The sequence below is a fragment of the Rhyacophila brunnea genome, unplaced genomic scaffold, assembly GCF_057557595.1.
Source record: "Rhyacophila brunnea isolate RB1 unplaced genomic scaffold, BYU_Rbru_1.0 scaffold_21, whole genome shotgun sequence".
NCBI lineage: Eukaryota > Metazoa > Arthropoda > Insecta > Trichoptera > Rhyacophilidae > Rhyacophila > Rhyacophila brunnea.
In genome coordinates, this window is record NW_028232871.1 from 2,200,666 (window position 1) to 2,344,844 (window position 144,179).

The 144,179-nt window shown below is 34.6% G+C and overlaps 3 protein-coding genes and 1 long non-coding RNA gene across 8 annotated transcripts; 2 read left to right on the plus strand and 2 right to left on the minus strand.

Annotated features, from left to right (window-relative positions):
- Window positions 1-3,911: 3,911 nt before the first annotated feature.
- LOC147070604 (REST corepressor-like) lies at window positions 3,912-39,963 on the minus strand. 5 transcript variants are annotated; one of them, XM_085948830.1, is made up of 11 exons: window positions 39,453-39,945; window positions 31,851-32,003; window positions 27,897-28,111; window positions 26,830-26,997; window positions 24,824-24,922; window positions 15,367-15,476; window positions 14,392-14,647; window positions 7,021-7,171; window positions 5,586-5,810; window positions 4,758-4,870; window positions 3,912-4,382 (listed from the first exon to the last, which is right to left on the minus strand). In XM_085948830.1, the coding sequence occupies exons 1-11, from the start codon at window positions 39,559-39,561 to the stop codon at window positions 4,284-4,286; spliced, it is 1,698 nt and encodes a 565-aa protein (XP_085804956.1). In that variant the 5' UTR covers window positions 39,562-39,945; the 3' UTR covers window positions 3,912-4,283. The 5 variants fall into 5 exon arrangements, with proteins under 5 accessions (XP_085804956.1, XP_085804958.1, XP_085804957.1 ...); XM_085948832.1 differs by having other exon boundaries at window positions 31,851-31,988; window positions 39,453-39,694; XM_085948831.1 differs by having other exon boundaries at window positions 31,851-32,000; window positions 39,453-39,694.
- A 1,821-nt stretch (window positions 39,964-41,784) lies between these two features.
- Window positions 41,785-77,344, plus strand: LOC147070605 (uncharacterized). The gene is made up of 12 exons (XM_085949098.1): window positions 41,785-41,933; window positions 42,089-42,248; window positions 50,850-51,034; window positions 56,248-56,321; window positions 63,203-63,308; window positions 66,023-66,189; window positions 67,520-68,238; window positions 70,504-70,823; window positions 71,635-71,796; window positions 73,898-74,063; window positions 74,513-74,614; window positions 75,611-77,344. The coding sequence occupies exons 2-12, from the start codon at window positions 42,134-42,136 to the stop codon at window positions 75,946-75,948; spliced, it is 2,454 nt and encodes an 817-aa protein (XP_085805224.1). The 5' UTR covers window positions 41,785-41,933; window positions 42,089-42,133; the 3' UTR covers window positions 75,949-77,344.
- Window positions 77,345-97,458: 20,114 nt separating this feature from the next.
- On the minus strand, window positions 97,459-126,789 carry e(y)3 (PHD finger protein enhancer of yellow 3). Its single transcript, XM_085948809.1, has 15 exons — window positions 126,630-126,789; window positions 122,058-126,473; window positions 120,627-121,101; window positions 114,848-114,975; window positions 113,206-113,313; window positions 112,815-112,911; window positions 112,555-112,684; window positions 111,840-112,018; window positions 110,869-111,107; window positions 110,411-110,561; window positions 108,929-109,211; window positions 108,370-108,558; window positions 105,803-105,995; window positions 102,499-102,608; window positions 97,459-100,544 (listed from the first exon to the last, which is right to left on the minus strand). Exons 2-15 carry the CDS (start codon window positions 126,443-126,445, stop codon window positions 99,838-99,840), a joined length of 7,377 nt encoding a protein of 2,458 aa, XP_085804935.1. The 5' UTR covers window positions 126,446-126,473; window positions 126,630-126,789; the 3' UTR covers window positions 97,459-99,837.
- A 2,609-nt stretch (window positions 126,790-129,398) lies between these two features.
- LOC147070607 (uncharacterized) lies at window positions 129,399-142,428 on the plus strand. The gene is made up of 4 exons (XR_015070914.1): window positions 129,399-129,833; window positions 130,679-130,883; window positions 133,705-133,804; window positions 140,375-142,428. It is a non-coding gene; the product is annotated as an uncharacterized LOC147070607 (long non-coding RNA).
- Window positions 142,429-144,179: the final 1,751 nt, after the last annotated feature.

The window sequence follows — 144,179 nt, forward strand, 5'->3', positions numbered from 1 at the left end:
ATATAACAATTTATTCTATTGTATTTTGATTTAATAACTATATTGTACTCATTTGTCAGAAAAAACAAACTGCTGTCAAACTTGTTTATCCAAATTTTGAAAATAGAATGATAGACCATAACACACAACATCATAGAAATCTCTATGAACAATAAATAAAAAATAATTTCAATTAAATAATATGCTTTAATTGTCATAGATTACTCTACTACACATTATAAAAATAAATACAAAAAAAAAATACAATGTGTGAATCATAGACTATAAATTTTAATAGATTACTAGTCAAGTTTATGAAAATATACAAATTATATTAGTGATAACATAACACACATTACAAAATTATGTGAATCTATAAAAAACTTTAATAAAAATCAAGACATCCGACGTGCATATAAGATATTGCACAGAATGTCTAATAAATTAATAATTGACATCCCAGAAGAAAATACTATCATAGCAGAGAAACTTAGTTGATAATATTACTATAAGTCCATATTTTATATTACGAAAAATTCACTGAATTTCTTTGTCAAAGATATATAACGTCCTACAGCAGCGGATCTCAACTTTTAGACAAATGCGTACCACCAAAACTGAAATATTTCAATACCACAAACAAAAATAACTAGTAAATATTAACAAACCGATTTTGACTGGTAGCAAAGGGCCACAGCACACATATACATTTACCCCACTTCACACTAGTTACTCAAGAGTTGCGGCAACTCCAAAATAATCAGTACTTTTGGTTGTTAAAATTTTATCCTGCACATTTCATAAATTATCCACATATGTACTACGAGTCATCTCTTGTATAAGAGTGGTTGAGAACCGCAAACTGAGGTTTGCAAAATTTTAATGTGGCAATATTTTATTCATAATATTAACATACTTTAAAAGTATCCAAGTACGGACTTTGAAATACTTTTACAGTACAAGAAGATACAAAATATTCACTGATTCATGATTATAAGAGAGGAATTATGGAGAGGTGATCATAAATTATGTAAAATCTGACAAAAGACAATGCTTTTCTTATGGACTAAGCAAGCGCATAGGTAATTTAATCATGTTTACTAATTTTTATTTAGTTTGATGAAGAATCGTAACATACATCCATCGTTATAATTTCTCGGTCAACAAGAAAATCGACAGAACCGAATGCGACATTATTCTTTTCGTATCATCGTTTTACTAATTTTACTGACATAGACTTCCTAGTTCTAAAGTCCTAATGAAGTTACACCTAACGTCAGTAAATTCACATCAATACAGAATTTCAGTAATCCCACATTTTGTCGCCAGTTTCAGGCCATTAATTAAAATTAATTTCAAAGGCAAACTCGTGTAGATAGATACCTTTGACGACGCAGTCACTTCTCAATATTTCACACTTACAAATAATAATATTCAGTCTAAGTTTTGATTACCCCATTCAAGTCTAAATTAACAAAATTAAGTTAGAATTAGAAATATTTTATTAAAAATTATTTATACAACAGAAATGCCTGAATATACTTAAACCTACAGCCACAAAATGTAAAAAAAAAAAATCTCTACAGCTTAGCTTACTTTCATATTTACCAAGCGGTGACTGCAGAGTGTATTCTAAATTTAAAATATTACGACCACACATAAAACTGGCAGTCTGATTTATTAAGCATATTACAGACCTACAAACTTATCTGAATAATGGGATGAGGGAGCCACTGTCGAAAACTACCCAATTAAGACTCGTAACTGGACAAAATCTGATATTCAAATGAAATTTTCAAAATAGCGTCCTATGGTAGTTCGTAATTCCATTTTTGCCCATTCTACAGATAAGTTTGTAGGTCTCTACGTGAATTATAATTGCATATTTTAAAATAATGTTGTCATTACAAATATCGACAAATAAAAACCGGCAGCAGATAATCGTATATGAGTTAGTTTTGATTATCTTGTGGCATACGTAATACAGTTAGGTGATATGTTCATAAGAATAGATTTTTATACTATATATCTAACGAAATTATTTACAATTCAACATTTTGTTACGCATTCTCCTTCTTTTAATAACAAGACAATGGCATTTTCATTGGTAAAATTTTGAAAAGCGAATTAGCCAACGAAATCAACTTTGAAGAGTGAAAGAAATTCCACTTTTATTTTGATGTAAACTTAGGTCTACCTTCTATAATAGCATGAATGTAATAAATATATTCATTCGCGATTCTTGTTTATATTATTTAACAATGTAATGAAGTGATATTAGTATATTTTATAAAGGTCCTATTCATTAAATAGGCATTAAATTCTAGTAGGTCAATAATTATTATAAATATTATGTAATTTCATACCTAAATCACTCAAGAAAAATTGTATGACATGCAGTGGATTGAAATTATTGCATGACATTAGTATTTATGGCTTTCCAATAATATTTAGATGCTAAACTGTTGGAAATAATATTATGTTGTTACGTAATAACATTTGCAATGTAATATATTATTATAAAATGTAAAGAAACTGTTGAATTTTAAATGGCTTTAATTAATAATAGGGCTTGCAATCTCGGAATACCGAATTCTACTCAATTTGAAAATGCTAATCTTGGTAATTTATATAATTTCTGAAATTACTAATTTTTTATCTGAAAAAATTAAGCTTAGTGAAAATGGCTAGTGTAAAAAAAATGTTTACAAACTAACATGTACTTGTTTTGTTAATTATCATATTATTTTTGTTATTTAAAATATCATGGATTTTAATTTCCTTTCGTCATAATGATGGGGTCGATAGCTTAAATATTGTTTTAAAACAAATAAATTAAGGGTAAATCTTGAAATAAATTGATTTTTTTTGGATTGCGGAAACAGGAAAAAATATTGGTATTGAGTACAAAATTAAATTTTTTCATGAAAACTGAAAAATAAATTCAGGTGAAATTTCATGCTCTCACTAATTCCGGAATTACAATACCTAATTATACTAAGTAATCAGCTTATAAACTATGTCGTATAATTTTCCCTAAGCCTAACTTTACATAGAAAAACGAGTGTCTCCGTTGAGAAGAAAGTCTGGAACATTCCTCACGCACAGACGTAGCGGCGGTTAATGATTAACCAAAATTAAATATATTTTAAGATTAATAATGTATTATTTCACAACTATCTGCTAATTATAAGGAACCTTACGAGTGATAATCATAAAAATAAGTTACAATATTGCATTGAAAATTTATGACTTCGCGTAGTGTCGGCGACACCCTAATATCGATTTGTACATTCCGAATATTAATTATCTCTTAATTACCGCACCGATCCAGACATCATTTATTTTCATCGTGGCTAGCTCAATCATCATCATATTAATGCATGATATAAATTTTATTTAAATAAAAATCTCCACTTTGGCCTAGCTGGACAGTAAAATGCTACTTTTTAGTATTTATACCGGAATTCTAAATTTGAAAATTTTTGACAAGACTAAAGTAATTGCCACAATAAAATATTAATATCCCTTAAGTGAATAAAAAAACATTTAAAAGTCCACTATAAAATTAGAATGAAACAAATATTAAAATACTATATAGATATGCCATCATATAATTTCAAAAGTTAGTATTCCTGTCACGATACAACTAAATTATGTAAAGAAATAAATTGTTATGAAATATAATTCATGAATATTAATTAGGAATGTGAAGAAATTTTTCAGTACATAAATGCCACGTCCCGTGACAAAACATCACTCACATGTTAATTATTTAAGGTTGTATAATGTAATGTGACCTTGAATAGGTAGAGTGCAGTGAGTTGAATAACCCAGCAATACTAGAATACGATCCGACAAAGACTGTATAATAAATTAATAATATTATAATAAAAGAATATGCCTCATTAAATTAATATTACATAATATTTGCACTGTCAAACGCTTTAATAAATTAATAATCAATGGTAATTTTGACAAAACTTGTACATTAATCATCGACAAAAGGGTAGTTTTCAATTTTTAGGTAGTTTAAACAACTAGTGTACATATTTATGTGGTGTAAATATATTTCTTCATGTTACATGACATAGACAAAACCATTTTGCAGTAAAATGCTTCAGTTACGGCCATGGGATCTCAAACACATGTGAGGCTATTCATTTCAAAGTATTATGTGCTTTATATTGTATTTAAGATTCTGCATATTCCTGGGTGAAATGGTATGAAGTTAACTATTGTTATTTTCATTAGTTACACGGATACATGATAATTTAAGTCAGAGAAGAGTGATGAGCCAGAGATCATTTGGCAGACTTGGCCGGGGGTTTGGAGGGGGTGGTGGGTGCTCCGCCCTGCTCGGCGATGGATCCCAACGCGCATCCTTCACTGTCAACCTCCATCTGAATTGCAAGGAGAAGAGAGTTTTAGTCAGGCTAAATACGAGGGTTTAAAGCTGTTGATAAGGTTTGCAATCGCGGGATCCCAACGATTTCTTGACCCTTTCTTATGTTATTGAATGTTTTGTAATTCTGTCACTAGATATCACTAGTGACTATTATGCTTCACCTTAATTAAATACTAACTAAGACCCATTGTTTTCCAAATCTGAAACATTTGCCTCTTCGTGGGAGCCATCAAAATAAGTTGTCAAGTTCAAAAAATCATTCAATTAAGAATCGTTTCAAATTTAAAAATTGTTTGAATTAGAATAGTCAAACGGGTCAGTTAATCCGTCAATGAATAATATTGTTAAGATTAATATCCTGTGAACCAACCTTATCGTCTTTGGCAGGGAGGGGTGTGGAGCTGGTACCAATAGCCCCTCCAGAACCGTTGGTGCTGTTGGCGGACGCGTCTGGGCCTTCATCCATCGCTGTAGCACCATTTCCTAATCACAAAAACAACAATACATTATTACCTTATAAACTTAAGTCTTGATTTATATGTAATGCATAAAAGAAAACATGACAATGTGTAAGAGTGCGAGGCAGGGAGAAGACATATTAAACATATCCAATATTCAATGTCCATGTTAATACTTTACACACTGCTCCCGCCACTGCGACGTCCTGTCGCAGTCATAAACAACACCGGGATGGGGTGAGTTTTAATGATTTACACAAAACATAGTACACTGGTAAAAATCACACAACCTGTTGACTAATAGATACTTTCTATTGATTTTTTCAAGAGAATCATCACTAACATTTACTCTCCTAATAGATAGATAAAAAAAAATACCATGATTACATACATTAAAAATTAATTATATTTCAAAACTAAATATAAATACTAATATCTGCATAATATCATCAGTTATCTACTTAGTAACTCTGCATATTCTCAATCTAAAATTATATGAATATTCAACCTGTTTCCCGGCAACATGTTGATATAGCGATTATGATTGTGACTATCCTGATTCAAGATAAGAATGTAGAGGCAAAAAATCTGCAGTATTTTTATTGTTCGGATATTGAAAAAAGGTAGAGGTAGAGAAAATAAAGCACCAAAGTCTGGTTTTGATGAAACACAAAAAAGCCCTTCTACACCTGCCTGTTTGCTCAAGTCTACAGTAAAGGTAAAGTGAAAACTGATGTTACCATTGCTCCCATCGTGTGCGGGCGTGGCATCGGTGGCTGTGACAGAATTAGAAGGAGAGAGAGGCTGTGTAGAGGAGGAGGAAGAGGGGGTGCCGCCCTTCTCAGCGTCCCACTCCTTTAGCACAGAGTCCAGATTGTACCGACGCCGGTACGTCGCCCAGAATGTCCGCATGTGCGATTCCGTCTTTGTGCCAATTGTCTCGGCTATCGCTTGGAAGTCTTTGCCTGAAATAAACAATAGTGAAATTCGACTATTATAATATTGTGCTATTAATTAAAATTATTCTTTCAGAACCGAGAGAAATTAAATTGAATAAAATTGAAATGGAGTTTTTGTTAGTTCAACATGTTATAAGCCATCTTCAAATCGATAACAAAAATATATCACTTTTGTATCTGTTGGCGTTAGCCCATTGTAGATGAAAACCTACCCATAGCTCCTATCATTCTTCTCTTTCTCTGTCCCTTCCCTTGCCTTCAGATGAACTTGATTAGTTTTTCGATCCAGCCGGTTTTCGTGTGATCATATGGAGACAATGAGTGCATTTATTTGTGTATAAAAAAATATGGAAACAACATTTTCATTTTTAAATTCCTAAATTTTAAAAGTACATGCTAGCGTTTGTAATCCTCGAATTCTGGTTGACGTTTGAAATCACTGGATTAAAAATATTGGAATCCCGGGATTTAATTTTTTATCTAAAAAAACATAACTATGTTCTATGAACTAAGGGTGTAAATTTTATTAAAAATCCATTTTTTTCCTTTTAAGTAGTCAGTTGGTTTTTAAATAAATAATAATATATTTAAATAAATTCAATAAATAACATTTTAGTCTTTATATGCCAAATGCAGTAAACATTACTTTCATCAAAATAGCAGGTACAATAATGCTTAAATATTGTCTTAGTGTTAGAGTGAATCTTGAACAGATAATCCCTTAATTACGGGATTGAAAAAAATACTAATATCGGAATCCCGGTATTGAAAAATTGTATTACCAGCATTTCAAAAATACTATTCCCAAAATACCTGGATTAGAAAATCTGGATACTTAACTAGGTACCTATTTAAAGTGTTGAACCTAATTTCTGCACAACCATATTAGTAATCTACCATGTTGGCTTTTCAGTGGACCATATGGATCTCAACAGAGGAGTTCTTTTCTTACGATGGATGGTCATCAGCCATTTGCCGAACCCATCGGGTCCTTGCACAACACAACACATTGTAAAACATGTATTTTTTGTGCTCATGAATGACTTCTCTCGCCCATTACTTAGTTTACAGTATCTCTTGGAATGAATGGATTTATATTTACCAAACCCTCCTCTTAGTTTTGATACCAAGTGGGTGAACTTGTTACAATCAAAAAACAAACCTGCAATAAATATATTATAAGATCACAATTAATATGTAAAAAAAAGTGTACTACCGTATTTCCTAACTCCTTGCACAGCCAGAAGCAGCTCATCATTAGTCCAGCGCGCATTCAGTTTAGAGTTGACTTCGCCAGGTCGGAGGTCGTCGATGCTTTCCGACGTTTTTCTCTTCAGGGAACTAATTTGCTGCTTATTATTTTGAACCTGCAGAAGGAAACAACCAATTAATGGATTGCAAACTAACCTTTCAATTCAGTGATAGAAATATTTGCAAAAATATTCTATGAATTAGTATCACCAGCACTAAATATGGTTGTAGTCTAACATTTCATACTGAACACGCGAGAGTTGTATGAAATATTGGACTTTCAATATTCCTAATTTTGGGTCAGTGGCTGTAATTTTTCAATATTCAACATTCACAATTAGTATGATATAAGACACTGGAAATTTCTAATCCAAATCCACCACCTTTTTCATGCATACTATACAATTTTTTTTTTAATTGGCTCTACAATCCGATGCGGATCTTTGCCGTCTTACAAAGGATTTCATAACAGACTTTTGTTTTATGAGAAATGAATTATTGAAATCCGAAACCCACGACTTTATACGCCAACACGTTGACATTGCACCAGACTCACTAATAAGAGAATAAATAAATATGTATATTTACAAGATGACATTTGAATCCGTGATACTAGTGATCTAATCTCAAAAAGTTAGTTTGGAGATGTATTTAAAGTCACTGTTACACGTAACCAAAGAGATCTATAATCCAAACAAACCTGCGAGTTTCGATCGCAGTCCTAACTATGCTATGCGGTAAATGAATATTTTCAATTGTATATTTCGTTCATAATAATTAATGCGTTACTTCTTTTTTTAAATTTGAAATAATTATCAGTTCCTACTAGAGGTGGGAAAACTGGTCGATTTTGAAGACTAAGTATACTTACTACCAGTATAAAAAAAATACTTAGTATTGAAACTTGTTCCAAAATACTTACTAGTATTTGGAATACTATATAGAGCGTTTGGCATGTGTATGAGACATAAGTCTCATACTCAACGGAACTATAACCAACTCCATATTAGTATTTGAAATATCAGATTCAATAGAATCGCTAAAAATACACTGTGCTCGGCTTTTTGAAATGTCCCATTTATTATAAAATTTTGAACACATTTTAATTTTATGAGTTGTTTTTCTGTTAGGTTATAATATTATTCTTGTTAACAAAAATGAATAACAGTGATTTTTTGTTTTATTTTAAACATGTGTTGAGCCAAGCCTGTGCATCATCTCACCACTGTGCTACGACACAAAATTTATGACCTATTGTTCATACATTCCAATGCATAGACTAATAAATTAAAATATACTATTGTTTTCATGTGCTATCTCGCTCACGCGCATTTAATGTTAATAGTGTTGAAAGTCTACCAACTGGCGAGCGACTCGCGATGATGTCATCACAAGTTTTTTGGAACAAGTTTATTGGGCCACACATACTGAGTATGGGTAGTTTCGTCCGAGACTTGAGTACACACTCTGGTGACAGTATTTCCAACTCACCTCTAGTTTCTACAGTTGACCATAATATTGAATTTGAAATACAGGTAACCCTCCTCCCATTGATCATGACGGATACGTTTTGGACAGTCGCAACAAGCGAAATTTCACGATCAAAGGGGGATTTGAAAAACAAAACAATTTAATAAACCAAACGAAATAAATGTCATATATAAAATAAAAGCAATAAACTAAAAAAATAAAATTAATTTTGTTCAGTGATGCGACAAAGATTCCGATTAGTTTACCCGGTTTGGCCTGTGTACTTATTATGTAAAATTTGTCGATAACTGTCAAACAATACTACAATCGAAATTTACAACTTCCATGTCCCGAACTGACTTTAGAGAACCTTGCATAATTTAAAACATTTAATGCGACACCGTCTCGATAAGTCTTTGTTGAATTAAAAATGCGGTTCGGATTTAAAACAAAACCTACATCGATGGCTCAGTGCAGTTTTTACCGAAATTGAGTTATTATGCACAAAACACCCATCCGCATCCATACCAAGATGCAAAAATATTGTTCAACCAAATAGAAGATAATATTGTCTCATTCAAATACATAACATGTCCAAATGACTCAAATTCAATTTTCTCAAAACATGCATCTGTGCAGTGACTGACATGTCAAATTGTCTATTACTAATCGGAAAGCCCATCCAAGGACGTGTGAAAACAATCTATACTAATAATAAAATTAGAGTGTATGTCTGTTTGGATATAACTTAAAAACCACTTGAAAATATTAAGGGTATACATCAGCTGACGCATGGTCTAAAAAGATTGTGACTACGCGACGTGCAGATTGTGCAAACGACGCATGACGAACAATATTTTAACAACAAAAATTCAAAATGCGTCCATTTAATGTTATGTAAATGCAACATTTTTTAGTTATCTTTACACGATTTAAGAACATATTTCTCGGACGCCAACACAAAACGAATTGACGCGCTCACAGCTTGACTATCACTCTCTGATTGGCAACGAGTGCGAAATTAATTAAATTAACCGGTTAAGTGCCCAAAGCGTCTTTGGACGCCCTAATTACACCAATTCTTATGTTAATTACTATCAATTAACTAATTGCGGCATAGAAAGGATTAATGAAGTATGCTCTTAACCCTTTACTGCATAATGCGCAAATTTGCGACATTTCAAACTATTTCCATATAGCCAATGCCATCTGTGTAAATTATCAAATAATATCTTTTTTCGATGCCTAGAAAACTGTTTTACCATAAACATCCCACTTTACCGATTTTGTTTCGACATTTCAAGAAATAAAGCATTTCTGCATTATAGTCTCTGCATTTCTGCTTTGACTCTCTGAACTCTCAGTTGACGAATTCGTATGTACGCGAAAATCCTCATTTGTAAATAAATAAAAAAAAATATACAGAAGATTGAAATTGGTTGAATAAAAATATCTACACATCAAATAAGGTGTGTACATAAGTTTTTTATAATTGTTTTCATTTGGTTTTGTATTTTGACATAATGAAATGTAAGTTTTCCAAATGTCGTAAATCTGCGACACCACGCAGTAACATACAAAATTTAATGAAATCTTCGAAAAATAATTTTTTTATTATTTTTCCTTCGTTCACAAGGCATTCTGACGCCAAGAAAAAATAAAAATTTTCAAAAAAAAAAATCATGCAGTAAAGGGTTAATAAAACCATCATAGCTTTTAGAATACATTATTATTGGAACAAATTTAACTGACTTCGGTATTTTAAAAGAAACTTCTCGAAAATAACACAACATAATATCGTCGCCCTCAAGGAAGAACTCACCAACCAACAAAAGTAAAATCCTGAGATAATCAACTTTTAAACTTTTTGAAAATTTTAAATTGCTCTCATTAGAAAACGAAAATACATAGAAGGAAACGGTTTTTTTTGTTTGATTGGCTATTTTTATGTTTATGTACATTACATTTAAAACATGTAACCTTTTTCCTGACTTTTTCCATAACACAAATATCTTTTCTATGTAGTTGGTGAATTTTTTGTTTTTGTAATTTTTTACATAAAACGTATAGATAGAATTTTGGTGATTTTTTCTAAGATAGAGTTAAAAATTGCAAGATTTTCTGTATAAATAACTCATTTTGAGCAAAAACTGTATTTAGCGAGTTCTTCCATGAGGGCGACGATATATATGTGTTGATGTGCGGATAAAGAAACATAGTAATACAAATCAATTTATCTATTCATTGTGTATTTTCTACATTTTTCCGTATATCACGCAGTTGTGAGCAATCACTACTGACTATACAGCAGTGGCGAGGGGTGGAGATTGGCTGTTAAAATTCAACATAAACAGTACACACAAAACTTTGTCAGTCATACTTATTTGATTTAATTGAACTAAGAATACAATTTGCAGATGGTGCTGGTTAGCTTTTAAAATATAATTAAACCCCGCCTAAACCAAACCATACTAGTTTACACTTTTAACAAACCACAATTGATAAAAAATATTCTTTTATATATAAGATATCTAAAATTTTGCAAGGTTTAAGGCATAATTTTAGATATTTTATAGACACTCGAATATTTTTTGACTACTATCTACTATGGCTTGGATTAGGCAGGGTTTAATTGAATTTTAAACACATTGTTATCTTAGTTCAATCAAAACAAATACAGTCGAATTTGGTTATTACGAGGAAGATGGGAACGACTGAATTTGCTCGTTATAAGAGTTACTCGTTATATCAGAGAATAGGTATTTTTAAATGAGCGGTCACATAACACAAAAAGTCACAAAAAATACAGAATTAGAATTTTTCCCCGAAACAAGCATGGCATTCATAAATTACAAAAGAAGTTGTTTATTGTAATGAATGTTGGTAGGTACCTACTGACTTCACAAACCTTGGATTTCTTACATGCAATTTCAACCATATACGTGGATACTTTTTCAATGTTAACACCAATTAAGTACGTACTTAGAGACTTAACTAGTGTCATAAACGTAATCCGATTTTATTGCTTGGGGTCGAAATGTTTTTAAACGATCGACACATTAACATTTTGACGGTATTTTAGCTCGGTATATGCAATAAGTAGCTCGTTATAAAAGTGAATAAATGTATGGAGAAAATCATAGACTAAAATGTCAATTTTTCCTCGTTACATCCGAGATCGTAATAACCAAATTCAACTGTACATTTGACTAACAAAGTTCAGTATGCACTATTTAGGTCAGATCTTGACAACCTACCTCCACCCTTCGCCACTGCTTTTTGGCAAACATATTTGGTGTGAAATTACAGTATAATTTATTATTTAACATTTTTCCCGCCATGCAGTTTTCCTCAAAATCTTACCATTACACTTATTCATTGTTTTAACCCAAAAACATGGCTCACTTTTCACAAGTTATAAGAAAGCCAAATATATCATAATTAAATGCGTTAGAATATGTCATAGACGTGCGCGTATATTATATTCGACGCTGGCTGAGAAATTTTCGAACCGATAAAGCGGTTGATCCGATGTAGCATAATTATCAGACACCCGAATGACGGATCTCGAAACACTGAAGTTCTGTCGACAAGCAGAGATATAAATGTGAAGGCTGCATCATTAAGCTGTTATCTTAAATGACGGATTCGGAAGACCGAGGAAAAACGCCATTAGGTGACTAATGCTTTTATATTTATTTCAAAATAATTCTTTAGTAACATCTAGCATGTCATGCGCATTAAGGGCAGCACATTCTAAGGATATAGCAAACAGGCGCTGTGCATATTTGTGGGTGTCTAAATCAGAGTTAAAGTTTGAAGTAAAATGTTTCAAGACTTCCGTCAAACGAAAAAGGCAGCTAATAATGTAAGTTGTTTTAAATAAATCTATTTTTATTATATTTAATAAACTATTCCTTTTATTCAATTAATAATCACATTTGAGAATGTAACATTCTACATTTTCATAATTTGAAAACGTTTCATACAAATACCCACTAGAAAAATTCTTTTTTAGATAAAATATGACACCCAATGGGACTTGAACCTGTAACCGCTGGATTCGCTCCAATGTGATTTTCCTATTAAGCTATGGGACTCCTACTTAATTATGACGAATTTAACAGTAGTTCTTCCATGAAATGCTTATCATATTGGAAGTACACTGGCGCTAATTCAGCGGTTAATGGTTAAGTCTTTTCGGGTGTCTTATTTTTTCTAGTTGGTATATGCATGAGATGTTTTCAAATTATGTATGTTTATTATATTTAGGGATTGCGAATTATAAATAAAATATGACTTCTTCATTTATGTTAGTACCTACCACATAAACCCTGTGTTAGAATTTACAGTGAAAATCAAGGGAAATACATCATAAAAATGAATCAATAAAGCTTTAACTGACATGGGTAAAAAACACTGAAAATCAACAACACAAAGCCTATTCGTTTCATATGGCCTCGTCAAACATTGTCCAACATATTATATCATATTAATCAAATTAGCATGTCTATTAAAGCAGAACCACTTATGAACAAGTGTTATGATTGACAAGAGGGAAAAGGGTATACGTTAGAAGCAGGATATGGGGGTTAAATTTTGAATCATTGTAGGATCTGACTATTTAAAATGGAAGTTTTCATTTTGCAAAGCATTCTAAAACACAAAATGGATTATTATTGTCATTCAAAAAATGTGTGCAGAATATAAAAAAAAGTGTTGATCCTCTATACATATTTGTATAAAAAAAACACTAAAAGCATGCACACACGTACGACTTAAAAGTCATAGACATCGATTATTTACAATACTTATTTTCTTTTGTCACTTCGTAAACGTGTGTACAACTCCATAATTCTAAAGGACAGTTGTACTAATGACTGTTGTACGTGTGCGCACAGCCTAACAATTATTATTATTAATTGACTACTACTAAACGCATACAGAAAAAATATACATGACATAATTATACGAACACAAACAAAGAAAAAAAAGAAAAAAAACAACATGTTATGAACACGGGCCACAGAGCCGGTTATAAATATTTTTAAGTTATGTCCACATACATTTACAAAGTATTGAGCTTAATTATAATTAACGACAATTGACAGGCTGAATAGTTCAATTAAGATAAATTCTATTTTAAAGGCGATGTACTCACAAAACATCACATTTGAGTTTAGTTACGTCAACAAAGTTATATACAGTTCAAAACGACAATGACTTGAGTTATCAATGAGCAACATTTGGTCAACATTGTCGAAGTGTTGACAACTCAACAGACACTGAGCGAAAGTTTTAATGTTCCTGAATGTTAATGTTGGTCTACAATTAAATTTGCCAAGGGCTAACAAAAAAAGTAGATAAAATAGTATTTCAAAATACAATTTAGGGTTTCGAGTCTATATTCGGTAATTGAATTTGTTAACAGACCTAGGCAAAATTCGATAAAACAATGTTTTAAATTTTTTTTTTTAAATGTTATATGGTAGCTAGATTAAGGAAAACTATATTCAGCCCGCCCGATATTAATATTAATATTACCGTTCTTACAAAGAAAGTGGCTTCTCAAAAAAGTGGTTTGTCATAAACTTATTGTTTAAAAGGTGGCAACTCCAAAGAATAATTTGCGGTAGTTGCCACTTTATAATAATCAATTAAAAAATATATGAATAATTTATTTTATGTAAAAAAAATAGAGATGCCACTTTCCGTATAAGGTCAGCAGAATAGACCACAATGGTGACTTTACAATCAATGATGCAGACAGCTTTTAGAGTGTGAACAGAAACGGGGGCCAACGGAACCGTTTGGTCAAATATGAAAACCGGCCCTGCGGCCCGCATCCAGGCAGTCGGCGGCTTACTTGTCTCTTGAGCGACACAATCTCCCGGTCCATCACTTTCAGCATGAAGTCTCCCCGGTTGACGGAGGGTCGGTTGGGTGGCTGGCTGTTCTGGGGGGAGGTGGCGGTGGCGGCCGCCTCAGGGCTGGTCGCCATGGCCAAGAGGTCATCGTAATTGATGTATATGCCGCGGGGTAACCTGTGCTTGAACCGTCCCTGCTTGGGTCCGCCGCGACGCGACACGGGACCGCACACCGGCCGCATGCTGCCCGTTCGTCTGGTGGTGCGGTTACAGTGCAATCGGCATTTTAATAACGCAACGGAAATAGTAGCAAAATATTATTTATCATCCAAAAACTGACCTAAATGGACGAGTGATTTTTATATCATTCAATATCTAAGTAATATCAGCCGATTTTATAGACAGAAATTTAATACAATCCGACGAGACTATAAAAACACGAGGGAAAAGGATTCACTCAAAGACAGGTAAAAAATAACATTAAATGTTGGCCAACTTTAAACATGAAATTTTGAAAAATAAGAGAATTGTTCAATTTATCAGCATAGAGAATGGAACATTATTTTGTTTAATTTTGCAGAAAAGGCCATAAAGTATAATACACTATTACAATTAAACCAGTATGTCAAAAATATTTTTTCAAATCAAATCTGGGTATATTAATTGCAAACAAGGCAACTTTTAATGCCATTTGCACTGACTGGTGCAGTTGTAGGACGAATTGTCCGTTATGAAAAAAATCAACTTAAACTCCCTGGAAAACTATTTCGTAGTATTTCTGTACAGAAACACTACATCTTTTTATTTAACTTAATCGGTGGTGTTAATGGTTAATGGAATAATAAAAACAAACTTCAGATGTGGATTCGACAAATTAACTCTTTCGTCTTCATGCGAAATGGAAAAAAGCAAAACGATCTTAAAGGTTGGGGCGGGGTGGAGAGGCGTTATAAATAGTGTTGATTGGTACACACCTGATGTGTGTGTGGCAGCCGGTGCAAAGTTTGTGCGAGTTGTAGACAGTTGTTTTGTTGCAATAGATACCGCACCCCGTACACCGTCCAATGACGCCTTCTTGGCCCACCTACATTACCACAATATCATTGCGTCATCTCATTCGTTAAGAATCTAATTTTTAACGCACATGGCATACAGCTGTCTTATCATTTCCAATATATATATACAAATAATTTGTCCAATTGATTAAAAAATGGCTTTGCAACTAATGAAACATACAGTACCTACAAATTTTATTTTAAGTAAATACAGCACACGAGAGATTATAACACCCGCAGTGGAATAGATGTCGGAGTAGTCATATTTTAATTTGTGACACGCAGATTCAAATCCCGCATCTGGGTCATCAGATACATTCTGAGGACGAAATAGCTAACAATCAATCGATTGAAATATAAATAGTAATATTGCAAAAGGTAAATTACCATTTTCGTGCTAAGATAAGTATATAGATCTCAGTGGCGAAGGGTGGAGGTAGGCTGTTAAGATCCGCCATAAATATTGCAAACTAAACTTTGTCAGTCATACATACTTGTTTTCATTGAAATAAGACTACATTTTACAGATGGTGTTAGTTAGTTTTTAAAATTCAATTAAACCCTGCGAAAACCAAGCCATAATAGATAATAGTCAAAAAATACTCGTATATCTATAAAATATCTAAAATTATGCAATTAAATCACACATAAATTTGGATATTTTATAGATAGAATAATAATTTTGATGTATTATAGTTTGGTTTAGGCATAGCTTGATGAATTAAAAAAATGAACCAACAATATGTGTAATACGTATTCTTAATCTAACGAAAACAAATAAGTAACAATGAAAAAATGTGCACAATTTTGTCATATCGCCTAAAATATAGCAATACTATTATGGTTTGGTTAAGACAGGGCTTAGTTGATTTTTAAAACCCAACCAAAACCATCTGTAAATTGTAATGTTATTTCAATAAAAACATATACATTTGACTGAAAAAGGTTAATGTGCACTATTTATGGCGGATCTTAACAGCCTACCTCCACCCTTCACCACTGATAGATCCCCATAGAGCGGAGACGTCTTTGAGGAGGAATGGTTGTTAACCATTCGCCCAATCCGTTGGTTTCTAACTTTGGATGAAATACACATTGGAAAACATATGAATACTGCCAGACGCAGGATTCGAAATCATGTTTGTAGAGGTGGAGATTACTCTGCCACCAATGGTGAAGGGTGGATGTAGGCTGTATATATTCGACTTAGATAGCGCGAGCGAAAATTAGTTAGTCATTTTTATTTGTTTTAATTGAAGTAAGAATACAAATTGCAGATGGTATTGGTTAGTTTTTAAAAACAAATAAGTAATACTGATCAAGTTTAGTGGGCACTATTTATGTCAGATCTTGAAAGCCTACCTCCAGCCGCTGTCTCCCACTGAATCATTTAGGCGCCCCACTATTACAACGACTAGATGCAACCACAAATCCTAGGAAGTAGCAGTGCAGTGTAGGTGAATATTTTTGAAATGGTTCAGACATTTATTTATATTAGATATTATGCGGAATTTGATTTCCGTCAATTCATAATGCGATTGTCATGTTTTAGACAGCTACATCTGCGATTTGTGTGTCAAACTGTCGTAATCGGTAGAGTCAATGTGTTCTTGAATATATATGAAAATGGTTAAATTTAGATTTTGCAAAATCGGGTGAATATAAATTTTTTTTGTGATAACAATATCTTATATCATTATTTATGGCGTGTGATAAAATTCTGGCTATAAGTTCGTATCGGAAAAGAAAAATTAGCTTAGATCGCAGTCTTGCATATTTCGACGTACCTACATAATTGGAACGATTTGATTATTTTGGAAAATATTTAAGCAACTGTAGCACCTACGCACAATGTATGTCAATTAATAATACATAAGAATATTAAACATCGCTGTTAATGTAAATACAACAAATAAATCGGTATTAAATGTTTACAAAATGATACCGTTTTTGATAAACAGGAAAACTTACTTTACTAAGACTATTATTAGATATCTATTTCTGTGCTAGTCTCATAAGAACCAACTGCAAATTTAAACCAACATAGACAAGTGAACATTGTCGGGGAGCATAGATAATGAAATTATTAGGTAGAGTAGGCTCGATTTTACTACCCATTTAAATTTAAAAACGATTGAAAGGACAGTGACTCGCAGGAATACTGAATATCGACTGCTTAATCAGCAAACCAGCCACTGCACTTTGGACCAAAAATGAGATTTTGATGACATTTTGTTATAAAGCATGTTTTCTATGCTCACACAAAATTTCAAACTCCTAAACTTAAATAAATTATCATTATCATAGCATTATCGTTCTTCACACAAAACACTTAACTGCAGTTGCCAAATTTCCAATACTGTAAATAGAACAACTCCTATATATAAAAGGAAGCTAAAATAGTGCAGCTTATTTGTAAAAGCTTTTTCGGAATCATTAAATTCCACTCGATAAATAAATTATTAAGTTGTTTTTCATTCCTGAACAATTTGTCCAAATGGAGTTAGCGGTTTGCAGATTAAGGAGTCGATATAAAATATTTTATTTCGGAAGTAATAATCATTTCGAACAACAAACAAAACTATTCATTAAGACTAGGAAAAATTTGCCAAACTAAACACGATCAACGTTTAAATTTAAAATAATGAAATGCGTATCTATTGTAATTCATTGTGAATACTAAAAATATACTAAACAAACTAATGTCTCATTAGTAATAATTCTACAGCCAGGGTAAAACCACATAAGTCATGTTTTATTAAAAAGTTTAACGGTTCAATTAGCCGATAAGATCCTATACATGTGCGAGGGCACATAAGTCAAAATAAGTCAAACGTTGTTGTTATTTTACAAACAAATCCAACTACCTCTGAAAATAAGGGTGAAAAAACACATAAGTCAGACGTCTGTGATTTTTTTTAAATATTCATTGGAATGTGTGACAATAAAATTGGTCTCATTCTATTTAATTTGACGTTCTGATGTTCACACTATTTTTTGCTACGATCAGAAAAAAAAAACTTTTTGACTTATGTGGTTTCACACTCTGGCATAGAATTGTTAATATTAATTTTGTACATTGTCCATACTTGACCACAAAGTTCAGTTGTCTTTGCTCCTATCCATATATAAGACTGATTCCTATGACACAAAGACACAGTGTTCAGGTGTACCAATTTAAATTCTGCTAAAAATAAAAATGTTGCAGTTACCAGTTCTTATAGTACGTTAAATTACTTTAAGACATATTAAAAGACTTATGTTAGCAGGTTTTTGAGAATATTAACAGTTTGCATCCAACTGAATATGCATTTTATTTATTTACACACTAGACTATTTTTCAATAGATTTGGATATCATTATGACTGATTCCATGTATAGAATGGAGGTTACATGGAAATAATAAATCTAATATTAAAAACTAAATGACAGTAGTGCTTGCTACCACTGTACCACCGTCAGAATCCTTGGCAGACTAAACAATCAAACATTAAATATTTGGTTGGATAATACAGTGGGTAATGAATATGCATGGCAGTTAAATCTTTCATGTTGGAATAAAACTATCCATGTTGAAAATATCATCATTAGAAGAGAGCGCTTTCTATAAATATGTTACTACTACACTAAACAAATTGCAATTGTAGACAAATAAAACTAAATCCATAGAACGGTATTCCAAACACACATATTTTTTTAATTGGAATGACTAATATGCAACGATGCCGTAAGTCATAATGGTAACAACTAAAAATGACGCCATTAGATGTAATAAGATTGTTTCTTTATACAGTAAAACCTCGTTAATACGAATTCCATGGGACCGAAAATCGAAAAAAAATTCGAATTACAGAATGTATGGGGGTAAAATATTAAAGTTTTTTTTTTTTTATTGATTTTCATTAATTTTGTTTCTGATCATAGATGTGCCTACCGAATTGGGTTTCGAATTACGAAATTCATATTAAAGGTATGGTTTTATATGAAAATAATGTTCAAGGGACTTTTTTTTCGGGAAAATTTCGAATTACGGCGAATTTTGAATCAGTGTTCTTACTAACGAGGTTTTACTGTAATTCAAGACATAAATCAAAAATCTTTTGAATGACATATTTTTTTACCGTGTTTGAACCTAAGAAGGTCATATGGGCCTCCGCAGAGTGGGGGTTGTATTAACAGATTTTTATTATGAGAAATGGATGTTAGCCACTTGCTCAACCAATTAGGTCCATGCTCTGGATCCAAACACAGATTGAAAAACACCTAATGAATTTTTGGCCAGACCCCGGAACCCACATTATAAGCCTGACGCGTAACCGCTCGGCCATCGTTGGTGTTTGACACAGAATAACATAGAATCGAATCATCATCTTTGGGATTAAATTATGTACAGGTTCTTTGTCTGGTAGGCTTAACCGGGGGCAGAGGAGCCATTTCATATTGGAAAGCCACATTATTTTGTATGTTTATTTTGTAAAAAAAAAACCTATTATATATGTTATGGAAATTTAGATTCATTCGAAAGGTCACACTCAATGGCCTACTGAGGCCGGAGGTTGCTTGTGCCCTTATGCTAAACCAAACAAAAACACAATTTGCTCAAAAATTCAGGTTTGTTAAATTGAAATAAAAAATTGTGCAAAAATAACTAACACCATTATCTTAGAACATGGTTTTAAAATGTTTTTATTTTGAACTGAGGATTGATAAGTCAATTTATACTCAACATGAATATTTTAGAAATCCATTTTAAAATAGTTTTACTGGTGACTTATGTACTTGTAAAAAAACACTATCAAAAGGTTTCTAAAGCTCTTTTTTGAAAAAAATCAACACACGTAGTTTTATCCCAACATCAAAGAATTATGATTAATTTGCAAGATATTATACTATTATAACTCAAACAAATCGCCATATGAAATATGACATTCTATGACATAGTTTCTTTAGCTTAGTGCACTATTCCATGCTTATTATAACCATACCAGAGTCAAAATAAGCTATGCAAATCTCATGCGCGCACAAAAAGAAGGCAGGAATAATTATCGTCAACCGTGATAACTCCTTTTACATCGGCGTGTCTCGCATGGCCCCGTACAAGTCATCAGTGTAAACTTGATAATGTTATTTTGACCGTAATATGTTTATAAGCCTCGTTTAAATTATTTAAATAAAAAAATGAATAATATTTAAAATAACACTGTGTGGAAACTCATTGTCCAAAAATTATGGCCAACAATTGGAAGAACATTAAATTTGTCCAATTATTGGACAGTAAATTTTTTGTATGTGAAAACTTAGGTCCAATACATGGCTATAAAAATAAAACCAAAATTGGCCATGCTCATGCAAGATTACAGTGAAATTAGCAATAATTGCTGAAGGATTTTCTTATTCATTCTCAAAATATGAGCTCAAGAGATAATCTTGGGTTATCTCTTTTAGTAGACAAAGAGTTTCCAGACAGTGTAGAAATCCAATACATAATTCATTCGGTTTATAAACAAAAATATATTTCAGGTGAGAAATCTAAATTGATTTGTAACGTAACGATAACACAATCATTACTCCCGTTGAATGATTAAAATATATTGGATCGGATATTTACATTGGTTGTTTTATTAAAATAATAATTAATTGGATCTGATAAAAGAAAAGATTTAACCCCGGAAGGAAGCAGTGTTTTTCAAAATGGCCACATTAATGATAGACGTCAGCCTAGTGACATAATTAACAAAAAAAAAAACTAAAACCTTCAATCCAAGGTGATGTGTCTAAGTTACTAGTGACAGATTAAGAAACGTGTAATTAAATACAATTTACTGACATATCGCACCGTGAGTGTAAAACCAAGGCATCTGCAAATTTTTCAATTTCGAGATTAAATGCAAATCAACTGCAAAAGTCGTGAATTTGATAATGTAAAAGTGAAGTAACTGAAAGAACATGCAATATAATGTAGATATAAACCAAATATTATGTTTTTTTTTAAAACTCTATTTCTCCTAACAAAGCGAAGACTTCAAACCCTATTATATCCAAAATATGTCTTTTGCAGATGCCTTGGTTTTACACTCACGGTGCGATATCTCGAAACAATAGGAAAGATATTCATGTCGCAAACTCAAAATCTAATCATAGAAAATGAGAAATCCTTGAGGATAAATTTGTTATAATATAAGTTAATAGGTTTTTTTCCATCATAATGAAGATTAATCACAAGTATTATGTATAGATTTTTTAAATGTAAAATGTAATCCTTATATTTATATCTAATAGAGCTTGGCTATTGTCAATAAATTTACAAATAATATTAATGGGATTTGTAATGTATGTAAATTACACCCCATCCGCCGACTGCCAGTATTCACAAACATAGATAACAATCTTTTGTTTCATAAATCAATTTATAATATTTCTTCAAATGTATTTCATCAAGTCAATTGGATTTAAGTAATGTCTCGTAAATCTATCTTTACAAAAAACTAATTTCCAAAAATTGACAAGTCCACATCTAGTCGAAATCCAACAAAAATACAAACATATTCTATGCGTAAGTTGCATTAACATATTAAAGCGTATAAAAAAAATGTCATGACAGAAATTGATTTTATTAAATATGTGCCATTTTATTTTGGTTATATTTACTGCAAAGAGTTTAATTGGCAAATGAAAACGGGCATATTGTTCTAATCTGAAAATACAGTACATATGTATAATGGAAAAAAGAAACTCAACTGCCTACGCTTGAAACACAAAAATTTAGTTAACCATTAAATTTAGATTGTCGACTTATCGGTATATGAAAATAGATGCCTCAAACGTCACCAGAAACTGTCACAACCCACTGTCCACTCATTTAATTTCAAGTTACTCATTTACTCATTTAATTTCAACAGATTAAATCAAAAATAAATTTAAGCCAATTCCATATTTTTTACAATCTTTAGATGTAAATGTCTTTCCTAATGCCAGTAAAGAATGACAATAAAAACATAATTTTCAGGTAGTAAGTTTTACAGGTAAAAAATATTTATATAACAGGGTTGATCCACAAACCATGTTAATTTTTTGACCCCCTTATGTTTTATTACATCGCATTTTCTACAACCCCTATCATTCTGGTCACAGATCATCATATTATATCAGACACCCTCCCCTCCTTAAGGGGTGATATCATATAATGGAAAACTACTTACATATATGACTGTTATAAATTGTGTTTTTATACAAAATACTTACTGCCATTAGAACCAAGACTTTTCACATTCTGTAAGCTAGGCACTCTTGCCAACATCTTGACAAAAAGAATAAATTTGCTCGCTTGCCTTCCGGGTTTAATAATCTTTTTTTGGCTTACGGATAAACTTAATAATAACTTAAAACATTAAAACTACAACTCCTGAATGCCTCTTATTTCACACAAGTATCAATCGAGGAGACATTTTGTACATTATAAAGAAATATACTGGTAATATTTTTCTGCACACATTTTAGCAAGTTCACATCGCGTCACCGTTTGAATATGACGCATGTTAAATCATTGATAATTATCATCTTTGAAAGCTTTGACAAAATAAGGAAGCATGCAGGAGCGCAGGGACTGGGGATGGAGTTATAGTTATCAGAAGTGTATTAGAGTATTTGCAATGATGTTGATGATTTGTGCTATTTTAATAATAAGAGAGGAAGAATACAATTAAACCTGCGCCACTGGACTGCAAACAAGCTGCATCAGAAATTTTGCAGAAAAAAACGACGCATGCTCAGCTCATATATGGAAAATTTCATACTTATGCATACTTCACAACTTATCTTCAGTCCAGTGTGGCACTAGGATTGATTAAACATGAACCGAACAGTGTAATAAAACAAAATTTTAAACGCTTGTATGTAACAATATGCTATACAGCTCATGCGCAAATGGAGCATTGCGTCTATAATGTGAGATTCTTTTATTAGCCATCACTATGTATGTAACATTAAAACCATTACCCCAAAACATTGAAGGGACACACTGCGACAACTATAACTTGAATGGCGAGGGTGTCAAGAACTAGTGGCTTCTACTACACAGGCCAAGAGACCCAATCACAGCAGTGTATTTAGTAATAGAAGAGAAACAATCACAAACACCCGGGCTTTGAGAAAATCACGTAATTATATTGCGACCTCACCAAGATCGAATTCGGGGCCCCCGGATGTAAGGTTACCTAGCGCCTTACGCACTTGACTACAAGGGTAACACATTGTGACACTAGCACCATTAAGGTTATCGCAGTCGAACCTTTTGATGTTTTAAAATTATCTTTTGTAGTTATTTTTAATTTTGTGGCGAATCAAGAAATAATAACAGGTGTATGTATGACTGTTGGAAAAAAATATCACATAATAGCCAGCTATTAAAGAGAAAGAAGAAAACATAAATTAAATTAGTAAATTTGTCTCCAACCGCTGTATAATAAAATAAATTATTCTCAGTGCACAAGTTAAAAAAAACTCAAAAACAATAATGGTTTTTAAAAATCTATGGATCCCAATAGGCATGTCAAAGTAATGGTGAAAATAACTGAAAAAATAAAAATATTTCTGATCGATTCGTTGAATAGTCGGGGGCAAGTTCCGTCGAGAATTCTCGCCTGATGTATAAGCTATCGCTTTTTGATTGAAACTGAAGCGTAGAATCTAAAATTGTAATAGAGGTGACCAAAAAAGTATATATATACCCACAACCAATAGATTTAATATTTGCTGGACTATGAATGATGCATAAGAAAACGCCAAACCACTAGTCAAAATAGGAGACTATAACATGAACTTTCTCAGTCGAAAAAGCAGATTTATAGTAAAGTAGATATCAATGTTCCTTATAATGGTCTGTATAACCCTGCTTGTCACAGGATATCACAGGATACTCCTTTAATTGGCAGAGAATGTCAATCGATGCCAACAGTGAAAGAGAAAAATTCGTTCCGACTCGGTTGGGACAAGACCATGCGGCCGCTATGTTAATTGGCCTTTAATATTGCCAAGTGAATTGCAATATATTGGACAAAAGTTTCGGGGAATCACTTCAGACATTTCAGGTGACCGAATGAAACACGCATTGCATAGGCGAAGAGTATTGACAGAACTCACAACAACCCAAACTAGGAGAACTGTAGATTGAAAAAACTTTTAATACATGAAATTCAGACACGGTTTCTCATCGAACCGCAGTATCATACTATGAAGAGTTTTAGATCCAACGGAAGTAGAATCGTCAGTGTTGAAGAAAAACAGGCGGAAAGAAACAAAAGAAAAATGCTGTGACGATGATGGTGAAGATGATGCGCGTGTGAGAGTGGTAAGCGGGTGTGGAGGGGGGCGAACGAACCTGCGGGGGGCCGGCGTCGGCGGGGCTGTGACGCGGGAGGGAGGCGGAGGGCGGCGGGGAAGCTGATCCACGCCGGATGCCTCGGTGGATGGTCCACTTCTGCTCGCCACACATACAACAACAAATGCGTCAAACATTTCGCTACCCCACCCTGCCACTGCCACCGTTCGTTGGAATTATCGAAATAGGCCATCTTTCTCTGTGACCGACGCCATCTTATCATTCAAATAACATATCATAGGACTGTTGAAATTTCCATCGCTTTCTGTACGCCAAATCGATTCGGAACCTGAATAAATTAGTTTCAAGTAATCTTGACACACCCTACCGTGTAAATATTTTATGGGATAGTTTCCATCGAGAACTACTTCTACTAAGAAGTCTACAAAACATTACATGATTTAAAACAAAAATCGCATCCCATCATAAATACCAAAATTTGAATGGTTTCTTTTAAAACCTCACAGGAAAACAATACATCGGCATTTCTTTGACCTTCTCATTCTAGAAGTTATAGATGTATGAATACTTGAAAAGAAATTTGTTAAATTAATATACCATAGATTTCTACGCAACTTAATTAAATATTTTTATAATATAATATATAATTTTAAATAGTACTTTTCTACATTTTTTATAGCAATAATATTAGTAAACTAATCTTGCAAAAAAATCCAATATAGATGAAACAATTCAATAAAAGAATTTGGTTAATTCTTATTGTATCATAGATGATTTGGTACCGTTGCCATATGACATCTAAATATCAAAGAAAGCAGAGTTTGCGTTATATATAGAGGGATCCATAATATGAGATTTTTGTATAACGATGCGGTTCCAAAATGGAATTGATAGCCATAGAAAATATATATCTTATGGCTCGACAGCATTAAAACAGCGATTTGCTAGATAAACTGTACATATTCTAATTACACTTGAAACACTATTGCAAACCCATATTGAGGGCCCTGGCAAATACATCTGAGAACAAACTTATAAATTCCGGTTATATCTAATAATACTATACAAAAAAATTAGTTAAGTATAGTTGGCTCTCAATTTTCTCCATGTTCCAATAACTGAGCAGCGATTTTACTGTGACTGTAAAGAGGCGGAGATTTTTTATCCCTGACATTTCCTGTGAGAATGTTCATCACGTGTAGTTTTGGATCAACTGAGAACTTGACTATCAGACATGATTCATAAAAAATAAATAACCAGTGGAATAAATTTTCTCTTTCATCCTCCCAAGAGCATTGAGAGTTGACCTGTATGCATTTAATGTGCTGTTGAAATTATTTTGCTAGAAATAGAAATTGTCAGATTTTAAAGACAAAAGTCATCTTTTCAGACACATTCATGATGAACTAAAAAAAACAACTTCGGAAATAATGAGTTTCGAATATTGAATGAGTTAGTAATTATATTGTACTTATATGTAGTAAATTAAAAAAACCATGAACAAGTCATTCAATTTCAATACATAGTAATTTTTATGCACAAATTGTACTCCTTATTAATTATGATGTATCAATTATCTTCATTGCGGCTGGAAGGGGTTTGTTCTTTTCAGTATTTATTAAAGTGTCATTTTAATGCACTTAATAGCCACATCCAAATGCATGGTTGAAAATCCGTTGGATACACAGCTTATCAGAGTTGGATGCCACAAAAATTTCCCAGGATGCAATTTTGCAGTGAAATTCCATCATTTAGATGCTTGAGCTTATCGCAAAATTCTGACAATGCAGTCACCAAAAGCCACGTTTACATGTAAGCCGAACCTCAAATTGAAAGCTATCGTAGCAAATAGAACAAACATTTAAAATTTAAATAAAATTCTCACATGCCTATAATCAAACGTTAGTTCCATTCACGGAGATATTATATTATAAGGTTCGGTTTATGTCTTGTGTTCTGTGTTCTGTAAGTAAGATGGGTTACCGGAGCTACGCTGAACAATAAGATTGCCAGCAAGCGTGATATAATAATGGAAAACAACATACCTTTTCTTCTGCATCAGATTCTCTGTCGTCGGAGGCCCGGTCGGACGCACGGTCGGGTGACCCCTCTCTCCTCACGTGAGCGGCTCGATCCATCGCCGAACTCCGGGCCCGTGTCTTTTTCCAAGAGTAATAATACTTCACCAGCGATGCGATTGATTTATCAGGTAACTGGGTAAAAAAAAAATGTGGATATAAATAATCACCCAATCGAATAAGATGAATTCTAGAAGAGTATAAACATCATAGATCCACTGCTAGATGAAGGATTCCTAGCTTCATGCACTCTTTATAGTTTCCCGACACTTCACAGTATGATAATACAAAAGTTTAGCATTTCCTAACTAGTTATCCAAGTAAAGATCAACAGTAAACATAGAAGAGAACGATGCAGCATTTCATGTCTTAAAAACCTTCATCATTGGCACAAAAGTGCAGCTCCACGGAAATGTTTCGGGTAGCAGATGATGGGCCAAAGACTTTTTGGCGCCATGTACTTTGACCAAACTAATCGATTTGGAGATTCGGTGACAATCAATACCACTATGACACATTGCAGGAAAAAAGTTTAAACTAAAATTGCTCAATGGAAATTTTAGTTGTCATTTTATGATGCCACTAATATAGAGCCTGATACATTTTTAGAGAATTATGATTAATTTAGCGAATAAGGAAGAAATCACAGAAAAGAGGGAAATGTAAAGAGGAAGAAAGTGATATCAGAAGTGCGAACACTAGACGATGTCTTTCACGTGGAAGTATTTTTCATCTTATTGTGAAACTGTGAATTTCGATCGTAGTGCAAGTTATTGCTTATACTCCGATTGCAATACGGTAAACTGTTTGTAGAAAATAATGATTATTTCATGTTTAATAAAATTGGTATTTCTTTGTGTTACTGTTGAACCTACCTATATCTGTTATGTTTACCTGTTACAATATACAATTTAAAAACTAAATACAAAAAAAAGTGGACATTCGTAAGAATTTCAATGTTTTGGCGGTCTGTACGTATATAATATATATATCATGGCTTGAGATATGCGCGTTTAAAAACTAAATGAACTAACCATTTGCCTTATCCGATGAAAACTCTTGCCGTGAAATTGAAAAGCCTGTTCGAATAAAACTTTGTCTTCCACCGTCCACTCGTCTGGGAAGGGAGTGAAATTTGCGAGGTCCTGTACTGCTCGCTCCAGGTCATGCTTGTGCCAGAACAGCATCCCCAAGGCTTGCTCTCCGTTATAGCCATATTTCTCTTTTGAAACTGTGATATATTCATCCACTAGAAAAAAAAACAAATGATATTAATTCATTATTCCGAAAGATTAGACCAATTAAAATGGAGCCTATTGAAGTAATAATGATTATATAACATATTTAGTATTGCAAAGGTAGTATTCTGAGTTGGCAGTACTGAATATACCATAAATAAAATATAAATGGCAGCCTGCCGTCGATGCGTTTGCTTTGGCAATTTATAACATACTTATTATTTTTGGTAGATGAGCCAGAATTACTGGAGCAAAACCACCGCAAATCACAAAAATATGATGCGAGATAAGAGTAATATATATATAACAATATTAAAACAACCCATAATAATTTGTAAAAAAAAAACCAATGTACAATTTCAATTATTTAGTGAAATCAATTCTCGTATTACAAACATCAGTGGTGAAGGGTGCAGGTAGGCTGTTAAGATCCAACACAAATAGTGCACACAACAATTTGTCAGTCATATTATTTATTTTGTTTTCATTGAACTTTGACTTCAATTTGCAGGGATCTAGGACGTTTCGACGCCGGAACAACTGGGTGCCACGCAATCGAATGAAATTCTAAAATAAATAGACGTTCGTGAATTATAAGTACTTTGAAAATATATATTTAAAAATATTTTTAAATTATTATGTTATTATTTCATACCTAGGGGCGGCAGGTTATATGAAAGTATGGTGAAGCCGGCTAGTATGGCGAAAAAGTATGGTGGGGCGGACTGTTAATCAATCTGTGGCAAAATTTGAACATTAACATTATATTATATGGGTACATTATAATGACCAAAGTAAATCCTCTGTGATGCCCTGAATTTTTTTTTATCGCGTCGCTATTTTTCGTAAGTTATAGGCTATTGTTGGAATGCCGATTCCTTGCCCCTCGTTTAATTTAATACCTCTATGTTTCATACTCAGTAAGAATTTATATAAGCACACATAAATAATAATTTAATTGTGCATGTGTTTTTAGGTTCCAATGGGAAGAGTTCTTTTATTTTTATATAAAGCCTCAGGCACAGCGTTGCCAACCGTACTATAATTATAGTATTTGTACTATAATTTTGGTCCGCGTCCTATTTATTTAATACCTCTGTGGCAGGGATGGCGAACCTCTTTACGTACGCATGCCATAATTTCCCAAATAATATTTTTCGACTGTGACGTGCTAAGCAGTTTTTTTTTATGGAGAAATTTTTTTTTTAGTTTTCTAAAAAAATAGTTTTTAAGAGTTCTATTAAAAAGGTTTCAAAATTACAATTGAGTTACTAATATTTTATCTTTCACTGTATTTCTATCTGAAGGCATATCTTTTATTCTTTGAATAATTTTTTCCTTGTTTTCAACTTACTCAGAGATCGCTGGAAGCATTTAAACCACTCTTCTTCATATTATATTCTCCTTCACTGAGCGGTTTTCGATTTCAAGAGATTATGTTTGAGGTAAAATAACAAGCAGTTATTATATTTGAGCCGATAATTAATTTCATAAGGTTTGTTGATTGAATATTTTTATTCTTAATTCCCCGATCCTAAGGACCGACCTATGCAATCATATATTAACATTAAACGTAATGACGTATATTCTTTAAAATGATTTGCCTGCAATTTTTTATACAATTCGATTTGTCATTATTTTATGCATGAATTTCGTCGTTTCCGTTTCCGCATCGATTGATACCTAAACATAATATGAAAAACCGAAGAAAATACGCATGGCTATGTCGTCATTATTTTTTAATATTATATACAAGTACTTAAGTATAATTATTATATTTATTTGTAAAACTTTTTTATAAAATTTTTTTTTTTTTAAAATAGTAACATTTCTTTTCTCTTCAAAATGAAACATTCACGTGCCATGCAAAATCATCTAGCGTGCCACTGGTGGCATGCGTGCTATAGGTTCGCCATCCCTGGTCTATGGCGTACTATGTACGATATAAAACAGGTATAGTACTAGTATGCCTAAAATACTATAATTTTGAATATCGCAAAAAATATGTAAAAAGTCATTGATATACTACTAGATGAGCAGTTCCCATACAAGTGTCATTTGAAAAGTGTACCACAAAAGATATTACGAATATTGTCTTATAATATTTCCTTGTAGGTATAATGCGTTAAGACCGATAACATGGATTCCCGAATTTCACCCGTATTGCCCTGGCTGTAAAACTAAATTTGCGTTCTTGGAATAGTGAACCCAAGGGTGCTGCAACGCAAAGCAGACAGAGCAAGTCGTCATGCGCTGACTATTAGTTAGAGTAAGATGCAAGCTAGTTGGGCTTACTCGGTAAGTTTTAACAAAGGCCGAGTCGATGAAAATCGGGCGTCATTTTAAGAAGCATAATATGATTCATCCAGTAGTATATCAATGTAAAAAGTAGTAAAATTTCGACATTTCCGTTCGATAAATTAGTGCAAAGTACTATAATTTCGCAATATAAGAAGATTTGGAGAACTTGGGAAAAAAGTTGCTCGGAAGTCGGAAGAGGTACCTAAATAAAAAGGGGTCTCGGAGTTACTCAAATTCCCCGTTATTTTTTTTTCTGAGACAGATGACAATGTGTACTATATTTTTTCCCCAAATACTATAATTTTGGAGGTTCTGTACTATAATACCACTTTGAAAAGATGGCAACACTGCTCAGGCATGACAATTCTCAAACCGCAACAAAAAACATTATGTTAAGAGCAAAATGAATTAAAAATATGTACTAAGAAGTAGTAGATAGAAACTGATTAAAATTCCTCGTCTACTTTCTGTATAAAATTGTAACAAACGTCTATTTATTTCATTCAACAGTACGGCGCCCAATTGTCCTGGCGCCCAGTTATCACATTCCCATTTGCAGTAGTGTTGGTTAATTTTTAAAAATCAATTAAACCCAGCCTACACCAAACCAAAATAGTTTAGGCATGTTATGGGCTATCCGACAAAAGTAATACACACTTCTTCAGTCACTCTTAATTGTTTTCGATGAATTAAGAATACATATTATCACAGATTGTGTTTTTTAATTCATTATGTCCTGCCTAACAAAATCATAAACGATAAAAATATTCTTCTATCTATAAAATATCTATGGACAATATTATTTTTTGACTATTATCTATCATGGCTTGGTTTACGCAGGGTTTAATTTATTTTTAAAAACGAACCAACACTATCTGCAAATTATTGTTGTCTTATGAAAGCAAATACGTATGATTAACAAAGTTTAGTGTGCATTATTTATGTTGTATCTAAACAGCCAACCTCCACCCTTCGCCAGTAACAAACATACATGGGCCGGCCACATGACAACGGGCTGAAAGCCAGATTTGAGCTGCGGATATTGGGTGATCAGTAACCGGATGCATGCCACAAGCACGTTCGCGTCGTACAATTCAGTGCGCGCAAGGCCAGCCATAGAAAATGAACGTGTATACATGCTGTACTTTACACTCATAATACTAGTCCCGGTCGATTGTTTTAAATAATTTCATTCAGATATAAATTGCTTATATATTAACACAAATTCTTCGTATTTAACCTTTGTACAGCACTCCTGCCGATAACAAAAGTGCATTATTCGACCTCTTTACCTCTCTACAACAAACATATGGAGTGGAAAATACGACTTGTGATATTTACCAAGATGGTCGAATTCGAATCGATGACATTACACTAACCTCTGTCGAGCGACTGCACGGTGTTTGAGCTAAATAAATTTTGAACAAAATAAGTAAACGGAGGACTAACATTTGGTGTCTGAAATGTCGAGGGTAGGCGACCAGACGAGCAGGGCTCGCTCGGCCAGCATGTCTGGCTTCCGTGTCTCCGCCGCTTCCAGCTCGGGGCAGATAGCCTGATAGTCCCGCCCCACCCGGATCTTCTCAGCTGGAAAGGGGACTACTGCATTTGTGAAGGTTACAACACCGGTGATGGTTGATGGCGGTTGGTGGTGGTGATGGTTGCGATAGGAAACAGAGAAAGAAAAAAGCAAATGAATGATCAAGAACACACACAACATAGGTACTTATTTACTGGGGATTTATTAGCTATAGTGCGAAAACATCTTCTTGGCTACGTGTTAAAACTGTGAACTAACATGCTCCGCCCATTTTAAAAGAATAATAATCTTCTTGACTATGCCTAGAAGCGTAGTCAAGAAGATGTTTTCGCACAGTACAACAAGCATTACAAATTAACTACAACATGTACTAAGACCATGTTATGCATTAACAAATTAAGAACATCTAAATAAAACATAATAATATATACAAATTTGGTGTGTTAGTGCTGTCTATGTTTACTTCTAAGGATTAAACGAATACAAGTGCACAGGTAACCAAGTTTGAGTAAATCAAATGAAAAGTTAAATATCATCGATAACTTGTTTAACGGGTTATATGCCTTCAGCGAGTTTTCTCGCTCTTTGAGGCCGTGATCGACAGGCCGCACATACAAATTTCGCAAGTTATATCGTCCGACTTTAAACTCAAATTACTAGCTACTATCGATTGATTTCCATAATCTAAAAAATTAAACACACGGTGACATCTGTTTGAATAATTATGAAATAGTAAGCCACAATTTATCGGTATTACAGCGATTGTTGTAAGAGCTTCGCTCTACATTCAATTGTGTCGTTAAAAATCTGCGGTCCGTCAGATACTGCCATAGTAATATTGTGAGGCATAGATCTTCTGAAAATCTGCTTCATAACCAAAAAAAAATTAAGATATTACCCGTATTCACTCAATATGCACCAATATTATAGCGGGCGTCCTATCTAATTATGACGAAATTAAGGCCTAACGCAGACTATTATCAAGCCAATCTTTCGACAGGTCTTTGTCGTAAAAAAAACATGTGAAACAGTTTTGACACATGGCGCACACTAAGTCAAATCAGTCTTTAGACGTTACCGAAGCTGCCGCAATAAGCATCGTAGTAGGTATACGTATATGTAAACGAAGACAATGTGATTATTGGATGCATCCCATTTATTGTGAAAGATTAATATGGAAAATTTTATACACTTTATAGTAACTTACAAGATCATCTATGAAAATATTCATTATACTTCTCCCATTTGTGTCAAATTGATATTAGATTTTTAATAATATGCTAAACTTTAACCACAGTTTACGATCGAAAATGGTGCAAATAAAATTTTGATTTTTAAGAGGATCGGTTGACAGACATCTTATCAAACTCGGGGGCTGGGTCTAAACACTTATATTGATAGATGAAACATGTGAATTTGATACAGCGACAGAAACCAATCACATGACCCACGAATCAAGGTCTGAGCTTCTAATCGCTGCTTTCCAGTCAGTGTCCTTTTTACACCTTAGATGCATAGAATCTCAAAATACATAAATATACCATGCATAAACAAAAATACATTGCAATTCGTTATCACTATTGTGGTTAATTTTTAAATTTCCATTTCTCGATAATTATCTACTTAACACTATTATTATCCTAAGAGATTTTGGAAAACGCACTAATTTCTCATTTAAATGACACTTTATTATTATTTTTACATCTTCACTTCGATATGTGTGCTACCGATTGAATTGAACAAATTTAAGAAATATCCGATGATTTTACAGAAATGTGCCGTTTAAAATCCACATTTTCTTACACATCGTATTCGATTCGTCATATTACTTTTAACGCCCAACCAAATGATGTCTTCGTCGCTTGAGACCTTCTAATCCTTTATTGACAAATGAAACTGATTATTTTAATTCAAATGTCACTATGTACGCATTAGCGAACATCATTTTTTTGCGGTGAGAAAACTGGAATTTTCTTACAATTCACTATGTACATATTGTCACTGATTTAAATCGACATAAATATACATAGACAAACTAGACATTATTCCAAATTTGATTTTTTTAAATACTTCTTTAGGGCTATTCACACTATTTTTTATTGAATAATTACCCAAAGAAATTTGAGGCTACCATTTTCCATAGATTACAATAGTACTAATTTATGCTAAATTTGGAATTTACTGAAGACAAAATTGCCAGTGCAAAAGAATGAAACAAATTTAAATCTTTATTTTAAGCCATTTGACATTAGTGAAAGACATCATAATAATATTATTATAACGGGTCATATTATAATAAATTGTAATATCTACATATTTATATCAATCCACTGGTATGAAGGGCTCCGCAATCTGATTCTGCTACTATCGGTTATACGAATTTGTGATATTATACCTATTTGTAACGATCGACCTGGACCAATCCACTCCTTTGTCATATGAATTGCTATCATTATCAAAATCGGTGATATTACATATTTATCTATTTATAATGCTGTTATCATGAGCCTGAATCAATCCACTGCTGGATGAAGGCCTCTCAAAGTTGTTTGTATTTCTGTCGGTCATATGAATAAATTGTTATATTTAACTAAATTCCTGATATTATATTTACCCATTCATATCGTCATTATCATCATCAACCTAATTCTACTGTTCTTGGTCAGGTAAATTGCTATATTTTCAAAATTTGTAATTTTATATTCCTACCCATTTATATTGTCATTATCGTCATCAACCTGTATCAATCCACTGCTGGTTGAAGGCCTCTTTAAGCTGATTCCACACCTTTGAATCTTATAAAATCCTATTCTTATAATAATTGATCTATTCCTCTCAGATATAGGTATGTATTGCTTCTTTATTTATTAACATTTGTTTCGATATAAATGTCCCGCACCGGGAAACTATATTGTTTAAGGTTAAATTTTAATTCAAAATTAGATTTTTTAAATATTATTCCACGCTTGCAAGCATTTAAATAAATGAAATGTTTAAATTTATTTTATACAGAGCTAACCTTCTTCTATTATCTAAGGAGATTAATATTCACATTATATTGGATCCTATTTATGATAATCACATAGATATATTGCTTTATATTCGATTGATTGAGATGTATAATTATTATTAATGATTTAAAGAAACATTTATATACCTACACATATATTGTATTAGAATGTCAGTGGTAGTAATCGGCGATTGCCAGCTGTTCTGCTAGGCCTAGCAGCCTGAGGTGGTGTCAAGACGATATTCTGAAAGCCAGACTCCAGAATAGACTATGCATATGACCCCAAATTTATATTGGCTGTGATGACTTGCAAATCGTAAAACTGATAAATCAGCGAAATGTCAAACTGTCTGAGGTGAGTATTCATCCTGAAGGAAAAACTATGGCGCATTTATGCATACTTTACAATTATATTAAAATCCAACACAATGTCATTAGACGCCAAGCTGCAAGACCTAGCGAGACAGACTGGCAACCGCCTGCAAATTAATCTTTATCTGTGGTTGACTGAATCAATTGACTTATTGTGGATACTGTCATTATACTTAGTAAGGTATATTGGATTCATATATAATTTTTTTAATGACATGGCAATAATTTCTATCATACTGAGATGTATTTAACACTGTTAATCATTTTTTGTATTTGTACGATATTATAAATATTTCAAATGCTTGTAAGACCTTACCTAACCTAACCTCGCTATCCTGGCTTGCCTGTTCTTCAAGCTAACCAGATTCCGGCATCCTGAAAGGCCGCTAAATGCTATCTATGGAGTATATACGGCGATGCTACGGGATGCAGTCATGAACTGAGACGACGCAAGAAGACTGGCAAGCGAAAGGGATTCTTGAAGGCGCTGTGTTGTCCATATGCTCCAGCTACATGGCTGAAGAAGTAAGGGTTTTTGGTTGTTTTTGCGTGATAATTGGCAAATCGCGAATGACAGACGTCACCTGTAACTAAGTAGTCCTATGCGCATCTTTTTCTATGTACCATGTGTTTGTACATCCAGTACATTTTTTTGCTATCTATTAAACAGCCGATCCACAGTTAAATAGTGTTTTAGCGATTCGTGACATTCAATGCATCAGTGGGTCTATTCTATGCTTATCGACCGCTAAAGTGATAAAGTGAAAAATATTATCAAACTTAGGGTAGGTTTGTATCAAAATATTAGCACTTATTGTAACAATTACACGAAGCCGGTTTTTATTGTTGCAATAAGTGCTATATTTTAACAGCACCTATCTTGCTGCTGTTAAAATATCGCACTTATTGCAACAATAAAAACCGGCTTCGTGTAATTGTTACAATAAGTGCTAATATTTTGATACAAACCTACCCTAAGTTTGATACTATTTATCAATTTAGTGTTCGATAAGTATAGAATAGACCCACATACTCTAAAACTTTAATGATTAGGACAATGATACCACCCGCATTACCTGAGTTTTATGGATAACATAGTCGTCATGAACGCGTCTTCAGATGGACAATAAAACGGTATGGCTCCATTGAGAGATTCCATTGTCCACGTAGATGAGACAAGCATAGAACGTCTGTGTTACACAGAAAACTCGGTAAAAAAGCGGCATTATAACATAAAATCATAAATATTAAGTACACACTAATACATAGTTATATACAGTACGGACAAAAGCAACTACATATACCAGCTAAGGTTATATAATATTATAGACTGCGACACGATAAGGAGGTGGCGCTAGTATTGTTTAGTGAGTATTGCCTGTTGGCGAAAATTTTAGTTTTCCCAACTGACACCCTGTCTTAAATGTGTCGCAGTCTAGCAAATGACAAACAGGCAAGCCATGTTGAAACACATAAAATTTCATTAACGAAGTCATAACTCTGAAACAGACTATTGTATAAAAATAGACATTTATTAATTTTTTTCATTATGAGACACGTGTGTTGTTATTTTGTGAAAAATCAAGTTCCCAGAACATGAAAATGGCGTCAGATCTTTCTGGCAGTGTAGACAACTTATTTAAGTGTTAGTATCGTTACATTCAAATGACACTAACACCGTTATAAAGTGATTTCATTGTGGCCACAATGCCAGAACAATCGTCCTTCTTCTAGCTATTAACCCTAGTTATTACAAAGGCAATGTTATGAAAAATTTTGAATGGAATTTTATATTAAGAACCAGTTTAGATAGATACCGATAAAAGTTTTCACCAATCCCGGGATCGAGAATACTTACTGATCCCAAAAAATTGCAATCTCCAATAGGTAGTAACAAACCACATTTTGGTCTCTGGGTGAATAAGGTATCACGTTGTTAAAGGGTAGTGGTATTAGAACTATGGAGAATAACAGCTAATGATGCCTTTCACGTGGAACTGTTTTTCAGATTACCTATTTCATGACCAACTATTTGTTTTATTCAACGAACAATAATTCACAATATTTGAAAATGATGTTGTTTATATTGAACATACATAATTTGAAAACACTTCAGATATATATATATATACCTACTAAAAAATGTTTGACAAAATTACGATGCCCAACGGGAATTAAAACCCGTATCGGCTGGATTCGCACCAATGTGCTTAACCAATTAAGCAACAGGCGTCTTATCTAATTACGACGAAATTAACTAGAAGGTTTTTTAGTAAGCGCATCCAATGGAAACGGTTACGCGGCGTCTTCCTTTGGCGAAGTCGATGCGACGCGGCGCGGCACGGAAATATCAAACACATGGAGTGCCACATGAGTGGCCTACGTGCAGATTACGCCCGGCGAGCGACGCAAAGCGAATCATTTGGTTTGATATTTTTGCGCAAACTGAACGCGGCACGCGGCAGATACTCATTGTATATGTTCATATAAATGATGAAATTCTCCATGAACGTATCTTTCTAAATATATAATATTAGTTCCACTTCTTTGAGATAGATATTTCTGTAAAATTTTGTATTTAAAGTACTTATAAGTTTTCTAATAAAAAACCCTTGCGTCCGACCATGATGAATAATATGGATGACGACCTGGTGACAAGCCACATTGGACAACATTGCCGCTCCGTATCGTTTCGCTTTATATTGCTTCAAACCGCATCTGCAGTCCCGCCACGCGTACTTTTTCAAAGATCTTTCCTAGTAGGTATATATCTGAGGTGTTTTCAAATTATGTATATTTGACAGTTGAAATTATTATTACAATGATAACCAATACAATTATTTGATGTTTTGTGGTGTTTTTAAATAACAGCCCATTTACACATGCATGGATTTACTGCTGGCAGTACATATTATCACGGCCATAACAAAAAATGCATGTTGCAAGACTGCATGCATAGATCAAATAAGTTTAGCGGCTTGCATGATAATACCTACATGTTTATATTTGCATTTCATCGTTATGGTCGTGATATATGTGCTGCCAGCAGTACTTAATACCCCGTTTACACGTGAATGGATTTACTCGTATTATCGTGGCCATTACAAGAAAATGGATGACGTGTTGAACACATATTATTATTATTATAGTGCAAGTTCCAAGTTGCATGCATGGATCAAAAAAGTTCGGCAGCTTTTGAATTTTCATGTGACAGTTGGAGCTTGTGAGAGCCTGTGCCGAAAAATGCCGAACCTGCCGGGAAAAAATTAACTACGCAGAGCATTTTTGACATTTACCAATTCTCACGACCAATCAAATAGCACTATAAAATGACAACACATTTCGCTTACGCTTGAAGAATGAGATTGGCAAGACAGTGAGCATTTTAACGTGTTAACAGTTATTATCGCGATAGTTGAATTACACACTATTGGTGCCAGTAAATCCATGCATGTGTACAGGTGATATAAATCTATGGATGTATAAATGGGCTATTATACAAAATATAATGAACAAATACATACCTACCTAAATCAAATGTTAATAAGTAGCGCCCTCACTCAGTAGACAACTTATACTGGTAGAAGTTTAAAGTGAATTACTCATTTTGTAATTTGTGTACTACTTTTCATTTAGGTACCTATCTATATACCCACCTACATACATTCTATAATTGTATGCCTTTTTCTGATTTAAAAAATAATAAAACAGGGGGTAGGTACTTACTTATGTTATTCAAAATGTTTTCATTAATGAATTTTTACTAAAAGCGAAGCTTCTTCAACACCTCTGACCAAGATTCCATTTGAAATTAGAACTGACCCAAAATTTTAAAAAATAATTAATTCTAATTGAGACGCAAAAATTTTAAGCGCCGATCTGTCAGAAAGATGAGCACAGATTAAGTCTTTTTAAGAGCATAGCGTTGCGTTATATATAATTAAAACGGGAGATGAGGTAAAACATATGCCGTTACATTGTAATTTAAACAGGTAACCTACAAAATGGAGGGGAGCACCTCCGGCAAAGGGTGCTCACACCCCCACCATTGTAAGGCCAGACATTTTAAAAAAATATATGTGTAAAGAGAGAACTGCTAATTGAACATCTAATCTACAGTAGTACATACCATTCTCGTCATCTGTGCTGGATTCGGGACTTCCATGACCATTGGGGCTTGGCCCCCTAGATCTCCGTCCGTTACGAACACCGTCATTATTTCTTTCGGCCAAAACCATTATTATGTTTAATTATATAATATCACAGAAACTACGGGGGGTCTAGGTATTGACCGTTAACATAAACACTGCCAGATATTTATTATATTTTAGCGTCGCGAACATCAGTGCTCCAGACTCCGAGGGCACATCAATAATTAAGCGTACGCCTTTGAGTGACTAACGACGGACGCCTGTACAGTCAAACTTGGCTGCACGGATGCTCAGATTTCAACTAGTGATCGATTTTGTCCCATCAGCATAGTAGAATTTAATTTACCAAATAAGTCATTTTAACGCTAATATGACAAAAATTTTATTAAATAAAAATTATTTTTAACACTTTGAAAACGACAATCTCCGCCGACAAAACCTACCACATTTTAACTACCAACCTCCTATATTGATAATGCTGCCACACACAAATATAATATACACAAAATCCCTTAATTGACTAATTTAAACGATACATTAATTAATAATAGCAATGAATGTGATCGTGCACTTAGCACTTATGTCGAAGTAAAAACTATGAAAATAAAATCATACTTCTTTTAGTACCTAATTTAAAAAGCAGATAGTATATCCCAGTGGCGCACCCAGGGGGGGGGGGCAAGTGGCCTTGACCCCCCCCAAAAATATTGAAATTGAAAGCCAATAGATTAGACAAATAAAAACACGGCAAAAAATGATTTGTAATTCTCCAGCACCCTTTTTAGAACAATTTCTTAGATTTTAATTTCTAACACAAAAATTTAGAAACACTTATGTCAGGTTTTTTTAGAAACCCAATCCCTAATGGAACTGTCAAAAAATTCTCGGTGTCCACCCGAATTCCGCAGTGGTGTAAGTCATGGCTGGGGAGGGCTGACAGGGCTCTAGCCTGGGGGCCCGGGCTGTGGGGGGCCCGGCGTGTCGGGTTGACGAGATAAGTGAGATAAACACACATCATAATTTAGCTTTAATAGTAAAAAAAAAGTCGCCTGCGTCGCTATTAAACTTCATGGCCATGAACATTTTCAATTACTTATATAATTGTTCAATATATTTTTTAATTATTATGTATCGATACTCGACAGCTCCATTATTAAAGTGGATGTATTGAAAATCGCCAATAATTCACTGTATAAGTACCCTTAATTTGAACTAAAACACAATTTGAAAAACGTTAATGTAGTGCTTCACACTGCCTTTAATCTTAGCGATAGGTAGGGGGCCCGCCAAATTTCCTAGCCTGAGGGCCCGTTTCAGGATGTGGGGACCATGGTGTAGGTACACCGAGTGCAATAGACAACGATAAATTAGGCTGTGAAGAAGAAAAAGAGCCTATGGGACTAATTTACATTCTCCTCCTTGGGCCCCCCTAATATTAAATCCTGGGTGCGCCACTGGTATATCCCAATATAATAGTATTATCTTCATTATTATTAATTGAGTTAGCATTTACTTGGTAGAATTCCGTTTTACAAGAAATGAAAATATAATTAATATTAAATTCTACAGGTTTTTAAAAAGGGTTTATCGATAGCTATTTCGGTTGTAACACCATTATCAAGACTATCTGTTATTTTTTATAAAAATCAATCGCCTACCTCTAATAATTGGGCAAGATATTTACCTGTATAATAATCAATAAAAATAATATTTATTTCCATGAAGTGAACACTTTTACGTTGTTTACACTTATTGATATATTATTGTAATAGAAATGGCAAACCGAATAATTTAAGGTTTGAGATAGGGATATATCCAATATTGAACCCTATAATGATCAATACATTGCACCTCAAACACATACCTATTATTATATTATATAATGACAACATATTTAAAAATAAATACCTACTATTAATACGTCTTGATTTCAATGCATTTTTTTTCATACTACAAATAAGCCTGGTAGGGGTTAAAGCTTTTTAATATTGTAACATTATTTTTAGAAAACTTTCTACTTTACCTACCAAACCAGAAGACTACTACAGATGCCTGAAGTAGTTACTTGACGATTAATAAATAATAGTATTCAATAATTTGTAGTAAATCCGCAAATAAAGTTAGATAAAAAAATCTTGGATTATTTTAAAATTCATATAAATAATCATTTAAAATTGCAAACTACCACTATCAACCTGTTTTAAATTTTAAATATTCATTGTTAAAATTTCGTCATATCAGAACGACTAGTTATATTTTTTGACAACAGATGGATAGCTCTGATAATAATCTCAATATTTTTGACCCTGAAGAGTGAAGACGATAATAAAAAAGTTCTCCGTCTGTCAAAATAAATTAATAGAAACAGAATTACGTTATGGTCCTCGCTGTGTGCGCGAGTTTGTTTTCAATGTATTCGCTAATTTATAATACACAGATTCTATATAGTTTCGTTCGCTGTAAGTACTATTTCGTTAGATACCTCTTTAATATTTGTTTTTAAATTACATCCTGAGCTATAATTAGAACGAGATATTTGTCTTGAATATAATATCCATGCCGGGCGATAAGAGTCCTGCGATATGTCCGCGCTGTTAATTTGTCATTTTTCCAGTGTGATATAGGATTCAGTGGCGTTTTTCCTCAATCCTGTCCGAAAATGAGGGTTGTCGGGTTGGTGAGCGGCGGCAAAGACAGCTGCTATAATATGATGCAGTGTGTGGCAGCTGGTCACACAATTGTGGCTCTGGCAAATATTCAACCGAGTGGAAAAGGTACGCACTAATTATATCTTCAATTTAACAAACGATTATTGCGAACTCCTGAATAATTTTCATCGTAATTTGTCATACTTCTCCAATAATGTACCTAGGTAGGTATTTTGGTACCTATTTAAATTTATAAACAATAGACCATAATAATAAAAAAAAACAGTTTAAACCTCTACAAACTATCTATGTCTACATTTGATCACTTCATCTTCCACTTCATTTCAACTTTTACATTTTGGTTTTAACAGAGTAGATTTGCGTATGCTTTAAGTAGGTGGAAAGCGTGTTATGCACCACGTCTACACTTACTTCTACGTCAAATAGTTTTAAATTTTTCACAGGAATCGATGTTGTCATTTTTATAATACTGATTTTAATAATACAAAGATGTAAAAATTATAATATTTTGAAATACCATAGTAAGTAAGTAAGTACACAGCATTTTTCATTTTGAATCCTTCAAAATTATAATATTTTTTACATATTTCGTGTAAAATTAGTCAGTATAATTTATACTATTATACAAATTGTTGGCAACACTGACATGATGTTGAAAAGATGTCCATGGGTGAGATAGATCTACGAGCACTTTCATCATAAAAAATGGCCATTTTGATACCGGTTTGAGGCAAGCAATGCACAAGCTATGCGCATGCACTGCGTTGCGTTCATCTATTGATTCTTCTGATGCCAAATATTAGATTTTGTTCATAACATGATTTTAAAATAAAATGTAAATAACTGTTTTTGGAACCAGACGCCTCATTTATAAATTAACTACTTGAATTACCTGGCTCCGCTCGAAGTCACTTTATTGATGGAATAGATAATAGTGACTATTCCTATCATGTCCTGGATTTTTTTATGTACAATAATATCTTAATTGTAATTTTTTTATTAATGTAAAATTTAGAAGAGAATCGTCTGGCATTTTAAAATATAGGAATATACCCCAAACCTCGTACATAATTATTATTTGAATTAATATTATTAAAATAATAAGTTATTTTAGGTAGTTACCTTAAAATGAATGTCTTGTTGAATATCAATTACAATGGGATATTGGTGATTTTTTTCTTCGTGCTGCTAAATGTTATTTTTTAGTTGGTGTAATTATAATATTCATAAGTCGATTCACTATTTCAATCAGAAAGCTTCTCTTTCAAAATTTATCTAATCAAATCTAATCACAATTTCTCAGATGTTTGTTCTTATTTGCTGTCTTCATGAGGTGAACAAGATGAACTGATTTAAATTAAGAACACTAATAATTTTCAGCTGATGACTGGCATTAAAAAAAAAAAAAAAAGAGAATATGGCTGTAGAATATAATTTTTGTAATAATAGAATATAATAAACTAAATTTATGCTTTAGTACCTATTACATTTTTAATTATTTGATATAATTTATTTTATTTACTCTACTATAATACAAAATTCAAATATAACACCTTCTTAAATATTGTAATGTTCTACTTTTTGATTTAATGAGAATATCAGAAATATCAAGAGTACTGGAACAAAAATAAAGGCACATTCTATTATAGTGATGTCAGATAACTGCATTCCAATTGAATAGGATACCTTTTCCCTTATCATAATGCCCTGATACTTTTTGATTTAGTGTCAGTGTCAGTGTCACAATGTCAAAGGAATATTTTAACCATAGTGATTACCAGAACACTGTTTCAATCTAATACCCCGTTTACACGTGCATAGATTTACTGTGCACAATAAGAAAATGTATGGGGAAACATCTATTATCCTGCAGTTGGCAAGATTGCGTGCATGAATCAAACATGTTTGGACGGTTCTGAATTCAACGCGCAAGTAAGATTATTTTCCATCTGCGCCTGCGCAGTAGAGCGATATTGGCGAACATGTCGGTAAAAAAACGAACTACTCATTTTAAGCTTAACCCATATTCAATACGACCTGTCAGATAGTACTATAAAATAACAACATCGCGCCTCGCTTACTCTTGAAGAATGAGATTTGAGAGAGTCAACACTTTTACGTGTAAACAGTTATTGTCATGATACCTACTTTAAAATAAGCACTATTGCCGACAGTGATTCCATGCATGTGTACAGGCGCTATAATACCCCGTTTACACATACATGGATTTACTGTGCACAGTAAGAAAATGTATGGGGAAACATATATTATCCTGCAGTTGGCAAGATTACGTGCTTGAATCAAACAAGTTTCGAAGCTTCTGAATTGTTCTGATTTTTTATGTGCAAGTAAGATCTGCGCCTGCACAGTAGAACGATAATGGCGAACCTGCCGGTTAAACAATGAACTACTCATTTTAAGGTTAACCGATTTTCAATACGTCCTGTCAAAATAGTACTATAAAATGACAACATCGCGCCTCGCTTACTCTTGAAGAATGAGATTGGAGAGACAGTCAGCACTTTTACGTGTAAACAGTTATTGTCAGATATTTTAAAATAAGGACTATTGCCGACAGTAAATCCATGCATGTGTACAGGCGCTATAAAAGAACAAACTTTATCTGCAGTAAAAATTCATTTTATTAATCCAAATTGGGCAGCAAATGTACTTTTAACAAACAAACAAACTTTGTATTTATATATGGAGATGTCAGTTGGGGTAAGTAGGAAAAGGAAATCAAACAAACATACAAACATATTTTCACACATAATATATATTATTATAATTATATAGATAGAGCCATATAATTTTACTAATCACTTATTATCTGAATAACGGGCTGATGAGTGATTCGTGATGTTCTGTGCATCAGTGCCTAAGACGGTTACGAGTTACTAAAAATATATTTTTAGTATCTTGAGTTTTGTGCAAAATGTTACTTGGTTTTTTGGAGCTATTATGCCGTTACTTGTAGGGACAAACATCAATCTTATGTTAAAATTTTCGCCTGTTTCCACAAGTTTGGTCACCAGCCAATAAAAGATTTTTTCTCGTCAAAGTAAACTGTTTTTACTTGAGAATGTTTATAAATTTTTTATACATATTAATATTAACGCCCGCAATGGCCGAGTGGCTGACACGTTGGTTTATAATGTCGTGGATCCCAGGTTCGAACCCTGGGTCTGGCAAATACACATATTGTTTTTCAATGTGTATTTGGAGCCAGAGTATTGACTGTCGATAACCACCGTACATATGGAAAGCCTTATGTGTTAATTTGGACCAATTAAAATAACGGAAACATGCTAAAGTGATAACTGTTAATAATAGCTGCGCTGGTCTAAAAAAAAGCCTCTTGGTCTTGACCAATGGCGTGTGTTTTTTGAGATCGAACATGATCATATTTAGAGATACATATAACATTTTTGATAAGCTAGTTGTTCTTCTTCTTCTTCCACGGCGCTACATCCCGGGGTGGGATTTGGCCTCCTCCACAACCGCTCTCCACTCACTCCGGTCTCTCGCCACACTTCTCCAGTTACCGGGTCTTCCTATATGAAGCCAGTCCACTTCTACGGCGTCAGCCCACCTCCTTCTTGGACGGCCTCTTGGTCTCTTCCGTTGGGGTAGCCACTTCGTCATGATCCTTGGCGCTCTAACTTCAGGCATTCTCTCCACATGTCCCGCCCATCGTAGTCTTTGGGACTTACAGTATCTTATGATTGTTTGCGGTTCAATCAGCTCTTCCAACTCGTGGTTCATTTTTATTCTGTAGTTCCCATTTTCCAACGTGGGTCCAAAGATTTTGCGGAGTATTTTGCGCTCGAAGACAGCTAATTTGTTTTCCTCGTTTTGAGTTAAGCACCAAGTCTCACAGCCATAAGTGACCACTGGCCTTATAATTGTTTTATAAATTAGAAGTTTACTTCTTCGGCCTAGAATTTTCGACCCCACCAGTCGCTTGCAGGCATGCCAGCATTTATTCCCGGAGATAAGGCGGATTTTTATCTCCTCTGCTGTCTTATTTTGGGTATTTAGGCTGGATCTGAGATACGTGAACTTGTCCACCCTTTCATATGCATGCTGTCCTATGTCTATATTCTGCAGCGGTACCTGATCGCGTGTGCTGACCATATACTTAGTTTTTGACTGGTTTATTTGCAGCCCAGCGTTTTCTGCTTTTATTTTCATAGTGCCACCATGGTTGATCATCCTCTGTTTGGATCTGCTTGTAATTACTATGTCGTCAGCATAAGCACACATCTGCGTTGTACTGTTATCTACCCATCCTCTTATGTTGGTTTCACGAGCTATGGATTCCACCACAAGGTTAAATACCATAATGGATAGCGCATCCCCTTGTCTCACACCTGATTCGATTTTGAAGCTTTCAGTTTGCTCATTTTGCACAGTGACAACTGCTTGAGTATCCGTCAGTGTGGTCTTTATTAGCCTTACTAGTTTTAAGGGAATTCCCAGTATTTTTAGGCTTTGCAGCATCTTATCCCTATTCACGCTGTCGAAAGCTTGCTTAAAATCAATAAACAGGTGGTGGAGTGTAAGGTTGTATTCGTGCACTTTCTCCATAGTTTGCCTCATGAGATGGATGTGATGTATGGTGGATCTATTTGGTCGGAAGCCGCATTGGTAGTCTCCCAGGATTTCCTCACCATAGATCATTAACCTGCTATACAATACAGATGAGAAAACATTATAAGCTATGTTTAGAATTGTGATCCCTCTGTAGTTATCGCACATCGTTTTGTCTCCCTTTTTCAGAATAGGCACGATTATACCCATCTTCCATTCCTCAGGTAGAATTTCTTTTTCCCAAATATTGAGAATTATCCTGTGGATATTTGCTTCCAGTGTTGGGCCACCACTCTTTATCAGCTCGGCTGTTATCCTGTCGGTTCCAGGTGCTTTACTGTTTTTCAGCGTTCTTAATGCTCTTCTTACTTCAGGCAGAGTAGGCTCATCAATAAATTCCTCAGCAGTGTGGTACAATACTTTTTCTGTTTCCTCATGACCATTACTATAAGCCCTATTTAAAAGTGTTGTGAAATAGCCTTTCCATCTTTCCATAATGTCCTCTTTTTCGATCAGCATTTGTCCTCCACTATCCTTACAGGAGTTTAATCTGGGTTGATAGGATTTCGTTAGATTCCGAAGAGTCTTGTAAAATTTTCTGGGATCATTGTTTCTTCTTTGATATTCCATGTCTTGGAGTATTCTCTTGAGCATCATTCGCTTTTTCCCTCGACAGAGCTTTGTTGCAGTTTTTCTCTTTTCTTTATAAGTTTCGTAATTTTGGCTCGTTTCCCTTTGTAGGCATTTCTTCCTTGCTTCATTTTTATCAAACAGTGCTTGCCTGCAATCATCATCAAACCATCCTGCATCTATTTTTGCTTTGTTTTCCCCCAGAATTTCTGTGGCACTCGTGATAACACAGTTTTTTGTATTTTCCCAGTCCACATTCACATCATCGGTTATTAACGTCATTTTTAAGTTTGTTTCTATAGATATATAGTATTTATCCAAAATTCCTTCATCCCTCAATTTTTCAGCTTTCCATTTAGTTCTTCGCTGGCCTTCTTTTTTCAGTATTAAGGAGATTTTTTGTTTTAATTTTGCTCTCACCAGGAAGTGATCAGAATCGCAATTGGCTCCTCTGCAGACGCGCACATCCTCCACTGTTGTCGCTCTTCTTTTCGATATAAGAATGTGATCTATTTGGTTGCATGTATTACTTCCAGGTATTTTCCAGGTTCCTTTGTGGATATTTTTATGTTTAAACCATGTACTACTAATTATTAAATTATTTGCAGCCGCTAAAAAGCATAGACGTTCACCATTATCGCTTGTCGTTTCATGCAAACTGTGCTGCCCAGCTACTTCTTTAAATGCTTCCTCTTTTCCAATTTTTGCATTGAAGACTCCCAAGATAATTAGAGCATCATGTGGGGAGACTTTTTCGCAGGATCTCTGCAGATCTTCATAGAATCTATCCTTAATTTCCTCGGTCGCATCGTCAATTGGGGCATAAACGTTGATGAACGTAATATTGAAAAGTGTACCTTTCAGTTTAAGTTTACATAATCTCTCACTAATTGGCTCAAATCCTAGTACTGCCCTGCGGATATCAGAGCTGATTAAGAACCCAGTTCCATAGCGACCCTGCGTACCTGCAGATCCACTGTAATACAAAGTGTAGTTTCTCTTGTTTATGAAACCTGCGCCCTCCCATCTTATTTCCTGCAATGCAGTCACGCTCATTTTATACTTATGCAATTCAATTGCAACCTCCTCCATCTTGCCCGGCTGCAACATAGTGCGTACGTTCCATGTGCCACACTGTATATATAATCGTTTGTCCTTAATTCTTTGCTTGGGTCGTTGGTTTATGGGGAGTCCGGGGTCCAAGGCAGTTGTTTTGGTGTTCGTAATCAGGGTTTTTTTACCGTGTTGGGTGATTAGCCCTACGACGAACCCTCCTCCTTTATCCGGGCTTGGGACCGGCCATAGCGTAGGTAGAGTCGTTCCCTCTATAGGCGGAGTTGATAAGCTAGTTGTACCTATTTTGAAATACATTATTTCTACTGAATAAATACTAGATAGATTTTCAGAACAAATGAATGTAGTGTTTTATTATTAGTTTCTAATTGAATTATACGTTGAAAACGGCCTGCTGAAATAATTGGGGAAAACAATAGAAATGATACCACCTAATAGCAAAGTCCCACGTTTGCTTCCATAAGGAGCAGTGTGGGGCAACTAGTGTGTGATTAAATAATATATATTTATTGGTTTTATGAATACTTATAGTATCAGACGAATGTCTAAGAATATGCAACAAGGAACCAACCCTCAACTTGTTAAAATATTAGTACTATAATGTGGTTCCCATAAGAGTCAATTTGTTAGGAAAAAAATGCCATGTGTGTAAGTGAACGTTACTGCCATATATCGTAAGAACCAACCAACATTCTATTAGACTATTTTAATTTTGCAATAAAGAACCATTGTATCCACACCATCTATGAACCGCACGCTACTGCTCTTGATATATTTTGCTTTTTCTAGCAAAGTAATACTGTCACTCTATCATCTCCTGCCTTCATCAAGTAGTTGTTATTTTCCAAACTGTAGCACTGGTTATTTTCATATCAATATTATTTTCAAGTACAGACCAATAATATCATACGATGCCTCTAGCAGAACCGCTGATCGTACCTTCAGAATATTGAGGGTATTTTAACTACAAACAGGTTCAAAAGTTCTGCTAAACATGTAATTCTTATATTATGACCGTGGCCCCTACAATAGAAGGCTAATATGGCTCTAGTTTGAGAGCCCGGACTTAGGGGAGGGGGGGGGGTGGTATGACGAGTCAACCGGTTGGGATAAACACAAACCACAAATTTGCTCTAATGGTAAAAAAGTCGCCTGCGGCGCTATTTCATGAGTAGAATTTTACTTTATAATTATTTTTAGTGTGTTTCTACTGAATAATAAAAATAACTATTTATTTAATATGGCGATGGGTCACATGTTATCAAAAAAGGGGTCACGATCAGTGATTCATTATATGATGCCGAGTGCCTACAATTCAAGGCGTGGATTTATTTAAAAATACCTATCAAAAATCACTAAAAATACATAAAAACAATAATTAATCAAATAATATATGGAAAACCCTTTATCTTACACGGAACCCTGGATTTCCGCAGATTACACTGCTCTTAACTTTAGCGATAGGTTGGGGGGCCCGCGGGGGCCATGATTATGACATTCTGTTATGCAGTGTATTGTATTGAAAATGTTGAAATATTTGTGACGGATGACGATGACGATAACACTCTGAATTTTACTATAATAAAATGAAATGATTTCCAGCTGATGTAATCATTGGTCTTAGTAACCCTCCTTTTCAGTTTAGACCAATGACATATTAAATGGACGACTCACTTCATACCCGGCGCGCACGAGAAATTGTGCATGAAAGTCATTCACAGATGTATAGGTAGATGTCACGTGACCATTGACGTATCCGTCTCCATTATGCGATACAAGCTTCGAGAATTTATAGTAATATAACCTTTATTGTAATGGCGTATTAGTGTCATGACTCATTGCGTTAGAAACAGATTCTCGGTTACTTACGACTTCTCGGAGATTAGACGCAAGTGAGCTCAGCGAATCACAGGCGACTGACTGTCCAATGGTTCCTGTCATTCAATTGCATTGAATAAACATTCATCAATATCTTAAAATGGCATTTTATAAATAATAAATAATACTAACACATGCAAAGTGATATCCCATCTTTCTTGGAGTGTTAAGTAGATTTTTTTACAATTTTTAACTAGGCACATTGGCATTTTGTAACACAATAATAACGGTGGAGTCAAAATCTGACAGTCAGAAATTTTGTATGGGCAGACCCGGCGGTGTCGCCAGACCGCTTGCAAGCAGAATGTTCATTTGAGCGTAGGATACCGATATTAAAATATGAATTTCGCCATCCGGCAGACCCGACACAAAGTGAGTGTCATTTTATTTTCTAGATGCTTCGTCCATATTAATGTCATTGGTTTAGACAGACTGTCTATAAGAAGTTTTTTTCAACGCCTTTGTCCTTCAAATTTTAGAATACAATAAGAATCAATTCAAAATATGTAAATGTTTGTGATTATTTTGTAGATGAACTGGACAGCTACATGTACCAGACTGTGGGGCATCAGGGGATCAGCATCATTGCCGAGGCGATGGGACTGCCACTGTTCCGGAGGATAACCAAAGGTCACGCCCTAGAGAAGGGAAAGATGTACCAGAAAACCGAGAACGATGAAGTCGAAGATCTATATGAACTGCTCAAAAATGTTAAAGTGAGTATTTAGTTCAACGTCCTATTTTAGCTTATACATCTCTTGTCTCTGTCCTATCGTTGCTATGCTAACTCTAATGTAAGAACAGATGATATACCTACTGTTTATTGTTTAAATTGTATAAAAAGCAACTAGCTAACGAAAGGCAACTGTTGCTATTGCCATTGCTGATCGAGGAATGCAGTGTTATCTATACTTTCTTGATTGGAATAACCCTTGAAATATTTTATGCAGTCTCAGGGCAACTCTACACGGGTGACATATATACCGTATTTGGGGGTTAGTTGCTAAATTACCATGCAAAGCAAGACTTTTGTCATAAAAAAAAATCCAACCCAAGTACGTCTGCGACTACTGATTATATTCTTCACTGAAAGTAATAAAGTACATGACCCATTGGTTGCGCTTTTTGCAGTGGACTGTAATTTGAAGATGTTTGTGGATTACGGATCTAGGGGGGGGGGGGGGTTAAACAGCATGCCAGTCACTGATCTTTTATGTTGAGAGGGCTGTCGCACTGGAGCTGGTTTGGTGTTCACGCACTCACTCACTGGTAAACGGACGGTTCAGAATGTCACTCTCACGGTTTCACTTTGGTTTTGGGATAAATGATGATGACAAGTTCAGAATAGATGGTAGACGCGATGTTCACTCAAACTGTATCAGATTTAGCGTCGAACAAATGCTTTTGGATGAGTCACTCTGGTTAACGATGGGTTAGCTTTAACAAGCCTAGGTGCGTCCGCAGTCTCGAAGTAACTGAATGTAACTTCTAATCACGGTCGACTCATGACCCGTGACTGCTGGTCGCCTGGTCTTGCGACAATAATTGGTATTTTTGATAGGTAGGAAAAAGGAATAAGGGCCACCATAATTGGCCCAACCACCAATTAATTTAAAGAAAGAATTTCGCAGTTATTTGTTATCGTAATAAAGTTTTGAGTTGTCACCGCGTGTTCTTTCTCTCATTGTCATTTTGTGCATGTTACAGAGGCCATTCTTATATTGAAGTGTAGTATTAATTATGTGTATGAATGCAAGTGCCGCTCTCAATGTGTTAAAAAAAGAGTCTATTATGCCGAGAGCAAATATAGTATAGTAAGTAAATAGGGGGTGATAACTATCAACTTGCCATCTTGTAAACACTATCGTTCAATTTAGGTGAGTTTCCCACGGCAATACAATGACAAGCATATAATATTGTTTTTGCTTCGTTTATTTGTAGTTATATTCAATTGTGCATTATAATAAATTTTACATAGTTATTTCACGTAAAAGATTAACTTTGTGTTGTACATGTTTATCAGTGAAGAAAATGTAAATAAACGTTTGTTCCGCATTGTTGACTTTTCCAGTCCAAATACTTATTCATTCTTGATTTATTGCGTACTGACAACGTTACATTGTTGCAATCAATTTCTATGTCCAGTTTGCAATGAATTTATTCATTATCTGAAACTAAGTTGAAAGATTTTTTCGCATTTGCAATAAGCCAAATTATTGTTGCTATAGAGGCATACAAAATTAATTAAATATATTATAACGTGTCATTGATATGTAATCCATATCTCATCACAAACGTTCCGTTTAATCAACCAGTAGGATCAAAAAATGGGTGATATAATCAGATATAAATTTGTAATTTTGCTATTACATTTACGTTTTATATAGTTGCGACTATAACCTATAGAGGTTGCAATTCTGGTTGACTATTTGATCAAAAAATCCGGGATTGAAAATATTGAAACTATAGTATTTGGTTTTTATTGATTTTTGAACAAAACATACATGTTTTATCAATTACAGCAGGGGTGCCCAACCCAAATCGTTTGGTGGGCCATAAAAAATATTACTGAGCTTTTAGGTGGGCCACACATATAAAAAAATAAAACAAAGAACTTATTCAAAATATTTTATTACCCTATAAATCAATGTGACACATTTTTTGTATATTTTTTGATATCTTATTCATATTGATTGGTAATTTAGCCGACGCGCATCGCAGTTGATCGGTCATGTTTTCATCGAGCAACCTGCTGCGACACTTCGTTTTTACTACATTTAATTTCGAAAAGAACGATTCGCAACGATATGTAGTCCCAAATGCTGCTATAATGCACATTGCCAGTCATTTTAATTTTGGAAATTTATCTTCGAGAATATATTTATGATAAAACTCAAGCTTATTCCCTTCCAACATGCACTTTAACTCTATGCTTGATTGCAGTTCTATAAGCTCCATTTGTAAATTTGGAGGCGCTGATTCCACCTCCACGTTAAATGGAGTTAAAAATATTTTGAACATTTCCTCATACTTTTGCATAAATGCGAATCTGGTATCGAATTCTTTAATTAATTTTGTGACTTTATTAGAATATTTAAAAAAATCTTTACGGTCACTATTTAAGTCATTTAATAATGGGAAATGAGTTGAATTATTTGATCGTAATTGATTTTCATAAAGTTTGAATTTTGTTATGAAGGATTTTATATGAATACCAAAATGCAAAATAAGAAAACTGAAAACTTCAAATGGGCCTTGGGCTGCAAAAAGTCTTCATTTTGGCCGCATGCGGCCCATGGGCTGCAGGTTACCCATGCCTGAATTAAAGCAAGCTTATTCCAACTACATTACACCTTAACAATGACAGGATTATTTTTCGCCATTTGAGATAACAACTCTGTACCTTAGAGCTAAAAGTCTGGAACTCACAATCAATATTTTGCAGGAGAGCAGTTTTAATATATTTAATCTAATCTAGAATATTCACTCGCGTTCGGACGAAAACTCCGTATGTTGTACTTCCGCACTTTTGCAAATAATCTTTTAAATTGGACATCCAATACACATTTAAATCTGCATATGTAACTCAAAAATGATAATAATGTGACTTCCACACTTTCAGCTCTGAGGTACAGAACTTATTGTTTAGCTATGTCTCAAAGACAAAGGTAATGATAAACTGCTTTGCCGAACCAAAAGCAATCCTCATTAACGCCACTCAAATCGATTAAGTCAACAACTCGCCCCGCACCACATTCGGCCTCATGGCATATTGTAGAGTCAAAAATAATATAATATATTATGATGAGATTGCTCGCATAACCAAACTGGCATAGAATGCATTTGGGCACCTGAATAGTATCTTCAAAAGTGACCTCCCATTGTGTTTTAAGCGTAAAGTGTTTAACCAATGAGTGCTACCAACGCTCACATATGCATTGAAACATGGACTTTTAATGTTAGAGAAATTAAAAAATTACGAGTAGCACAACGTGGCATGGAAAGGTGCATAACGCGTTCAAAGTTTAAGATCATAAAAGAAACCAATGGATAAAGAAGCAGACAAGAATACGCGATGTGATAGAGGTCGCTAAGCAGATGAAATGGCAATGGGCCGGACATGTCGCTCGGCGATTGGACGACCGCTGGACAAATGCCGTCATACAGTGGTACCCAAGGGGCACTAAATGCCCACAGGGATGCCCTACAACCCACGGAATATACGAGCTCATAAAGTTCGGTGGATGTACTTGGCAGCAAAGAACTAGAGACCGAGAATAGTGGAGAGAGCTATGGGGAGGCCTTCATTCAGCAGTGGATCGACCCCTGCTGATGATGATGATGTATTAGCATATTGAAATATTGTTTATGCAAAATTACAGGTAGCACGTCACAAGGAATATATTTCAGCTGGTACCGTATCGTGTCATGCCACTAATGTTAGTTAATTTGCTGTCACTTTGACATTTTACTAACTTACAAAATGATGGCGTATGCGCAATGTGCAAGATGTCTCATTTGATGTTTCACCTACAAACAAATTAGTCTTTTAAAGTCTTTTAAAGCAATCAACTGTCGAAATGCCAGCATTTTATTAAAGTCTTCGCCATATTAATTTAGTTGAATCTGACAGTTTCCAATGTTGCGTATTGTTAAAAGAATTTATACTAGGCCACATACAACCTACGATCCATTAACACTGTTATCCAAGTCTATGTGGATAACAGGCACCGCTAGCTCAGTGTACTAGGTTTTCGCACTACCCCTCTGGTGAATTCCAATCCTGTTACGGAAAGGACCATCGGAATCAGTTGGTATCCGATGGATGTGTTTATCATACCGTTGCAGCGGTTAATTGCGAGCATTGAAAACTAAACTCGAACTGGACGCCAAAGCCTTTTCTGTTAAAGAAAAGAACGTAAAAGAACATAATATAGGGTACAATTAAATTAAATGAAACACCGTGATAATTTAACCTCACTGTATTTAATATGACATTGTAATTAAAAGTCAATGGTACTATATCGTAATAACAAATAATTACGAAAGTACATAATGGCGGTACAACGCCGAAGGGAATTCACCATCGTTCATACACGATGGTATTATAACATAAAGAACGAATATTTACGTTAAACAAAAGACGCGCTACCGTCTGCAAACTATATTTCCTCAGCAACTTAACCTAGCTTAAACAAAATATCCACATGTGAGTGAGGTTATAATTAAAACAAATAACTTAAGATTAATTAATAATAAAAATGAAACGTATTTACAACCGCATGGCGGTAGCCACGCAGAGCTGCTCCTCCCATGACCTCTCGTGTCAAAGTTCAACCAGAAAGGAATTTCAAGCGAGCGGATATCGACCGGCCAATAATCGATTCCCCCCACCACTTATCAAACCCGGATGCTTGCTGGAATACCAACCGCAGCATCTTTTTGTTGCTCGCGAGAGGAAAAAACCTCTCCACCAATTAAAATTATTAATTAGGCCGTTGGTGACGTCTGCAACGTCACAGTATAATAATATAATACTATTATTATATATATTATAATACTATACTATTGAAATATAAATATATTTCCACACGTTAACATTGATAATAATATTATATTGTGTCACCAATGACAGTTTGTGGCTAAAAATTCATTGTCAGTGTGTATTTACCTTTTGGTGTGTGCACATAGTGCCTGACGATGCGGAAAAGAGAAACCCGGGATGCAAAAAACGACTCAAATGGAATATGTGTACAAAACTTAAATCCATTAGAATAAATCAAACGACATTCAAACCCCTCATAAACAATCAACAAGAAATCACTACCATCAACAATAAAATCTCTGACTATAAAACACCTACACTGTGAGGAGATTTTTTTAACATTTCCTTATGTTTCCTTATTCCGTTTAATATTTTTTCTTACAGGAAGAAATTCACATAGAAGGTGTGGCAGTTGGAGCGATATTGTCTGACTATCAACGAGTCAGAGTTGAAAATGTGTAAGGTACCCTTTGCTAATTAATGAATAACACACCTTTATTTTAGGCACCATGCAATACATCAACATTTAAAAAAATATAGTATTTAATTTATAATAATAGTATTTATTACCACTAAGCAGGGCTTTTTTTTAAAACACAAAGGTGCCGGAACTCACATCTTCCCAAACTTCTTACCTACTAAATAAAATTATATTCAAATATCATTTAAAGCAACTTTTCCTATGCTACGAAGCAGATAAGAAATAAACAAACAAAAATATACTAATAAACAACTAAAGTTGTAAAAAATAAAATTGTAAAAACATCATAAATATTTGAATAAAAGTAGAAAGTGATTTCCATGGCCCGCACATCCTGAAGAGGGCCCCCGGTCCAGGATCTTTGGCTGGCCCTCTACCTATCACTAAAAAGGCAGTGTGACGCTCTATAGTAGTGTTTTTCAAAAGGTGTTCGAGGTCAAATTAAGGGTATTCAGTGTATCAACAAACATGTACTAAAAATGCAATTACACAACCACATATCTTAACACGCTCGGTACCGCAAACGAGAATCCTCGTTATATCAATAATTGCGCTGAGTACCGCGCGCGAGGATCCTCGTTTTGTTGCGCGTTTTTAAATAAATATGTTTACTGTGACATCTATGTATTTTCAACGAAAACATTTGACATATCCTGTTAGATTATAAAATTCAGTACCGACTGGTATAGATAAAATATCGATATCTGTTTTACCTTCAGTGATATTATTAAATAAAAATCACAATTTTATTATTATGAGACGCCATTTTTGATCATTCTCTCGTGTGACTTTACCGAATTATGTACTGATTTTGAAGACGAAAATTACAGTAATAAGCAATAAAGGGATTCAATAAGGTAAGAGAAATAATTTATCTATGATATTTTATATAAATATTTATGGTTTCTGGCAATATAAATTAATTTTACATGTTTCTTCATTCACGTAACTTTACTGTCAAAATTTCCGAATGCAAAGTTTGAATGTTCTCATTATTTACCAATCCCTTGATAATGTGCCGATATATTACTTTATAAGCTTAGAATATTGAATTATTATGAATAATCTATATAATCATATGTGTTTAAACGAGTATTTAGTTGATTTCACGTATTTTTCCAACATTCAAAATTTGTTGACTAATGGCGATTTCGTTGTTGTTCATAGGTGTTCCAAACCAACCGATTTGCCTCCAGAGGACAAAAATGACATAAATAAGCAAAAAAAAGATTGAATAAGGTAAGATAAATAATTTATCTATGATATGTTATATGTTTATTGATGGTTTCTAGCAATTTAAATTAATTTTACGTGTTTATTCGTACACGATACTTTACTGTCAAAATTTCCGAATGCAAAGTTTGAATGTTCGCATTATTTGCCAAATACTTGATAATGTGCCGATATATTACTTTATAAGCCTAGAATATTGAATTATTATAAATATTCTATATAATTATATGTGTTTGAACGAGTATTTAGTTAATTCCACGTGTTTTCCCAACATTCAAAATTCGTTTACTAATGGCGATTTTTTTGTTGTTTACAACTAATGCAAACCAACCGATTTGCCACATTATATACGTCACAAGGTAATAATTTATACGCAAAATATAATTTATATAAGATAATCGAACATTTTGATAAAGCCACATGTTTCCCAAGAATTAAATTCTGTTTACTAATGTGGAATTTTGTTTTGATTCCAGCCTATTGTCACTCATTGAAATAGAGGCCTTTGGAACAGACGACTCTGAGCAGGATTATGCATTCGAGTTATTATATGACTCTGATTTAGATGTTCTACTGGATGCCACCACCGATGTCGCAGACATCACCGATTTCACCGCCGGCCACTCGAGCAACTTTAAGGACGACTTCAACGGTTTCATTGACCGCATTGCAGAGATGCTAGATGAAACCAGTATGGTGTCAGGAGTCAACACGTCCGAGGACCTACTCCCTGGCCCATCTCGGACAGAAACCAGAGGTCGAACGTGGAAGGGGAAGTAGAAGCAGTCGTCCCAGAGGCAGCCGAGGAGGACATGCGAGGTTTAGTGCCAGTGTTACTGAACCGTGGTCAACAGAAGACTACACTCCAGCACCTGGACCGTTTACTGCTGACCCAAGTGTAAAAGTGAATGTTGACGTTCAATCAGTTCATTGATTATTAAAAAATGTAACCCTAGTCGTAAGTTAGAATTTAAAGATTTTTTAGTAGAGTATTCAATTTCTTTAATGTCTATTGGTACCGATGTCTCGTCTTCTCCGGCTCTGAGGCGTCACGTGACGCTAGATTCGCCTGTAAGATTATCTGGAGACATGTCCAGACATACCTTACAGGCGATTCTAGTGACGCGGAAAAAGCATATCCAACAAGGCTATGCAAGGTATGTGCCAAAGAGACTCGGTACGTGTGTAAAGAGTGTGATGTTCCTCTTCACAAAGGCATCTGCTGGCAGAAATATCACACTATTCGTAATTATTAAACTGTTTTTGATTGTTCCTGAAAGTTTTATTTAAATATTCCCACAAATAAGCCAATAAACCAAGATTATATCATTTACTAGAAAAAACCAATTTCACTCAAATTTGTCCGGGAATAGGGGTAAACTTTATAAAAACCTGCCGGGGATGAAAGTGTTAAAATGTTAATATGCCTGAAGGAAATTTGCGCCGCAGGCGATTTTTTTTACAATTAAAGCAACCTTTTGATGTGCGTTTATCTCACTTAACTGGTCAATTCCTCAAGCTAGAGCCTTGTCAGCCCCCCCTGTGTGGGGGCCATGGTGATTTCCAAAGTTCAGTCCAATTTTCGTCTGCCAAATCGTCTTGATTCCTTTTCTTAGTGTTAGAGTTTATGGCCGAATGTCTTCCACTGAGTAACCACCGATCAACGTATTTTGTAGGATCAAAAAGTGTCAAAGGTGGTCCGACGAGTTTGATGAACAAAAGTCCCGAAACTGTTTTGGTCTTCAACGAAGCTCTTATTGAGGTAATAATTAGATTCATTTGCGAAAATTCGCGTTCACATTCATTTGAAGAAATGGTAATAGAATTCAATGCATATATCAAACGCGATAGTTTTTCGGATATGTCTTTTCATATGAGATTATTCAGGAAAAATAACTTGTACTATGTAAGCGCGAACATTGTTTCGTCTAATTGCTTTTGAAACGTTAAAAATATCATGAAATAGGTGCTGAAACGCCGTTTAAAAAAAAAGCCCTGCCACTAAGTAAACAATGAATCAATTGAAAAGATACCAAGTGATCTTAATATTATTCTAAATAGTATGACACTACATGTTTTTGTTTACATGATAATAATAATATTATTATCTAAATATGGCAAAATGACTTTGCAACTTATAGTTACATAGAATTGTGATATGACGTGTCTAATAACAACACTGAAAAGTCACATATCGAGGGTATACTGACAGAAAGCATTAACTCATTAAAACAAGTTCTGAGATAATCACAAAAAGAACTTAATTTTTTTTTCGAAGCGTTCTCCCACGTAGATTTTTTTATGATTTAAAAACATTTTTTCTACATTATAAAGTCTAACCTTTATGGCAAACACAATATACGACATGTTACAAGTCCTGTATTTTGTATACGCAGAACGCATTAGGTCATTATCATGCTTTCTATCGGAATAAAAAAATTACAATATGATTTAATAATGTTTCTATTTTCTCACCTTTATATCCTATGCCTTTGTGCGTTTTACCAGGACGTAGAGCGTAAAATTGTATACATTTTGGCATTTAAAACAGAAAAACAGCAAAAACTGAAATAATGCGTTCTGTCAGTATACCCTCGATATTATGTAAGTCACAAATCTAACAAAAAATACCTACATATTCTATGCATAATTCCACACAATATTGTAATGATGTATAATAACGCATGTACACGTGCATGGATTTACTGGCAGCAATACTGAGTATTTTAAACTATCATGACAACTGTTTACACGTAAAAGTGCTGACTGTCTCTCCAATTCATTCTTTAAGAGTGAGCGAGGCGCGAAGTTGTCATTTTATTGTACTGTTTGATAGGTACTGAAAATCGGCTAACCTGAAAATTCGTTCGTAGTTCGTTTTTTGCCGGCAGGTTCGCCACTATCGTTCTACTGCGCAGGCGCAGATCGAAAAAATCCTACTGTCGCATGAACATTCAGAAGCTTCCAAACTTTTTTGATTCATGCATGCAATCTTGCCAACTGCAGGATAATACATGTTTACCCATACATTTTCTTGTTATAGCCGCGATAATACTAATAGGGTTTCCATGGAAATAAGCCGAACCGAATGGTTTATGACGGTCTCACCTTACGCCGAAACCGTTTATTGCCGTAATAAAACTTGTCGAGTGTTCACCCACTTATCTTCGGAATTGTATATACGGGTGCCGCCCTGTTCCATTATGCTCTATTCAAATAACGGTGTTTGTACATGCGCGTCTATTTGAAACAAGTATTCCTTATATTAAAACAGAAAAATATTTTTTCTCTATGGTCAGTTTTTGATGTCTATGGGCACTTAACTGTCAAATAAATGACAATTTTTCACATTTTGCCGCTAGATATCCCTAGTGGTCCATATATTTTGAACTCGCTATTACATTTACTTTCATATTATTTCTTTTATTTTTCGATTAATACTACATTATGGCCGGATAATCCGAATGCCGAATAAACGTTATTGAATAAATAATCATTACAATATAAACAAATGAAAGTAAATGGTTATCGTGATAGTATACCTACCTACCATATAATTATTATGCATAAATCGATTCCAGCATAATCATGTGAATTGAGTTGTTGAAAATATTATATTACTTGTATTTATTTGATTTCATGAATCTGCGTCTGATGTGTATTTACTAACGAGACTCTATCTCGTTAACTAGACTAATCGAGACGTCGCCGCTTTTACGAAATTTGCGGCATTGTAGATTAGTTTTATCTACGAAAGCAAAGTTTAGTACCTATAAATAAAGAATTCATGATTGAATAAAACGAAGCACCAATTATAGAATCAATTGTAAAATAGATAGTACCATTAGACAATTATCAAAATAATACACTGAATCATAATGAAATACGGAAGAAAACAAGTACCTATGACAATTATCAACAAACGCGGGCTGTCAGTTGCGATCTGTCAAAAATGGACTCTGCCGAATTTAGCAATCGGTTCGCTAAACTTATGGTAGAGGGGCATTAGGTGTTCGGGTTCGGCGAGATGCTTATGTACTAAATTTGGATGAACGCAATTATACGGGCGTATTATATATCTGGCGTAAAATCGCATTCGAAAATTTTGGATGAACACCCTATTACTGTCAACAGTAAATCCATGCACGTGTAAACGAGGTATAACTTTTAAAATGCACCAAAATCATGTGAAGAAATCTGATTATTTACAAAAACCGATTATTTAAAGTGACGTTAATAAATATCGATTCATTCGTCCATATATTTATTGCAAAAAGGGATTTATCGGCTGATAGAAATATGCAGATTGTTGTAAAATGAAGACAAAGTGCAACAGAAAATTGGACCTAACGTTTAAACCTACCTGACACCTGTGTCACTTGTTACACCTGACACACAAAAAACATCACTTAAGCGGCGATTGATGATCACGTCACGTGCTGGTACGGTGAAAAATTTAATCTATGGTTTCATTATTCTACAGAATATTTTAAATGATCACTATCTCTTTAAATCCAATGATGGAGAGTGCCAACTCATGTATTGTATTTTGAATTATTATTCATTCTAATTATAATTAATTTTAACAGTTTTTACGTGTGCGTATGTTAAAATTACTTGCAATATTGCATCCATAGATAATATTTTGAACAAAATCCAACCAGCAAACTATAGATAATAGACGTAAACACCAGACGTAGATAATTATTTAATAGGAAATCCACAGAGAAAACCACTAAAAACAAAGAACGCGCGATTTTGAAATGAGTCGAAAATGTGTAGGCCTGCAGAAAATAGAAAAAAAAACGTTCACTGACTAGTGCGTTTCATGATGTAGCGTGATAAGCATGAGGTGACCTCATTGTTGTTCTGGCGATTTCGATAGATTTTGCTAACTGACAATGTTCGTATAAAGGTTCAAAATGTGCTACGTGATGGGAGCATCAGTCTGATAACATTTTAAATACCAAGAAAAACTACACATTCTTTTCCCATAGCGGCAGCTTACTGTGACAGCATGTAATGTGATGATAATGTATTTGAAGCATTAACCACTAATGTTGTATTGTGGACTTATCGGCTTTTGTAATTAAATGCCTCACATTAATTGAGTTTATACAAAACTGAGTGTTATATGTCTTTGAACGGAACTGGATTCTATATTAAATAATATTAAGACTATACTTCAGCTGAGGCATGGTCTATAAAGATCGTGACTAGGCGATGCGCGGATTGTGAAAATGACGCAAGCCGAACGAAATATATAATTTGTCATAAAAATTCAACATGCATCCTTTTAATGTTAATTTATTGTTATATTCGTAATAATAATAGTATATTCATTGACATGTTTTCTTTTTCAAGTATATGCGGAACGTTTTTTACACGATTTAAGAATATATTCCTCCGACGCCATCACAAAACAAATTGACGTGCTCACACCTCGACTGTCAGTCTCCGATTGGCGAAGACTGCGAAATTTCATTCCACCTACTGTATAAAATTATTTGCTGTTTCACTTATGTATGCTCTTGTTTATTACTATTAATACTACTTGGTATACTATGTATTTAGTATATTGTAAATTATGAAGATAATTCAAAGACGTGTGATTTATTTTTGCAGATGTACCCGATTAGGACTGGTTTCTTTGGCTTATTTGTGGAGGAGAGATCAAACAGAGTTGCTGCAAGAAATGATTGATTGTCAAGTATATGCTATTGTTATCAAGGTGAGTAATTTTCAAAATACATAACTAAATTTACAATTTTTGCTCCTGGGTATATGAGCTTTCACGGAGTAGAGGTTATATAACAGGTAGGGAAAATAGTTAAAAACCAAACGCCCAACTCATTGGTTCTTGCCTTTGTTCGAACACACATTGAAAATATAAGTGAATTTTGCATAAAGCAGAATTCGTACCTGTGACCCACTCCCCAGAGGTGGACGCTACAAATGAAAATTTAGTCTATAGTTTGATAAACTTCTACTCTGCCTTTTAGTACAAAAATGATGGTTGTAACCAAGGTTCTATATTGGGCTTAAATTGAGCTCAGTGTTCGTATGAATCCATCCACCTTTAGTTTTGGTTAAAACTTATGTTTCGTTATTTTATCAACAAAAAAAACTTTTGTTCCTTTCACTACTTAGTATTAGCTTCGCAACTACAAAATCGTCTCGTCTTGTTTCTCAGTCATAAATCAAACTTCGTAGGAATGTTGTAACTCTTGCCTCCTCTCACAAAGCTATGCGACAGTGACGCGTGTAACCTCGTGAAACATCAACAAAAATTCAAACTGGTAGGAGTAGGAGACATGGCGACTGGCGAATTCGATCGCGCATGCGTAACCGCAACACCAAGAACATGCGATATGTGGTGTTGAATGAAATTTGTTGTTTGCGACACCAGCTATTTAAATTAAAGTGTCACATTCGAGCTGTATTAGGTTACATGTGTTTTGTGAAATTTTATTGTAATCAAGACGTGTTTAGCTGGCGACTCAGTTTACTTTAACAAAGTTTTGCTTTAAAGGCGATCATATATCGAGGGCTTAGTGTCAAACAACATTATCTACAAAAGTGCAACTTTACAGGAGAGCCAAAAATCGTTATTTTAGATTCTTGTAACTCAACAAGGGAAATGTTTATTTAAAACCTAATGTTAATATTTTATAATTTATTGTGTATTGTCAAAGAGATTGGACTCCTCCCCCAGAGGTAGCACACAAATGTCAGTGTGTACTCGTTTTGTGAGAGAAAGTTCTACTTCTCTGAAATTAGGTACACTTTGCTGCAAATGGGCTATACTTGGACATAAAAACGCCCCACTGAGTATTTTTTTTTATCAACACAAGCTTACAACCAATTTATGATAAACGTATTTTCATTATAAAAAGTTCCCGCAATAAAAACTTTATTAGGATTCAGGGTAAGAAAAAATAATGCAAATGGATGTAAGTATTTTATTTTTAATAACACAAAAAACACAATAATATCACGAAAAATTATACACAAATCAGTTAATAGCAAATGGTTAAATATTGGAATAAGAAATATGGTCTTGTTTTTACATATTGTTCTATATAAAATAACATAGCATTATTGTTTAGATAAAACGGTTAAATAAAAAACACAAATAATTACAGTTAATTACAAACAAAAAAAAAATTATTACACTACCTACCTATTTACACATGTGTATTTTGAAAATATTTTATGAAATAAAAATATAACATGGGTTTGTTTTTGACATATTGTGTATAAAATTACTTGTTTATACAAACCTATTAGAGACAAAATACAGGTAGGTATGTTGAAAATTTGATTATATAGTTAATTACAATATTTTATCTATTTAACTCACTTTTTTAACTCTCATTTAACTTTAACACTCATTTAACGTCACTTTCCGAGAAATGCTTCCCACACAGTAATGAATATTTAGATGGCACCCAGCTCTCCCGCCCGACTGCATCAATCCACAATTTCCGAATAACTTCATTTTTCGGAAATCTGAAATAATTTAATTCATACCTATAACATTATAAAATTGCTACATATACTCCATTACATACTTCATATAAATACAATTTTTTGTTTGGTATTCTTAAAAATATATTTAACTCTGAAATGAAATATAAAATCTATGTAAATAATGAATGTCATTAACTAGCACTAACAGTTTTTAAATTAAAAGACATCGTATATTTTGGGTTCAAAATAATATTATGCATACGGCCCTGGATTTTTCGCAATAAACAACCATTTGACGTTTGATGTAAAAGTTTTGAATTGTTATTGTAAAAGATCTTTTAGGAAAAACTATCAATGTATAAATAATTAATAGTATGCATATTGTTCCGAAATGCTGTTACTCATTTGTATTCTTCCATTAATAAACATTTTTTTACCGAATAATAACGTATAATACGTATAAATCGAGAGAATAACAATATCATATCCGCCATGTTGTTTTACCACACGAACTTGAAGAAGCTCCAGAATACCAACATTACCAACTGTCTTTCTCCGATTCGTATTTTTTAGTACATAAATGATAGCGTGTTCCCTCTCCAGTCTTTCAATCTCTTTGTGTATTGTACATTTATCTTGCTTATGATGATGTTAAAATTTATAGGGATAGTTTTTAAAAAATATGAAAACAAGGGTAACTTATGTAGTTAGCGTTAAACTTGACTGACGATTTAATAAGAAATTAGAAAAGATTGACATAACGTTGTTTGACTATCATGTAGCCATAAATGTACACTTTTTTGTAGATAATGTTGTCTGACTTTAAGCACTCGATATGCCAACAGAGAACCTAGCGGAAAAATACGAAGCTTGCAATTTGAGAATTTTTTTTGATAATTTACAATTTCAACTGTATTAATTAATAAATATGTATCTGAAAGTCTCAAGTCATAGTATTGTGTTGTTGATTAGGTGGCTGCTCTGGGCTTGGAGCCGAGTGCTTTGGGCCGACCCTTGAGGGTTTTGCAGCCGCAGCTATTGAGAGCCCGAGACAAGTTCGGACTCAACGTCTGCGGAGAGGGGGGCGAATACGAGACATTCACCCTCGACTGCCCATTGTTCAAGAAAAGGATTGTCGTGTTAGTATGATTTATAACCAAAGCGTAAGGCCTCAGTAGCAGCATTTTACAGTGCGAAGTGTGCAGCATGTATATGTGTGTGTACTCATTTAACATGCATGCCCTGCTCCGCAAAACGCAGACACTGAGGCCTTATACTAAGGGGTTACTTGCTACATAATACAGTAAAACCTCGTTAAGAGCGTACATAAGTGAAACGGCAAATAATTTTCAACAGTATGGTGGGACGTAATTTCGGCCGCGTTGCCATTCGGAAAGCGATAGTCGACCTGTGAGCATGTCAATTTGTTTTGTGATGGTGTCTGAGGAATATATTCTTAAATCGTGTAAAGATGACTAAAAAACGTTCCGCATGTACTTGAAAAAGAAAACATGTCAATGAATATACTATTATTATTAGTAATATATATGGACGCATGTTGGATTTTTATGACAAATTATATTTCATTCGGCTCACGTCATTTGCACAATCCGCGCATCGCCTAGTCACGATCTTTTTAGACCATGCCTCAGCAGAGGTATAGCCTTAATAAGAACACGGATAATTCGAAATTCGCCATAAATCGAAAAAACCATACCTTTATTTCACGAAATGATTTCAGAGTCCTGACATATAAAAATATTCAATAAATCGGAGCCAGTCATTAAAAATTGTGACAGACTTTTTTTAAAAACATCATAAATTGCTTATTTTATGAAGGTAATAAAAATAATCCTGACGTTTTATGACCCATTAACACATCCCACAACTGCACTCCACTCAAAGGAAAAACAATAACTCACATATTTCAGGACTGTAGGTATTAAATAATTGTTGATTGGATTTTGACATAGACATAGAGAACAATTATTGTGTTGACAAATTGATTTGATTGAAATTTGATAGGCACATCTATGATCGTAAACGAAATTAATGAAAATAAAAATAAAAAAATTTCAAAATCTTAGTAATTTTCCCCACATACATTTCATATTTCGTAATTCGATTCGATTGTCGGTCCCATGGAATTCGTAGTGACGAGGTTTTACTGTATCACTTTTTCAATAAGCTTGTGAATTTATCGTCATGATACGGGACTTATCTCGTGTCTGGACTATCTTCATCAGAATAAATCCATTTCATCTAGGTTTTACTGTATTAACACAATCACTGCTGACTTGCTAATTAATATTTAATTAACACATTTAAATAACATGTTAATTATATCTAATGGCCAGGTAATGCAAATGCGCCAATCGCGTTGTTAGCACTAAATGAGTTAAAGGTTCTTATGCTTCCTTTGTCAAATTTATGTACAATATTAATTAATATATATTTCTCTCTCTACAGCGATGAAACTCAAGTTGTAATTCATTCGAATGATCCGATCGCCCCCGCTGGTTATATAAATCTTTTAAAACTTCACCTAGTAACAAAGTCAAATGAAACAGAACACAGTCAAAGTGTTATGCCGTCGGCCGTTAAGTCTTCCCTGGATTACATCAGTGACCTCAACGAGTCGTGCTACAGCGACCTGAGCGACATAGAACTTAGCGAAAGCGAACTTGAAAACACTGAAGAGATAACCAAAGCGAGACGTCAATCGATGTCTGAATCAGCGCCTTTAAACCCACTATTAGATTGCCATACAGAAGAAAATGTTAATTTAACGAGTACTTTCTCGTGTCCTTCCGTATTGATCGAAAACTCTAATAATATAAACGAAGATACGAAACTAGTAAAGCATAACAGTCTGAGTTCGACCGACGATAAAAAGAACTCCATGAATCAGTTGGCGAAGAGTTTTCAGAGGCTTGACGGCCTGACGATAGACGGTAAAAATGGCGCAGACAAAGTTGAGCACCAAAGATATCACCGGAAGCGCACCAACAGCAGGAATTACCTCTCAAATCCTCCAAGTCCTATCAAATACGAGTGCGAGAAGACTCCGATCGAAGACACCGGATGCATCTTCGCAAATAACTCGGGATGGCATTGGATCGGTGGAATTGTGGGCGAGGGTGCCGACTCCAAGTCGGCGATGGAGAATGCTGTTACCAAATTATGTAGTAGGTAATCTTGTTGACTCTTTGTTTTAATATCGATCTATGTATTTCAATTTAAGTTATTTACTCAATTATTGTCAGTTTGTTTATATTTTTTACAAAACTTATTTGGCAGACACGTTTGGCGTATTTGTGGTTATTCACCTAAATACAGTAGTAATATCTGCACACATTCTACTGAACCTATGGATAATTATAGTTCAATTCGATTCATAGCCATTTGACAACTCATCACACGATCATTTCAGGATAGCTTGTCGTGCATCTTCACCCAGCATCTTTGTATATCGTCATATTATGGCATTTAAAGTTGAAACTATACAGATTCGGTAACTTCATGAATTGATAAATGGAATTAACTGGTTAAATCTACTATAATTGTGTTGAAATGCTTGCGGAATTTGACATTTGCGGGTGTACGTTTGCTGTAAGCCGACTCGCACATCTAAACTCGAAATCGTCTGCGGCTCTGGTTAAATCTACAATAATTGTGTTGGAATGCTTGCAGAATTTGACATTTGCGGGTGTAAGTTTGCTGTAAGCCGACTCGCATATCTAAACTCGAAATCGTCTGCGGCTCAGCCATAAATCATATTGAACCTCGCATTTAGGCGCCTAGCGACAGTCGCGCGCAACCTATCGAAATATACTCTGACTAGTGACCGGCGAGCTTGACATCTGTATAGAAATGACCGACTCGTAGCCTGTGCACATGTGTGGCCGTAACTCGGCTGCGCTGCGATATGCAGGCGGAATTGCATGAAAGTGGTTGCAAGCAACAACAGCTGTTTTTTTGCGGAGCGTTATTTGGTAATGTGTGTTTAGTGAATAACGATGACGTCGCATCAACGTATTCGACATGCATATGACTTACAGCTAAACTTGAACATCTGGCTTTTTTTAACATAATATTTCATATATTTAGACATCGTCTTGTAAAGAAGGGTTTCTTAAACGTCTTTGACATGTTTATAGATATTGTTGTTTAACAAGTACCAACTAAATTTGTGGTTGACAATTTATTGTATTGTGTAGGTATGTGTTTTTAATAGTTTTGAGAAAGATTACATAATTTATGTACATGTTGTATTATTTTGTGACCAAAACATCCTATACACCAAAATCATCAGCTTGCGGTGAAAACTAATATTGTCCGACAACAACAAATTGGCGATAAGAAGTCACTGTAGTCGCATGCATGTAGAGGAATTCTCAGTGTTGTCATTTTTTGAGAAAGCAAATCCTGTGGAATTAGGTTTTTAATTTATATCAATTCTATTCTCAGTAATTCACTTTGAAGTTCATTTATTATTTGACAATTAACAGTAGAAAAATAATTTCACATCTTAATTATTATGACAGGTTAATTAATACATGGTAATTATTGAGTTTGGAAGGCAATAAATCATTAGACCCACATTAGCAGATAATATTGCTGCCTGTATTTATTAATTAAATAATGAGTGGAACACAAATTTTGATTTAATGAGTATAAGTGAACAGTATAATATGTACATATTAAATATTATATTGACTACCCAATCACATCTTTTTTATAATTTACAAAATAATATCTTTTAATTGGAATTTTTAATAAAGTTGTTGTAAAAAAACATACTTTGAAAATCTTTTTCTATAAAAATATATATCTACCTACCAATCCATTATCCATTTTAAAATAATATGTGTCTGTTTGAATACAAGGGAAACAAACAGCGATAAATACAAATAAGGATACAATATTGTTTACATCTTTAGGTTTTTATGCACATATGTGTCGCACATCAAAATATTAATAAACTACGTTTACGATACACACAAATATAATTTATGCAACTTGCCCTGGCGGCAACGCGTGCTAGAGGAGTGTTTGAATATTCTATATACTTTTAGATGCGACTCCTTTTCTTCTTCGCAATAAACCAAAAGTTTAGTAATAATAATCGTAACATCACTCCTGAGTGTTTTAAAAATATTTTTGTTATATATAAAGCTTCAAATTCGGTAAATTAATATATCCGTACAACACGGCAGCGTAAAATGAAATGAGAAATTTGGGGGCATTTCTCATTTGAAAACGGAAGTCGCATGTCGCAACAAGAAGTTCTTGTTGGATAGTAGTGTAGTTCATTTGTATAGATTATTTTAAACTAAACAAACTGAGTTGGGAAAATTTACCTGTAGTTAATTCTATATTGTTATGTAGAGAAAATTGTCTAATACGATCACTGGATAATATTTAACGACTATGTATTTCATTATTCACAGATCATCTAGCATCGCGGAATCTATCGTTATCCGATATATGCTCAGTAACACTCTACGTGCGTAGTATGGATGACTATGCGGACTTGAACGCAGTGTATGTGAAAGCTTTAAGTATTCCTGATCCCCCGGCGAGGGTTTGTGTACAATGCCCTCTTCCTGACGATATCGGAGTCATCATGGAGGCTGTTGTGCATCGGTGGCCAAACAAAGATGGATTGGAATTTGACGAGATATTCAGAAGAGACAGGCACACGATGCACGTGCAAGGAATATCGCATTGGGCCCCCGCTAATATTGGTCCGTACAGCCAAGCTGTCAGGGTGAGTTTCATTTTTAATGTTTTGGTCGTGGTTTTGGATTATTTTAATATAAGTCGTATTGAGATAAAAATGCCTTGTGTGAACTAGGTCTTCGTAAAATACTTTCACTCGTTAATTAAGCTTATTATGCTGCAACGGATATCAATGATACATGTCGTCATTGTTTCATTGTTTTGTAAAAAGGGCGAATCAACCATTTTGGCAAAATCGAGATTTTAATGATAAAACAATACATATTATGTACATCACTAGCTTTGTTGTAAATTCAAGTTCAAGTCCTGTAACTATGGCTGTCCGAGGACTTTTCTTTCAGTTATCTACTACACTCTAACTACCTTCAACAGATACCCTTCCCCACTGTGTTCCGCTTATAATTGCATTTAGCTTCATATCTGTATTGCCGGCGTGCGCACTATGGCTCCAAACTGGTGCATAATATTCGGCCACCGAGTTAACTAGGGCAAGTATATAATTTTCCGCAATTCCTGTACCCTGGGTGGCCACGAATAATTTAGCAGGGTAAAAAAAATGCATCACGGATTCAAATTAACAATCATACAAAATCTTAAATACACAAACAGTAAACAAGTCAAGTAATCAATATAATAAATACATCAACAGCAGGCTACTATTTTAATTTCATTTACCTACAAACAATGCAGTCAGTGTTGCCAACACAGAGAATATTAAATATTCTCTGTTATATAATATAAATTTTATATTATATAATAACCAATTCAAAAGCTAAAAATGTTTTGTAATCTTTGTGAGCCGCTCACCATTTAATTTGTAATGTTTCTTTGTAATCCAGGTGGGAGATATAATATACTTGGCAGGTCAGATTCCTTTGGTGCCGGGGAGTATGACCCTCGCGGACAGTGACGGAAGGGCGCAGTGTCGACTGGCACTGCGCCACGTCCAGAGGCTACTCAATGCAATGGATGCCAAGACGCAGATACGAGATGTTGTACAGGTGATTTTCATCCAAAATTAATACAGATGACATGACGACCAAACACATGAATAGCCCAAAATCATAATTCTTTTGGAAACAGATCTTTTTTAAAACAAATTTTGTTAATTTTTTGGAAAGTGTCAAATCTTTTGGAGGTGTTTTAATGTTTATTTCTTTTGAAATAATGTGTAGTAAAATTTCATGAATAGTTTAGAGAGAACTATGGTAACAAGCCTACTAAACCAACTAGAATAATATTTTTTGAAATGAAAATTCTATTGGAGATATGAGGTGTCTAATTCCAAAAAGCAATAAGTCCACATTTGGTCAAAATCGAGAAAAAAATACGCACGTATTGTTTGTATAATTTTACATAATATATTGATCTATATATTCCAAAACGCGACAAAACCCTACAAAAAAAATTATTTGGTGTCTCGATTTATTACAAAAAGAGCCAAGTCCGTGTTTCATATTATTTAACCCTTTATAGGGCAAAGGCTGAAAACGGTTTATTTATCGACCACCTCATTTATGAGCTATAAGTCATACACTAAATGTGGAAATATCAACCTTAGTGCGTCAAGACGTTGTCGAGAACGTTCTCTGGCTATGAAATAAACCATCTAATATGAAGTGTACGTCAATCGCTCGCAAAACACTATTTCGACGATTGGTCGATGTATCAGCCATTGCGCGTTTGCGGTCGCGACTCGACGAATTCGCGAGTGACACTTGACTTTGCAAGTCATTTTGTTCCCATTTATATTATGTGTTGTGAAAAAAGGTATGTACATAAGTATTTAATGTGCATTTATTTATCGATTTACATTATATTTTTTACAAATATATTGTGATAATGTACTTGTTTCATCATTCTATTGCCAAGCGGGAAGTACATAACCTCAAATTTGCAATTCGCACGGCTGACTTCTAGAATTATTTAAAAAATAAAAAAGCGGCTTAGGCAGCTGTGTATAGTTATGTTTTATTGTGAATATAGTATACTATCATAGATATATTTTAGTTTTACTCAAAATATTTGGGATCGGAAAAGTTTTCAAAATATCCGCAAAGAAATGGTGTTTTTTTGTTAGTTGTGACATCAATTGAATGCTAAAGTACGAAATTACTATCAATATCGCAACTTTCATGGGTTTGTATTGTATTATATTTGACTGTAGAAGTAACATCGTCATCAGCTGGGGTCTATCCACTGCTGGATGAAGGCCTCCCCTATCATACTCCACTTTTCTCGGTCATTTCATAATGTTGTAGGTTGGTAGGTACTGTTACGATAATATGTTTTATTTTTGTTTCGGTTCATGAGTAAATCTAAGAAAAAGAGCTGTCGATGTGCTTATTTTAGTATTGCTAGAGAGCCAAAACGCATATCTTATTTTTGTAAGCAATGTAACGTACCGCTTTGCATACTATGTTTTGAAAAGTATTACGTAAATGGGTGTAAAAAAATAAAAAAATAATTTTAACTTTTCTTATGATTAGATAAATAATATGTACAACCATTATTTATTTGTTTTATTTGAAAAAAATATATCAAAAATTCAAAAAAAAAACACCTGAATGGGCACTGGTTGATAAAAAAACCATCATAAATTATAGTTTTTCCAAATTTCTGATAGATATTTTTTATTTTTATATTGAAATTGTCTTAAGATATTAAATATCTGATGCAAACTGATAGAGATCGGTTTGAAATGAAGGAAAAAATGCTTTGCCCTATAAAGGGTTAAAGCATGGTTGATTTTGCGCGTGTTTAAGTCAACCAATAAGGAAACGTTCAATATTGGAAATGGCGTCTCCCATGCTGTAGCATACGGTAAACTCATGTCAGTGCCACGGAAATATGTGCCTTATGCGGAATAAATTAAAACGTGAGGTACAAGTAGCGCTACGTCCAATTTAATTTTGCCTATATTTATTACATTTAAGAGTTTATCGGCTAAAACAAATTGCCTTTTGGTTCTAATTTCAACATAGAATACAACAGAAAAAATAATCTCACGTTAAAACAAATAATTGAAGCTTGAAACATAAAAACGTTGTTTCCTGCAAATATCGAATTGTGTATATAATATTTTTGTCCTCCCTCAAACAGGCTGTTTGTTATCTGACGCATCCGCTGTTGATAGGAGAAGCTCGCCGTCAATGGGAGAGAAGAACCAACAACGCCATCGTTGACTATGTCGTGGTTCCCAGATTACCGAGAGATGCTACTCTCGAATGGCACGTGTGGGCTCACCGACACAACTCCAGATTTGAATGTAACTGTCTTCTTTATTATTTACAATCTTAATGCATAGATTGTTTTTTTTGATTTAATTGAAATCCCTAAGAAGTGAATGAATTAGGGAATTTAGCCTAAATGGGGAAAAGACAATACATTGAAAACTAGAAAATGTATAGATTACCAATCAATAAATCCAATTATAAGGCGCAATTCACACGACTTTCGACTTGATTTATTGTAGCCAGATATAAATATCGTCTAGTGTTTAAACTACAGTATGTAAGCATACCTAAGAGGAAGCCAGTTGATGAAGCCACGGATAGTATCCATACAACCTCAAGTAAAGGAGTCTCAAAAACTTTGAAAAGTTTTGAAATCGCTCCATCATAAGGCCGTATCTGCAACTCACCGAACACTGTCGCAATTTATATTATCTGTTTCCTTTTTATCCATATGATTGTCTTAAATTAATGATATTTTCAGATGAGGAAACTGGATGTCACGTTGGTGAATACAAAGTTGCCATTAGGAGGCGTTGGAATTATGAAAATAATGTTGCCGCAGTGGTTTGCTACGTTGCAACAGGTTAGTAACAATATTTGTAGATAAGTACATACAGAGATTTATTACCAAAAAAATTTGGTAGTACACTTAATTTTACTGTCAAAATTTAGTATAAGTATGTTAATATGGATTTGAGTACACATTGAGTGAATTTTAAAACTATCCAACACCATCTTAGTTCAATGAAAACAATTAACTATGTCTGACAAAGTTTAGTGTGCACTATTTATGTTGGATCTTCACTGCCTACCTCCACCCTTTGCCACTGGTGTATATATACATATTATGTGTATGAAATGAAATTTATTAGCAATCATGAAATTGCTGGAAACTGGCTGTCAAACTGTACTGTCACCAATATAATATATAGTAGTGGCCATGGCCCCCACACCTTGAAGCAAGCCACCAGGCTAGTATCTTTGGCAGGCCCCCTATCACTTTACAGTAGTGTTTTCTAAATGGTGTACTCAGTAAAGTTAAGGTGTAATTTTAATACATCCATTTGAATTACGGAGTTGTCGAGTATCGACACACAATTAAAAATTGTGTCACACTACCACATATTTCAAAATAATAACACTATGTATTAAAGTAAAATAGCGCTGCATGTGATGTGTGTTTATCTCATTTATTTGGTTGACTCGCCACACCGGGCCCCCAGGCTAGAACCTTGTATGCCCCCCTTCTAGGGGCCATGGTAGTGGCAATGGGAATGAAAGTAGTGTATCGACTATTTTTGTAAACACGATAAAAGTACTTACTCATTTATATGCTAAATTTTACGTAACTATACTTACTGTACTTATGTTATTATCAATATCACACACCACATTACCCACGTTTATAATAACCATAAGTAGAAAATAATATGTTGCAAATAGTGGATATAATAATATGATTTATTTTTCCAACAGCATCCTTATTAGCAAAAGTCCTCCACTAATGCATATTCAATGTTTACACAGTCGACTACTTTCAGTTGTAGTAAATTTATATCTAATTATGTATTTGTTTCAGGTTCATCTCCATCTACCTCTCAATTATCCTTCCAAAGCGAAGAGTCCTTCATGCAGCACAAAATCCTGTCATCGCAGATCAGCCAAGCGGAGCTGACCCACATTCTGGAGTACTGCACCAAGAAGCTCCTCAGAGACTACCAGAGCGAGGCCACCGTCGGCCTCAGGATGTTCTACAAAGTGGCCATTTCGCCAAACGTCACCCTTCTCATTGACACGCTGAGAAAGTTCCGAGACGAGAGATTACCAAATTTAGCTTTTACCGTTATACCCGTCATCCAGCTCCAGAATGCCTTCACGTTTTTGTCAATATCGGCAATAAGGCACGAAAGTGATTGATGCCATACTTATTGGAATACGTAATTCGGTTGTTTTAATAACATTTATTATTGTTTAAACTATGTCATCAAAACTTGCCACTCTTTACTAATTTCAATTAAAACTTTAGCCAAATTATATCATTTAATCAGCTCTGAGACCTAGGTCTGAAGTTGCAAATAGTTCGCTATTATGTTCTCTCAATCGTCTTATTTGATTTGGATGCTAAACCAGGAGATGTCACGGAGAATTGAGGTTTCCGAAATGTGGCTGTATAAATTGCTTGGATTGACCGGGTGATAAATGTTGACGTTCTCAATCGAATGGTAAAAGACCGAGAAGTTTTGCGTAGTATCAAAACGAGAAAACTACACTGTCTCTGCCAAATTATGAGAAGACAAAGGTACAGCATTCCCCAACTTGTCATCCAAGGAAAGATTAACGGTAAACCTAGCAGAAGACGATGTCCTATTTCGTGGTTTAACAACCTCCGTGATTGGTTCGAATGCAACTCCACCAAACTGTTTGTTCTGTGGATGGTATTTAATGACATTCCAGGACGCCACAATCCAGTTTGTCCTTAAGAACAGGCATGCTAGGTTAAGATACTCTTGAAGTATCCGCAGCACGTGACTGAGGCAGGTTTGGACCTGCACTCACTTCACTCTCAGCGTGATGAGGCTGCGTGGTTCGATCTCTTTTGTCTCCCAAAGTTATACCACTACACACCCAGTATGCCGCAAACATCTTTTCTCGAAGCTCAGTATACAATTGCTCTGAGCCTTCGTAAAGTAGACTCATCACTTTAAAATAGCACCGTCGTCAAAATACAAGTGTCGCTGGTATTTGGTTTTAATCCTATTGAAATTTACTGATTTTTATGGTATGTCTATTTTGTATAATTTGCACCATAGGTAAAGTGTTTAGTGGCCTTTTAATGTTGAGGTCATACTCTGAACATTGTTTAAAAGTAAAATACAGAAATTAATTCAAAATGAAAAACTCAAAACATACCATTCACAGTTTTTCTGAAAATAGTGACAGGTTTTCTTGATGCAGACTCTAAAAAGACAGTGCTTAGTCAAAATAAAATTAATTTAGTGTACGCACAATTTATTATAATAATTATATAGTATACCTTGTAAATTTAAAATACTCCTGAGTTTCTTTTTTTTATAAAATTTATCCAAATACTCTAATATTATGTACGTAGAAAGAATATTAAAATAAATTAGGTATCTAGTTTTATTGAATGTATGCTTGACATTTATTCAAATAAGTGTTTTATATTGTATCTATTTTAGTATGGGGTACGCAAATTCCACCGATTTTGTATTTATCTTTACGTACCAAATATTTATTCGTATGACTTATATTCAAATTGAATAAAAATAATGAAATTTAAGGCCCTATCCGGAAAAGAAGCGTTATCATGAAATATTTGCGTTGATGCCTAATCTAGACGAAGCTATATAACTGTTTACAAATTATCATTTTTTTTTTATTGCACTGATTAAATGTGTGCCAATATTTGGAGGAAAATTTTTAATGTTTCATGAGAAGTAGCAACGCATGTTCTTATGGAATATTGTTTTAATTAAAACGTGTAAATTTGTATGATGTGGACTGTTCATATATATCATAATATGTGTTAAGTATCAAACAAAACAATGAATAATAATGTGCATGTACATTTGTGTAGTAGCAAAAGTTTACAAACCATTGTATAATTTGTATGCAGGCCTATATCATATAATATTGGTCTGGATTAGTCTTGAGACAACAGTGATTATTAATCATTGCAATTTTTATTGAGAACAAATTACGAGTCACCACTCTTAACCGGTTCTATACCTTCAGTGAGCTATCTCGCTCTATGAGGCCATGATCAACTGGCCGCACAAACAAATTTCGCATGTTATCTCACCTGACTTTAAACTCAAATTACTATTCACTGTCGATTGATTTGCATAATCTAAAAAGTTAAACACAGTGACATCTGTTTGAATAATTATGAAATACTAATCCACAAACATCGGTAGTACAGCAATTGTAGTAAGAGCTTCACTCTACATTCAACGTGTGTCGTTAAAAGTCAGATACTGCCATAGTAGTATCGTGAAGCATAGAAAAGGTTAAGACTTCTAGTACTGTCTCTTCTCGAGATCAAGTAATGATTTTTGGATGGTCCTCAATAAATGTATGGCACGTAATTTGAACTGATATGCATTATACATTTGGTTAGAGAAGGGCTCAATTAATCCATTTAATTCCGCCTGATTTAGCTTAGTAGGTATGTTTAAAAAATTTGAAACTTTAAGGTTATACTTCAGCTGGGGCACGGTCTAAAACGATTGTGACTATGCGACGCGAAGATTGTGCAAATGACGCGTGCAGAACAAACCATAATTTGTCATAAAAAGTCAACATGCGTCCATTTAATGTTATGTTTATTGTTCTATTACTAATAATAGTAATATATTCATTGACATGTTTTCTTTTTAAAGTAAATGGGTATCGTTTTTTAGTCATCTTTCGATTTAAGATTTAAGAATTAATTCCCCCGTCGCCACCATCACAAAACAAATTGACGTGTTCACAGCTCGACTTTCGCTCTCCGATTGCCAGCCAGTCCGAAATTTCGTCGCACCTACAGTTGAAAATTATTTGCAATTTCACTGAAGTACCGTTTTAATGTATTCTCAATGGTGTGTCATGTACCTAATAAGAGATGATAATTTAAATCAATATTTTTCACAACAATTCAAAACAAGTCAAAATGAAAAAAATTACATCTTTTTTCACATTCTCTCAACAGAATAGAGGGTATTGTTCATAACTGTCATGTTTATACAAATCATAATATAAGTACTTATGTTTAGATACGAAATATATACAATAACTAAAAGAAATCTGAGAACTAGTTATGTAATAATACAATTATGTGATTTGTTGTCAGCCTATTATTGCACAAAAATGTTCGACATGCAGAGCAAACGGGTAAACTTTGTAAACACTGGACGAACAGAACATAAATAATTTAAACACGCCTAAATTTCATTTCAAAAGTGCAGGACCAATGAATTAGCCCAGCGGGAGAGTTAAAGGGAATAACGTTAAAAATGAAGCAACAAAAACTCTCAAAATGTGATAAATTCTTTTTGACAATATTATTGTTCCGTATTTGAAATTGGTAACTTTGGTTTTCTTTACTTGCATATTATTATTTAAAATTCATAGCTTTTTAAAAAAATATTTGGCTAAAAATAATCTCATAAATATTTTTGTATTGCATAAATTTAATATTATGTCATAACAATACGAATCCATATTGAAAGGCACTCAAAAATCCACTGTGTGACTGAATATAATATATTCTGTGCTACATCTTCTGTAGTTGGAAGTCTTTTAATTTAATTTTAATTATTGTATTTATATCTAAAAAATTACAATGTTATACCTAGTATGCTTTTTATCATTTTATTGCATTTTATTTAGATTTCTAGTTTTTCTATGTAAGTTTATTATGATAAACATTTTAATTAGTGAAAAAATTACTATTGATATTCCACGCATGTTTCAAATAATAACCCAGAATACCACAGAAGACATAAGGTCTGTGGACACCGTTTTCTGTCTTCTTCTCCAAAAAATAATAGCAAATTTCTATATTGTACTTACATGATCGCCATCACCAGTAGCGTTTATATCAGTCCAGTTGTATCCAGGGCTGTATCCCCAATTTTCTCAAAGATTCAGGTATATTGTGGATCATTTATTTTTATTTTAAAACCCAAAAAGTAGTTATATATACTATTTTTTTAAGGTAACCTCACCGGTCAAGCATACGGACACCACAATTCGTCGGTATTCAAAAAAGATTTTGGAGTACATAGAATGATTCTTATATTGATTAAATTATTTTTTTAATAGCCTGCTACGATTTGATTTGGGTTGTGATCGAGAAATCTCATCTTGAGAATTCTTGAAGAATAATCAGAAGAGGCCAATCTCAAGAAATAATTTTTCTGAAGTTTCGAGAATTCTCATTTCTCGAGAAATCGTGAATTAGATTCTCCAGAAATCATGAAATTAACGGGAAGAGCTTCATTCAAAACGTTTTTATTTTTTAAATTTGTCGGTAAAAAATTTTTTAGGTCTGAAGATCTAAAAAAATCTTAAAAAAACCTAATTCTGTGATAATTTTAATTTATCGGGATTCTCAAAAATCCTTGAGAAATCACAACCTTTAAAAACAAAAAAAATTAAATAAAATTATTTCATAATGCCAAAATAAAACATAGAACCCTGAGATTTTTAAAGGGTTCCATTCTGATGTTCTCAAGAATTGAAATCAAGGGTATCGGTTCTAAAATAATTATGGAGTTCGGGGAGTTTGATTCCAGTTCCATTTCCAGCTCTGGTTGTATCAGGTTATCTCGCTCAGTCCAGTGGTCCATTTATAACACATATTGTGTTTCTTTCGATTATAGTAATAAAAATGTGCCAATTTTTTAAAGCAACTTTGATACAGATACTATATTTGTGAATAATTGATCTGGAAAAACCAGTCTATTATATTTGTATGCAAAATACTAATTATCTACATATTATTGTAGTAATGCATGTTTAAGAAATTATATTTTCGTAATTTTAAATAACGTAATATTGTTAAATAAATTAGGTTTATGATTTATATTATTATTTCTTAATCTGTAAACATTCTGGAAGTTACGTTTTATGATTTTATTGTTATTGTTGCTGTTTTGTATTCATTAGTATTGCATTTGAATGTTATTATTTAAGTTATCACTAATTGTCTAAGAATACTGCCCGGTATAATGCCCAGACCGACTCAGTCAATGTTCTACAACATTCGACTTATTTTACAATTAAAACTAACAACTCAACTAATAATGGATTATGTCACTCAAAACGTACACAACACTTCGAACACAATTAATGTATAAATTGCAAAAATGTCATTACACAAATAATTATTTTATTACGGCTCGATGTCCTATTCAGATACATGTTTTCTATTTCAGTATGACAACTTGTGCAAAACCTGGAGGCTAGATAACGGTTTATAATATTATGTTAGTTATTTTTCAATCTGCCGGAAAAACCTATGGTCAATTATTTATATTTTTTGGTGCAGCGGGGTAAATAGGACACATGTCTTGAAATCAATAAAATTGTGAAAATAACACATGACATCAGTGTTAAAATTCATAATACATGATACTACCATATATGGTAAAATCACTAGATTAGGCATTTTATGGACCTTTAAAGTTTTATTTTTTAAATATACACATAATATGAGGGTGGGTGATTAAAACTAAAAAAAACTAAATTTATTGTTTGGCTCGAATTTTAATTATTTTCCATAAGTTTTTTTCACCTCTGCACACCTAGTCCAACCATATTTGAGAATCAGGATCAGTATGCCATTTTTAGTGAACCATATCTGTAGACCAGTGGTTCTCATGTGCGGCCAGCGCTTTACAGAATATTAATTCAATAATTTATTTATAAAATTATGAAATTGGTTGAATACACATGACATTTCTTTCCACGCTAAAATGATCCATAATGTGTTTTTGTGATGATATCATGTGTGAAATACAGTAAAACTTCGTTAATAAGAACACAGATAATTCGAAATTTTCGCGAAAAAAAGTCCCTTCAACATTATTTTCATATAAAACCGTACCTTTAATTCGAATTTCGAAATTATTTCAGAGTCCTGGAATATAAAAATATTCAATAAATCATAATAAAGTACCTACACTATTTCATGAGCCAGTCATTGAAAATTGTGACAGACTTTTCTTAAAACATCATAAATTACTTATTTTAAGAAGGTAATAAAAATAATCTTTACATTTTATGACCCATTAACACAGACGGAAACGGATATTTGGTAGGCCCGTCTATGATCGTAAACGATATTAATGAAAATCAAAAAAAAAAAAATCAAAATTTAAATATTTTTCCCCTATACAATTCATAATTCGAATTTTCCTACTACTGTATACTGTGAAAGATCATTCAGTGTAATGCACTTCATAAAAAAAAAACAAATATCGAAGCTAGTTGACAGATGTAAACTTAGAAGCAGCCATGCAGCTCGCATTAGAAAAAAAGGAGTATTGAGGAATTTCCATTCGCATTATTTTTAAATAAATAGATATGTACCTACTGAAATGTTCAAATGTCTTTTATTAAATAAACTTTTCTTAAATTGATCTATTTTTTTAGTAAATAAAAATTAACTTTAATTTTTTCAATCACAACTAAAGTGAAATTTGGTGCGGTCACAGTTAAATTTCAGTTGAGAACCACTGCTCTAGACTCTTCAAAATGCCCAATATTCAATATTGATCACAATATCATTTAGTCTAAAATTTTCTTTCCTTAGAACTATTTCTTTGTTTGGAAAAAAAATGGAAGTTGCTGCGCGGCAAACCTGGGAATAAAAGTGAATGCGATATCAATTTTAACTTGCGTATTTTGGCCATTGAACTCCTGTTATGGAAACAGTACATTTTTTCTTCACCAAATGTAGTCAATAATAGTGGTTGTTTTTGCTTTTCTAACCCACTCTATTGACTTTGGTTAGAGTGGTACCGATTTGCCTCTCTCTGTTCACTATTTTGAATTTTTTATGCCAGTCATTAAGTAGGTAATTGAACTAAGAATACAGGCGGCCCTCGACTTTCGAACATTCTACTTTCGCACAATTCACTATTTCATACATTTCTTAAAATTTAGATTTTTGTTGATAATGCAAAAACTGTGCGCTTCCATGAGTCACTCCTCCGCTCCCCGTCACCTTCTCAAATACGTAAAAGTTTGGTATCTCTTGACAAGTTTATAAAGAAATCACCTGATTGCTAATACGCCTCGTTAACTTCACTATACCCATTGATAAATAAGTATTTTAAAGTACACCTTTTGATGTTTTTTTTTACATCCCTCTACTTTCGAACACATTTTCTGGATCCAATTACAAGTCAAGGGCCACCTTTAATCAAAAATTGGCGAGAAAATTTGATATTTTCCAAACTCACTCTCGTTTAAAATATTCATTCGAACACGTTTATGGTTCAAAATGAAAAAATGCAGTACCCATAGTGTGCTATTTCTCATGTCAAATATCATACATAAGTACATTTAGTTGAAATGCTTATTGTGTGGATTTTTCTGATCATTTCTTCAGTTTTCACCTCATTTAGGCGTCCAACATCATTCAACTTCTGAAATCCATTTATAAATCAGTTTAAAAGATAGTGTGTATTTGCATAGAACTGTATCTAACTTATCAGAGTAACCATTTTCTTCAATAAAAATACATTTTAAATGAGAAGATGAATCTCTTTAATGTCTTCTTTAATGATTTATTGGTTTGAAGAATTTATGTCAGGTAAAGAGTTTTTTTTTTATACATAGCTGGCATTAATAACTCATTCACCTTAATTATCAAACCCCCCTAGTATCTATTTTTACAATTGCCTCTAAAATGTGTTGTCATGTACAATAAACTGTGCGATTTTCGCATATAATGGTCAGGTAGAATTTTATCTTTTCAAAACTGCTCAAAATAATCTTTGCATTCAATGACATATTAAATGGACGACTCACTACATACCCGGCGCGCACGAGAAACTGTGCATGAAAGTCATTCACAGATGTATAGGTAGATGTCACGTGACCATTGACGTATCCGTTTCCATTATGCGATACAAGCTTCGAAAATTTATAGTAATATAACCATTATTGTAATGGCGTATTAGTGTCATGACTCATTGCGTTAGAAACAGATTCTCGGTTACTTACGACTTCTCGGAGATTAGACGCAAGTGAGCTCAGCGAATCACAGGCGACTGACTGTCCAATGGTTCCTGTCATTCAATTGCATTGAATAAACATTCATCAATATCTTAAAATGGCATTTTATAAATAATAAATAATACTAACACATGCAAAGTGATATCCCATCTTTCATGGAGTGTTTAGTAGATTTTTTTACAATTTTTAACTAGCCACATTGGCATTTTGTAACACAATAATAACGGTGGAGTCGAATCCTGACAGTCAGAAATTTTGTATGGACAGACCCAGCGGTGTCGCCAGACCGCTTGCAAGCAGAATGTTCATTTGAGCGTAGGATACCGATATTAAAATATGAATTTCGCCATCCGGCAGACCCGTCACAAAGTGAGTGTCATTTTATTTTCTAGATGCTTCGTCCATATTAATGTCAGTGTTTGCATTATTAAGTTTAATTTTAGCCACCATGAAATATGATACATAATATAGAAGTTTTAATCGCATTCATGTTATACTATACTGCTGAAAAATGACTCTTCAATATATTGTATTATCTAGTCATTTTCATATATTGTAATATATATGTGTTATAGTTTTTCGATTCTTTTAAACAGCTGACCTGCCTTGCATATATTTTCATTTAGTGAAAGAATAACTTCATTATGGAGTTGCACTATGCACATGACATATTATTTAATATTCAGTATGCCAAAAAAAATTAAAAGAACCATGAAAATAATTCACATTCCTGACGATACAAATGTGAATGTTGGTAAAAAACACCAACACTGAATTTTTAAACGTATATTCTGATTAAAAGCAGCTATATAAATTGCTCCAAGTTGTATATATTATATTATTCACATTGTAAGCTCGAGTATCTGTCTGACGACTCGCCTATATTATAGTTATACAATTTTGTACTCACGTCTACACTGCATTGAAAATAATTGAGTATGTACGCAGAAACAATGTTAGTTCTGCTTATAGTTGAACTAAAAATAAAGATGTCTATGTGATATAAATAATGTTGATTGATGATGCTTTTAGTATTTAAATCCAGGAACACGATGTGGATTTTAATGCACAAAGATATTTTGTCCTTATTATAAAATTAAGTCTGGTTTCCTGTTATCTTAAACCATGTCCATAAAATTATCGGGAAAGTATAATATAATGTATGTGTATTTATGCTCTCTTGCTTGAAATCCTGTATACCAAAACTGATAATTTTAAATGATCATTTTTATGACTTCTGTAATTTAATTTATGTGCATATTTCCGTACACATTATATAAAACCGAAATGTGCCTTCTTGCAATAAATTTAATTTTCATATTCTGCGCGTGTTTTATTAATGTTGCCCAACCAATTACCAGACTTATATGAGGTTTGTTTATCCTGCGAATCACAAACTAGTTTACCATTTTTACTTCTGCACAGCGTTGTCAATTTAATGTTTTTCTTGCCAGATCTAGCATTTTTCGATAGGCACCCAGCTTGCAAAATATGCATCTGGCTTGTGGCGTTTTTACTATCATCTTTTGATGCCTCCAACAGCTTTAAATGTGCTGAAAATACGCCAGATATTTGGTTTATTTATTTTCATGCACATAAAATTTCAGACTATCAGATACCTACTTAATGCAGGTAAGTCGGTACCTATTTTAGTAGCGTGAGAAATAAAACAACATAATTTGACACGTTGAAACAATAGGAACATTCATGGCCTTATAGTGAAATGGCATATAATTTATTGTGTGCGTATGTGACATCAGTTTAACGACTATCGGAATGACATGAAACGAAACTAAAACACCATAGAACCAGAACATACTGGATTGAAAAATGATAGTTGGAATATCTATAAAACTTTACCTATGGTGGCGCTACTTATATGTAAATATGATAAGCGGGGAAATAATTATTTGTGCGAATTCATGCGAAAGGAAAGGGGAGATATCACCACCCTCCAATAGAGCCAAAAGAAGAATAAGCTTTGGACTTTGTGTGGCAATTGATTTTTCTTTGAAATTTAATAATTTTAGAGGCATTGAGATGAATCTCCTTTATCTCACATACATAATATTATGTAAATGCATTATGGTTGATTTGGCATATTCAACTAATTTTACCATTAAACTTACCTCCTTGTCCCTTCCAGACAGAATTATTCCTGAAGTCAGGTATACTTAAATATATTAAGTTGGTACATCTATAGCGGTCAATGACTTCAGGCCTTGTCAGCATTATTTCGACAGTGTAAGAATTAGCAAGTCATTTAAACTATCGCACAATCGTGGCATCTACAGTCAGCATATTCTACACGCGTGACATTCTTCGATGGGATTGAAACGTTTGGAGTGCAATAATGCGGAGGCCAGCAGATTTCTCAATTGCAAACTTAATCAGCAATGACTCGGAATTCACCGAATATTCATGCATATAGTTGAGTTAGTCAGTCTAAATACCTATTAGTATCAATCTTAATATTAGTGCGCTTCATGTCAGTCGCTTCGCACCGCATTCTGTTCCGAGACTCAGACCTCGGAACAGTATCATAAGTATTGCAACATAACGCTCTTGTAATATACTCTTGTTCCAACTGTTTACGCTGCACATAAAACTCGCTTCTCCATTCATCGGAGCAACCACCAAATCTCGACTTCTCATCTCTCCTCTTGATGACTCTCCATTTACACCTCGTGGTCATCCCCAATCACTGCGGTCTAGTCCCTCAACAACAAGACTCACCAAACATCTTCCCTGCGATTTGGATTCGTTTTAAATCGATAGTGAAAAATCAATTTTTCTTTGCTGAATTATTTGAATGTAACAATAAGAATGAAAAATGTCAGAAACAAACGACTGACTGTAACATTCGAGCCAAAACAAAATGCCATGTGCTTACCTATAATTAGCTAAAATACAATATTGTCCCAACAGCATTGTGCAACCTTGAATGGGTACTGCAGACATGTCTATAAATAGAAACACAAAATATGTGTATTTGTTGAAATCGTGAAAACCTTTTTTGAATATCTGCAAGTTACAAAATTTTGGATGCAAAAATGTGTAACTGATTTAAGTGACATACAAATCTGACGTTTAACGGTGAACCACGTATTCGTAACGTACTAAGGATATTATTTGTTTTAAAAGGTAAAATCTTAATAAATTTTCCTACTTTTACATATTTTTATGTTTGTTCATTTATTGTGTATGAGATTATAATATTGTGGTACTTTTGCTGTCATGGATTCAAACAAAAACGCTTATCTGAGGGTGGTATAGTAAGAGTTTACTATATTTATCAGCAAAGATAATGTTGACTTAAATACAGTCTAACTTGGTTATCACGAGGAAGATGGGACCGACTGAATTTGCTCGTTATAAGCGTTACTCGTTTTATCAGAAAATAGGTATTTTTAAATGAGCGGTCACATAACACAAAAAGTCGCAATTCAAACAAAAATACATAATTAGAATTTTTCCCTGAAACAAGCATGTCATTCATAAACTACAAAAGAAGTTGTTTATTGTAATGAATGGTAGGTACCTACTGACTTCACAAACCTTGGATTTTTTACATGCAATTTCAACCATTTGCATGGAAACTTTTTCAATATTGTCAGCGAAAAGACCAATTAGGTAGGTACTTAAGGCGTATGGGTTTATTCACAAGAATCAAATTTGAAGTAAGCACCATGAAAAATAACAATACGAAATCAGAGGTTTTAAAAGTGTTGAATTAATAATATTTTTTTCCTAACAAATTTTATAAACATTTTTGTAGTCGGTAGAATAAATTATAAGAATAAAAATAGTAGACCTCTAAATAAGAACCTCATATTATTGATATGCTGAATTTGTGAAGTGACACCTTTTCTTGAACCTATCATATTTAGGTTCAAATTCAGTGCAAATATTTTTCAAAAAAAAATCTAATACTAAAAAACACGAAAGTGTAAACAAATATAATTTTATTCATTTTCATAAGCTAACATTACAAATTATAAGTTTAAAACATTCACAAGATGGCATGAAAGATTTCTATTATTATTGCGTTTTTATTGAATTATAAAAAAATGACTCATAAAAGAAAGCAATTCAATGAATATTTGTCGAGGAACGTTTTTTTTTTTTAAATTTAGTACACAACAATTATGATTTAAGAAACAATTATTATAATAGCATGTATTTGACGGCAGTACGTTTTGGTCGCCGCGGAGGATTTCGGAACATTAGTGTATAGAAAATTAATAATTGGTTCCTTAATTAGTGTATTGGTTTAACGGTATGCAATGTATTAGAATAACTATTATAAATTGTTTTTTTTTTATAATTTTATTTTCTTTTCTATTGATAGCTATTAATTGATAATTGATATTATTATATTGATAGATATTAATTGTTAACTTGATAATTATTATATTGAGGGTTTCTTATATCCATCGACCGTGTTAGTCTAGGATCAACGAGTTCAGGCAATACACAATTCATATAAATCTTGTCACTTGTGATGTGAAGAGTAATATTGTTTTTATTATTCAATGAAATAGGTTCTTACCTCAATATATGTTTTACTTGAGTTAAATAATTACTAATAAATGCCTAAGGTGATTCCATTCAATTCAACTCGGCATTAAATATATTAAATTCTAAAAGTTTTGTACTATTTCATTTGAGTCGTTTTATGCGATCCTGGTTTCGCCTTTCGACATCGTCAGGATGCGCACTCCTCAAATATACACTGACAACGAAAGTAGCTAATTCTCACTTAACAATAAATTAATACAATAAAGTAAGGTAAAAACTTTATCACCTACCTATTAAGTCAAAGTGCACAATGAAAAATTTAACAAACAATTAATTATGAATAGTTGAATTGTGGCAGTATGAAAAAAAAAGATTTTACCACAAACCATCTGAAAAATACATACATCATAAAACATATACGTGATTTTGTGCCCCAAAACACTTATTTTATTATTATTTTGACGATTAGGAAAATTATGACACATGTTTCAGTGGCCATTACTATGACGGCATTCGAAAACGTATTTTACTTTAAATTTTCTACAAATTTACTATTTGTGACATAAACCACTTAAGATCGATAATAAATAGACCTTGAAAAATAATATTATTTTGTTTCTATTGATAATGCCAATAAACATACTCCTGGATACGTCCCTTTGAAAATAACAAAACATGGCGACCCAGGTACATAAAAACTGTATTAAGTACATGCAAAGTTTTTCAAATCGTTTAAAGCCCAACCAAGTAGGTATTTATCAAAATAATTAAAGTCCACCTATATTTTATCTAAACTGCTCAAGTCCAAAATATTTTTTTTTATAAATGTTGCACCGAACGAATACCTTTAGGACTTCTTTGTAGCCATCGTGGTTATAAGATTCAATTATCTTACAATATCTCACATGCTGCAACCATTTGTATTACAAGATAATAAATAATATAATATAACTACATTTTTCTCAGTTTGACATTCACTGGTATTTTATGATGTTTGATTTGTCAACACAAATTATAACACCTGGTCTACGTTATGTGGTCTTGCCAATTTGATTGTTACTGCAATGCGAGTAAAGGTCATTTTTCTATGAGTTAAAATACTGTTTGCGACATTTTGGAAAAAAAAGAAGTCCTCACCCGTTGAAATTCACAAGCCTACTAAGGTTAGAAATGAGAAATTAGAAAAACTATATGAATTAATCGATCAAATGGTCTCTTTTTGTTAATTTTGCAAAATAATTATATATCTAAATTGTCTGAAAATAGGATAAATACATGAAAACGTACGACGTGTTTTGGTAATATAGCGTCACTAATTGTACCGAATTTATAGGGTTTTATTTATTTTTTCATTGTTAATTATTATTTATAGTATTACGAAAATGTTATATTATAATAAAAAAATATTTTTATTGTGCAGTATATATTATTTTGTGAGAAAAAATCATTCAAAATTGGCTGATGTATACTCAAACTAAAATGGCTTTAAAATCTTTATTTTTCTGAAATTAAAAAAAGTACGTGAGTTAATCAATGAAATGTATTGTTTTACCCATTTCTTTCATACAATATATACCTGCAAAACTATTATTAAGTTCAAAAATTCACTGTGGCGTGACAGTCGTTTTGGCCAATTTCGAAAACAGGACCGACTATTTGTCATTTATTTTAAAAATTAAAGCGAATCAGAAAATTTTAATGACACAAAAAGTGTTATTTGAATATTATTTATTAGATTTTAAATAAATAAAGTGTTTATTATGTGTCAATTCGTGTTAAACGTCCTTGCCATTTCCACGATTCTGAGAAGACAGGAAAAAACGGGTCCAATGGCCTTAATTTGCAAAATTAACAAAAAGAGACCATTTGATCGATTAATCCATATAGTTTTTCTAATTTCTCATTTCTAACCTTAGTAGGCTTCTGAATTTCAATGGGTGAGGACGTCTTTTTTTTCCAAAACAGTATTTTAACTCATAGAAAAATGACCTTTACTCGCATTGCAGTAACAATCAAATTGGCAAGACCACATGACGTAGACCAGGTGTTATAATTTGTGTTGACAAATCAAACATCATAAAATACCAGTGAATGTCAAACTGAGAAAAATGTAGTTATATTATATTATTTATTATCTTGTAATACAAATGGTTGCAGCATGTGAGATATTGTAAGATAATTGAATTTATAACCACGATGGCTACAAAGAAGTCCTAAAGGTATTCGTTCGGTGCAACATTTATAAAAAAAAATATTTTGGACTTGAGCAGTTTAGATAAAATATAGGTGGACTTTAATTATTTTGATAAATACCTACTTGGTTGGGCTTAATACAGTTTTTATGTACCTGGGTCGCCATGTTTTGTTATTTTCAAAGGGACGTATCCAGGAGTATGTTTATTGGCATTATCAATAGAGACAAAATAATATTATTTTTCAAGGTCTATTTATTATCGATCTTAAGTGGTTTATGTCACAAATGGTAAATTTGTAGAAAATTTAAAGTAAAATACGTTTTCGAATGCTGTCATAGTAATGGCCACTGAAACATGTGTCATAATTTTCCTAATCGTCAAAATAATAATAAAATAAGTGTTTTGGGGCACAAAATCACGTATATGTTTTATGATGTATGTATTTTTCAGATGGTTTGTGGTAAAATCTTTTTTTTTCATACTGCCACAATTCAACTATTCATAATTAATTGTTTGTTAAATTTTTCATTGTGCACTTTGACTTAATAGGTAGGTGATAAAGTTTTTACCTTACTTTATTGTATTAATTTATTGTTAAGTGAGAATTAGCTGCTTTCGTTGTCAGTGTATATTTGAGGAGTGCGCATCCTGACGATGTCGAAAGGCGAAACCAGGATCGCATAAAACGACTCAAATGAAATAGTACAAAACTTTTAGAATTTAATATATTTAATGCCGAGTTGAATTGAATGGAATCACCTTAGGCATTTATTAGTAATTATTTAACTCAAGTAAAACATATATTGAGGTAAGAACCTATTTCATTGAATAATAAAAACAATATTACTCTTCACATCACAAGTGACAAGATTTATATGAATTGTGTATTGCCTGAACTCGTTGATCAGACTAACACGGTCGATGGATATAAGAAACCCTCAATATAATAATTATCAAGTTAACAAATAATAATATCAATTATCAATTAATAGCTATCAATAGAAAAGAAAATAAAATTATAAAAAAAAAACAATTTATAATAGTTATTCTAATACATTGCATACCGTTAAACCAATACACTAATTAAGGAACCAATTATTAATTTTCTATACACTAATGTTCCGAAATCCTCCGCGGCGACCAAAACGTACTGCCGTCAAATACATGCTATTATAATAATTGTTTCTTAAATCATAATTGTTGTGTACTAAATTTTAAAAAAAAAAACGTTCCTCGACAAATATTCATTGAATTGCTTTCTTTTATGAGTCATTTTTTTATAATTTAATAAAAACGCAATAATAACAGAAATCTTTCATGCCATCTTGTGAATGTTTTAAACTTATAATTTGTAATGTTAGCTTATGAAAATGAATAAAATTATATTTGTTTACACTTTCGTGTTTTTTAGTATTAGATTTTTTTTTTTAAATATTTGCACTGAATTTGAACCTAAATATGATAGGTTCAAGAAAAGGTGTCACTTCACAAATTCAGCATATCAATAATATGAGGTTCTTATTTAGAGGTCTACTATTTTTATTCTTATAATTTATTCTACCGACTTCAAAAATGTTTATAAAATTTGTTAGGAAAAAAATATTATTAATTCAACACTTTTAAAACCTCTGATTTCGTATCTACTACACGAGAAGCTTAAGTCAAATTTGATTCTTGGGAATAAACCCATAGCCTTAAGACACTTAACTAGTGTCATAAACGTAATCCGATCCTGACAGCATCCTGTTCAGTCGGATTTTATTGCTTAGGGTCGAAATGTTTTTAAACGATCGACACATTAACAGTTTTAAGAAAATTTTTAATGATATTTTAGCTCGGTGTATCCGATAAGGAGTTCGTTATAAAAGTGAATAAATGTATTGAGAAAATCATAAACTAAAATGTCAACGAATATTTCCTCATTACATCCGAGATCTCGCTATATCCATGATCGTAATAACCGAGTTCGACTTTATATTTTTCAAATATCTGAACGTCATACTAATTATCAATAATACTTACATACCCCACTTAAAAATAAAATTTTTAGGTATAAAAATACAGATTCACACAAATACCAAAACCAACATGAGTAGAATTTCACTGCATCTTCTCAAATTGAGAAATATTTACAAAATGATACTTCTCTTACGGCGGTCTTCAGAAAAATGACATTCTATGAGTAATTTTTCAACGACTTCTTTTAAAATGACATGTCTCTATAATTGTCTCAATTTTTTGAAAGTTACTGAATATCTCTTCGAAATCTGAATAACATAACCAATTTCGTCCACGTTTGACACGCTTTTTAGATTTTCATGATTCACTTCCTTTGCGCCTGCGGTACGATTGACCAACATCGACACGTTGGACATTGCTGTTAAATTGAATAATACGGAATACTTACCTCTCTCTCAGTTCAGATAATTTATATATTATGTACTTATAAATTGTTTGAAAAAATAAAAATTAATATAGTTCATGATATTTTATTCTAAAAATAACATTCAACATGTATTTAATACAACTAAAAGTTGAGAAACAAAAAGGTGCTTTGAGCGGTTTGCTAGAAGAGTTTTTGTCATTGATATATCTTAGTCAAAGTGTAGCCAATTAATTCAATTATATGATTCTAATACATTTTAAATCAATTACAAAACTATATCAAAAGATTATAAGATTATATTGAAAATTATATAGTTATTACAAAAAATAATTAATCGCTCGGCTGCTGACACAATATTTTTGTGAGGTTTGAGAATGTGAGCACATTTTTGAGTATGTTTGTTCAAAAGGGGAAAGAAATTAAAACTGTTTAAGAAAACATTAATATATTTTACACCTTAGATATTAATAGAGAATTTATAATAATTATTTCATAGTTAAATGGTTTTTCTTGAATACTGTAAGGTTGACAAAGACTTAGTTAAACCTCCCCCACGAGTGCCACATCATATTGAATTAAGGCGAGACCTCAATCCATTGTTTTCACATAAGCGCTATTATTTTTCTAAAGTCCCATATTACACGCAAATCAAAACTTGAATGAAGTAATCGATCAATTCTCCATTTAATATTCTGTATCTATTTCTGCATGTTTCCAGAATTTGTCGAGTCATTCTTCAATTAAATATAAAGTAAAAAATAGATAATAAATACAAATGATACATTATTGGTTATTGAAAGATAATGCCAATTCATAGTAAGGTATTAATTTTCATATTGTTAAGCCTAGAATGGATTAAATTAATATTATGACGTGTACATACATAGATTTTCATGTTTTTCCCTGTTTGTGCGTAATCTGACTATGAAATTTTAATACTTATAAAGAATTACAGAAATTGTTTCCACTATATATCTAACAAAACAAATATATAACTCTGGTATCACTGTATATTCTGTACTCGGAAACGGATACTCTCTTACTGGTAAAAGTCAATTTATTTGCTTATTCCTTCATTTATAATTCAAATGGTCCCTTGGAAAACAATAGATCAAGGCTACGCCATATAACAAAGAACTATTGGAAATATTTCAAATCAAAAGCGCACTAAAGAAAACCAAGACAAGATATTTTGCAGTATGGGATTAAAATTTATTTCTTTTTTGAAGTTTACAATAGATTTTGCATGATTCACTGTTATTTTTTGATTTACGAGTCGCCCCGCGTCGACCACATTTTGCAGATGACGCGGACCGCAATTATACATCGGCGAATAGATACACCGTCTGTTTGATATAAAATATTGCGGTCGATCCGACTTCAGAATGTGGTCGGCGCGGGGCGGGCCTTTGATATTCATCTGACATCACTGTTTTTTGATAGTTTAAGTCACTATTACTTTGACTATTCTAATTTTATTATATTATACGGATACACAGTAATCTTCCTACACATGTAGTAAGCCAAAATACTATTTACAAGTTTTACGAAGAAATTAATATTAAAATCAATATTGGATATATAATTTCTGAAATTCTTTCGATGATTTCACTACTCTAAAAACATAACACTACTTAACGTTAAAAATAGATAAGTAGAAAAAACTTATTTAGTCACCATATACCCAGTGTACATATTTCTCTAATTAATATTATATTTATATGCATCATCGAACGTAAATAATTTAATATCCATCTTAAATCTACTCATTTAAATTTCAGACCTATGCTTTTTGTTTAGTTATTAAATATATGTCATGATGAGTACATGAGCCAACAGATTTTCCGATTGTTTGATCATCTATACATTAAAAAAAGAACCATTTATTCACAGATACTCCTATAAAATAAACATTCAAAATACATCCACTCTCTAAACACATGATCGATTATAAACAATAAAATGCGAAAAAGTTATGCTTAAATAAAAAGAAATACAATATTTTTAGGCGTCTTAAACAAATGTTTTCACTCACTTGTCGAGATTTAGCAAAGTCCAATGGCTACATATTTACACTTCTGACTGACCAAATGCAAACCCAAAAATAAGAAACAATAATTAACTGCTAATATGTAAACACACAGAAAAATTGCGTATTTAATTTTTCACTAGTATTGTTCAAATGAAGGTAAAACCTTAGGCCGAGATGCACAGAATGTTGAATTACATTAAATCGAAGTAACGTCTGAACCTATGCATATATCAAAATATAATAACAGCAGAGAAAATCTTAATTAGTGAGGCAACACACTGCATTCTGCAAATTCTGTTTACCAGATATGTAGTTATTAATTTTTTTTAATTGACATACAAAAATAAAAGTATGAAAACTCCACAATATAAATTGTTAATATAAACTTTAAATGGTTAATTGAAACAATCGACATATAGCAAATAGAGTATAGGTACCTAGAATTTTATCTTTTTGTATATTTTTTATTGACATGGCAATACATCAATGTTTGCATATATAATCGATACTGAAAAATAATTTTTCTTTGTTAGAAACAAGGAAACGACATTAAAAACTATTAATATAATTTTTAATTAAAATGACAGCCGACAGATTTGCTTAGTTATGCGTTGCGAGCGCATTCTTTCTCCATTAAACACTAATTACCAGAATAACGGCTGATTAGCGTTTAGAGATATTCTATGCATGTCGGCCTTAGCAGATACCAGATTATTACCACCTCTTTGACTTCCGCCTATTATGTAGGCCTTTTATCAGTGACCTTTGCGTGAGAACATTTCAACAAAATTGCCTTCAGCCTCACCAAGTTTCCAAATTCTATGACGTTAAGCTTTGAAGTCCATGCTGTACAAAACCAGTTGGTTAGTTGTCGTGTATGGCTTCATATTATCAAAAGCACAGAGAACACCAGGAATCTTTCAGCACAGGGTACTCCGTGGGATCTTCGAAACAATTAATGACAACCAGAAATGAAGAAGATACAACGAAGAACTCGAACGAGTTATACAAGGACCCTCATATCGTCGCAACCATTAAGATGGAAAGTCTCAGATGGCCACGAACGCAGAATGGATGAGTCACGCTCGGCAAAATAATAGACATTTAGGAAACCAGGTGGCAGAAAAAATTTTGACCTACCGCATGCAAGATCAATGAACAATGTTGAGTGCAATCTCAAAACACTGCACGTAGAAAACTGAATGTAGCCTGGCAAGGACCGGTATTCTGAAGGAGGCCAAGACACACAATCGATTGTAGCGACAGAAGGTCTGACTTCAATATTAATATCAAATGCATTCTCCTGATAGTTACAAGCTTATTGCTGGCTTATGGTTTTTTGCGATTTCAGCAATGTTTACATATTATAATACAGATGATTGTATCGTAAAAATGCGATTTAACTAAACATTCCAATCCTATTCGTAATAATTGATTACTATGTTATCCAAAAGGCAGGTTTTAACCGGATACTGACCTTTTTATTTATGCATAAGTTAGTAAATATAAAATAATGATTCAAACTAATAAAAAGTATATTTTTACAATTCAAGGAATACCGATATGAAAAAATATCTTTAGCATTTAGAGATATTTACACAAAAGTTGATATGAGAAGCTGCCATGTTCCAATGAATAAAATTATATTATAAAAAATGAATAACTGAAAATTTTTATCAAAAAATAAAAATGAAATGTTATATTTTTATATACAATAGTAATACCAAATTAATTGCACTGCCGTTATAGATAAAATCGTTCAGACGTAAGCATTGGAGTTCATTTTGTATTCAAACCGAGATACAGTAAAACCCCGTTAATAGGAACACAGTTAATCGATAATCAAACATAAATCGAGATTTTGAATTAACGGGTTTTACTGCATCGTAAAAAAAAATAGTTTCCTTTGACCTTTAACAATTCATACAGAAAAGATTTGGCATAATCGATTTAACACTTTGGGAATCGCTTATCAAAACACAATAATTATATAAAATATAACCATGCATATGTGACATTTTTGCTTCATACGTTTTTATGATTTACACCGCCGACAAGCCTCTAGTATAATTCATATGAATAAATCTGGCCAAACGTTTTGACGCTTGTTTTAAGTGATAATAATTATCAAAACCGTTAATAACATGAATGATAAACAAATATTATGCGTCTGTAATTGTTCGATGGCCGCGCGGTTTAAGCGTCGGCCTATAGCATCGTGGATCCACGACCTAATAGGTTGAGTTAGTGGCTGACATCCATTTCTCGTAAAAACGAAATCTGTTAATACAAAACTCCACTCTGTGAAGGGCCATATGATCCTATTAGGATCGGACATGGTCGGAAATTGTCATATTGTTCATGACTGGAATTTACGCGAGTAGATTTTCAATCATAATGGAAAAACTATTGATTCACTTGAAAATATCCTTATAGACTGACGACACAAGTTCTGTTCTTTATTATATTTCATAAAACAGATAAATATATGGCAGAATTGAGGTAACCCATTATGAATTCTATATTATATTTTTTTCTTTGCAAGGTTGTAAGAACTGGTATAAATTAGTATCATATTTGCTCTTTAAAAGTTGACGTTCTTTTATCATAAAATAACAAGATAGTGTGGAGATTCTTGAATGTGGTCGTGAAACTATTAGACACTGCCGAGTGTGGTGATAATAAAAAATACATTAAAAAAAATGTCCTCCATTAGACTGAGTCTAAATATATGAAAGTGAAACTTAATATACGGACTGATAATATTCGCTTTACAGATATCTTTGTAGCAAACTTTGCTATTTTCACCAACATCTGTCGAAAACCGCAAGCATCTCGGACATAATTTTAGATTCACTGAAACAGTAAATTGCATAAACTATTATTTTCGCAATGCCTAATTCATGAAGTTGCAATGCATCCGTATAGTTTGAACTTTAAACGACACACGGCAATGATGAGTGAAAACGAAAAACAGATTATCCAGAATTGACTGAGTAAGAAATCGTCAAATGGCTTCCCAATACGGAATCAAATCGTAATTATTCACATACAAAAATCACAGATTCAGCGGAACATATGGAGATATTTAGATTAATAAACACAAATACGCCAATGTCAAATCCGTATGTGTCAGTATCGAAAAGTAAAAATGAAGACAAACAAAAGTGCCATGTTTTTATTTCAATCCGCCAACAATTACTACCAATAATTAAATTGGCTCTGCGACTCGACCACGCTAAATATTGAGTCTTTTTATACTAAAATAACATAAGGCTCCCCCTTATTATAGTCTAACTCTTTGGATGATGACGAGTCTCTACACATCTTAATATATATTGCTGTAAAACATCCATGTAAATAAAGTATTGATATCAAAACACTTGGCATGGCAACATAACACCACACCACCACTGCGTGTAACACTGCACAAATAAAAAACAATCATTCTCCACTTTTGTTATTCTATGATTACTACAGACGCCGCCGTTATGTTTAATATTATTGGATGCTCTATTTAATTCAGAACTTAGTATGATTACGGGCAATCAAATTTCTTAACAATGTATCACATTTTGCAGTCAATAAAATCAAAATAAAGATATATGAGGACTGTTTCAAAAGTATCCTGATTTTTTTTCTCTCCGTGGAAACAAATGAAGCGCGGGAAGTGGACTTTCTTGGCCAAAAACAGCACTCCTATAATTTGTCATTAGTCTCCCGATATGACCCCTGTCATTTTTGACTGTCCTCTAAACTAAAATGCTGCTGAAAGCGACCAAATGTGGGTCATGAGAACATGACGATCTAGCTGTACTTCATTCCCAAAGAAACGTTCCAGAAATGCTTCCAACAATTATCAGGACCTCTGGGAGAAGTAGGTACGTCTATTTTAAGAGGTTTAGAGTTTCAGACCTCCACGTGAGTAATTATATTTTTCCCGGCCAAAGGTCGGACACTTTACAGACCTCTTATAACTAATAAACATAATTATTTTGATTAAAAAAAAACAGATGATTATCATAATATGTAATGTGTCTTTGATATTAAATGATTTAAAAAATATATCTTATTGATAAAATTGATTTATAAAATAAAAGGGCAAAATTATATGGTGGGAGTTTTAATTGAAATTTGTCTATGCGGTCATAATTTCATCTTGACGACGATTTGCATGCAGCAATAAAAACAGCAGCCTTTGAAATGGTCTTAAAGATATATCGGTGGATGCCTCATCTTTCAAACACGAGGAACGACTTCCAATAAAACAAAATTGGGGACAAATAATGTCAGAAGTCAAAACTTCACATTGCGGAAATTCTCTCATACTGGCATTGGAGAACACCAACTGACAGTGAACGCCTGGAAAAACGCAGTCACACAAAAGAAAAGTACGCGGCAGAATAAAAAAATATACACCTCAAAACGAATCGGAACGATAGTCACCGGCGAAGGTGCACATATCGCGACTTCAAACGCACCGGGTTCTTTCACGCGATCAAATATATATACAGATCGAATACGCAGTCTGCCTGCCTCTCTAAACGCAAACATTCAATCGACGGAATCACACTTTGATATAGACGAGACTTGTGTTGACCACGACATCCCCTCCCCCCGGTCAGCCGACCGATCTCACGGAATATTCAATCAGCAACCGGAGAGCGCGTTTAAAAAAATATTTTAATTCACAATCACCTCGTCGAGTATAATTATATTATTTACATCGCTGGCTGAAAAAGAAATAGGCAATTTCAACACGCGCCGCTACACAATATACAGATATTAGAGGGAGTCCCGTTCGCCGGCGAATTCAATTATCGCCGGGGACCCCTCAGCCCTCTCTTCGCTTCTTTCATCCTTCACTCTCGAAGGACAATCACTGAATATGTATTTACAAGCAATTATTTGATGAGCTCTCAAGGGCCCTCCTCTCCGGCGTCGGCCAGGGGATCACAAGCATCAGCTCCGTCTCCTTCCAGGACGCGGAGGGTTTCACGGGCATCGTCGCACGTCTCCTCCATGGCCGCAGGGAGAGGATCACAACTGGGTAAATCAGGGGGGCGACCGTCGACAAAGTCTCTTTTAATTTTGTCCACAGGATCATGTGGCTCAGCACGGGCAGAGAGAGGATCATCATCCGGAGCGCCTCGGAGAGGATCCGTCGCAGTTTTGGGTGACTCTTCCATCTCTACGTCCCCAACGGGTGGAGAAGGGGAGACGCGTCGGGAGCGATCGGGGTTGCTCGCCCTTGCATCATCGGGCGGCCGCAAGGGGTCCATAGAAGTGAATCGCCGTACCGAATCATCTCCATCAGGCACTGACGAGAGTTGATCTCGCTTGGAGGCGTCCTCCTGGAGGTCAGTCCGGTCATTGGCGCAGGACGAGTCGGCGAAGTGGTCGGCAGCTGTGACACTACGGTCCGAGTCGGCATTGTTAGTATTGCTGCGGTCGCTGCCGTCCCGGAGGGGCCGCGGGGGAGAGGAGGGTGTCTTGGCTGGCCGTCGGCCGCCGCCGCGCTGCCCGCCTCCCCTTTTGTTTTGCCCCCGCGTGGCGCCACCCCTCCGACAAGCGTTGCATGTGTAGTTGAGCACGTCCAGCTGCTTTCCTTGCTGCTTTACGCACTCTGAAAATCACAACAATCCATTAGACTCTACTTCATTTATTCAATGCCCTCTGTATTACATTATACCTACAATCAAAATGCATACTAATCAGTGACGAAGGGTGGAGGTAGGCTGTTAAGATCCAATATAAATAGTGCACACTGAACATTGTCAGTCATACATATTTGTTTTCATTGAAATAAGACTACAAATTGCATCTATCTGCAAAATTCAAAAAAATTCAATTGAAACCTGCGTAAACCAAGCCGTAATAGATAATAGACAAATAATATTCATCTATCTATAAAATATCTACAATTATGCCTTTAAATCATAAATAATTTTAGATATTTTATAGATAAAAGAATATTATATTTCATTTGTTTGGTTTAGGCAGGGGTCAATGAATTTTACAAAAACCAACCAACCATTTGTAATATCTATGTATTCTTAATTCAACGAAAACAAAGACTGTAGAAAGTGTGACAGAGAAAGTTTAGTGTGCACTATTTACGTCAGATCTTACAAACAGCTTACCTCCACCCCTCGCCGCTGATTCTAATACAGGGCAGGGTTTTTTGAACAAAATAAGTTCATCAATGTGACAACCCGAGTCATGAAACATTTTCTCATTATTTACTCTTTCGTTGCTCAGAGAAAATAAAACACCTACTTCACCGAACAGTTGTAACCAAATTATAATCAAACAATATCTCTTGATAACAAACAAGTCTGAAATTTATATCTGGAACAGAAATTCAGACTCATAAGTCCATATATTTTGAAACTTAGTATTTCAAATAGTGGTATATTATATATATATAGTAATTTTCAAAGTCAACACCCTGCAGTAATAAATAATATATTATAAATTTTCCATGTACAGGACGGTCAACACTCCCATAAACAAAACGTGGACAAAACAGTAAGAGGGCCATGTAAGTTGTGAAGTGAACTACATAGGTACGTAATAAAAATGATTTAACAAAATAGTTAATACAAGTAATGTTTTTCACCTTTCCACATGTCGATTTTTATTGATCAAGTTTTTGTTGAATGTTGAAAAAGGAATTAATAAGAATGTGTCCCACATATCAGTCTGAGTTGAAACGATAATCGTAATCGAGAGGGCATCGAGTGAATTTATTAGCTTGTCAATATCATTTCGGTCAGATCACTTCAGAACGTTTTTGGATGAAGAAAAACGTCATACTTTATTCAGAAACTAAAACAAGGGCACTCGGTGACACATGGCAACCAACTAATCGCATTCAAATCTAAATAAGTAGTTGTTTGAGTGTACCAATGCATTATCGACTTGTATTAATGATTAAGTTGAATCGGCTAAAATTAGACGGGACCTCAACTTCATTCAATTCAACATAGCAGTCGATCAATTTAGTTTAAAAGCTGAAAAACGACATGAGGGAATGCGTACATTGTGTTAATTTTTGAGAAAAAACCATAAAATGTATTTGACACAAGATAATGCCAACAGCAATATCAGGACTATATGAATCATAGGTTTGACCGTGTTCATATTATATTGTCATTCGATAGCCGCCTTATGTATAGAATAGAGCCGCAGAGATTTAAACAACTCAGCAACGATATTATGTTACTTACAGAGAGAGACGAAATCATTGTTTTCATTTAACATAGTAATTATCTCATAAAAAGTATTACTATTCTGGAAACCTCATTGAGTAAGTTAGTTTTAAATTATATTATAATATGACATTAGAATTCATGTACATTTTTTACTACATCATTTAATTAGATATAAATTCCTACATCAAAATTTATTGATGATTTAAAGTGCCTTAAACAGTTAGCTAACTTCACATCTCACTCGGCCGAACGTGTTAGTAATACATAATGTAAACAATAAATAGCCATTCTATGAGGCGATTGATACATGCGGATCAGGGGGGGTCAATGAAATGGGGGAGATGACAAGAGGCGGTGACTGACCTTGGTGGAATCTCCTGTCGCAGTGCGTGCAAATGACGAGGCGCATGGCTCCCTTGCGGCCCATGAAGCAGCGCTCGCACACCGAACAGTAGCGCCCCGCGCGCCACGCCCTGCAATGCAACCAGCCCCGCATACAATACACACAGACAACAACTCCCCACCCACACACACACAGACACACACGCACACACCCTAATGGATATCCACAGATGAAATGCTATACACTTTGTGATATGCGTATCGTGAAATCAACTACAAAATGGATGATTTAATGTTTCGTATAATACACAAAACTACTTTCAAATTAAACTGGTTTCTCAACAAACAAAACGCCCGTCTGAATCATACCTGTATGCTGTAAAAATACTGTACACTCAAATAGGGTATTTGAAAAGATAATGTCTCATTCAAATACATAAATATAAATTTTGCCTTATATTGTCAATCGGCAAAACTGGACATACAACAACTGTGTGCCGATCGATAAATGAAAAGTGTTTTGTTTACAACGCGACATTGTAAAAACTTTGATAAAACTGTCGTTACACAGTTAATTTTTAAATATACAATCCTTTTTAGTGTGAATGCAATATAATAATCATATACAAATTTCTGGAGAATTAATTATGAGACATCAATGAGAGGAAGGAAAAAAATGTTTTATAAAGCAAATTCACAGGCAAGCGCCGCATACTATATTGTTTATATGTAGTAAGTTGTCATGCAACAGAACATTTCTCTTATTTCCCGTTTAAGAAAATAAAACAGTATGTTAACAAGGCAATGTGATAAATTAAGCCATTTTTTTAATTATACTATTACAAACCTAAAAAATATTATACAGTAGACTCCCAATTATCCGGACTAATGATGGGGAGAGACGGCATGGATAAATGAAAAACACGGATAATCCGAACTATAGTTTTTTCTTTTTAAAATACTACATAATAATATTATACATTTCTAAGCAGACAATTATTTTAACATGTTTAATACTTATTATTTATTAAGAAAATCTGTAATTTTGGTTTATTTACAGGAAACTGATTTTCTAATATCAGTTTGAAGTTTCCTAACGGCTACTATATCGTTGTATACACATTGTCGTGCACGGATAATCAAGAGTTTACTGTACATATTATTCTGTTGCAAGAGACATGTATGTAGAAATCGTGAGTAATTGTAGAATATTTTATTACGTTTTATTATCAAATTTCACCATTAGAAAAATGAAAATGATAACCTCTATATAAGCAAATACCAGTGGCGAAGACTTCATATTAAGCGATTATTTAACATTTAGCTTGACTCGTAAAAAGAATTTGAACATGTATGAGAATTTCTGAATATACCATAAAAAATACAACGAAAATGACCTTGAATAATGCGAAATAATGAAATTACAACGTCAGATACCAGCAGAACTTTTAATTTCTATGAAATTATTGGATCTGTAATCGTAACTAATTTTTGCACGAACATGGATTGTTGTATCATATATTGTAGAAATATTAAAGATCATATCTATACAAAATACTACACATATTCCATTTGTTTCGACATTTTCAAGCTAAGTCATCACTGTCCAAGCGTGTATTATTATTCATTTAGTTTGTTACTATAATAGTTTACCTCCGTTCAACAGGCAATTTTCGCCACTGGTAAATACATAATAAATATACCCAATATAATATTAATAACAAAACACAAAAAATAAAAAAGGTATGTATTAATAGATTTTAGCAATAAAAATAATAATATATTATATTTCCCAAGTTTTTCTACCATACGTTTAACTGTTCAGATATTAACAAAACTGAGTTCAATTTTTAAACTGACAAATAATTTGAGGGCTTAATGTCAAACAACACTATCTACAAAAGTGCAACTTTACAGGAGGAACGTTGTTTTAGTTTCTTGTAACCCAAGAAAGGAGATGTTTTTTTAAAACCTAATGTTCATATTTTAAAATTTATTGTGAACATTTATCTTGCTTATGGTGATGTTAAAATTTATAGGTGTGGTTTTAAAAAAATATGAAAACAAGAGTAACTTTATGTAGTTAACGTTAAACTTTACTGACCATTTATGAAGAAACTAAAAAAGATTGACATAAAGTTGTTTGACTATCATGTAGCCGAGAATGTAAAATAACGTTATCTAAAAAAAAAACACCTTTTTGTAGATAACGTTTGATATTAAGCTACTCGAATTTTACTTTGATTTGGTAGAGTCAAATATGTAGAATGGTGTCAGATTCTTCTGGCAGTGTAGGCAACTCATTAAGTTCCAAAGTGATTTCATCGTGGCCGCAATGCCATAAAAATCTGTCCTACATACATACATACTTCATTTTCTTCCACAGTAAATGTATCAATTCAACTGAGTCGAATCAAATTGCAAAATAATAAAGCCCCTATATATGTTTGGACACAGAAACACTCACAATTAGTTTGAAAGCAACCCTAAAGAAAAATATGCAATAATATGTAAATAACACGTATGTATAAAATTCAGGCATTGAACAATCATATGCCCAAGTAAGGATTGATAATTTCTGTGTGCGAAATGAAAGGTGAGATAAGTCTTCTGTGTCGATTCGTGTTTCTGTTATCTTGCTTTTCCTTTCACAGACAGGTTTTGTTTATGTTAATTAAATGGTTATTTTATCCATGAGATTAGTTGTTATATAAGGAGCATTTATCATGGGAAAAGGGGTTAATAAACATATCAAATAAAATCAATGTAGAGAGTTAAATGTTCCACTTGTAACAGTGAATATGAATGTTTTTACATGGTTTGGATGAGTAAAATCTGGGTAAAATCCAGCATAGTGGAAAATCACTAAATACCATCCATTGGACGTATTTAATATCAATATGAAATGTTGGTATGAGTTGGGTAAAAAGCAGTGGCGTAACTAGAAATATTGGGGCCCCACGCAAAATTTACGAAAGGACTCTGGATTTCTAAATAAGTCTTTCAGTGCTAACCATTAGTTGGCCATTAGATATAATTAGCATATTAAAATGTGGAAATTAATTAGTAATTATCTGGTCAGCAGTGAATGTGTTTTTATGAATTTATGAATATGTCAATCGATGAAGTTTGAATATTTTATGATCATTATCATCTGTTTGAATTGAAATTCGAGAAGCCCTTGTCTGGCTGGACCCAAACACTTGCGTTCTTTTCCAGGGAGCTAGCTGCGCCACTAGTAGAAGGAAAAGAAATGGCGAGAGACAGGGTATCTTGGGGGGGGGGGGGTGTTAACAAACAAGAGAAGAATGAGAGAGTGTCGAACCTGGCACAGGGGGTGCACAGCGTGTGCGAATATCTTTTCTGGCCCGCTGTGGTTTTCTTGAGGTGGTGGTGCCACTGGTCAGGCGGGGCGGGGACCAGCGAGGGCGGTTGCACCCCACCCAACTCAGGCTGGCCGGAGGGATGACGAGCGTTGCACGATCGACACACTGCACAGTGACTGCAGTGCCACCGACCTGTAAGAAACATAATATTTAGTGTTCCCAGTCCCAGTAGAAATTTTAAAAGCAGTCAAGGTCCACAACTACTTGATGTTGGATAATTCATTTTAACTAGCTTAGCATTTTGAGGAATTGTCATGCTTATCTTTAGACTTAAGTAGCAATAGTGACTTGGCTTCAAAGGTAAGTGTAAAAACCCTTATATTCTAGGCTGGCTGGCTCTAATGCCATCAAATTTAATGTTAAACTTCTTCAAATCTAAGCCGATACAGTCCAGCCTTTTTGCAATCACATTTGAGGAAATGCTCCTAGAACTTAAGAGCATACTTCAGTGAAACGGCAAATAATTTTCAACTATAGGTGCGACGAAATTTGGAACTCTCTACCAATCGGAGAGCGAAAGTCGAACTGTGAACATGTCAATATGTTTTGTGATGGCGTCGGGGGAATTAATTCTTAAATCGTGTAAAGATGACTAAAAAACGTTACCCAATTACTTGAAAAAGAAAACATGTCAATGAATATATGATTATTATTACTAATAGAACAATAAACATAACATTAAATGGACGCATGTTGAATTTTTATGACAAATTATGTTTTGTTCTGCACGCGACGTTTGCACAATCTTCGCGTCGCGTAGTCACGATCGTTTTAGACCATGCCCCAGCTGAAGTATAATAGCCTTAACACTATTAACTAGTATGAAACATGCCTGTTTACTGCAATTTCCATGATTCTATGGTTTTTATATAATATGTTATTATCATGGAAAACCATCTAATTTTTTTAGGTGAAATACGTATCAATTTATAAATGAACAAATACAAGCGTTTGAAATAGGTCCTACCCTTAGACCAGTATTAGACTCTAAAAGAATTTTTCATATAATAGTCCATATTTCATTAAATATGTGTTCCATAAAAGATCTTTTATAAAATGTAACAGATTGACATTACCTTTTATCAATGATTAATCTATGGTCAAGAATGTTTTGCAGTGTTGTCAGATAAAATTGTCAAAATTCAGTGGATAGAAGAACATGTAAAAAAAACTAACAATTTTACTTGAAAAATAGATTGGTAGTTGTTATAATGTCACAAGTATCTTCCGAAAATCACACAAATGTGACCATCGGCAGATCTACTGAAATTTAGCAACACTGGTGACAGCCCTTTCAATAATATGGAGGATGGCAAGAAATTAACCAACATTAATTATTATCGACTGTATAACACGAATCGTATGAAATGCAATCTAATAATCGCCACCCAGATAACAAAAATAAGGACTGAAAATAAACATACAAGCTAATACGCATTTGTTATAAAATATTTTACACATTGTAACATCCCCTCTCATGTTTTATAAAAGAATACTCTTAATTCGATAATATGAATAGTGTGATATGCCATGAAAAAGGTTGGAAAGCACTGTCTAGAGCAGGGGTTCCCAACCTTTTTGTACTCTAGAGCACATTCTAAAATATCGGTAGGGTGGCGGGCACCACCTATTTTTAATCGACAAACTCCTTCCATAACTTCTCATTTTCCCATAATTTATTTTCTTATATTCATAATTTATTAATAAATAATAAACAAAAATGTTTCATAATAATAAAACTATTATTCAAATTGCATACACACAGAGAAATGTATTTACAAAACGTAAACAAAGTAAACAAAAAACACAAATACAAAGAAAACATTTTATAAAAAAATAGAATATCAATATGTCAATGTGATCTTTGGCATTGCATATCATTGGCCAGTGCCTCATAATTAGGAGAGTATGACGATAATCCTGTTAGCAAACAATCATAAAGATGCTCATCGGTGAGTCGAGATCTATATCTTGATTTTATTAAGTTGGCCTTTTTAGAATTTTCCACATGTCTAGTGAAAACAGTCTGTTGTGCAGTTAGACTTGATTTTAGTTGACATATTTTTTTCTTTCTTACTTCAGATTTAAGTGGACAACTCACATCAAAAGTGGCATGAATTGTCTGAAAGTGTCGTTCAACATTATGTTTTTTCGGCACTGCAATACTATTACCACACAACAAACAGACGCATTTATTTTTCACATTAAAGAAACAATATGATTCCTCCCAGTCAGTGTTAAAATTATAGGTTCGTTGTCTTTTACTCGGTCCACTCATTTTAGAACTATATAGAAGGAATATCAAAACTCCTAATTCGTGTTTCGTCAGGCGAAGATGTCTCCTAGCAGTCCTAGCTAACTGTCGCGACGCCATGGTGCCCGCGGGCACGGGGTTGGGAACCCCTGGTCTAGAGGATAACTCAGTACAAGGCAAACAATATTCTTCATTTTAGAAGCCAGATGTGACTAAAGAAGAAAAAGTCTTCTATATAACTGTCTCCCTTACCAGTGGGAACTTTTCTTAAGCCAACGCAGTATATGTGGTAGCCTCTGTCGCAAAGATCACAAAACAGCATTTTGTCGTCGTCGGCCAGGTCTTGACAGTGCGCGCAACATTTGCAGTCTGCACATTGCCACGCGTACAAGCGCACGCACTTCGCTACGTTCGGTGCCATGTCCAGGCAAGACGGGTGGACTGAGGAGAAAAACAGTTAGCAAATTAATTATTTTCTTCATCACTTGAAAAAATGCGAGACAGGCTAAACTGAAATGATAGGGTAAGAGATGAACTTTACCATCAAATTACTTCTCAATATGGAATTGAATCACAATAATTCAAGAATTGGCAAGATATTTTGATGTCTGTATTATCATTATTTAGAATATTGATTTACGAATATACAAAGATAAATATGTTTCAGTTTCAATTTTCAGAATCAATTACTTATATGCGTTCCGGAAATGTTGTTTTTAATATGAAAGTTTCCCTGTTATAACGTAATAGAATTGTGGTTTTCATAAATTCAATTTAATTATGCAATAAGATAATTTGATGTGGTGCATACTTTTCTTGTGGCAAGTGGCGCAGGTGACGAAGGTCTCGGTGGGATACCTCCGGTTGCAATGCTCCGTGCCGGCGCACAGCTTGCAGCGCAACACGTCCGGGGCGGAGGAGGTGGACGCCGACGGGGTTAGAGAGGGTAAGGCAGGCAGGGGAGAGGAGGGGTTGGAGATGTTCTCTTTAGACTCTTTAGTCTGGGGGGAGGTGGGGCGGCTGGGGGGGACGGACGATTCGGCACCACTCACAGGCACCCGCGACCGTGCCTTTGACGGTGCATTACTCTTCCGCTGTGAACATTCATTTTAACAATAAAACATTAGGCACTTTAATAAGCTCCCTCGCAAACAATAACCTGAGGCGACCGTAACTCACCAACTTAATCTATTCGATTTTGACAAAGGAAAACAGAGTAAGTCCATATTGATCCAAATGCCTGATACCTTGGTTTGTCGAGTCGCCTCTAAACAGAAATGATCATACGTGATATCGAAACTTATAACGCCTGTACACGCGCATTGTTTGATTTGCACCTATAGTGTGTATTTTAAACTATCGCGATAATAACTCTTTACACGTAACAGTGCTGACTGTCTAACCAATCTCATTCTTCAAGACGCGATGTTATCATTCTTTGGTACTATTTGACAGGTCGTGAAAATCGTTTAACCTCAATATGAGTCTCTGCAGGGTGTAGTTCGTTTATTTACCGGCAGGTTCGCCAATATCGTTCCACTGCGCGGGCGCAGATATTGCACAGTCCAATTGACGGCGTGAAAATTCAGAAGCTTCTGAACTTTTTTGATCCATACATGCAATCTTGCATTTTCCACGATAACACGTGTTTACACGTGCATTTTTTTGTTATGGCTGCGATAATATGTAATGTCAGCAGTAAATCCATGCATGTGTAAACGGGGTATTATAAACAGAACCACACAGCGGGCAAAAGATTTCGTGTCCTCATTAAGGTAACCGATTCGCACCTCTGTGATGAATATGATGTTCAGGAGAACATAAGCATACATTGACACATGGTGATACAATGCCTTAAATTTTAGCGACAGAGTAGCGCTGCGACTTGCAGATGTCTTTAAAAATATCAAGGAGCTTAAATGTGCCCTGCCATTCGGAAAGACGAACGAGCTCGGTAAAATTGTAAATTTTTTTCAAAAGAATTAGAAAGAGGTCTCCAGTAACAGTGTGATCAGAAACACGAACTATTAAATATTATGAGGTGAGATTAGACCAATGCTGTTTTTTTTTATCTTATTGATATTTTGAATCCTCATTTTTTTTAATGTTTTTCAAGAAAACACTGCATTTTTGTAGTATCAAAAGGTTTTGTTACTTTTTCTTTCAATTTGATGGCGCATAGCCGTTAACATATCTAGCCTACAAAGTCATAAAATGAATTTGATTCCCAAATTCCAGTGTCATTCATGATTTGAATTAACGGAATCCCGCTGTAGGTATTATGAGTGTTCACCTTGAAGTTCTTTTCACTGGTCTCGCTCCCGGATTCCTCTCCGCTTGAGCCAACTGAGTCAGAATCATCTCCTGATTCCTCAGACGATGATTCTTCTTTAACAGGAGCGGGTGGCGGTAATATCCGGAGTACACTGTTCAATGGGAAGTATCTGAAATGCATAAATAAGGGCATATTAAATTGATTTGTCTATCGACTGTACAGAAGCTATTGTCAACAAAGTCCCAAAGACTATATGAGACTTTCTTGCCTTTGCTTCCAATAGCCTCATATTAGAAGGTTGAGTCATCGTTAAAAATATTTTATATGAAAATAACTGTCAAAGAAAGCACAATTTAAAATATCCCAATTAAAGCTTTATTGAAAGCAAGGGTCTTTTTTTGAATATTTCTAATATTTCAAATATTATTTAGTAGGAGGAATATATCTTTCAATTTTCAATAAGATATGTTTCTCACCTAAGCTCCTCAGGGGTGTATGTCCTGTAGTGATCGGTATACTGTCCGGGCAACAGAGCAACGGGGTAATGTGAAACAGGGTGTGGGGTGGCGGAGGGTGGTGGCAAGGTTGGGGGGCGGCGCGGACGGTGGAGAGTGAAGGTCTGCAGGTCCACCACGGCGGAACGGATGCTCCTCCGCTGGCGGTTCAGCTGGGCATTCCACTCTGCCGCAGATTCGCACGCCTTCTCCATACTCTCCTGCCATAACAACAGCATAATATCATGTAAATATAAAAGAATTTTGACTCTAGGTAGGAGTCTAATACGTATTCAGTATTAGGAATTTTGAAGGCAGTTTGATTTTTCAATCAAACGTGTGGTTGTATTGGCAATAAATTCATATTTTTCTTCTATTGGCAGCCCCAAAAACAAAATGGCGGCTCATGTTCTGATTTGAAGTGTGTTCCTTTGTTTACATAACTTACGTACAGACCTACAAACTTATCTGTAGAATAGCCAAAAATGGAACTACGAACTACCGTAGGATGATTCATTTGAATGTCAGATTTTGTCCAGTTACGAATCTTGATTGGGTAATTTTCGACAGTGGGTCGCCCATCCCATTCTTCAGATAAGTTTGAGGTCTGTACACATTTCTCAGTGTTCACATGATTATTCATCTTAAAAATAATGGTCAATGTATTGCTTTTGGCTGCCTACATAAAACTGAGAGGGGAGTATCTTTCCACAGGTATTATAGCCAAATATTATATTCAAATGTCTACTTTGATATGACGATATTAGAGATGTGTGAAATGTTGAGTCGATTATACACTATACATTTTCATGAAATTAAGTATTCAAAGATTATTTTGGCAATATCTGCGCATAGAATCGTGTTTGTAATTAACGAATCGAGTGAATCTGAAATTAAAGTGAAATGTAATAGTACAGGTGGAGAAACCAAGAACCAATTAGAAAGAGTCAAACCTGTTTGGAGCGATCAGTTCCTGGCAGGGGAGCCAGATGCGCGGGCGGGGGAGGTTTGAGTGGTTGCACGGGCCGAGCGTCTCGATGCTCTCGCAGATGCTTCCGGTACTCCTCATATTTGGTGGGGAAGTCCGTGTACATGATGTCCAGTACCTCACCTGCGTCCACCGCCGTCACTCCTGCATAACAACACAATGCATTATTCACTGCTGCTGTTCATATTATGAAGGTACAGCAACACCTCGTACAGTCCGGTTTTTTTAAATTAGGTTATTTCCATTATTATTTTTTACATTTCATAACCAACCATGAACGTAAAAAGCAGATGTGGAAGAGTTTCCGGGAGTAATTAACGTAAGTACCCAACATTAGAAAAAAAGCTTAATTCCATGATTGTCAAGTAGAAGTTCAAACCTAAACATTTATGGTCAAATGCACAGATGTCAATGTTTAGTTAAACTCAATTAAAACGCTCCATTAGGAAAAATATTAAGGCCAATTGCATTGCTTTACTTATGCGTCGAATCCAAAGCATCAATGGACCCCACGCCACTGACCTACAGATAATTTCTAACATAACAGAGCAAATCCATGAGGTCAAATGAATAACCCGATGACCACAATTCTATTGAACAAATCTGTATTATTATTTATTCTGTTTCCTGCTCTCTTCTGCGAAAAATGGTGGTGAGATTGAGTCATTATTTCAACTCACCGAGATCGCAAAGAGCCTCTGAAACCAATCCTCTGTCTCTGATGTAATTCTTCTCGTCCGCTCCGAGGGCTCTCCTTTTCAGGTCGGGGTATCTTCTCTTGAAGCTCTTCACGCCGAGGTATAAGGCCACCTGATGACAATACACGGTACATACAGTTCTATGAAATAAAAAAAAACTACAACACCAATGTTCGTTAATGCAAAGGTCTTTGCAGTTTAATTTGTTCTTGGAAGTACAAGGTGATTAAAAAGGTTTTTACCTGCTCTTGGATCATGACAGTCTGAGGTGAATCACCAGCGGCAGGTTCTGACGGCCAGTCATACTCGGCAACATCCGCAGGAGTCCAGTCTTTGTGCCTGAATAACAAACAATCAAGTTATTTAGAATCAGTAAAATAGTACTTAAGTAAAAATAAATAATTTACCAGGTTAGATGTCGAGTGGAGTATATGGGCCCCGACAGAGCGAAGGTTGCATTAGGAGGTTTTTTACGAGGAATATTTTTTAGCCATTAATTACAAATACACATTGAAAAACTAATATGAAAACTACCAATTCTCAAATACTGCCAATAACAGTTATTGACTGCAATGATAATTCCACACACTTAATGTCAGATTCACATCTTTATTTAAAAAAACTATTACATACCCTTCATCGAGCATATCCATGAGGCGTGACCGTTTATATTTGCCACTCTCCGTTGTCTGCCCGCTAAGCACAGAGCTCTGCGACTCCTCATCTAGTAAACCAACCATTCTGCAAAAAATACAAATTCAACATTCAATCTATTGTACGCATTTAATTATCCATCACCAGGTAATATAATATATATAATGTATTTACCTGTATAGATAAATATATACATATAGCCATATTCCATCATTATTATCAGAAACATCTAGGATCAATGTAGAAGGGAAGTCCCCTACTCGATGGTCCGATCAAGTGAACAACGCAACGGGTATATCAATACCTTCGGCTACGCACACAGCGAAACGGAAGAATCGCTAGACATAACTAGGATCTAGACAAGTTGCTAGGCTAGTGAATGTCTCCGCAAATAGTCATACAGTAGTACCAACAGACTCGTTTTAATAACCTGCTGGATTGACAAATAGATTTAGGAGTCAGAGGAAACCTTCATATGGCGTGTAATAGATCCCGGCTGAAAATGATGACATGTTTTGAATAGAGTTTATGTTGGACTGCGACAACTTTGGCAAGGGTAACGGCGGCACTAGTGTTACAAATTTGTAGTTCTCCAGTAGTGTGGTACAATAGGCTACAGATTTCGAATGCGGAAAAATATGAAACAAACTTAAACATGTGTTAAAGAATAATACGTCTGTATCATAATTATATCTAATCACATCAATGTAACGCGCATATTTGACAGCGCGATTTGTTTTACTTAGGTTTTATGGTCTGCTTTATTAATCTGTTCTGCGAGTTTATCAGTCAATATAAATTGGCGTATTGTTCTAATTTGAAAATAAAATATGATAGAAAAAACAAACTAACCATTTACGCTTGACACACAAAAGCATCATTCATCAATAATATTGTATGGTGGACGTGCCAGTCAGGGTTCAAATACATTATGATGCACGTCGCGTACTGTCACAGAATATTTTGAACGATCACTATCTCTATAAATTCAATGATGGAGAGTGCCAACTCTAATGTATTAATATTTTGAATTATTATTCATGCTAATTTCAATTAATTCTAACAGTATCTACGTGTGCGTACGTTAAAATTACTTGCTATATTGCATCCATAGATAATATTTTGAACAGAACCCACCCTGCAAACCATAAATAGACAACATTATTATAGAAAATACATTGCCAGCCACTAAAAATAAAAAACACAAGATTTTGACATGAGTCGAAAATGTGTAGACATGTAGAAAGTGATAAAAGCGTTCATTGAGTCATGCGGGTGTCGACCCAGTGCGATACGCGTGAGGTATCGTAGCTCATTGTCATTCTGGTGATTTTGGCAGATTTTGCAAACTGACAATGTTCGTTTAAAGGTTCAAAATGTGTTACAGGATGGGAACATCCGTCTTATAACATTTTAAACACCAGGAAAAATGGCATTACACACTTTATTCTCGCAGCGGCAGCTGACTGTGACAGCACATAACGTGATCATAATACATTTGACGCATTATTCTAATTAGGCGCCTCAAATGACACATCAAAAAGGAAAAGGGTGCCAGCCTAAGGAACTAATTTTTTATATTAAATAAAATACACGTTATACACAAAAAATAGAACATTACCTATGCGGTGTTCCAATGTCACCAATCATACATGTTTCTTCTTCAAAAACTTGCAACGCAGGTGTCCGGGTAATTTCCAATTTACTTTTTCTGCCATCTCTCCTGACCTCTGATATCGCCACAGGATCCTGGAATTAAGACAGGCGAAGTTCATTTTCGATTTGAACCGAAGACTCCCTTCCTACTTTATAAGCCAACACATTGTGACATTTGAACATCAGAGGTGCTTTTTTAATCATGCATTGTTCTTATAGCTGATGATCATAGTGCAAATCGGATAATCGTACCCTGCATACTCGAGGACCTGATATACCAAAGCATCATCTTTGTTTTTCTCAATTCGGTTACTAAACTTCGAAACAATGCAGCGAAATATGTTTATAAACTATTGTTAAATAAAAATTAGCATTCTAATAAAATATACCTATTGCCACTATTCGCCTTGTCACCTATAAGTCAAACACCATTAAAGTTATTTAAAGGCAGTGAATTCAACGTACATATAAAATTTTACTCTAACTCATATATTTGTCGTGTCAAATGTTTCCGAAAACTTTATAAACAAATTATTTGCCTATTACAAAAATTCTGTTTTGGTGTGTAATTAATGCTTAAATTCGTCCGTCCAATAAATATAACACAATCGGTATAAAAGTTCACGTGTATACCACAAAGAACCGATAACTTATGACCATAGTATAATAAAAAAAAATCTATTCAACTCCTTTGAAGACAAATGTAAACATAATTTTAAAATAGGCATTACATGTCATGTAATAAATATTCAGAAGAATCTCAAAATAAATCAAACACAGTAAATACATCAATAAGTCATTCTCGAAATAGAGTGGGAATTAGTTATTCAATGCTTACCATACTCAGGGCACAGGTAATAACCCTACTATTACAATACATCTTCATCTTTGAAAAGTCAGAATTAACTTTCGTGCTGTCACTTTAAACACGACTGAAATTTTAATAAACCTCAGGTAAAAATAATAATTAAATATCTCCAAGATAGGTTGTTAAAACTATGATAATTGACATATTGAAAAACTATATTATAATGTATTTAATCTTATTAATGGCTTGAGAGAAAAATAATTATTATACACAACTGTTGGCTGTGTATAAAAAAATGTGTGGCAGACGACTGGCACTGCCCACCGCACACAACTACTACCGATACAAGTGTGGTTAAAAATAGACACTACTCTCCAATACACAGGACACATCCACAGCACATGTGCTCCCTCCCCCTAACAGCTATTCAGTATTTTAACAAATCTGCTATGAAAAGCTATTCAGGTTGTCCATAAGTGACTGCAGAATGTATCGATTTTAATAGCACATTAATAATTTTCAACGGCACTAAATCAACAACCAACCAACAACCATTTTTGCAAATCAAAATAAATACACGTTTGAAAGCTTAATAATTTGCTATTTAAACATATTTTTTTTTTTATTTAAGTGTTATATAAATCAATTATAAACATAAAATTAATTAATTAAATAGTTGCTTATTAAATATGCCCAGTTTCAGTAAAACTAAAACAAAAACTGTGCACCATGTTATTTTGTGTGTACCACCTGTTGAATTTTAAGAGAAACCACAGTGAAGTGTTTAAGTACAGTAGGCGCTCGGTAATCCGGCACCCATATTTTTTTTACCTATGCCGGATTATTGGATTTCTATAGGAATAAATAATCTGTCAAGATCGGCCACCAATCTGTAATCCGGCAGTTTAATGTGAAACCTGCCGGATTATAGATCAGGAGAGCTGAGTTGCAAAATGCCGGACTATTGGACGTGCCGGATTGGTAAACGCCGGATTACCGAGCGCCTACTGTACATGAATTTTCATACTGGTGATTAAAATTCTTAATAATTTTGACATAAGCGAAGTAAAGTTTTGATGTAGTTTGTATTTTTTTTTTAAATAAGTGATGTACATATTGACGATTAATATATATTTTTTACAAGCTTGTAAAGAAATATTATGTTCACATGATGTTAATAGTGTTTTCCGTCACTTCTAAAAACATGTCAAGACGACCAGCAAATAATTTTTTTAGATCCGTCAATTGATCTGACATTTAAAACATGATAGTTTACATATGAAGTAAAATTGGCAGTGATTCAATTTGAGGTGACATCTATGTATACGAAAAGTAATCACGAAAAACTACTAATTTAGAATTCATTAGCTATTTTTTTTTAATGTTGCAAGTAAAGAAATAAAAAATGCTACATGACAGTTTCCACTTGTTTCTCAAATGCGGCCCTAGTCACCACCGATCGCCCCATTTCAGCCGTTTAAGATAAAAGGCAAGTAGGGCCATTTATATTAACTATGCATCTGACCTTTAAGCGCCAAATAATAATTATGCCTAACCATGCCCCGTATTAAATGAAAGTCCCGTTCAAAAAGTGTCCTGCCCAATCCATCATTTTGGTGAAATTTTCGGGTCCATCTTATTTTTATGGAAAAATCTATTAAATATGGCAAGTTTTGCTGTTTTACAGAGAATTTTCAATTCAAGTATATATTTTTCACATACATACCCAAGTAAATTATAAAATACATTTGTGATGTATGTAACTAACTAAATAAAAGTTTTTAATGTTTGAAACAGTAGCTAGATACTTTTAGCTAGAATTTATTCGACTTCGTAAGCATGTATGTAACACAGGACAAGAGTATGTACAGAGGTCCCAGAAAATGGATTAAAAGATCACTTGCAATATTAGGGAAGTTAAAAAAAGGATTGATACTTTTGTATAAATATTTACATAAAAATTATGTACATTCTTTTGATATATCAATGATGTTGAAAAAACCTTCTTCTGTTGAGATGCAGCCTAAGAGCCTGATACAGAAACATTTGTCTTAACTAAGATTTCCTCAGGACAAAACACTATGCACAAACATCGTCCTTAGCTAAGATCATGTTGTCTATGGTTCACCTCGTCTTAAAGCTTCGGTCGTTTTTTCTATTGAAAATAATACCATATTGAAAAATTCTCTTTCTATAGTTTAGGTAAATTATTTTAAAATTGTTAAACGATGACAAAAATACGACAACTGCACTTTATAAATGCAATAACTATAAATACATATTAATATTTAATTATAATACTCGTATGTTTCCGTTGTAAGTCATTATACGTGATTCTACAGGCACCGCAAGATATTTTTTTAACATGGTAACACTCTTGTTTCTTGAGCGGTATCAGGCGAACATAAGTAGAGAGGGGGAGAATAGGCCTGTCTATCCATTGAAAAAGTATCGATACATGGAATGGGTATCCTTGGGGGTCGTCCTTTAAGGAAAGGATGGCCCACACAACCTGAACCGGGCCCCCACTCCCCAGGCCCAGGATTTTTAAGTTTACTTAGGGTTAAAAGCAATGTGACGCTCAATATTAGCGTTTTCAAAATGAATGCTGTATTTTGAAAACGTTACAAGTCACTATTGTGTTTTAGTCAAAATAGTGAAAACAATCCTATAGGTATAAAAATAAATAGGTAGGTAGATGTAAAATATATTATTTTATAGCAAATGTTAACCGTTGTCTTTAAAAAAAACTACTAACATTTGTATATTTAGGTAATATGAAGATTTTTTCAACTTATGTCACTGTTTTTTAAAATGTGTCAAGCAACGTTTTCGAAATACAGCATTCAAATGGTGTTCGAGGTAAAATGAAGGATATTCACTGTATTTTTAGTGAGTTTGTGTATTTTTTAATATATCTCTATATTAAAAGGTCCGCAGTCCCCATTCACTGCGGACCATTTAATTAATATTTAATTATCACATTTAAATAACATGCTAATTATATCTAATGTCCACCTGATGGGCAACGCACCAGTTGTGTTGGACGCAGTGAATGGGTTATTTTTATACGACCCGGGTCAGTGTGTCAATTGTATTTACCATTGGTGAGTGTGCATAGTGCCCGAAGATGCCGAAAGGCGATACCCGGGTCGCAAAAAACGATTCAAATGGAATAGTACAAAACTTAAAACCATTAGAATTTATATCTATTTGAATTGCGGAGTTGTCAAGTATCGCGACATACGATAATAAAAAAATGCATCGTACTACTATTGTTAAAATCGTTGAAATAAATAGTGCGCAGGCGACTTTTTTAGTATTAAAGCAAATTTGTGATGTGTGTTTATCTCACTTATCTGATTGAACCCCAGGCTAGAGCCCTGTTAGCCCTTGAGGGGGACATGTTTGTAAATATCGTTGTCAAATTATGGTTGTTTGCGAAGGATTATTTATAATTTTATTATATATCCATCGTTATCGAAAGAAATTATCAATAGCAAAATATCGATGTATCTTTATAAAGTATTGATACTTCAAAATATCGATATTTTTGTTACGGTCCTGCACTCATGCGTAATACGGAAGCGGACGTGTTCATAACAAAAGTAGTCTATGGTTAAGGATTCCTTAACTCTATACTCAGGAATGTCTATAGTTAAGTCATCCTTTTCGCGACTTATCCTTAGGAACGATTTCTTAGATTCTGCATGCGGCTCTAAATGTATAAAATAGCCATTGCATATGTAAAAAAATCGCAATGACAACTGAGCGTTCTTAATATTTAACTAAGCTTCACGCGCTTTCAAAATAATATAAGACTTCTATTTATAGTCCAAATTCTTTGGATACGATATTGATGATACTTTTTGCGATATAAAATTCTTAAAACTGACTACATATCGTCACCGTTCAGGCAAAAGTCACCAACCCTAAAAACATAGTTTTGAGATATCGCAATTTGAAAGTTTGAAAATGCAGGAAAAATCAGATTTTAATGTTTTTAAGGTTTTATCTACATTAAATTATTTTCTCATGTCTTCTTAATAATTTTTTTAAGGTAATTTTACTTTTCGATGCTAATTAAAACATCTGGAAGGTTTTGAAGGAGGCAAGGTAGCTCAATTATGGTTTGGTGACTTTTGCTTGTTAATTATCTGAACAATGTTAGCCAAAAGAATGATCAGTAAAACTCACCATCCATAGTATAGTGACTTTTGCTTGTATATTTATAACGAAGGATTTTTTTTTTTTATATAGTCAATAATGTCTATTCACCTATAATGACTTTTGCTTGTTAAGATTTTATCGAAAGTCATTTAGTGAAAAACAAATAATTCGGATTTAAGCACAATTTTACTAACTAATGTACCGTGGTGAGTTTTGCATCTTAAAGAACATAATTTTACGCTTCGGGTGACATACTCAACTCAAAACTGCCATTTTCAGGGTTGGTGACTTTTGCCTGAACGGTGACGATATTATATTTCTGAGATGACTATTAAGCCTTTCACCCATGGAGCTACTCAAAGACTCAAGAACTGAAATTTTAATTACCAACCGGTAGCTTGCGCATCAACGTTAATGTATCTCAATGGTGGTTCACTCAGTGTATTTAATCTATAGGGTAGCGTCACGCCGTGTGTGAAACATCGATTATTGACCAGGTTGTGACTTCAACCAGTTGAGTTTTCTTTGAGTATAACTGTGGGCAGAAGGCCTTAGGCACGATAGTTGAGGCCCCTGTTGACAGCGAACGCACACAAACAACAAAACACAGTCAATTGTCATAAACTGACCAGAAAAATAAGCTTTGCAAACATTTATTCATGGCTGTTTGTCTGGTTGGTATTGACTTCGTTTTGCAGTTTATTTGCCTTGGCTCTCAAGAAAATGCCTGACAAAGTAGTTGGTTTGGCAAAGCAAAGCATGTCACCTGCAGCTGAATCATTTCTTCAGCCGGGTCAGGGAAGGCTCTGGTGCTCCTCGCCCCTCGACTCCCTCTCCCCCCTCTGGGCCCGCGGCTTCCCCTGCCCCCGCGGCTGCGGCGAGGTCCGCGGCTGCCCCTGCCCCGACCCCTGCCCACGACCACTATCGGCTCGGTGACCTCCGCCTCTTTGATGCTTCCTTCCAGGAAAAGGGAGCCATCAAGGGGCTCTGTCATGGTGGCGGCCTGCACGCGCTCCACGCCTAAGCGGGGCAGCTTCACCTGGCACTGGTTGAGAGCCAGCATGGACATGTCCCCTCCGGGGGGCGGCGTCAGGTTGAGGAAGAAGGTATGCGCAGCGTGAAGCGGTGAGTCCGGTTCCAAACCTCGTCCCCCGCCTATTCCGCTGACAGACGCCCGTCTTGAGCCGCGTCCTCTGCCGCGACCTCGAGAGCGCGGTGTACGCAGAATCGTCGGTCTGTCCCTGATGGAAAATTTTTCGTTCATATGTATTAGCTTTTCAATGACCAATTAACATGTCATAGAAGATGTTAGTAAATATTAACTAATGTTGAGATTTGATAATACCTAATCCAGACCAAGAGAGATCGGATAGAGAATATTTGCATAGTCCACCGCTTGAAACGCAATGCAGGTTCACTTGCAAACATTGTAATCAAATTAAATGTATTTCGGAGAGTTTACGTGGATCTTTGGACCACTTCTGCGAGGAAGACATCTGGCGACGTCGCTACAATCATGAGCTCTATATCATGCCAGATTTATATTTATCAAAACCCAATGCCTGCAATGGGCCGAACATGTGGTGATTGAGCACCGACAAAGCATGTTTAGTGGACCAGAAGGAAAACAGAGGATGGCGAGGCTGTGCCTTCAGTCACTCGGTGGTCTAAAGCAGAGATCGGCAATGCGCTGCCTGTGGACACACGCCGGTGAGGATATTTGATGCACCCTCATCAACAAAAATAATGTCAAAAGATAGCCGTGGACATAAGAAATACTAGATTTCTTTTAAAACTTATAAATTTTGATGAAAGGTCATTATTATTTTCTCATACTTATTTTACAAATTTTATGTATAATAAAAATGTGACCAGTGGTACAAATTTTACTTGAAAACTACATAGTACATTTAAAAATCGGGCTTGTATAATATTACACCTAAGTTTTTAAGCTTTTCGATCATAAAAACATAATATCTTTATACATAATAGATATTATCTGTGTCCTCGGCAATTTTATAACATTTTATTGCATCCTCCATGGGAAAGGTTGCCGACTTCTGGTGTGGAGAGAGCATGATCGCTGCAGGAGAATGAAGGAGTTTGCTTGAGGCGGCTGACGTCCACCCTACAAAAATTTCAGGATGAGACACAGACAGCCGATGACTAATCATTAATGTACGACAGAAAAATGTACCTAGGCGTTCTGGAAGCTCGGAGGGACCTCTCATCCAAAGCAGAAGTAGGAACGGCGACTCTGACGGGGGTGTCTACGACGGCTGCTTTCCGAGGCCTCCCTCGCTTCCTCGGCGTTGCTGTAAAGGGCGAGACCGAGACTGAGACAGCGTTGGCATTGGTCTGCGCCATTATATTTACTATGCTTTTCTTAATGTCAGAGAGGGCAGTGGCGTCAGCTGCGAGCGGGACAAAGTGCGCTTTGGCGATGCTGCCGATGTCGAGCGGGTCCTGCGAAAGATCATCCAGCATCATGCACTCCTGCGAACTGGAGCCCTCGTTGAGCGCCATCAGATCCCCGTCCACCTTGTTGAAGACGGGACTGTCTGTACCCAGTGGGTTGAGCGGCTCCGACGCCGTCCCCTCCGAGCTGGCCGTGGTGGAGGTGGTGTTAGAGTCCGCCTCCGCCAGGACAGAAACGTCTTTGGCAAAGTGAAAGTTGCAGACAGGGCCAATGACCGGCTCGTCTTTTGGGATCTGCAGCCGGCACAGGATGTCCTGCAACTTCGATTCCCCGTTATTCGAGAAGGCCGCATTACCCTTGGGCGGAATCGGTGAGCTCCTCTTGCTATTCGTCTTGCCATAGTCTGAAGTGATCTTTTCCTCCCTGGATCCCAGGGAAAGAACCGATATCGACACGTTGGGTGCGGGATCGGGGAGGGCATCAGAAATTCCTTGATTCTTGGGTTTGGGTATTCTGGTGACAGTTAGGTTTGAATTGGTCAGGAGCTGATCAAGTTTAGCTCTCTTCGGCTCGGCGATGATTTTATCTTCCTCAGTGGCCTTCTTGAGTAGGAGGGGAGCCTCCTCTTCGGGAGCCGGCCGTTTGATCCCGGCCTTAGCGACCTGAAGGACGTTCTCTTTTGAAGTCTCATTGAGGTCATCGGTCTGAGTGTTGACGATCTTGGCGTGGTTCCCTTCCTTGGTGAGCTTGAGTTTGATCCGGCCGAGAGGCGAATTCGAATTCGAATCATTCTCAACGACCACTTTGGAATTTTCTAGTTTGAGCGGTTCCACATTGTGCTGCTCTTGGGGTATTTTGATGGTGAGTTTGGGAACGACCGGATCGACGGATACAGCAGATTCGCCGTCCACTTTAACCTGCTCTGGTTCTAACTTCTTCTGAGTCTTCTCCGTGATGATCTCCGAGGTTGAACCCTGGACGGTTTTGTTGATTTTGAGAATGATCCTAGGAGAGTCCTGTCCACTCTCCTGATGGCCAGGTGTCAGCTTGCCGCAAGCTGTTACAATCTCCAGTGGCTCGTCCATATTTTCCGGAACGGGAATAGGCTTTATGGTCAACTTTGGTACAGTGGGAATGTCCTGGGATTCGTTCCCATGCTTCGCATTGTGTTTAGGTTTAGCTATTAAAACTTCTTCATCTTTGACGGTGTTGACATCATCGACTGGTTTTATCAGAGGTTTAATATTAATTTTAGGCACAGATACTGATTCGTCAGCTTTAACGGTCGACAGTTTAGTTTTGATTGTCAATTTGAGAGCAGACCCATCTACATCATTCTCGGCGACAGAGAAGACCTCTTCTGGAGGTCTGACAACCGGTTTTATGTTCAATTTTGGCGCTGGCGGATGCTCGTCCGGTTTAATAATAGGCTTGATGGTGAGCTTGGGAACAGTCGGCGAGTCTAACCTCTCAGAGTTTCTCGGTTCATGATCTTGAGGAATTTTAATGGTCAGTTTGGGGATTGGTTCCGAATTGAATGGTTCGACTTTTTGACTGTTTCTCTTGGACGCTTTCGCAACAGGTGGAGAGTCACCGTCGACCTTGTTCTCCGACGGTGACTCTAGAGATTTGCTAAGCTTGATGGTCATCTTGAGGGAGCTCTCGACTTTAGCTTCCTCCGTATCGTTCGTGTCACTGTTCAAAACGTTTTCGTGGGGCTTTCCCTTCTTCAGTGTCAGCTTAGGTACACCCTCTTGGTGAGCAGCGTTCTCGATCTCGCAATTAAAATCATGCGTTTTGTTTAATTTGATGGTCATCTTTTCTATGGGCGGCTGCGCTAGCGGTTTGAAAGTGAGTCTGGGGACGGCGGGCAGGGGCGGGTCGGCCTGGGAGGCGCCTCTCTTGGTCGCCTTGCGCTTGAGAGGGTCGCTATCCACCTTAGGTGTGGTCGATAAAGACTTGATTGTCAACTTGGGAACCGGCGGACAGGACCTGTCCTGTAGCGATTCATCGATATTAGAAGAAAGTAAGCCAGGTGGGAGCGTCTCGCTCTCGGAGCTGTCCGACTCGGATACATCACTGCTACTGGATGATTTGGATTCAAGCGGCTTCTGTATAGGTTTAATGTTTAATTTCACTACATTGGGTATTTTACTAGTTTCGACTTCGACCAAGGACTCCGTGGGGGCCTGATTTCTGATTCTGATGGAATCGGGGGGTTTAGGAGGTTTAATATTGAGTTTTGGCGGTTTACCGCTCGGCTTGACTTCATCGGAATGGACGTTGCTCAATTTCAAAGTGAGTTTCGGGATGATCTTTGAAGAGTCACATTCGTCGGGCACGGATTCATCACTCTCCGGGGAAAATAGTTTCTGATTAGCTGCATTTTTCTTGGCGTTTGGGGCGAGAGATTCGTCCGACAGGGAGAGGTTCAATCTGAGCGGGGACACCTTTCGGACATCCAGGACTTCATTTGATTTATCAGCAGTCACATCTCCGTCTGTCTCTGCCGCACTCAAATTATTGGGCAGCGCAACAGAGTTATGATGGCTCTCATTCTCGTGTCGGTGAGCGTTTTCATTGATAACTGTAGCGGGTAGCATCGGTAGCTGGCCTATTTTAGTCACCTCATCGGAAGCTTTGCCTATGAGAATATTATCCACTCTGTTTACGAGGGGACTCTCTTCCGCTACTCTAAAAATGGGGACTGCCTCATCGACATTTACGGAGTGGCTGTCGGCCATCACTGATTTTGGAGTAAAATGTTCTTGAAAACCTTGATCTGAATCTTCCGGAACTTTCTCTATGACGGGATGATGGAGGGCAATTATCTCACATTTACTCGACGTAACAATGTTACTGTCATCGATAGAAACCGGGCTGCATCTCCCAGAATCGACGGCACGAATTTTTTCAGACTGTATTGCCGTTTTCAGCGGCACGGGGCAGGGAACGTTGGCATCTAATATTTTAAAATTGGAATGACGCACGAGTTTAACTTTTTTAGGGGACACGTTGGCGCCCGGAGCATTGTCCGTGTGTTCCTCATTGCAGCTTAGTTTATCAGCGGATGTTTGATCGTTTATCATCACGGTTGACGCACTGTCTTGCGGGGTCAGCGACGATCCAGACGAGGCAGGAATCGCTTCCATTGAGCTTTTCACTTCGACCGGTTTCAACGGAGGAACAGTCTCAGATACGGGTTTCTCAGATGATTTAATGAGGGCGGCCGCGGGTCGAATGAGTTTCCTCCTTTGAACCACGGAATTTTCGGGTTTCGAACACGAGTCCGCCGCTTCGGTCTTTTTGGCGAGGTCTGAAACCGCAGCGGGAATATTGCTATCTAAAGGTTCGCGATTTTCTAACGGCCGAGCATTCGGGGCCGCAATTCGTCGGGGATCGCAGACGGACGACTTTTCGGGGGAAGTTCGTCGGCAAGCACTCTGGGCGAACGTCGCCTCGCCCGTTGAGCGGGCAGAACACTCTTCACTCCGTTCACTACTTGAAATAATATCGGGTTCGCTAATAATTTTAGTATTATTTTTTACAGGCACTATCACTGCAGACTTATCGGCGCCGCCGGCGACGTCGACCGCGTCTTCCGTTTCGGAGAAGACGCGATCGGACGCGGGGACGGGCGCCGCCTCGGGGAGCCTCCGCCCGACGTCCGCCGTCGTCGTCAAATTCACGTCTAGGTCCGGCGATCGCTTGACTTCCGGACGGTCACCGGCGAATTCGGCGTCTACGGTGGAGCCCCCGGAGGCGCAGCAGTTGTTCAGGTGAGATTTGTCGGGGGGAGGCGGCGATTCCGCCGTCAGCTTCGGCGGGTCGACTCCGACGGCGCCGGGGGACTCCGCGTCGCGTCTCGCTCTCTTCGGCGCGCCGTTGCCCTCCACGAACTTATCGATCATCTGCAATATAGCTTCGGTGCTGTTTTGCGAATCGTCGTCTCCTGTCGGGTCCGGCCGCTCCGGATCGTCATCCGCTAGAGCCGCCGGGCCCCCGTCCGCGGAGGGCGGACGATCCTTCGCCGCGCCGGCAGTCGGGGGGCGACGCGGAGCTCCGTCGTCGACCTCGCCAGACGTCCGCTCGCGCGTATTTTCCCGCGCCAGCGAGCGGAGCGGCGCTTCCCGCGGGGCGCCCGCGTCGTCCTCGGGGCTCTCCATTATCTGTTGATCGGTAGCGCTACGAATGCTGAAAACAGACGAGCCCGAAAATTAGAAATCTGCGATTCCATTATTTTGTACAACTAACCTAACATTACACTTGACAAGCCCAATAAAACGCGCTAATTTCGATCAGAGAATAAATATAGCGGTATATTATAATAATAGTATTGTTTGTACGTACACACATTGTATAATCTCATATTCACAAACGTAAAAAAACACACCGATGAGTCTAGATTTGGACAAATAAAAAATCAAAACTGAAAACCGGCAAACAAAAAGCTTGTAAACGCCATTTTTCAAGCCAAGGACATGGCTGGAACCAACCGACGAATAACAAATATGGCAGCCAGTTCATTTAGTACCGCCATTTTAGTTTCATTAAAAGCCGGCAACACAACACTATAGTGAACAAAATATTTTATTCCGAGTCTAAATCAAATAATAATAAAATAAAATATTAGCTTGCGGTTTTTAGCTACTGTTAATTTTCTATGAGTTTATATACTTACATTTTTAAACATTACAGAAACTCATTAAATTTCTACTTTCAAGCAATTTATTTAATAGCTTGCTTTATTAATTAATAACATCACTATCTACTTACTTATTTATTTTAGTTATTTTTTCCATATTCTTTTGCTTATCTTATCTTAATATATATATCTTAAATTAATTAGGTACCTACCTATATTATAAAAATAATATTGATCACAATTATTATAAAATTAACGAGTCGTATTAACCATGCTGTGAAATAACGCAAGTAGGTAGGTATTTAATTTTCATTTTAATGATTTCCATTATTATTTTAGGTACCTATTACATTCGCCTAGGTATTTAAAAAATATATTGCACGTTCGCTGAATGATCGACTGTAAACTTGTGATCAATGGTTATCGAGCAATACTGCAAGCATTGTGGTATTTTTCGGTAGATCGTCTGAAAACCTTGATCTATGTAGGTATTCTATTATTATGTCATTAGCCCAGCTAACTCAAAAGTAAAAAAACAATAAATGTTTGAAACTGCCACTAAAGTACATACCTATTAAATATTATCGTAGTAGATTTTTAGGTTTCCACCGTGTAAATCATCTCGTGTAAAACGTAGAGTTAAAGAAGGAAGAAGGACACACGGTGGAAACCCAAAAATCTACTAACGTTAAAAAAAAACAACCGTGAAAGCCTCAAACACTATTAAAAAATATTATGTTCTATAAACATATAACGCAGGCGCTCCATTAGCGAACCAGATCATTCCTCTGCTACTGACCAATGGGCGCATAAAAAAGTCGAACTGTCAAATTTTGTCATCAAATTAAAGTCAAAAGTTGTGATTATCGTAATGTCTTACAATAAACCTGAAATTGTGTGTTATTTGCATGTACCTACATTTATATAGGTACAATAATATAGCAGTGAAAACAACACAGGTTGTACGTTTTCTTTTATAAATCCAAATAAAAAAAAATAATGCTAAATCTTAAATTTTATAATATATTAACAATAAAAAAAGATTAAGAGTCCAAATTATGTACCGCGTTGTCAAATTAAACATACCTAGTGGTTATATTGTTTGAAATCCAACGAACCTGGCTTACGGACTACACGTCTCTACATAAATTATTTGGGGTACTCCGCGCGAAAAACATAAATAAAATTATTGTCTGACTTGCGTCCCATAGACACGTCATAAGATTTTTGAAAAAATCGTGGTTATTTAACACTTTTTTACTAGGTACCTAGGTAGGTTTCAAAGATGTAACCCTTCCTTGGTTACCTTAATAATATATTATTTTAGGCTATGTATTCGGCTCATAAGCTCGAGACCTTATGATAATGGTGACGATTGACCAACATACTATTAATTCGGCGGCACCAAAATGATATCAAACCTTGAAACCGTTGGTTGGTATTGTATAGCGCTGTTTCGATGTTATCAATCGGTGAAAAAATACCAATGAACCCAAAATCAATTTATCATTTAGCTTGTCAACGAAAACGTGTGTTATGCCGTTGATCCTTTAACGAACAATACTGTGGGCTTTAAATAAATATAGTACGTACATAAATATGTTTGAAAGAAATGAATCCGCTAGGTGCTGAAATCGGACTGAAAATATAAAAATAAAATTGTAGATAGGTACCTACCTACTTAAAGTAGGTATAGACGGCGTACGTGACTCTTCAGTATGAAGTTATCATTAATTATTCTCTTCTTGGTCGTGCACTCATGGCTGAGGATCGTGACCACATTTAAATTTCGCCATCCTTTAAGCGACCAAGACTTTCCATTCGAATTAACCCCGTATAAAAAATCATTTTTAGTAATTTAATTTACTTATCGAAAGTGAATCAGACAGATCTTCAATAATTATGCGCAAGCATTTTAGAGCGAAGCCACACGGGCGCTGCGTCGTGAAACCGCTGTATTCAGAATGCGAGCAGAAGTGAGATCGCACTATTAATTGTTGCGTACTCACTCCTACTCGCAGCGGAATACAGCAGTCTCGTGATACAGCGCGTACGCAGCGCCAGTGTGGTTTCGCTCTTACTCGTTAAATAGTAATAAAATGATTTATTTTTTTAAATTAGCTTTTTTTATTAATATAAATTAGTTTATTTTATTTATTTTTAGATATTTTTTTTGAAATTACCTTGTAGGTACCTATGCAATTTCATGTTAAAATATTTATAATGAAGTTGCCACCAAGGAAGACTACCTACCTAGACAAATTAAATTTTTGTATTTTGAACACATTGTTTCCATAGATAATAATATAATTGTTGCTGTTTTTTTACGTAGTAGTGTAGTATTTTGGTCTATACCCCGTAGCGTAGACTATTGGCTGGTAATCTATGGCAATTTGGCAAAAAACCATAGACAGACTGGTGTTAGATTGTCTATGGATTTAAATAAAAATATTCAAACTTCAAACATAGACTATATACTTATTCAAACTTCAAGCGTGTGAGGTGTGCCGCATAACCTAGTTTTACTGACATTACAGATTACATTCAAATACGTTGACTTCTTATTAAATATTGACCATTTGCAATGCTGCGACAACTAGGAATACCACTGAAATTTGGATAAATTTTGCTCCTCATCCTTAAATATTTACAAAATCGGTAACTAAATCTAATGAATTCGATTTAATTAATAATGGACTCCGGCGACTTTGTTAACGTGAAAGAACCGTGTCCACAATGCGGAGACGTCAGAGCGGTACTTCGAGATGGATTTCTTTACTGCATGGAATGTGGGATGAGGGCAGCTGAGTCCCAACCTACCCTAGAATATACGAGAGAAGAAATAGGATTCGGCCAGGGTTTATTAAACAAAAGCAAAATCACAAGGCCGAAGACCGAGAAGGAAAACTGTAAGTTAACCTAATATAGTAATTACCTACCTAACAACATGCTTGTTTTGGGTCTTTTTACTGGTTCTCCGCCACCGCTCGCTGTCATCTGTCATGAGCGCAGTGTTGCCAACCGAACTATAATTATAGTACATTTTGGTTCAGAAGTAACATCTTGTAAAACTTCAATCCAATTTTGGTAAAAAATCAGACTTTTATTATTTATAAATACGTTAGTATCAGTTATTACCTATTAAATATTATTTACCTCCATTATTTCGGTTAAATGTAAATTGTACGTAAAAAATTTCACCGTGGAACAGTTTGCCGTGAGCTTTCTATCGGAAAGAGATGACATAGGTATAATATACTATACAGTCTCCAATTGTATTTGATTCAATATCATGAACATCAATTTTCATATCTGATTTTGGCAAAATTCATGAATTCAAGAATGAAAACCTAACAAATAATCCAGTATATCGGCTATTTTCAAAATTTTTTTGCTGCTGGCTTCATGTAAAGTGTAAACCGACAAGAACCGTTTATTTAGACATGAATTTTATGTCAGTACTATACGACCCAGGACTATTGCATCCATAACATGTAATGTCTAAAAAATCAATCCATAAAACCACAAGGGAAAAAATTTCTAACATTTAGTTTAGAGTGAGTGTTCTTTCGTTTCATTTTTTCCGTTACAGTAGTGAAACACTCACGCTTGAGAAAATCACAGATGTATCGTCACCTCACTGGGATTCAAACCCGTAATACCCGGTTTGGTGGAGAAGCCGGTGCCTCGGGTTATGAAGGTTGTTTCTATATAATAATGTCAAGTATTTGAAAATGAAATGACTGAGTTTCAGATGAAAACATGTGGTCGACATGGCACGCTCATAATATGATCTTGGTCGGGCTGGTGGAAGAAATTTGTTCATGCGGTGCCAAGGAAAATAACTTAGGAGATATTGTCCTCACGCTGTGGGCTAAATGGCTCCGACTGAACAGGATTGCTTTCTTTTCGCGGAAGAAAATCTCTTTGCCGAGTCTCACGTTAGGTTTTCGACGAAGGTTTGTTCATGTATATAATTAACACCTAAAAAACATCAGTACGGAGCGGGACACGAAATTCGCATCCATTCGATTCTGGTTGACATACTTTACCTTTTTACTACCGGTAGGTGTATGTATGGGCGGTACCTCGCATGCCGCGAATTTTATTGAAAAAATAAAAAATTAAAATCAATTTACGTTTCTAGCGGTAAAAACAAATTCTGTTTCAATTCTGAGTAGGTATGTGACGATATTCCCAATATATTATGTCGTTGTGTGGTCAACATATTTGTATGTTTAACTCTTTTACTCCCAGCTGATTTACTTAGCCTAGCATATGCGAAAACTCCCAAGCGTTTTTTGACAAAAAATCGTCGATTTAGTTGTTTTAAATAACTAATTCTACACATGTTTTAAAAATTTGAAACTTTTTTTGTGTGTTCTCAATGGTGTATAAAGCAATAATAAGTAATAATATTGATAGTTTACATCAATAAAACAGAAGAAAAAAATAATGTTTCAATATTTATTTAGAAATGAACGGATAAAACTATGTTTGAACAACAAAACAAGTGTGAAAACATTTTTTTATTTATAATTGATATATCAAATTTTATAATATAATCTATCCTTATGTAGTAACAGAAAAAAAAATAAACATATTATTATTTCTCTATGAAATAGAATTTTTATAAAGTAATCAAAAAAAATCGTATAGTGTCAAGGTATTCAAGAATATTATTCAATTCACGAAATCGCAAGAGAATTCGGTATCGAATACAGTATCGAGAACTAACTGATATGGGAATGAAGTAATTTCAAAAAAAAAGTTTTTTTTCACCATCTTACCGAAAGTACAGTGGCATCCATTGTTAGTTCAAAAATTACAAAATTCAATATGTATAATTTTAATTTTTGTTTTACTTAGTGGGCTTATTTGTTTGGTATAGATCCAGGACTGTAGTGGTAGGTAGTCTTAGTTTTATTTATATTTCGGCACATTATTATTTTATGTCGTATAAAAAAAAGTTCAATAGTTAGTAAAAATATCCCTTATAAATTACGTATATTTAGTTCGAGCAGTACTTAATTTTAATTTAGTTATTGTTTAATTAGACGTTTACAAAATTACTCTTTATTGGTACACTTATCTACCCGTCACTCTTTACATTTTGTTTCTCATAATTATTGTCGAGCAAGGTCTGCTCTGTTTTGCAAAAGGACGCTAACTGACCTGCCACGGAGTTTTCCTACAACTCTTCAACGCAAGCCAACTTTTGAAGGAACTCCCGTGATCGGCCAAATCCGATCGGATGATCTTTTGATTTTGGCGAATCACAAGGTGGCCTTCAGCGCCGGCGCGCGATGAATTTAGGATTACGTAACGCGCGGCAAAAATTACAATATTTGAATTTACAATAATTATAGGCAGTTCCTTCATTTAAACTTATAACTAGGGAGCGGATTTATATGCAACAAAAAACATGATGATATGCATGCACATATGCACTTAAAATCAGTAAAATACTAGAAGCACTAAAACCAAAGAAATATGCAGTTAAAAATTCACATTTTTATGGGAAAAAAATGTAAATACCCACTTCACCCAATATTACTGATAAAAAATCGAATAACAAATTAATAATCTCAATCAATATAATACAAAAACATAAAACACAAATAATCAATATAAAGTTAATCAATTACATTTTTAAAAATAGTTTGTTTACAAGTACAAATAATTGAATAAGAAATGATGTTAACTATACACAACTTTAAAAAACAAAAACGACACACTTAACTATTACTATTCCTAAATACTACATATTTAATGTTAGTTCAAAAATTACAAAATTCAATTTGTAATGTGATATATGAATCATAAAAAAACTAAAAGAAATATCAGAAATTAAAATGTGTCATAAAAGTAATGTTTTATTATTTTTATGACCCTCTTTGGTCTCAAGTTCGACAGCAGAGCAATTATTACTTGTGAGTTAATAGGGTATGACATAATTATAAATAAAGCTGACACTAAAATAAATGTTACTCACACCCAACACACAATGAATATAATGCTTTGTCTACACGAGACGAAATATGACAGGAAAAAATTTGGAATAAATCATAAATTTGATTCCAAACTTTCGGCCGATGGATCGGCCCAGATGGAGTTTTCGCATAGGTATGGTGGGCCGAAATATTGGCCGAATGGGAGTAAAAGGGTTAAAATAATTGATTTACGTTAAACGTTTACATAAATCCCATTTAAAGCGGGACGTCCAAAGACGTCATTTTTGTATGAACGGCGTTCCGTTGACAGAAAAGTTCGCGTCTTAAGACGTCATTGGCAGCCATCCGGTTAACAGCCTGCCTCCACCCTTCCCCACTGTTTGTTACAAACATTAAAATAAATGTAAATAGATTCTTTTTTAATATTGTTTTTTGAACAAGCCATGTTTGCATATAGTAGATAAATAGCCTCATATAGTAGCATATTATAGTTTGAGTCAAATATTTTTTCTTAGTATATGACTAGTTTGATTTCACTACATATAAAAATATTTGGCACTTCGGTGTATGTAGGTTGCCGATCACCGACCAAGATTGCGGTGGTGAAAGAGACAGTATTCCTCTGACTAAGGCGGTGAGGGAGCTTGTGGCAGAGAGAGGGGCATAGACATGTTTCCTGGAGGAGGCCGAAACCCCCATTTAGTTGTATCGCCGGTGATCCTGATAATGTATTCCAAGAGTTCAACACTTGGCATGGTGTCGGTACATTTAACGTGTACCTAAAAAAATCCTGTGAAAGTAACATTTTTTGAAATATTGATTTTAGGGATCTGGAGTATCTGTATGGTATCAAAAAGCCGAAAAGAGTGAGAAAAGAAACTATTCGGACCAAAGACAAATCAGTCCGAACAAGATCAAAAAGTAAGGTATGTTGATAATGTCATTATCATCGATTGACAGCTGAATGAAGGCTTCCCCTAGCTCCCTCCACTCTTCTCAGTCCCTAGTTCTTCCCTGACACGTACATTCACCAAATTAAATAAGTTCAACTATCCAGTGGGTTTTAAGGTATACTTGCGGTCGTTTAGTGCCCTTTGGGTACCACCGTATGACGGCATTTGTCCAGTGGTTGTCCACTCGCCGAGTGACATGCCACCCCATTGCCATTTTATTTGCTTAAACCTCTGTTACATCGTGTACTCTTGACTGCTTCCTTATCAACATGGACCATGTTTGTTGTATATGTATTATATGTCCAGTTTCTACCAGAAAACAAGTTATTATATACAAAATGCTCATTTGGCATCATTTACTATTCATCATAATCATTATTGGCACTACAACCCTTGACTGGACTTAGCCTCCTTCAAAAATATCCTCCATCCTGGACGATACAGCGCCGACAATCGTCAGGCCAACAATCAAATATTAATAACTCAAACAGTATGTGTTTAAATCATTTGATTTTTTGAACATAAATAAAAAGTGATATGATTTAAAAGACAAAAGAAAAAAAAATATTTAAAGTGAGATAGGGAACTTCAAAGTTCAATAAATAAAAATTAATTTTTCTTCAGAATTATAAGTTTAGTGCTAAATAAAAAACCAATTATGTCCCAAAGATTTAAAAAACTATGACACATCATTGTTACAGTTACAGCTTCTCCCGGTGTTAAATAATCATTTAGTAATTATAAGCCGAAACGTAACCCTGACCTCTAGAAACGGCTTTATAAAACACCTAATCTGATTCCTTGCTCAACTGCTTAATATTTTATTCTTAGGTAAAGTCCTTCGTCTGTGTATGGAAGTAACACCTAAGTAAAAGTAACGCCTAATATCATACTGTGACCGGAATCTCCTTACTCTAAATGCTTCCAAGTGTCAATCTATTTATTTTACAAGAAACCGTACAGTTTTTCATTTCATTCAATTTCAGTATGAAATTAACTCCGCGCCAATACTATTCACTCCGGTAGTCAGAGACCTGGGCGTCCTATTGGATATAAAACTAAACTTTAATGCTCATATTTATCACATTGCACAAAAATCCTCAAAAGCATTAGGTTTTGTTTTGCGTACAGGTAAGCCATTCACCAACACACACGTCATAAAACTACTTTATTTCTCCTACGTACGCAGCATCTTAGAGTTCGCTTCTACTATTTGGTTACCCACCTATAAATCACAAAAAATCAGACTTGAAAAAGTACAAAAATGATTCATCAAGTACCTAAGATATCACAAATCATCACATCCAACCCAAGTAACACAACATAATTCCACCAGCACACATAACTACAACATCAACTCCCTGGAATCACGACGCACTGTCCACGACATTAAATTCCTACACCAAATCATATATAACGCCATTGACTCAATCGAAGTAGTGCAGTCCGGCATATGTTTAAATGTACCCCAGAAACACACACGCTCTCAAAAATTATTCCATATACCTAAACACAACACTAACTACGCTAGTAATGCTGTATTCGTCAGAATGATGACTACATACAATAATCTTTTCAGCGATACAGACATTTTACACCTAACATTTGACACATTCACAAAAACAACATACAAAATTAACTTCACACTGCCGCAATAAATTCCAAAGCCTACTCCCACGCACGTAAACACCTACCTTATATTATATACTTATTTTAAAGTTGTTTCTTCTCTCTCACTTTGTTTTAATTTAATATAAGTAATAATAAATGTGGAAACCCATTATTGGTCCTTGTATATTATGTAAAATGTTGTAATATGTACTTGCAATGTCGACTGAGGTTTCCCAAATAAAATAAAATAAATAAATAAAAAACATGCCGGACAAAGATAACAAAAGTAAACACTAAGGTAACATTAAAGTATGAAAGATGACGTATGCAATCAATAGTTTAAGAAATAAAATGGTTAGTTATAAGTAGGGCCGGATTTATATGCTAGTGCATGTTTTGTTAGGGTGTATGTATGCACAGCTATGAGACTTGCACAGAAATCCGTTTTGAAAGATGCAGAATCCAAAAATAAAATTTTATTGTGCATATAAATGCATATTTGAGATGTTAGAGCATATTTGAGACATTAGTGCATATTTCATAAATAAATGCATATTTTAAGGCTTTTGCATTTATAATTTTAGTTTTTTTAAATTATTTTGTCGAAATATTACTAAATTAGGTGGGTAGATAGTTTAGATGCACTTGCATTTTTAATGGAATCCCCGAGCTGTGGATTTATCAGAAAAAGTGAAGTCAACTCGGACACCTTTATTTAAATTTTGCGCAATCACCTGTGTGGACGTTGAGAGGTCGTTTTCCGCTTATAAACAAAATACTGACAGATATGCGGAAAATTTTAATGCCAGAGCACAATATTGTTTCTTTTTTTCGTAGAAAAAAAAAACAGTAAATAATTATGTAGTATTTAGGAATAGTAATAGTTAAGTGTGTCGTTTTTGTTTTTTAAAGTTGTGTATAGTTAACATCATTTCTTATTCAATTATTTGTACTTGTAAACAAACTATTTTTAAAAATGTAATTGATTAACTTTATATTGATTATTTGTGTTTTATGTTTTTGTATTATATTGATTGAGATTATTAATTTGTTATTCGATTTTTTATCAGTAATATTGGGTGAAGTGGGTATTTACATTTTTTTCCCATAAAAATGTGAATTTTTAACTGCATATTTCTTTGGTTTTAGTGCTTCTAGTATTTTACTGATTTTAAGTGCATATGTGCATGCATATCATCATGTTTTTTGTTGCATATAAATCCGCTCCCTAGTTATAAGTTTAAATGAAGGAACTGCCTATAATTATTGTAAATTCAAATATTGTAATTTTTGCCGCGCGTCACGTAATCCTAAATTCATCGCGCGCCGGCGCTGAATGCCACCTTGTGATTCGCCAAAATCAAAAGATCATCCGATCGGATTTGGCCGATCACGGGAGTTCCTTCGAAAGTTGGCTTGTGTTCAAGAGTTGTAGGAAAACTCCGTGGCAGGTCAGTTAGCGTCCTTTTGCAAAACAGAGCAGACCTTGCTCGACAATAATTATGAGAAACAAAATGTTAAGAGTGACGGGTAGATAAGTGTACCAATAAAGAGTAATTTTGTAAACGTCTAATTAAACAATAACTAAATTTAAATTAAGTACTGCTCAAACTAAATATACGTAATTTATAAGGGATATTTTTACTAACTATTGAATTTTTTTTTATACGAGATAAAATAATAATTGTGCCGAAATATAAATAAAACTAAGACTACCTACCACTACAGTCCTGGATCTATACCAAACAAATAAGCCCACTAAGTAAAACAAAAATTAAAATTATGCATATCGTCGTTGAAACTAGGAAATTGTGTAACTCCAAAAACACTACTTTACAGGAGAGACAAAATACATTATGGTTTCCTATACAAATGTATGGTTTTGGAGGGAAATCATCCATGATTTAACAATGATACAATTTTTCTGGAATTACAAAATTTGCAAGACGGATAGATATTATCAACGGCCACTAGATGGCATTCAAAGTCAATTTTCGATTAAAACGGAGTTACACAATTTTCTAGTTTCAACGACGATATTGATTAAAATTCCTTTTTGGCCGTGCAGTTTTGTCTTGAGCTAGCTGTTCGTAGTGTGGCCCAATTGGGGAGTGTTAACATATAAAATATCTGAAAATTATTGACAAATGCCGTACTTTTTCCGAAATTTCAAAAGTTACGATTTTTGTTCCGAAAAGTGTTGGAAGTGTTTTCCATCATGGAAACATGAATACATGATTTTATTCTGTGCAGTGAAAACTGTATTTATTAAATATTGGAGTATAGATTCAATCAATAGATGCCACAAACAGAAAATTAAAAAAATATTTAAAATACTGTACTATTTCTTTTGTATGATATTTTTAAAATCAAATATTTTATACTGGTAGGTAAGAATCCCTGTTATCTAATGCCGGGTGCTCATTAGCGAGCCATAACTGTGACCGTTGCAGATACAGTAATCAGTATGGACGCCAAATAATTAGATCGCGAGCCTAATAAATAGTTATTTTGCATCCAGAGTATCCAGAGCATCATATTATATTACAGTATCTGGAACGGTTACAGTTACGGCTCACTAATGAGTACCCGGCTTAATATATTCACCCTGTAGCGAACTTATTTCTAAACACATTTAATACCAGAAATTTTCAGTAGATGCCCTGAGTGAAAGAAAATATTACCAAGTACCCACTTGTTCTAGCATGAGAATTTCTTGTGTTTGTGCACCAATGGGTTAAATTTCTTCTAAAATATATGTTGCCGGTTTTGATACTGGGTGGTAGGTAGTTCACAAGACCGGATTATATACAATATAAAAAGCTGAAAATATACATGAAAAGTGTCAAAATGTGCAACATTAAATAACAAAAAATATTAATTTTCAGTTTTTTTTTTTCAAAATCAGCATACAATTAATAAGTATCTAACAATAATTAGACAACAGATAATTATTTAACATTTTGTTACTGTAAACATTACTATTCTAATTCATTCTAACACCCACGGTGGCCACGCGGCTTAAGCGTTGGACTATCACGCTGTGGCTCTCAGGTTCGAATCCTGGGTCTGGCAAGTATACATTGTTTTTCAATTTGTTTTTGAGTCAGGGTATGGACCTAATAGGTTGAGCAAGTAGCTGACATCCATTTCTCATACAAAACAAAATCTGTTAATACAAACCTCTACTCTGTGGAGGCCAATATGATCCTATTAGGATCGGAAATGGTCGGAAAAAAAAACATTTACAATCAGGTACTGTTCCAAATGTTAAGATGTCTTCCATCACTCAAAATATTTTTATAAGTGGAAAGGGACCGTTCCATATCCACTGAGGTAACTTGGTAGTATTTGAATTTGGGTGCTATGTTAGCACTTATTGTTTCTGACAAAAGTTCACCCGTCCCATTAATAAAACTATCAATTTGACACTAAGGCATAAAGCCCATTGACGCAGCGAGTGCGGCGCTCACGCAAAATTTCTACAAGTGGCGCGTAAATCATCAAAAATACAACGTAATCAAATACGCCAGCGCCCACTGGACTTAATGATGCCTTGCGCCCCGCCTGCCGCATGAGTCACCGTTTTTCGCTTCTCGGCGATACGATTTAATGAAAATACAAAGAAGTCCATTCATTGAACACGGCTACCAAAATTACGCTGCTCGTGGCGTCGTCGTTCGACGGGCGAAAAGCAATTATTTAATTACAGAGAAGTCATTGTTCCGTGTCCTATATTTCGCTGGTTGAATAATGTCGTCGTAAATATTAATGACAAGCCCCGAAATAATATAATATTTTTATTGCTTTGTTATGAGAGACACTGTAAAAATAATTATTTTGTGCTGCTTGGGCCGCTTATTACATAGGTGAAGGGTAATGCGCGGGAAGAGACGTGTGATTATGGTTATGAATAAACACTGCATTCGCCGACTTCGCCCGCTCGACGCGTTCTATGAGCACTATCGCTAAGGTTCAAAGCCTGGGTTATTGTTCAAAATGTTTTCAAACTTTTCTCTAAGTTTACGCGGGAATACCTCTGGCAATGCAGACTTCATTTGGCGGATTTTATTCATTAACTGAATAGGTTCAGTCAACGCCGCCAAACCTTGAGTTTCAAGCTTTTTAATACTAGCAGGTGTGGGAAAAATGAGTGCTACGATAAGATCTTCTTGGCTATGTGTTAAAACATTGAACTAACAAGGTCTTCCTATTTAGTTGACGACAGCGGCTTAGGGTTTTGGCCAAAATCTTCTTGTTGGACAGTAATCACAGCTATGTTTTTTTTTTTTTAAACTAGAATCGTTAAATATTGACAAACTGCCATAGCCTCTGCACCATCTATCTATCTAATATTGTAAATATAGCGAAAATATGCATCATTACTAGATTTTAGGTAAAATAATATGCAATAACCGGTTAGAATGGGACTAAATATGTAATTACATATCGACTATAAACAGGAAAAAGGGCGTAACCCTCAGTTTTTTCAAAATAGGTTTCATTGCATAATAGCGTTGTACTCGATTAAATACACACTGTGTCCAAAGGATGTAAGCTGCAAATGCCGATTTATTATCAAAATTTTGCTATCAATTTAAAAAAAAAAAAAAGAAGAAGGAATTGACGTGGGAAAACGACTTAACCATCATTTTTCTTGTTTTTTTTTCTTTCAATTAATATCAGATTCAGTATATAAAAACCAAATTATTATTTATCAAAACCATAACAAAAACGTTTTTGTGCCGTGCCTCCTGTAAAATTTGAGTTGTATGGATTACGCCCTTTTTCCTTTCTACAGTCAATATGCAAATGCATATAATCCGGTTTCTACTGATAACTTACCTAATTTAATTTTTAAAAAGAGTTCCGGTGTTAATTATTGTCGGATTTGTGTTTATAATATTAATAAGAGGAATATTTTATTTGCAGATGGCGTTGGTGCGCCACGAGTATCAAGAATTCAAAGCATCGCAAACCACAAACACCAACATGGAGTCACAACAGCTTGAAGATCTGAAAGCACCGGAGGCTGAAAAACCTTGTAGGCTTGAATTCAATCAGCCAACCAAAAAATACCTCACAAAAACTATGACTCGGGATGATTACGAATTTCACGTTTCCAATGGAATGTGCAGCTCACACTGCCACTGCTTAAAAAGGGAAAGATATCGTGCTTATGAAAGTTCAAACCATTTGTCAGTATTTAATCTGTATGTATTTTTGTTTCTGGGACTCCGCATAAATAACGATGACGTACATTTAGGCGATATGCTCAGATGGTGTAGGGAGAGCCACCTATCTTACAGGTCTTATAATCATTTCTTCCCCAGCGACATGTGTATACAACGCGGAGATAGATTATCCTTTAACACAAACTCCATGTCTCATAGAACGCTTCGTACTGCGGCGGGTAATATTGCAAAACACTTGAGAATCAAAAAAATACGTTGCCCAAATATGGACTCATTAATTAAAAGGTATCTTAAAGAGCTACAATTACCAAATGAACTGTTTAATATTGTCATCAGATTAAAAAGGACATTGCCAAGGACTAGTAGTTTTACTCCGAAACACTTATATCCTAACTATGAAGGAATGGCCATGTCGTATATAATTATCGCGTTAAAAATAATTTTTGGCTTGGATGGTGTAATTGAAAATACAATATCATCTTCTGTAGAAAATATAAATTCTATACTGAACCTTGATAAGAGAAGAAGAGATATGGTTGACGATAACAAGGATTCAATTGGTTTTAATCGTATTTTTGTCTGGAAAGATTGGGTTCAATACATCGAATACCGCAAAATCTGTGTAAGTCAATGCCACTATCCTACAATTGTACGTTTGGATCCAAATAATGTTGACCATGCAGATTTATTCCTTCACCATAAAAAGACAACAACTAAAGTCGTCAACAGAGATAATCCACACACTCGGCAGGAATCTCTGGTTATTAAATCCCTTCTTGAAGATATTCAGACTGACTACAATGATCTTAAAAAGGAGTTCCCAACGTTTACATGCTCGATGTATCCAATGTTAAATTATGCAGAGACATTACTGGAGTGGCAATCTCCTTATTCTGATTTAAAAATACGGGAGGATTTGCTAAATGAGGACTTTTCTTCGTATAATATAATGAATTTTTTAAACCCTGCGTTGTTGAAGTCTGAGTTGTATAAGTTTAATTACACATTGGTTACTGATGTAATATGTATGTCTAATCCGGATGTGATACTCGATATTGGTTTGAAAGTGTCTTTTCAAGAGATATTGAACCGGGTACTCTCCGTCGACCCTGATACACTTTTTAAAGTGAGAGATTGCACGCCAGAAAAGTGGACAGAACATTTGGAAAGTGAAAAAATTTCAAACTTCTTAATGAAACAAAATCTATATCACAGAAATTCAAATATCAAGTTGAAGCTAAAAAAATCTAATTGTAAATTACCATCAAAAAAAAAATCTAGCTCTAAAGCGATTAATTTTCCCATTTGCTACAAAAACTATTGGCTGCGGCACTATCCAAAAATGGTAAAAGTATTTGCGAAGAAGAATTTTGAAGAAGAACTCGACGCATCGTTTCCTTCGAGTTTTGCTTGGCTTTTGAGGGAATGCGCGGCTACCACCGAAATGACCACATTAGATTTATATAGAGAGCTTGCCACAATTGAAAAAAGCTTAGTGTCCAAAGAAATATGACCAGAAGAGGTGAAAACTCCTAATCTTGTTCCTGAAGAATGATTATGGAAATAGACCTAGATCAGCCTACCACCTACTACCATAGCTGCCAGCAAAAAACTGCATTGATTATGTAAAATTTATGTATATGTCAATAATTCAAACAAACTTGAAACAAAATGAACAATAAAGATATCCTAAGTACATTAGCTACCCGGGTGCCGGACGAAATTCCGAAGGCCCAAATCCCGAAATGGGCGAAATCCCGAATGCCGAAATCCCGAATGGCCGGAATCCCGAAAAATAAAAAAATATAAACAGTAATAATTTTCAACCAGCGACATCCCAATAGGCGGCCCTTTTTCTTGAGTGTAAATAGTAATATGTATTAAAAAACAATCATTAATTATGGAATGAGACAACAAGATAATTTTCAACCAGCAGTGTGTAATTGCTGGGATGCGAAAGGCAATGCTGTAGTTATATATTACACAAGAGCGCAATCATCGTCCAAAATGGATTGATAGGACCAATGATACAATATCTAGTTTTAAGAGGAATATAATAATATAACATATTATATTACATCAATAAATCAGAAAATAAAAAATTATGTTTAACTTCAAAGTTGTTTAAAAAAAATCACCCACTCGTTAATATTATCCACCCTGTATTATACATAAGCTCAATAAGTTGATTTGTGTATTCATGTATCTACATTTAGTTCTAATATAAATATTGTTTTTTTTTTTTTAATCTTTTTTCTGACTTAGTGCATAATATATACATTTCAGTGTCAATCTATCCATCTAGTGAAAATGAACGATATTTGTGAAATTATTCCCTCAAAAAAGGAATGTTAAAATCAACGTGGGGGGATATATAATGGTGAAAGGACAAACAATGGTGTTGTGAAAAAAGAAAATCAAATTATTGTAAAGGCAGAGCAATTGCAAAACATTTGAATGAGCAGCATCATCTTCAAAACTTCAGGCCTCATAATCACGCTCTGGAATCAAGTGCCGCTGCTGTTGCTCAAATTATTGAACAAATCAAGGTACACGCAAAGAACACAAATAATCTGCCTTATCAGATCATTCAAACTAACAACGTTACTGCCTCTCAGCAGATTCAGCTGTACATGCCATCAAAAAACGCTCTTCGCAAAGTGATAAAACGGATACGACAAGCAGACCGACCAACAGAGCCTCAGTCACTGGATCAAATAGATATTCCAGTTTCTCAACGTAAAACGTTAAATGACATTTTTGGTGAGAGAATCTACAATAGGAGACGATAAAATTTTGCTGTTCACAAAATTAAATGTGCAGCGGCTATCACGGGCCCAGTATTGGATTGTGGATGGTAGGTTTAAAACTGTCCCAACCATATTTTATCAGTTATATACAATTCATGCACCAGTCGGTTTTGAAAATTACCATTGTTTACCGTTGGTGTACGTGCTAATGACCAGCAAAAGCGATGTTTCAAGATTTAATTGACTTTGACCAAGAATATGAAATATTATTGAAGCCACCGACTATTATATTAACATCTAGAATTGGCTGCAATCAACGCATCGAAAAGTGAATTTCCTGAAGTATCAAATAAAGCATGTTTCTTCCACTTAGAACAATGTATTTGGAGAAGAATCTAAGCAAATGGTTTGGCACCTCGATACGGCACAGACGAAGAATTTAGCCTGATACTGCGCCATTTGTTTTCATTGGCATTTTTACCAACAGAAAATATTCCTGAGGCATTTGATGCCATTAAGTCTCATTTGCCACCAGAAGCTGCTGATGTAACCCAGTGGTTTGAAGAAAACTACGTTCACGGACGAATAAGACGTCATTTACGCAACAGTATTTATTTATATACAAGTCCATTTAATAAAAGACATTTGAACATTTTAGTACATATCTATTTATTTAAAATTAATGCAAATGGAAATTCCTCAATACTCCTTTTTTCCAATGCGGGGCCGAATGTCTGTTTCTAAGTTTACATCTGTTCAACTATTCATTCAATATTTGTTTTTTATGAAGTG

Excerpts from the sequence above, each read along its gene's own strand:
- LOC147070604 (XM_085948830.1), bottom strand. The coding sequence starts at position 39,561 with ATGGTTTTGGCCGAAAGAAATAATGACGGTGTTCGTAACGGACGGAGA. Across the intron at positions 26,998-27,896 it reads TTCATCGGATAAGGCAAATG|TTACCTGATAAATCAATCGC; the intron begins GTTAGTTCATTT and ends TTTTTTACCCAG. Across the intron at positions 4,871-5,585 it reads CGCACACGATGGGAGCAATG|GAAATGGTGCTACAGCGATG; the intron begins GTAACATCAGTT and ends TTTTGTGATTAG.
- LOC147070605 (XM_085949098.1), top strand. The coding sequence starts at position 42,134 with ATGAGGGTTGTCGGGTTGGTGAGCGGCGGCAAAGACAGCTGCTATAAT. Across the intron at positions 71,797-73,897 it reads AGATACGAGATGTTGTACAG|GCTGTTTGTTATCTGACGCA; the intron begins GTGATTTTCATC and ends TCCCTCAAACAG. Across the intron at positions 74,615-75,610 it reads GGTTTGCTACGTTGCAACAG|GTTCATCTCCATCTACCTCT; the intron begins GTTAGTAACAAT and ends TATTTGTTTCAG.